At 34.0% G+C, this 144,179-nt stretch overlaps 9 protein-coding genes and 1 long non-coding RNA gene across 15 annotated transcripts in view; 5 read left to right on the forward strand and 5 right to left on the reverse strand.

The window, feature by feature from the left end:
- Positions 1-18,749: 18,749 nt before the first annotated feature.
- Positions 18,750-23,652, reverse strand: LOC148599781 (ganglioside GM2 activator-like). The gene is made up of 4 exons (XM_088557572.1): positions 23,484-23,652; positions 21,007-21,199; positions 19,807-20,020; positions 18,750-18,955 (listed from the first exon to the last, which is right to left on the reverse strand). Exons 1-4 carry the CDS (start codon positions 23,572-23,574, stop codon positions 18,833-18,835), a joined length of 621 nt encoding a protein of 206 aa, XP_088413698.1. The 5' UTR covers positions 23,575-23,652; the 3' UTR covers positions 18,750-18,832.
- A 3,538-nt stretch (positions 23,653-27,190) lies between these two features.
- On the forward strand, positions 27,191-31,249 carry LOC148599782 (uncharacterized). The gene is made up of 3 exons (XM_088558845.1): positions 27,191-28,179; positions 29,320-29,418; positions 30,463-31,249. The coding sequence occupies exons 1-3, from the start codon at positions 27,873-27,875 to the stop codon at positions 31,125-31,127; spliced, it is 1,071 nt and encodes a 356-aa protein (XP_088414971.1). The 5' UTR covers positions 27,191-27,872; the 3' UTR covers positions 31,128-31,249.
- A 4,076-nt stretch (positions 31,250-35,325) lies between these two features.
- On the forward strand, positions 35,326-45,076 carry LOC148599783 (uncharacterized). Of its 3 annotated transcripts, none has more exons than XM_088557573.1 (7): positions 35,326-35,416; positions 36,423-36,480; positions 37,347-37,445; positions 38,982-39,038; positions 40,726-40,919; positions 41,650-41,766; positions 44,959-45,076. In XM_088557573.1, the coding sequence occupies exons 1-7, from the start codon at positions 35,378-35,380 to the stop codon at positions 45,049-45,051; spliced, it is 657 nt and encodes a 218-aa protein (XP_088413699.1). In that variant the 5' UTR covers positions 35,326-35,377; the 3' UTR covers positions 45,052-45,076. The 3 variants fall into 3 exon arrangements, with proteins under 3 accessions (XP_088413699.1, XP_088413700.1, XP_088413701.1); XM_088557574.1 differs by having other exon boundaries at positions 35,373-35,502; XM_088557575.1 differs by having other exon boundaries at positions 35,402-35,420.
- Positions 45,077-46,222: 1,146 nt separating this feature from the next.
- Positions 46,223-79,710, reverse strand: LOC148599784 (zinc metalloproteinase nas-13-like). The gene is made up of 15 exons (XM_088558680.1): positions 79,579-79,710; positions 75,826-75,889; positions 73,542-73,641; positions 72,935-73,029; positions 70,632-70,752; positions 69,797-69,863; positions 67,204-67,407; positions 66,527-66,653; positions 64,752-64,940; positions 64,079-64,267; positions 51,777-51,896; positions 50,804-50,944; positions 47,861-47,989; positions 47,250-47,374; positions 46,223-46,334 (listed from the first exon to the last, which is right to left on the reverse strand). The coding sequence occupies exons 1-14, from the start codon at positions 79,630-79,632 to the stop codon at positions 47,250-47,252; spliced, it is 1,725 nt and encodes a 574-aa protein (XP_088414806.1). The 5' UTR covers positions 79,633-79,710; the 3' UTR covers positions 46,223-46,334.
- Positions 79,711-82,079: 2,369 nt separating this feature from the next.
- Positions 82,080-88,572, forward strand: LOC148599785 (uncharacterized). Its single transcript, XM_088558543.1, has 5 exons — positions 82,080-82,567; positions 83,795-83,944; positions 84,851-84,977; positions 87,159-87,353; positions 88,360-88,572. Exons 1-5 carry the CDS (start codon positions 82,134-82,136, stop codon positions 88,567-88,569), a joined length of 1,116 nt encoding a protein of 371 aa, XP_088414669.1. The 5' UTR covers positions 82,080-82,133; the 3' UTR covers positions 88,570-88,572.
- A 7,179-nt stretch (positions 88,573-95,751) lies between these two features.
- Positions 95,752-104,430, forward strand: LOC148599786 (hepatic lectin-like). Its single transcript, XM_088558530.1, has 5 exons — positions 95,752-95,886; positions 99,235-99,329; positions 101,357-101,438; positions 102,143-102,365; positions 104,355-104,430. The coding sequence occupies exons 1-5, from the start codon at positions 95,850-95,852 to the stop codon at positions 104,386-104,388; spliced, it is 471 nt and encodes a 156-aa protein (XP_088414656.1). The 5' UTR covers positions 95,752-95,849; the 3' UTR covers positions 104,389-104,430.
- Positions 104,431-106,652: 2,222 nt separating this feature from the next.
- On the forward strand, positions 106,653-118,912 carry LOC148599787 (failed axon connections-like). The gene is made up of 5 exons (XM_088558029.1): positions 106,653-106,857; positions 111,272-111,468; positions 115,122-115,236; positions 116,505-116,642; positions 118,608-118,912. Exons 1-5 carry the CDS (start codon positions 106,669-106,671, stop codon positions 118,773-118,775), a joined length of 807 nt encoding a protein of 268 aa, XP_088414155.1. The 5' UTR covers positions 106,653-106,668; the 3' UTR covers positions 118,776-118,912.
- A 2,131-nt stretch (positions 118,913-121,043) lies between these two features.
- On the reverse strand, positions 121,044-130,471 carry LOC148599788 (uncharacterized). 3 transcript variants are annotated; one of them, XM_088557839.1, is made up of 2 exons: positions 130,276-130,471; positions 121,044-122,570 (listed from the first exon to the last, which is right to left on the reverse strand). In XM_088557839.1, exon 2 carries the CDS (start codon positions 122,549-122,551, stop codon positions 121,592-121,594), a length of 960 nt encoding a protein of 319 aa, XP_088413965.1. In that variant the 5' UTR covers positions 122,552-122,570; positions 130,276-130,471; the 3' UTR covers positions 121,044-121,591. The 3 variants fall into 3 exon arrangements, with proteins under 3 accessions (XP_088413965.1, XP_088413966.1, XP_088413963.1); XM_088557840.1 differs by lacking the exon at positions 130,276-130,471 and adding an exon at positions 123,141-123,259; XM_088557837.1 differs by lacking the exon at positions 130,276-130,471 and adding an exon at positions 122,983-123,034.
- A 3,810-nt stretch (positions 130,472-134,281) lies between these two features.
- LOC148599789 (uncharacterized) overlaps positions 134,282-144,179 on the reverse strand; it is a 15,832-nt gene continuing 5,934 nt past the window's right edge. The window contains exons 3-6 of one of the 2 annotated variants that reach the window (XM_088557842.1): positions 139,164-139,281; positions 137,060-137,199; positions 135,115-135,255; positions 134,282-134,656 (exon numbers count right to left, since the gene is read on the reverse strand). In XM_088557842.1, the coding sequence (XP_088413968.1) occupies position 134,656; positions 135,115-135,255; positions 137,060-137,199; positions 139,164-139,281 (400 nt within the window). In that variant the 3' untranslated portion in view covers positions 134,282-134,655. Of the gene's footprint in view, positions 135,256-137,059; positions 137,200-139,163; positions 139,282-144,179 lie in introns of both variants that reach the window. The other variant, XM_088557841.1, reaches the window with a different exon arrangement.
- The window catches only part of LOC148599790 (uncharacterized), a 4,572-nt gene continuing 1,876 nt past the window's right edge, over positions 141,484-144,179 (reverse strand). Inside the window, exon 3 of the long non-coding RNA XR_015917823.1 lies at positions 141,484-142,751. This is a non-coding gene — a long non-coding RNA (uncharacterized LOC148599790). The remainder of the gene's footprint in view (positions 142,752-144,179) is intronic.

Here is a 144,179-nt window from a genome sequence, read left to right on the forward strand (position 1 = left end):
AATGTTTGGTTGAATATACAGGGATCACTTTTTTCTGTTTGTTGGTCCCCAACTCTTAGCAGTGCAACTGTTTCAAAACCATTAAACAGATTTTAATCAAACTTCTCACAAATGTAGGACACGTAAATAGATACACACTTTTTATAGCATCAGAGGGGACATTTGGATTTGATTTGACTTTGAACACATTTCTCGTATTGAACGGATTTCAGTCAAACTTCTCAAAAAGGTAGGACACTTAAAATTGATACACACTTTTTTTATAACATCAGAGGGGGCATTTGGATTTGATTTGACTTTTCTCGTATTAAAGCTTTTCCTCTTGAATATTGAACAGATTTAAATGAAACTTGAAAAGAGATAATATGATTTATACTTTCCAATGCAATCCAAGCAAACAGAGTGTTTATGTTTGTCTGCCCTTCTGTATTCACAGTATGCATGGTGTAACATAAGAACTGTCTCCAGTAGCAGAAAACTGACATGATATATCAATTTACATACAATGATCTCAAATCGAATCGAAATCAATTTTTTTCTCAACCCGTGAATCAGATTCAACAAAGTCAGATCTCTCCTAATCACTATCGGTACTTCCACTACAAGTAAAATAATTACTATATTTACGATTCAAATTGACATATGATTAGTCATTCATCATTTGCAGTAATTGAAGACAAACATGAATTGAGCCCTACTGTAAATTTGAATTTGTCATTGCCTAATAATCAAGAGTATAGTTTTCAGTTTGTCTGTCCACACATACATTGTCCAACTTCTCTCACATCACAAAACGGATTTCCTTAATTTTTTTTGTATTGTTAAAACACCAAATGGACACGTTTATATCATAAGTAAATTTGGTTTAGCAAATATTTGCGCGTCCGAATTAAATGGCTAAAGATTTTTAGAACTTTTAGGGTATACGGCTATACTATATATGTATGTCAATGGAAAGATAAATCAATGTGGTTTGTGAATACCATTCTTATAACTAAACATTGATCAAGTTTTCTGCTATTTTGCATTAATTAGAAGAGGGGCAAAGATCAATCGACACCAATACATTTTAATAAGTAGTTCAAGTGAAATCGTGCGTTGCAGGTAACATGTAAAGATCACATGTTCATACTTGCAAAATATGTTAAAAGAATTTTTCCCGACAAAAGTTGAATATTTAATCACAGAACAAAATTGCCTCTAAAAGTGATTATTATTAATTGTACTAAAATTGTATAATATGGAATCGTTCCCGGACAAATTGGCTAGCTTCCGGGCTGTTTAATGAACAGGGAGACATATGAAGTATCGAGTGTATCTCAAATTTGGCGAAAATACAAGGTTTTGAGATTTATTCTAAAAGAAAATGCGACTCGGGGGGTTCATGAAAAGGCTGGATTTCCTACGAAATTTGATAATACATAAAACTGTGAACTTTGAAGTTTGAAGTATGTGCAAACATGTACATGCATGTTGTCACAATATTTATGTCTATGATGTTGTTCGTCATTATTTCAGCTGTACGCCAAGCTAATTGTTGTAATGCAATATCCCCTACAAGGGTACTTCCAAACACTTTGAAAAGGAGGGGTGGCAGCCGGAGTTCTTTCTGAAAAAGGGGGATGCGTCTCTGGATCCGCCACTGCTCATAACGGATTATACTAAACAAACCAGATTCCTTGTAAACATTCAAACGCACAAAGCTGTCGTTAAGGAATTGAACTTCTAAGATTTGTTTTTTTCTCAGAAAGACTTCATTTTTAGTAGACGTATGAATTGGACACAATGGTAATATAGTTGTTATAGAATATTAATCCAAAGGAAACAACATTGTCCAGGGCAGGGACGGATCAAGAATATTAGAAAAAAAGGGAGGGCTCTGATCAAAACGTTTATAAACCGGGGGTACAATCTATTATTTGCTACTTATTGTCTATAAGTGGTTATACTTACCTTTTTGCGACGTTAAGATACATGAACAGAGCAATTGTAATTAGTGGTTGGTACATTGAATTGATTGCTATTTATTAGAAAATATTGTTACTACTATTGTTATAGTTTTATTATATTTAAAGTAGAAAAGTTGTTTTGACTGTTTCCAATGTCTTAACTTTAATTTTCGGGCAGCAAAACATGTCTGCCTTTTCAAGTTAAGAATGAATAAGTGAGCCACTTCATGGTTAATTTCTCGAACTCTGATTGGTTATAAACTAAATATCAACAAAAAATGAAACTGAAACTGGAATTAATCACATCTGTTAAAGCATTTTCAATATCCCAAGGTTAAGGTCCTGGCGTCGGTTTCACAAAAAGTCGTAAGTGTGAAATTAATCGTAAATCATGACGCAACAATGCTATTTTAGTTTATGACGTTGTTAAACCGACGCCTGCCACTCTTCCTTCCGACAAAGGGAGGGACATGATCGGTAGTTGCCCTTGCCTTACGAAGATCCTTGAAAAGCTATGAATCGGAAATACGCCACTCATAACTTGGAAAATTTTGATCCGTCTATATGGTATAAAAAGCCGATTTTATTTAAAATTATAGTTTCATTTCCCAACAAAAAATTTTTAACGTTCTTTTTCACCGTCACATACTAGATGAGTCTTAAGCAGTGCCGGAGTTTCTCTCTTTCGTTTAAATCCGAAATGACATCCTTTATATAAGAACAGATCGACGGACGCTTGAGGAAAAACAAAGAAAAGGCGTTAAATTAATACAATTTATCCTACCAATGAACCTGGTCTACATCTCCATTTTTTTTAAATCTAACCTGAGTTGCTAAATAATTCTTTAAATTTATATATGACATTTTGTTTTATTATTTCTGTGTTTTGGGGGATTTTCCTCGACTATTGGATATTTTGTTCTTCGTTCCAAGGTCCTCAAATGAACATTGTTGGGCGTTCAATTATTGAATAACAGAAGAAAATATGTCAAACTTTTAACTATATGCTTAAAAATCTTAATATAATTAGTAGTTAAAATATGTGAAAATTTGCCAATTCAAACTCATTTTGCAAATTCATGTTGCAGATAGAATCGAGAACGTTGTATTTATTTTATTTCTTATTCAGTAAAGAATATTCAGATATACGTTGTAATATTCCACGGTGTCTTATTTTCTCACAATCATTGAAAGTGTACTAAAATGCAACCATTTTAGAGGCAATTTTGTCCAGTGATTAAATAGTCAAATTGTGTCAGAAAAAATCCTTTTTTACATTTTGGAAATTATATACACGTGATTTTTACATGTTACTTGTTTTCCGATATATACAACGCACAATTTCACTTCAATTACTTATCAAATTGTATTTGGGTCGATTGATCCTTGAACCCCCTCTAATTAATGCAAAATAGCAGAAAACTTTACTTTGATAAATATGATATTCAAAAACTACATTGCTTTATCTTTCCATTGACATATGACATGGCCGTATACCCTCTAGGCCAATTTAACTCGAAAACTAAAGCACCTTTTAATACCTCTCCGCAGCACTATACATTGTTTTGTCATAACTTATTGAGTACCTAACTTTTTGAAGAAAATTGAAGATATTACTTCGATTTTGAACCAACAAAACCTGCTGTTTTTAGGTTAATTATACGCAAAAAGGCATTTACTGCAAAAATTGAGGTTGGTTTATAATTGAAGCCATATTTAATTTCCATAAAAGGTGCAAAAGTAGTTTTTAACCTAACCCCTCTTATTTAAGTTGGTTTGTTATAACAAACTACTTTTTATTGAATATATAATAAACTGATTATTGACGTTCTTTTATCAAAACAAGTAGAGTATAGACTAAAATAGTATGTTTTTTTTTCATTCATTTTAAAACATTTCACGGTATGTAAATATTATTTTTTTATGAAAATCACCACTTATCTGTAAAATATGGGATTTAAATTTCATGAATCCTTAATTTGTGTTCTTTTTTTTATTAATCATCATACATTTTTGACATAAAAATGACCAAAGTAATGTAATATTTAAGAAAAAAATAGGTAGAGTTAAAAGCGCTTTCAAATTTAAATATTTTTTTTAAAAATTGAGATACCTCCCCTTTATTTCCGATAACTTTGCATTTTAAATACTCTAATAGCGAGCGCCGAGAAGCGGTGTGAGCTCTACCCTAATTACGTGTACTTTCTAAATTTCCCTTAAGGTTCCCCAATATACAAACAAAAAAGGTCATGTCCCGGAAGTAACACAAAGTGACTATCCTTACGGAGAAAAGTCATAATTTCCTTCAATCAAACAAAGGTATATAAAATATTTGGACCATAATGATATATAAGATGTTTTAATTTACCACTGACCCTTTTTAAATGTTCTTTATATTGACCCCATCTTGAGGTCAAAAAGGTCGTCTTTTGGCTCAATCGTTACCATGGATAAATGGAGAGATATAATGTAAAAGTATATATATAATATTAGATTATTTGCTGTTAGGACACTTTAATGGCATTCTAGTACCCTTTCTTTTGTTGTTATGTAGCTACCCATGCTTTACACATTAATTTGTTCACTTCATGTGTATGTCCCATGTTTATTTCTCTTTATATCTTGCTATGCAAAGGGTAGAAAATATCGTTCTGTAATGCTTTCAATAGGGTATCCATGTTTAAAGTATTTTATAATAAGAAACTGAACAATCCATCAATACATTTCAGTCATCTGATAATAGAAGAAAAACTAGGAATATTTTGCAGCTCATCTACAATTGAATAAAACAAATCCGTGATTCAACGACAATAGGGGCAAACATGACCTCGCGGGGTGATCGACAATAGGGCAAACATGACCTCGCGGGGTGATCGACAATAGGGCAAACATGACCTCGCGGGGTGATCGACTATAGGGAAAACATGACCTCACGGGGTGATCGACAATAGGGCAAACATGACCTCGCGGGGTGATCCAATCAAGTGTTTCCAAATCAAAATTACTAATCTTACACATATTGGAAATATCGGTAAGCTGTACCAGTATTGCTTGGAGATACCTCTTATCAGCTACATTACTCAAGATTCAAAAATAAATTGCATACACGAGATACTTTTGTTTCATATCAATCAATTTATTAAAAAATCTTTGTATATCGATTAATGTTGTCCAATGTCAGACCATTTGGAAAATTAAACTAGGTAATGAGCTGTCTGCTGAACTAAAAAAACTGTTGAAAAGTTAAGTATCTTATAAAAAGATATAACGAGGAAATCTACATGTGAAGAAGGTGTAACGTGCAAAAGTAAACAATTTATTTTTTTACAATTTTGTCGAGGGAAAAGTTATATTGTAATCCGATGACAACATTGAGACAGAAACTTAATACAGAATGTCAAGTCGACATGTAGTTGTAATTTTTTTTTTTGTTTTTTTTTTTTTTTTGTTTTTTTTTTTTTGTTTTTTTTTTTTTTTTCGTGAACGTTTGCAGGCCGCCTTTTTGTTTATGTGTTCTATTTATAAATAAAAAAAATAAATGGAACTGAGTCTTATTGATCGAAACTGTCTAACGCAACAAGATATCAATTTGAATCAAAATCGAAAAACGTTTTCGACTGTTTTGGAGACCGTTTCAAAATGGTAGTCAAGGTCCATACATACTTCAAATTGTCAATTATGCTGCATGTTATTGCTTTGAACATCGTGAAGTAATTTGATAACAATGCAATTTGTGTAAAAAAAAATAAGACAATTTTGATAAAGAATTGATTGTTTGGCAATACAATGATAAAATGGAGTTCCTGTGATTTATTTCTGAATTTTCTACTTACTAAAAGGGTACCCCAAATAACGTGGTTATATTGTAACAAAGTATGCAACAATTAAATATTGTTTTAGATTTGCAATCGATGAGTAAGAATTAATTCCTGCGAATTCTATAGTACACAAATGAGCTCTCATTGTAAAAACTGCAGACAATTGCAAGATGTTGATGATAGAAGGATACAAACAAACAAAAAGAGGGAGAAACGGAGCAAAAACATTCAGTCTCGATGTTTGTTTATTTTTCAAACGATTTAACTTCAATTTAATTTTGATTTAAAATAAGTTGTAGATTTCTTTCCAGAGAGACATTGTATTACAAAAATCGACAATTTGGGCCTGTCTTTCATTGTTGTATAGTGTTTTATTTATATTTTACTTAGTTCCTTTTTATCCTTCAGATATGGCTATATTCACTAATTTATTATTTATATCATCTGTGCACATACTGTTCTGACTACTGTGTTTTACCATCTGTGTGGTCGATTTAGTTGGATATCAAGGTACAGTATTCACGCAAATATAGTTTATAAATACAGAAATTACTATTGTTACGTACAAATATAATATATGTAGACAAGAAAAAAACACTTGTTATGTAGTTTCTTTTTCTACAATGCGAATCATCTCTGCCATAGGCAGTATAACAAATAAATATGTTTTAAATCAGTTTCACATCCCACTTTCTTTACAGTAATGACCTCAAATATGTAATGCTTATCCCTTATCACCATCTCAGAAAGAATTTTCTATTTCCAACCACCATCCCTAAGTACGAAATCCCTACTCCTTATAACCATCCCAAATACGAAAGCCCAATTGCTACTCCCTCATATACCATAGATGGGATACATTTGTCTTATACAAGTTGATTTATCATAGGGCAAGAAATGTCCTTATGCGTTCTTAATTTATCATTGGATGAAAAGATTAATCTCATATTGCTTTTTTCTTCCTTTTTTAAACAAATAGAGCATATCTGTTCAGTGAATATACTGTTACTTTGTGTTTTAAATTCTGAAATTTAAAACCTAGCGAAATAATTTGTGCAACTACTATTTCCATCTGAAAATGTTTAGAATAGTTTGTATTCATCTCTATCACCCGTGTTTGACTAACTCGGGGACATCATGTACATCTTACAAAGAAATACAAACATAAGGCAGGAATTTACCATTATATGTTAATCGACGTGATTTTGAATTTAAAACATATTCAGTGAAACCTGGTTATCTGGAACTTCTTTTGAATTTTAAAATTGGTCCAATTTAACAAGGTCTAAAATATATTTATATTGATATATTGGGAATATAAGTAGTGTTTGGTTTATACAGGTTGTCGGTTAATTCGGTTACGGTTATCTGTATAGTAAAATGTTTAATTGATGTGATTATGTTTCCGACTTACGATACCAGTATTTTATGGCATCTGCATTGATCGAGGAACATGTCTAATGCTACGTGCCATCTTGATTTTTATTTGGCCATCAGCGATTTTGTTTTGTTTTGATGTGAAAATTACTTTGTTTTACATTTATTTTTGTGTTTCGGCGAAAGCAAAGTGAGTCGATAGAGCTACTTTACTGTAACTAGTCTCTTACCTGATTTGCAATGTGACAGATGCAACAGGCGAAACATCTGATGTCACATTCGGTTTGTCATGAATGTTCATTGTGCATATACTCTTTATAATGTTCTTTTTTTAAAGGTGTCTTACTTTCATTATCTTCAGGTTTTATATGTAACTGTATTAGCTAATTTTCCCTATTTAATGTTTTTGTTGTACGTTTTTGGCATGTATGTCTCAGACATGTCTTTATTTTATTTTATGCTTTGCATATTTTTGCCTTTAATACATATCTTGTAATAATATAGTTTTATTATTCTTACATGTTTTTATCAGTACAGCAGCATCGACAACCAGTTATAATAAAAATGGCTTTCTTTTCAAGAAATGTACCATTTAGTAGGACTAATACATTATAACATGACCTTTAAAAGTAATTCATATCAATGGTTTAAAAGCATTTATACATTTTACTTTCTGTTTTTGACGTTTAACGTTTGTACTACCATAGCCTGTATTTTCAAACATGGCGTCTGTGCATCCAAATGTTTATACTATCAACAGTTTTGACAGGAGTTCATGTAATGATTCGGACGAACTAGCACGTACACAGGACTCGTCACAAATATACACAAAATTAAATGATTCGGTGGTTCGTTCGACAGACTACGAAGTTCCAAAACGATTAGAAAATTTTTCGAAGGAAGTAGTAACTCCGAAAAGCAGTACTTCTAAATTTTGCTTTCCTGTGCGCTTTTTCGCGATTTGCTGTGTAGCAGTCATTATATCTGTTATCATCAGTTGAATTGCAACGTATTATGCAACGAAGGACAACAACTCTGTTCAAGATAACTCGGGTAAGATGTTATTAGTGAGTTACAAGGAACAATACTGTAATTTGTTTTTATAAAATTTATGATCAAGTGCCATACTTACAATTTCAATGTGAATTAATCACGATTGAAATAGGTAAAAAGTCATTAAGCGTACATAGATCCATTACATGTTCTTATCTTGTGCATGTTTTAATACAGTATTTGGGCCCCATGCAGGTCCGGGTGTTAATAGAATAGGCCTGCAGCAGCGCTAAGCTTGTCGTAAAAGGCGACTAAATAGTGCTCAGAACCCTAGCCGGGGGCTAGGGCGTTCTGCCCACAGAGCAACTGGGATGTGTGCCCCAGGTGGTGGAATGGGGTACCCCTGGCGTGTTACATGCTGGAGTTGTCAGGCTATAGTATGGAAAACCTGACCGCAAACCATAGTGGTGCACCGTGTTCGGAAATATTCCACGTACCTCGCACGTTAAAGAACCCTACTGTGGTATTCTCCCGGAGTAGCAACCATAAGGCTCCGCAACAGGAGGCTAAATTGCCCGACCCTACCCACCTCTTCCTATTTCCGGTGGCAATCAAAATTTGTCGACCCCATTATCTTTGTGTCCCATCCTTTTTTCATTTCATCATCATTTCATTTTATCATCAATTTCATGTTCATCGTCTGAATATAGCTGAAATATTGCTGCTCGGACGTTAAACCCCAACAAACAAACAAACAAAATAATACAGTATTTGGTAAATTACTGAACAATTATATGTTGCTTATAAATCGTCACTGACGGATCCAGAGTTTTTGAAAAAGGGGATCAAGCTATAGTCTTTTTATCAAATTTTGCACGAGGAAGCACTCTTGGTAAACGAAATCTATATTTTATAAAGCCTAGATGGCTAAGTGGTCTAGAGCATTGAACTTAGTACATGCAGTGTTTCCATAGATGTTAGAGCAGAGAAGGAGTTCGAATCCCGTTGAGAGACTGGATAAATGCGAATCACAAATTTGCAGGCTCTCATCGATGGCAGAATGCCGTTTCTGCAATCATACAACGCAGAGAGTCCTTATAATAGCTTAACACAACCTTATTGTTTCTTTTTTTCTTTTTTTTTTTGTATTTTAAACATCTTTGGACTTTTCTACCATTCCTATAAAATAATTAACACAAGATCAGGCAATTGGTTGGTGTTTGAGGTAGGGCTAGCAGAATTGAGCAAAATTGATTTCAATCATTATGTCGCTGAGTCTGACGTTGGCGGATGGTCATTCAATACATATCAATACAATGAAAGTAGGGGTGTAATTTTCGAGGCTACACATAATAGCTACGCTTACAAATGTGAACTATTCAGTGCGATAACGGTTAATACAGAGAAATCCGGAAAATTTGGAGCCTTTGTAGATAGGCTGAACAATAAATTTACTCTGACTAAAGGATCGAGCATTTTTTATACCTTCCAAGGCGTTGTGTCCGCAGTTGATCTTTGTCCAGTGTTTGGTGTATATAACCCGCACATCGTGCATGTTAATTTAAAAATTTTAAAGTCAAGAAACTTAGATTATCCTTTTTTTTCTCCACAGTAATGGGACTCACATATTTCATAAAAATGCTAAAAAATTAAATACACCAAAAACAGCCCATTGCACAAATACAATATTTAATTAATATACACATTTCACCTATTCATTTGAATATCTTATTGTGTTTGTTTGTTTTTCATTGTTTTAATCGCATGCAACATATGCTGTGAATATATTCGGAAGAAGTTGATATTGTAGATCGTTTTGAACTTATCATTCAAATAGGATTTCATGATTTAAGTGTAAGTCTTTGTAAGAATAAGGCAAAGTGGGAAAATTCAGAAAACAGGCATGTCTAAAACTTACTGATCTGGCATTATAATTTCACTCAAGAATGATTTCTCTATTGGAAAAGACCAATATTTGGTCTCTGCATTACTGCATGGATTTTTCATTATTTGTTTTTAATAGAATGTTCGAAAAAAAAATGTTTTGATAGAGTTATAGTTGCCCTTAAATTGTTTTATTTTCATTGCATTTCAAATTATAACAGAACTTACCAAAATGATTCTGGTTGTGCAAAATAGTCAAATTACGCTTTCAAGATAGTGGTATTTTTATACGGTGTTCAACCACTGCCTGATTTTTACAGAGACTAATACTTAAAATGTTGTATTACAGTAGTGTCAACTTTTGCCTTCCGTTTTTCCGTTTTAATATACAATTATATCCTTTTTGAGTTGATACATTGATATATCGACCTAAGAAAAACAAATTGACCGAAGACGAAGTCCGAGTGTCAATATGTTTTTTCAAGGTCGATATACATATTGTATCGACTCGCCGAAAAGGCTACAATTGTTATCGCCCGGTGTTAAATAATCGAATATAAATGCCGTGCCCATGTTAAAAATCTACCTCCTCCATGAATTATTTCTTAATGTATCAGAATTGCAAATTGCAGTTTTCTCGCACAAATGTGAAAGTGTTTGGGAACAACATATCGACTTTCGTTACAACCAGAATATCAGTCAAATATCAGTGTTCAGCCTTTCTACAGTGATTTGGAAACGTTTCAACTTTATTATGAAATGACTGAAAACAAAGCTGATTACATTATTTTTTTCAACAACTTGAAACAATATCACATTAAACTGTCAAGGGAAAACGGGATTCCTTTCCATCGGCACATGAGTAGGTGCAGATGCAGACACGATTTGCGGTTTCGGGATATCAATTGTTTTGTTTTTTATTATGATATCGTCTGTTTTATCAGACAGTATATTGTTCAAAAGACGTCCTTGTGATTCTGTAAGTGGTTGCGCTGTAAAATTGTCATTTTTTGATCTACCGTTTATTAGATTTCTCTGGATTTCGACGCTGAAGTATTCTGTCTGTAAGATTGCATTGTTGTCGTTTAACACAACACAGTTCACCATTCTTATTTCTTATCTCGAGATAAAATTTTCTTAGAATTGCACTCCAGCTGGTGGTCTGGTAGTGCTTCAAACTCCGTGGGTAGACATTTTGCCGTGAGGTGTTCTTTGAAAGTCTTTACAGCCGCAGTTTAGTAGTCTTTGAATCTACATTTTTGAGTAGATTTTGTACTTCATCAACATCTAATACCGCAAACTTTTTTTTGCCACATGCCATAACGATCCGTCTGTGTTTCAAACAAATTCTGTCTTGTCAATCCACCAGAAAAAAATTTGATTGGCCGATAGAAATATACGGAAAAAAATTTATCCCCGTGCAATATTCCCATGCTATGTGCCTTTTTTGATCTGCCTTTATTTCTGAGCAACCTCCAAAAATACAGCGAACCATGTGGCTTTCGTTAGACAAAGGAACTTATTCAAAATATATACATATTGTAAATTAATAATATTGTTTTACTTTTATTACGGCAATATCTTGTTTTTCTGAGCTCAATTTAACTTAATACTAGGATAATATTTTTTGTTATCAAATGTTGACCTAATTTGTATGGGCCTAAAGAAAGAAGGTATCATTGATACTTGTTAAGATTACAATTCTTTCCCTTATTATTTTACTTAAACTTCATTTCAATTCCAATGCCATGTAATTATTATATCATATGTTTATTGTTTACGTTATTTTTCATGTCACACATGCATTAATGAAATAATGTAGCAGTTATGTTTGTTTCAAATCATAAAGTCAACTTTTTTGTCGACATTCATTAGCATTATATTTTCCAATATAACATATAAATCAAAACTAACATTAATTTGCCTTTAATTTCACATTGATTTGTTATACATTTAAATACAGTAATTAAAGTGTTATTAGATATAATGTACATGTATACTTGACTAAACAAATTATTAAATTGAGACTACGGCTTCGTTAGTATCAATACTTAATTGCATACTGATTTCCAGAGCAGAGGACGCTTACCCTACCGGTGCACCTGATCCATGCTCTCCGTGTTTAGTGGAGTCCGAGTTGCTCATTTGCTTTTGTTACTTTGTATGTATTATTTCAGTTGCTTTATGTTCTTTGTTGTGTACGTCTGTTTTCCATGTCTGGTATGTGTCCCTAGATTACATTCTTTTGATTACTGCTGTAAACTTGGTTCCCTTGATTACTCTTCCAGAACCTTAAAATGTATTACTCTTTCTTTGGCGCTAATGATATCCCTTGTTCAAATTTTCCCTACTTTGATATCTTATTTATTTCTGAAAACATGGAAAGTACAGACACATACGTACTGAATTTTACTATGTATAATTACATTTTGTAAAGAAAAAGTTAACAGAAATAATGTTGTGACGTTTTGGCGGGAGAAAGTTCGAGAGTGACATAATCAAATTGTTTCAAAGTGTGCATTATTGAAAATTTTTACACAGAAAAATTTCGGTAAATTACTTCTTTAAGACGAAATATGTGTCCATATTTTATTGGTATGTGCGTCAAGGACTTGAAACCATAAATTTATTTGCATAAAATTTGTCCATGTTTTCCTTTGTATTAGTTTTATCAATCAATCAAGACTATTGCTGTTTTCTATGAACAAATTATATATTTTATATTTTGTCCACTATAATTATCTTGTGTGATTCAGAAACTGCATGTATCTGCATGTCATTCCGTGTTACTTCGAATGTACCCTACCGGTGCACCTGATCCATGCTCTCAGTGTTTAGTGGAGTCCAGTTGCTTATTTACTTTTGTTATCGTTGTCTCGAACTCGGATGACTCGAAATTTCGGTTAAGTCGAAATTTTGTCGAAGTCCGGAAAAAAATGCCTATTTGTCTATGTTATTTTACTTCTTTTTAGTCGAAACTGGATGAGTCGAAATTTCGGTTTTCTCGAAGTAAAAATTAAGTCCCTTCAATGAATTTCCTTGTAAAAGTCAATGGTTATCTCGAACTAATTAGGGTAAATTACATGTCAAAGTGTCAAATCATTTTACCTGTCGAGGCCCTGTGTCACCATTAATTAGTTTATTACACCTTTCGATGATGATTTTGATTTGATGACTTGTTACCTGTATTTCTATAATTAATAAAACTATGAAATATTTTATTAATGCAATTAGATTTCTTTTATTTAATGATCAAAGACCATTGTCGGCATTTGTGTTTTTGACAAGATGTCTACGCTTGGGTGTGTATAAAATAATTACCGTTATCCGAACTCAATGGGTCGTTAAAATAAGATTGTTGTTATTAAAATCTTGATGTTTTATTAATTACAATTTTAAACAAACATATACGCTTGTGGATGAATAGCAATTGGCCAAGCGGATCTTGAACATTTTCGGCGTTTCTGTGAAAGCAAAGGATTTAATGTTTTTACTTGATTTGAGAAAATTAATGAGATTTCATATAAAAATGGTATCAATGTGGCTTTTGGTATGCCTTTCAGAATGTCTTCTGATGATACTGTTACACGTGATCTTGGTGAAGGACCCGGGCCTAGTCTCGGGGGGATAGCCAATATTACAAATGCTGATCAAACCAGTGAAGGACCCGGGGTAAAACAAAATAAAATTAGCAAACATATTGAAAGATTATTCACCAGATCAAATCTATAATGCAGATGAAACAGGTTTATTCTTTAGACTGATGCCTGATAAAACACTTGAATTTAAAGATGTAAAATGCCATGGTGGCAAACAAAGTAAAGATAGGCTTACTGCTTTGGTATGTTCTAACATGTCTGGAAATGATAAGTTACCAATTCTTGTTATTGGCAAGTCAAAAAATCCACGATGCTTTAAAAATGTCAAATCTCTGCCAACTGAATATCAGGCTAACAAAAAGGCATGGATGACTTCAGAAATTTTTACAAATTGGCTTCATAAATTAGACAAATTAATGACAAAAAGAAAAAGATCAATAGTAATGATTGTGGACAATTGTCCAGCTCATCCAAATGTGCCAGGCTTAAAGTCAAATAAATTGGTGTTTTTACCACCCAACACTACAAGTATCACTCAGCCAATGGATCAAGGTGTAATCAGAAATCTAAAATTGCATTATAGAAAGCTAATCATTCAAAAAAAGATAAGAGCTCTTGATTCAAAAACAGAATTTTCGGTCACTGTGCTTGACGCACTTAGAATGTTCAACAACGCCTGGGGTAGAGTAACAACTGAAACAATTGCCAATTGTTATAAGCATGCCGGTTTCCAGTCTTCTGAATCAGTTCCCGACAACGATAGCGACGATGATATCCCACTATCACAACTACGCAGGATTGGCCTTTCCTCCGATGTGAACTTTGACGCCTATGCAACAGTAGATGACAACGTGTCAACATCAACTCAGATGACCGACAACGATATTATCGAAGACATTATTTCATCTAGAAATGCCGCAGAATCAGTCACTAGCGACGAAGAAGATGAACCAGCACCAAAACGACCACCAGTTCCCGCTGTTATGTCCGCATTAGACATTATCACCGCGCAACTAGAATTTCTGAATAACTCCAGTGTTGCAACAAAGAAATTTAATGATGTGTCAAATTTCATAATGAAAGAACATTTACTAAGTTTATGTGTAAAACAAAGTGACATTTCAGAGTTTATGACACCCAGTACGTCTGCAGAATAGTGCTTTTATGTAGTGACTTTAAATTGTGAAATTGTTTTCTCATCCACAAATGTTATTGTTATTGTTCATATAGTGCTTGATCATTTAAAATTGTAATAAATTTTGTAATCGTTTATTATCTTTATTTTATGCAGTATCTTAGTCTTTAACACATTTGAAACAAGTTTATATTCTTCTGACAACTTAAAATTACGCTTTGAATTTGAACTTAAAAAGCGTAATTTTCAGTCGTCATTAGAAAAAAATAACTATGACAATAAAAAAACTATTTTATTCAACATTATTCAAACAACATAGAAACATAGAAAAACAAGAATTCATCAAAGTACAAACAATAACAAAAATAATTTACGACAACCCAGTATACACAGAATATGTAACCGGATCCAGTTGTACTTATTTTGTCATTCTCGTCCATGGTTATCTCCCCTTTCTGCTGCTCGAACTTCATTGATTTCGTTAAGTCGAACTTCGGTTGAGTCGAACTTTTCTCCTGGTCCCTCCAATTTCGAGATAACGAGAGTCAACTGTATATTAATTTTTTTAATGGCGAATCGACATTTTCATATGTTTTGGTCCAATAAAACACACGGATTGGTAACTAACAATAGTAGCCAGTAAATGTTCATTAACGTTGTACATTCTTTATTTCAGCAACTGGGTCCTGAAAACCTTTATTTTGCTAACATGACACACAAAATATCCCAAATGTTACACTCCGAAAATACTATGAGTAAATTAAAAGTTCATTGGTGGTTTTTTCTTTTACTCTAAATTATTAATATGAGATATTCTATTTTTGTAGCCAGAATTTTTTATACCGAGGAATTATTCATTTTGCATAAGAATTTATTTCGTTAATTCTGGTGTGTCTTAATTCCGTCACATGGAATGGACAAGTCTTAGCTGCACTGTGAAGGTGAAAGTATTATTTCAAAACGATATTAAATGTGTATGGAATCGTTACAAAAAAAAATAATAATCTACATACGTATCATAATAAATATTGACGGTTACATGTATATGCGACTGCAGTATGGCGATTAAAATAGATGGAACATGTCTTGAAAGGTATAAACTTTCATTTGCACCATATAACATCCCCCTTTCCCCATCCCCTGTAAAAAACCCAATCCCCATAGAATCCCGTACATTTTTTTTCTAAATCAACTATGTGCCTTATCAAATTGAATTTTATATTGTGAATTCTTCAACATTTAATCTTTTATTTTTATTAAATATAACACATTTATCATCTCAATAAATACTTAAAAAATATTTCCCCATGCTCTTCATTCTAAATCCCCATTTATATTACCCCATCTCCGTTCTCCATCTCCCTATTCCCTGTCCCTTATGTACCATAAAGTATGAGAAGTTTTCCCCATACAAGTACTGTACTCATTTTTTAATCTTTTCTAAACATTTTCTGAAACAAAAATCTATTATTTTTCTTCACACAGAACAAGTAGAATTTTTTCATGTGGTGACAAACAAATATGTGTTGTTGATAGCTATACTTATCTTGGTTTATTATTAGAGATTGTTCATGTATAAATGCTGTCCAGCAAAGAGCTATAAGGTATTTTATGGGTCTATGTAAATATGCTCCTAATGATGCCTTTAATGGGGATATGAGCTGGAGACCTCCGAGTTTTAAACAATGGAGCTGTGTCTTTAGACACTGGGCTAGAGTTAATGTTATGCCCATGGATAGAATTAATAATTGAGTTTTCATATGGTGCCATAGAAATGCTATCTGTAATAAGAAAAATTGGTGTTTAGAACTATGGCAAAATTCAGAGAATGTGACTTAGATCTATATACATATTTACATAATATATTTTATAAGAATATAATTCCTCAATTTGAGGAGATGTTGTTTCATAAGTATAAAACTGAATGGCAACGGAGAATTTTATCCAGTTGTGTTGGTAAAAAAATTAAGAACTTCTAAACTTTTTAAAACTACTTTTGAAACAGAATTATATTTAAGTAAAACTATTACTCACAGATATAGAAGTGCATTTGCAAAATTTAGGTGTGGCGTAGCCCCCTTACGTGTTGAAACAGGTCGTTATGAAAATAAAGAGACCAATGAACGAGTATGTTTTATATGTAATTATCAGATTGAGGATGAGAAACATATGTTATTAGCTTGCCCGCTATATGTAGATTTGCGAGAACAATTATTTTATGAAGTCAAAGGTGTAAATAGAGAGTTTGATATATTATCCGATGATGATAAATTTGTTTTTTAATGTTTCAAAGTGTTGAATGCTTTGATATGGTTGTCAAAACCTGCTTTAATATTTTTAAAAAGAAGAAATAGTTTTCTGTATTCATGATAACATTTTATCTTTTAAGCTTAGTTACTTTTTACAAGTGCGTTTATACTATGTCTTATTCAACTATTTTTTGTTTTACTGTCTCTCATAATTCTTTATAGAATGGCACATGTACTTTTTAATATATGATAATCTTCAATTATTGTATATACTATGTTTTATTATAATATTGACATGTCTTATGTTGTACATGTGTTGAAACTTTAATAAAATATTGAATCTTGGTGAAAATACTTATTGGGATGGCATATGAATTAATGTGTCGATTGCACGATGTTTTCATGCCAGACAAAAATGACGGAAAATCTATATAGGTTTTAAAACTCATTATTTTGTACAGAAAATTTGTTTATACTTGGAAAAAGCTCTTAATGTTGTAATTTAGGACTTTAGGTAAACAACGGGTAACCATTGCACTATCAGGCATGTGAAATCAATAACAGAATAGCAGGTATTTGAAGAAAAAAAATACCGGTATATTCAGGTAAAGTCAGTAAAATATGTGCAAGTTTTTTACGATAATTTTTCTTAATCTCTTCAGTCACCGAAAATAAATAAATACGACCAATCTGATGGCACTGTTCGCCGATGTATGGTGATTGTACGATTCAAAACAGCAATCATTCAGAACGATATTTACAAAGTTGCAGGAAGCGCTATGAAAACGTGGTTTTCCTGAAATATTCATGTTTGAAATTATCATATCATATTTTTTTCATTGTTTTGTTTTTTTCACCTTTAATTGCCATGCAGTATTTTCAAAGGGTCTCTATGCATGAAACCCGCAATTGTGATGAATACTCAGTATCGTTGTTTTGATCTGTTTAAAAAATGATGTTTTGATTTGTAAACCTGCTCTTCAACGAGTAAAATTGTTCAGCCATCCAATAGTATTTTATTGTAAAACAAAATGAAAGTAAATATGGAAAGAACAAATCTATTTCAGCAGATTAATTCTTAGATAATAAGTAGCTGTCTTTGCAAGAATCATGCAAAATCTGAAAAATGTGATACACCTCAAAGAGGGCTACATATTTTTATTTTTGTAATTCAGTTGTTTTATGGGTCTATATTATGAAATGTGTAATTATTCATTAAGGTCTGACTGCCCTTAAGAGATAATCATCATTGGAAACCCAATAGATTCTATTGTATTTGAGTGTTATTCACAGAGTTATCTCCCTTAATTTTGAATTCTACAGTGCATTCCATACAATTTTTTTATCTCCTATGAGCAAAGGTTATATGAAAAACCAAATGTTCTTTTTTGTTTACTAAAGCAATTTAAACAAAATATCAAAAATAAAAACATCTGGGCTTTCTAACCATGTATCACATTTTGCATGATTTTTAGCTGGAGTGCTACATAACTTCAAAAGTATAATATGAACTGACCAACAAACTCCATATGGATAAGATAACGTATTAGGTCATTCATCTTTGCTTTTTGCCTAAATAATTCCTAGTTTAATCAACTATAACTACCAGAAACAGTTAAATAAATCGTCTTTGCTTATAAAAAATATGATATTAAAAATTCTGGTTTTCAGAAACTCATAATTTTTTTCTTTCATTATTACCTCCCTTTCTCCGCATGTTGTTTAATTAAAAATTAATGATGACGATGTTTTAAAACATTTAATGTATTGCAAATGTATGTTTCTATTAGCGCCTCTTTGAATATATGTATTTGGGACATTTTTATTGTTACTTTCCAAAATAACAGGAAAAACCGGTACAGGATTTCGTGAAGCTCAATCCTAGATCGAGACATAGCAACCGCTCCCCTGATATGTTGTCTTTGACTAAGACTTGTATCTTATAGTCACCCTGAAAATAAAGAATTAAGAATATTCAGAAGCACAAACCAAATAACGTGTAGATACAATAAATGTGGTACGTAATGCACGACATTTCAGTACAGGCGAGTCTGTAGGGTCACAATTATTTTTTTTAAATGTATTAAGGGGATGTCACTTAATTCCCTGTCTTTAATCAATTTTGTGGATTTTTTTTCCTGGTATACACGTCAGTCGTATGGAATGTTATAATGCCCTAGTACATGTATATAGCGCAGTATGAATGGTATTATGTGTAGAAACATTTTATTAAAACTATATACTACACATTTGATTAAAACTATAAAACTATACCCGGCATTTTAATCAAGTTGTTTCCTGCTATTTTACATTCCAAAACTGCATGTCAGTATTCAAGTAGCGGTTCACATAAAATTCAGACACTGTCAGTAGTAAATTTATTCATGGTGTAGGAAAACTCACCAAACAAACGATCCTTTTTCAGTCTTCATATATATTTTAACATAACAAAAATCATTTCTGCATTCAGATCTGCACTTTTTAGAAAATCAAACATTTTTTCTCCCACTAAAATTAACCAAATGAAACCAAATCAAGAATGATAACTCTTGCAAAGTGTCAATTTTATGTACAATCTAAACAATTTTTATCTGAAAAGCGCAACACCCAAATGAAAAACTGGTTATGTGAATAGTAACTGCTTCTGAACAAGAAATAAAACTGAATTCGGTTGGTTTTTGACGTGCATGAATCACCATCTGTCTGATTTCGAGAAAGGCTGCTACTTTAATATTTTTTTCCAATTTTATTAATAATCTAATATTGACAAACAAAGGAGAAACTTTATACAACACCACTTACATTTGTCAACCAAGATAAAACACGTGGGAGAGCAGGCATGCGCAGTGGCTCATCTCGTATGGAAAGTACTTCTCGAGCAGGGATTGGACACTTGTTGTAAGCCGCTCCACGTGATTCGAACATATATTTGACCTTCCTTCCAATTTGTCCAATTACTCCTGCCCAATTTTCCGTGATCATTTCGTCTACCAGCGTGCATATGTTGCTGTACGTGCTGTATTTAAAATGATTTGAAATATTTAAACCCATCAACCATCGTCTTTATAAATACAAACAAAACATTGAATTTGGTTTGCTTCATTCTGTGTATGTGTGCATTTTTACTTGTTTTTTATACGCCACAACAAAAATTATCTTAGATTACTACAGTAAAGGTGGTGTCCGAAATGACATCAATTACAGGGCCACGACTGGCAATTATCATTTGAGATATATCTTCCAATATTTAACATTTTTATCGCTTTTTCATAATAGAATGCTAGGGTATCATCTATACTTATCGGTAAACTGTAAATATTTTTATTAACACAAATATCGACAAATACAATTATCATAATAGGCACCTCGTACTTTTTTTTTCTTCTTTTTCTTCTTTTTTTTTCGTGTGTTTTTGTGGTTTTTTTTTGTCTGTTTAAAGAGAAAAGTATGACAAATAAAAGAAAGATAACTCTGTCTCGTTAATGTAGCGGCTGGGTTATGGGCTTGAACTGACATCGAGTTTTGTTTTTATATAATGTTTGTCGCGACGGACCTAAATGTCCATTTAAGTGATTCAAGTTGCGATAATCGGATTACCGATAAACAGAATAAAACTCACTTCTGATTTTGATACTGCAAATATCATGTGTATCAACTCGTGCTCACGCCACCGTCCAGTCGGGATTTTCAATAGTATTTTGTCGGTATCAAAATCGAAATAATTTATCACTCTATATTGACAAGTTTAATAAATTTGATGGAGATTACTCGAATTATTAAATGTTTCCTATATAATTTAATTTAAAAATTTGCGTATGATATAAATTCTGTGTTTTACTCTTTTCCCTTTTTCGTAGGAGGCTTCAAGTAAAATAATGTTTCAGGCAATAACTTGCTAACATTTTCATATGATTTTGTCACAATTTTCAATATTATACTTTCCTAAAAAGTTGGTGTCCTATATCCGCCACTGAGTTTTCGCCTTTTTTTCGTGATGCTTACCATGATCCAACGTTCATTAAACAAGGGATGGGAATGTCCAACAAATATGTCTGCCTCTTAACAGAGAGGGTCAAGGACGCACTTCTTACAGGACGTGTAGCCTCGAAATCGCCAGAAAACATCAAATTTCCTGGATGAAGAATTGGCATAGGTGTGACCTGCAGATTTGAAACTCGAATCACGTTGTTTGATTCTAGAAATAAAACATTTTTTTCAAAAGATCCATAGATGTGTTTTTACACAAACATTCAATCATTTTGTTATACATGTACGTGCACTTTGAATTTGAATTGGTAGATATGTGCATTGATTCGGAGTAGAAACGTTCTTCAAAAAGGTAAAGTTGTTATTTAATCAAAGTATTTTATTTCATGGATACAATTTTCATGGGTAACAGAAGGAACTCGTGTTTGTGGATACAAGAATTCGTAGTTTTTGAGGTTTTCAAGATACACATCAATAGTAAACTTCTTTTCATTGGGAACCAAATTTAGTGGTTTAATTTCGTGTGAACTAACACAAAAGTTACTTTCTTGGACTTTTAGTATGATTGGGACTTAATTACATACACTTATTTTATTTAATGAACAAAACACTGACAAACTGGCCAAAATCCCGAAAAGCCTTCGGGGTCATTATATTAGTTGATCAAAATTCTGTCCTCTTGTTCAATTTCGTTTTTAACATACAGTTGCGATCACTTCTAACCTCTCTTCGATCCTGTCAGCATTCGCTGTCATAGAACAGTTCTAAACTGTCAGAAACTGTTCTGACCCGCGACACACCCTGTCAGGGTCTGTGGGGACTCTGGGCAAGCTCTGTCATATTTGTTATTTGTCCTGACACCCTCCTGTCAGGAACTGTTCTAGGTAGAACAGATATGTGGATTAGAAGAGTGTTCCTGACAGATTCTGACAGTCATTATAGCTCGAGAATACTTCTCTGACTGAATTACATACAGTGCATGTACGTGATTCCGAAAAAAGACGTAGCATCAGAATCCCGATTCGTACGACGGGAAAGAAGCCTTGCAATATGCTTAAACTTGATTTTATTTTTAATTTTTTACCCGACTTTTATGTATGGCATGCAGTACCAACACAAATCATTGTCTGCCGTACATGCTACGCCTCCGTCTTTAAAGATATTGGACATTTTTCCTAATCGGATCAGGTTATTTACATTAGTCACACAGTTTCATTTATTAATCGCGGATTTCCTGTTCTAAATTACGTCACACAGAATAGAAAGATTTAGTGCCAGGAACTGTCCAGGGGTATGACAGTTTAGAACAGCTTTTCGTATTTTCTTTGTCACGACCCAGGACAGTTTCTGTTAGGATCTGTCAGGGAATAGAGCAAAATGTGTCCTGACCCAGGACAGCCTCTGTCAGGATCTGTCAGGATTTCTGTTCTATCTGCTGTCGTAGAAAAGAAATCCTGACAGATTCTGACAGAATTTAAGAGAGGTTAGAAGTGATCGCATCTGTACTTTATGTGTTTCGCCGGTAAAATTACAGTAAAAAAAATCAAATGCAAGGAAATGATTTTATCAAAACAAAAAAACATACACAACACGGAAACTGATATCGTGTAACGTGAAGGGAACGGTGTTTTTTTTTTTTCAGGATGTCTAAAAAGAAAACTTTTTCTTCGTAGACGTTCAGGCGATGTTACAAAGAAATGAATATGATACAATTTCATTTCAAAGACGAAACCTTCTTTGTGTCAATGCGCATTCATGTAAAATTCAAACACAATTATGCTTGGGAATTATATGACTTTGTAGGCTTTGTTTTTTTTCAAATAATGTGCACAATTTTGATCGAGAGTGGTCTCAAAATTTTAATTTTAAATTCCTGTTTAGATGATCATACCTGATATGAATTAATTTCCTAAATATATTGCATAAAGGAATTTTGTTATTTGGTACTTTGGTCAGACATAACCTATTGAGCAGTTATCGTTGACATTTCGAATGATAGTCGATTTCTCTTTTATTTTAAATCTGTGGAATATGAACAAATACCTGTGATCAATGTTAATAATAAGTAAGCGCTTTCTCCTTTTTTTCATTTTTTTTATTGGGGGGGGGGGGTTGCTGGGTTCCTGGAGGGTGAACATCTAGTCTAATATCAAATGTAATTATTAAATATGCAAATGATTCATCCTCATTCTCTAGACTTTGTTTTAGTCTACATATTCCAAACCACTAAAATTTTTATCAGTATAAAAGAAGGTAAACTAGTTTTAAATTAAATAATGTTGGGAATAGGTTCGATCTGTATTCGATTATCCACTAAATTATCATTATTAATGTAATGATGATTTAGTTTAAATGTCATTTGTACCGGGGGATTTTTATAATGAAAAAGAGGTGTGCATAAATATGAACAATTTGAATACTAATTTTAGCCATCACAATACTAGATAATACTAAAGATATTTACATTCATGCTTTTTCTCCAAGGCTCTTACCACAGAAGGAATATTGAAGTGTATTGTATTCGCCAAAAGCAACTCCTCCAACACAAAACAACACAGCGCTTATAAAAACTACTCCGTCCATTTCAGCTGATCAACGAACTTGGTATAAATCACGGACAACTCACGTTTCTTTCGCTTAGATGACGTCTGTTTTGGATAGGGTATCTCGTGATATCTTAATTCTTTAACGATAAAGATAAGATCAGTTTCTTTATAATTAGAAAATGATGTGTTTACATGTGGAGTACTTACATGAAGGTCAAACTGATGTTGACTATGTTGAACCACATGTACCTATAAGTTGAGTGGAATTTACGTTTGAAAAAAAAGATGAGTGAATGTGTTGCGGTACAGTCACGGACGTATCATTTTTCATGATTTAGTTTCAATAATAAAAGTAAATATAAGACAAGTCATTTATTTCAGTTGAAAAACTGAGAAAATTATACTGGATAAATGGTGAAAACTCTCCTTGGAACGGGGTATGGGCATGTGGGACATGGCGGACAGGGGAATGAAGCTTTGGTGAATGAAGCTTCCCTAAATATGGCATGGGGCAATGGGGATACATTGTCCACGGCAAGTGAGTAGTAAGTAAACTGATTAGGCACAAATTATGATAAACAAAGAGTATTGATATTTAATATAGAGTTTTTTTTGTATTTTATTTTTTTATATTTTATTTTCGAAGTGAAAAAAATTAACATAAACAACATTTTATAAACTAACTTAAAACTGCACCTACATGTACCCAATATTTATTTACATGTAGTTGGGAAAATATAAAAATGTGGTTTTAGATGCTAAGTTTTTTTGGTTTTTTTGTTTTTTTTAACACCGGTGCTTAACGTGTGTCGGTAATTTCATTTGTTTTAACAGTTTCTTGTGATTTAAAAAAGTAAATGAAGAAGAGTGACATTACATTGACAAACAAATCATTGCACCAGATAAGTAAGCGTCCTCTTTTTATGCATATACACGTAGAACATGTAATCTACCGGATTGCTCGAGTGAATTTGAGTATATTACAGGAAAGAATACTGATGAATAAAATAAATCTGTCTTGTGTTAGGGATGGATACCACGTGATGGATACATGTACATAATATTGGTCACACTTAATGGTGGCGACTGAATGAAATTGAGTACTTGGTAGTTTCCATTTAATCAGAGATACTTATGAATATGATACACTGATACGGAAAAACTTGTAACGTTTTGTATACCTCTTTGCCTAAGAATCAGTCAAAAAAAACGCAAGAGGTTTTATTTCATTATCCAAGTATTTATACCTTATTACCCAAAGAAATAATCATCAAAGTGTTTGTAAAGTTTGCCTTTTTAAGATGTCGATAGGTAAAAATTATTGAAATTCATTATGAAGCAGTCAAAAAATATCTACACAGATGCTTCAGGATCGATTTAAATAATTTTTCAGTTGTTTTCTAGATGTATTGAATATATTTGAGGAAAAAAAGACCAAATTGAGAAATTTGATGTGCCACCCATGTCCTGATTCTTACACAGAATTGTACGTAATTTGCATTTATTTCTTTTCCATGCATTTCGGTTCTCACCTTCTATACAGTCTCGTTGGTGTTCGTAAATTGCATGAACACATGTACATGTACATACCATGATTACATGTACCATCTCTTCGTCAAAGGAAACAGTAGATTAAGGGCTTGAAACAGAACAGTTTTGCTCGGTTCCATTCAGTGTGCACATCGTGCATGTATATTAAGAAAAGAAACATGAGCCGTTGGAACTTTTTCGATAACCCTTGTTCACTACAAGTAATTAATCGTGTCACTTTGTCGGTGTAATGTCAATTTCACTGAATGACTGTCACAAAGAAAAAAAACGGTAATATATATTTCAGATATTTTGAGTGGAATTATGATAAATAAGCGCTTTTTTTCAGATATGTATGGAGGTTTAAAATCGGACCACTCAACAGTCCAAAATTTGTTTTGTGAGTGAACCTATAAAATCTCTAAACATTTTGGAGTACATTTCGTTAATCTTGCGAAACTTGTGTAATCGAACCCTGAATAATCCGACATACCTTCTATACAAAACACTGTTTAAAGTCACTTTATATTAATTTATATGTAATTTGAACTTTGATCAACCGAAAACCTGTCTAAACCGAAACACCTGTCTAAAACAAACACATGTTTAAACCATACTCCTGTCTAAACCCCAAACCTGCCTAAACCAAACACTGTCTAAACAAAACACATGTTTAAGCGAAAACCTGTCTAAACCGAACACATATCTAAACCGAAAATCTGTCTAAACCAAAAATCTGTCTAAACCGAACACAAGTCTAACCGAAAACATGTCTAAACCAAAACCTGTCTAAACCAAATCAATTTTAAGGTTCAGAAGAAGTTCGGTTTATACAGGTTTCATTGTATCTCAAAATGGAGGAACGGTCCAGGAAATAAACTAATACAATTAACAAAAGCGGTTTGCATCGTTACCTAGGCCATGCAGTCATCATAAGACGTTTGAAACAATTACCGAACATGACATACATGTATAAATTATAAGCACGAACAAGAATCAGGTCGTCAGAGTTTATCAAATGATGACCAAACGTTTGTCATAATACATATACAGTATATGTACATTGCCGACTAATATCAAATTTATTTTACACTCTTTGGAAACGGGACTGTTTCGCAGTACTAGTGAGTACAGAAGAATTTGATATTTTCCGGCAATGTTCACGTATTGTTTTTAATCTGCGACTTTTTTGGGAAAAAAATCTCAATTATACACAAGAAAAAATAATAAACCATATCATTTTATTCCATCTTTTGAACACTGACGTATTAGTAAGCACCATAGACTGGTTACCTGTATTAAGTGTTGCTCAAAATGAAAAAAGTACCAGTAAACCACGGGTACAATGTACTTATTATAGCACACATCAGCCGAAAAAATATTTGATAGTATTATATGATTGTAACTCGAGATAAGCATATTAAAGTCGCAGAAACTTGGTGTTAATTACTTATTTATTTTTAGGAGGTGTAGAAAAAAAAGGAGGGGAGTAGTATCAATTCTGCACGTACTTTTTTGTACGTGTAGTTAACAAGAGACTATTTCACGCAACTACACAAATACAGCAATGGTCTGATTAAATCTTTGGTTTTTTTTTCGATTAGAAAACCTAGTTGCTGGATAAAACATAACACTAATTTGACAAGATTTACAGTAATATATGCCCCATTTCTCACTTAAATAACTAGTTTTGAACATCTACAAATGTACCATTCGATACTCTCTGTGCATGTACATGAACGTACACGTGTAATATGTACATTGTTAATAGAACTAATATATTCAATACTGAAGGATTAAAAATTACAATCTTTCCCATCTCCATCTCTTTTACAATCTCCTCCGCTAAACGTATAGCCGCTTCCTGTTACATTATACATATACATTTAACTATATTTATATGCATCGCTCCGTTAGCTCAGGAATTTACCTCTGCTAGCAAGTTGTGCATAATTATTTATTTTACAAATCTTATTATGACTCTGCAAAAATGTTTCCGGTGCACTGTAAAAAATAAAAATTAACATGAAGAGGCAGGGGTAAGTAATTAGCATAAAAAAATAATACATTTGTACAAACACGTTTTTTTTTATTTTCTAAACTATGCATCATCGCCTGCCTGACTCTTACAACGACATATACTTGAACTTGTTCTAAACCTAAAGGTGTTTTATGCTTACTTCATTAAGAAACCACACTATATTAGTAACGTTTATATAATTTTCCTCAAACGGAAATGTCGTAAAACTGTCATGTAAACAAGTCGAAAAATTGACAGACTTCAAAGGAAAATGATGTGTACTGCATATACTTATGATCCTTTCTAATTGTGTTAATTATATGTGTGTAGCAAATGGAATATGTCCGATTCATACGCATTAATTTGAATGATTAAGAAATATAACGGGATATGTCATTTGTAATTTTTCGTGGTTGATTGAATTAATGATCCATTAAGAAGTCTAGGGTTTGACTGTTGTAGTCCGGAAGTGTGTCAATAGTGTTATAAGAACCTAATTTTCGAAACTATTGTGACCTGATAATAGGCTGGAAAAGGATTTTTAATTGATTGGCAGTTTGAGTTCTAATGTAGGCAATCGTAGATTAACTGTGTACATGTACCGTAACAAACGTTAACGCATTCATTGACGAAACGACGAAAACATTGAATAATGGAATTACAGATATATTGAACGTACCAAATCATCTACGTATGGATGTGAACTAGTCGTTGGAATAATAGAGACTAATGGAAATTAATTTTTTGTCAAACAGCGAGTTAGTCCACTTGAATTCATCGACGTGATGGCAATGTCTTTGAGTTTTAGGGCTTTAAAGACGGACATAGACCCACGAAAGTTTATAATTAAACGGTGGAAATCGATTCCAAAGCAAGAACACCCAGTAGTCAGCGAATCGGATGTCCGCTATAGAGACAGCAAGGGGAGAACACTCCTTTATTTCGCTGCCAAAAACGGTGAAACGGAAACAGTCAAACGTCTGCTAAAATCTGGAAGTAACCCGAAGACTTCAGATTGTGATAGGACCACACCACTACATGTAGCTGTTGATGGCGGACACCATGACATTATATATTTGCTGATAGAATATGGTATTGTTTTACATTTATCCACCCATAGTCATATGTTTTGTGGAGATTCGAAAAAAAGTTACTTAGTAATGTGAACACTGATACGAATTTTTGACTCAGTTTCATCATTTGATTATTTAAAAGGACATACTATTCATCATTCAGGTGTTTAAATATTTTGAAATTTAGTTTATTTTTATTATAAAAAGTAGAGGACGCTTACATTGTACCTTTCCTGTGCACTTAGTCCACAATTCGAGTCCTAGATAGCTCTAATATTATAACCCCCTTACTTTTAGTGTGTGTATATATCAATAGGGGTATTCGTCCTTCCGCCCGTATTTCCTTCCCTCCCTTATTCTGTTATGCAAAAGGGTACTAATTTTTTATCCGTTGCTCCTTCTACACCACTTAATGGACTTTAATGCAACCTTCACAAAATATTTATTACATGTACATAGTAATCGGAACATATATGTTGAAACGTCATAAATGCACCATCGTTTGACCTTTATAAAAATAGTAAATACTCGCAGAGATCGCCAAAAGGTCTTCAATAAGTATAAACACGTCTTTAGTAAGCCCTGAAAGGCCCCCAACAACAAAAGTAATAAAATCCTATATTACAATTACAGTTTATAGCTCAAAAAGTGATCGTAGATTCTCGTTTGATAAATCCTACGTCTTTCCTTCGTTCCTCTACGCTCAACTCGGGGAAAAAAACGGAATTTCTCACACTCGTGTAGATATCTCAGATCTTAAGTACACACTCTTTTAAGAACTCATATTCTTATTTTTGATATTTTTGTTTAAAATTTCCTAGTAAACAGTAAGTAATATAAGGCTTTTCATATAACCCATGTTCATAGGAGATGAAAATTATATAGAAAGTACTGTAGAATGCAAAATTAAGGGAGATAACTCTGTAAATGACACTAAAATGCAATAGAAATTATTTGATTTTCCATGCGGATAATTTCCTAAGAGCAGACAGATTGGAATGAATAATTATACATTTCACCATACATGTACATGTATAGACCTTTAAAGCAACTTAATAACAAGAATAAAAATATGTAGCCCTTTTTGAGGTGTATCACATTTTACAGAATTTGCATGATTTTTACAAAGACTGATACAATGTGCTTAATATATTTTCAGGATGCAAGATCAATGCCAGGAATATATTGGGTCAGACAGCATTGATGAAAGCCGTCCTATATAATGACATTGAGGCTGTAGATATCCTCTACCACGCAGGTTAAAAATCCATACTTATACATCTACTTGTATGTGACATTTACACCGTCATGTATTTATGACGCATAATATATATGAGACATAAAGAGTTGACCAAATGTTGAACGATTGACTTATTTCGTTAGATCATGCATATGCAATGTATTTCTCCTTTATAAATTTTCCAAATATACATGGTATTCCATGAACACTATTTGGAAACTTAAATTTCAAAAGTGTGATCCCTTGACTTGATTTTGAAATAATTAGGCTTTAATTGTGTAGATATCTTACATCGAAACTTTTTATATATTTCACGAAATATTTAAAAAAAAAATGGTATATACTTCATGTACAAATATTTTCATATTTGTGAAAAGAAGACAGTCGTGTATTTACATGCAACTAAGATTTTTTCAAATTATAAAAACGAACTTTAGGGTCACCAAACTTCGTTCTTGCTGTCAAAATACGATATTTCTCGTCACATAATTACGATCATATTTCTGTCAATTACTTGATAGATCAATTTTTAGAAGCGAATTCAATGTTCAAGCTGAAGATTGAATACAATGTTTACGTATGTTTAGCAAACAAAAAAAATGTTGCTTTACTCCTTCATAAATTTTGTATATTGAAAGTAGCAATAGGACTTAAGGGGCACTTTGGATAAACAGCTGCGCTAATGCGATCTCCTGCGCAGAAAGTGCATGTACATGTATATTTGCTATTTGAAAGCTTCACACTACCACCAAACTCACTACTTAACTCTTCCGCAACCGGTATATGCAAATAAGAACAGTATGACAGAAACCGCCTCGCAGATAAGTAATGAGTAGTCCCCATGCCTTTTAATTCCACAACCTGTATAGCAGAGCCTATAAACTATCGGTGTGAAACGAAGTGAAACAGGAATTACGCGGTTTAAGGTGCATATAACACCATCGTGATGATACGTCCAACTCGTTTGCAATACCAGAAACACAAAACAATCTGGAAGCGAGCTCCTTTTCATAAATATAATCAGATATTTAAAATTTAGATATGACGTTTCTTTTGTTATAGGTGGATATCTCGATCTTACTGACTGCACTGGTAAGACGGCTCTTCTTCTAGCCATGCAAGATTGTCACGAGGAGATTGCAGCCTATTTGATCAAAAACGGATGTGACGTAAACGCAATCGATTACATGGGACAAAGCGCCCTGTTTATTGCATATCATGGAAGAGACGATACGCCGACAAGCCTTGGAAGAAAACTAGTTCAAGCTGGGTATAATTTCGAACACGATAAAGAATGGATCTCCAAGAATCTTCAAAGTAAATTGACAGAAGAAAAGGGTAGCTTCGCATCTAAAATAAAACGCCGATTAAGTTTTCAAAAAGCACCACGGAAGAAGAAAAGTATCGAGGATCGATGTAATGGAATAGAACTGCAATCAAAGGAAATGAAGTCAAAGTCCCAAGAAAGAACAGGAAAGCCTAAGGGAAAAGAAAAACAGCCACCACAACATATAACAGAACAATCACTAGGAAATGAAACACAATCACGTAATCAAATAGAACAGTCACTAGGAAATGAAAAACAAACAGAGGGTAAAATACAACAGTTACTAGGACATGAAAAACAAACAGAGGGTAAAATAGAACAGTTACTAGGAGATGAAACACAAACAAAGGACATTAAAGAGCAAAGAACCGAAACAAATACATTGGATATAAAAGAATAGAAATTTAAGAGAAAAAAATGTTTGAAAAAAAGTCCCATGGTAATGCAACTGACATGACTAAAGAGAGATAATCTGAATTACCTGCAACTATAATTTATATGTTAATAAATTATTGATTTAATCGTCTTGTGTACATTTTGTATATTAATGTCCAATCTGTTCATAAAAGCCCCGCCAAATGGAACATGTGCTGTCTAATTCAATACACATTTGGTGCCAGACAAGCTTCATATCCAAAAAAATCCAGGTAATTATTTGAAGTCCTACAAAAGTCTCAGTGAATGAGATTTGTGTTTGCAAAGTGAATGCTAGGGGAACAGTTTTTGAACATTCAAATTCTTGCCTTTAAAAGTGGAAAGTAAATTTTCTGGCCTACACATCATAAAAAACAAAAAAAAATGTATGACCTCAATCCAGATGCTTTGTACAGTAAAATGAAAATAGTATATGATCTTGCCTTGATGTGGTTGAAAAAATAGTTTTCTGACCCGCAATATTTAAGAAAAATAGGCCTAAAATAAATGCCAGCCCCACCTTCAGAATCATGCGATCGTCCCCTAATAAGGGAATGGACAGGGGGTAACACCTTCCACTTCTACTTCTACCCATCAACCATTTTCTCGCCTCGTACACATGTACATTTACCACTTATCTTCCAACTTCGAACCCTTGTACCCGATCTCCCTTTATGGTTGTCCATCCCCTCTCTAACGCAGAACTCAGCATTTAAGTACTTCTCTGTCTAAGAATTAGGCAAACTGTGGATAAGATGTGGCACACGAAGAAAAAAAAACATAGAGATTTTATTGCATTGTCAAAGTATACATAGTATACAAATGTACCTCATAACCTTCAGAAATAACCATCAAAGTGATTGGAATGTTTGCCCTTTCAAATAATTGATAGGTCAAATTTAGTTGAAATGCACTATGGAAAAATGGCGGGAATTAAAATTCTCCCGTACTTCTTCTGTATTTACAAGCAGTATAAACAATATCTACGTCATAGACACATTTAAATGGGCTTCGGTTGTTTTCTAGATTTATTGAATATATATAATTAAGGCAAAAGAATCAAAGTGAAGAAACACGATGTGCCATCCATTGCCTGATTTTTAGACAGAATGGTACTTAAGCACATCGTTAGCGTATTAATTTATGCAGTTATTATCATCGATTTATCTACTTGTCTACCATTGATTACCCTATTTATAAATATGACGCTAATGGGCAGGCATTTTCAAATATAGCTATTTTGTAACACACGACCGGGTGGGGAGTACTTCCATTAGAAAAGACAGTACATGTGTGCCACAGAACAGGGTTCATTTTTTACAAAAGACGTGTCATGTTCTTTTTACCCTTGACAATAACAGGAACCTTATTTTTTTTATAATTGTTATCATCGCAGTATGTATATAAAATTTTCCATCGACTGGCACTTCACTAAATTGAACTTGACCCCTACGTTTTCCGACGTAGAATGCAGTGGTGGGTACGGGTCTCCTCTACAGCGCTATACCTCATGACCTACTGGCACTATTTCAAATAAGGCCCTTAAAATTGGGTCCAAGTGAGGTCCTCCCTGTTTTATAGTTAGAAAATTTTCCATCGACTGGCACTTCACTAAATTGAACTTGACCCCTACTTTTTCCGACGTAGAATGCAATGGTGGGTACGGGTCTCCTCTACAGCGCTATACCCCATGACCTCCTGGCACTATTTGAAATGAGGCCCTTAAAGTTGGGTCCAAGTGAGGTCCCCCTGTTTTATAGTATCAATTAACACCACTAAGTTATATTTGTATAGCAAACTAAAAACAGATATTCAGCCACAGACTTCTTAAAAATTCAGAAATTTAATAGCAAAAAACACTAACGAATTAAATCATAATCTAGTAGTGGAACTTCGTAGATAGAAAAATACACTCCGTGAGCAGACATTGCAAGGTTTTAGATGACGAGGAACATTTTTTAATTGCCAAACCAACGATGGGTTATGAGTGGACTTTTAAAATCAAATTTCTGATGAATTCCCAGCTTGGCTCATCCAATAAACATATTCGTATTTAAATTCAAGTATGGATATATTGTCCATTATTTTTGATTTTATAATGTGATTTTTTGTCCATATTGGTCAAAGGCATACATGTTTGGGATCTCGTTTACATGTATATGTCATGGTTGCGCTGTTTTTTTTGGTTTGTTTTTTTTTCTTCGCCTAATTTAAAGGTTTATTTTGCAATAAGTATTTTTTTTTATTGACAGGGTTTGACATCAAATCATTAACGGTGTTATCTTTGAACACTGAATGTCACTGACAGACTATATAATTTCCAAATTTCAAGGTTATGAACAGGTTTCGGTTTGACAGCTATAATCGGCACCTACATTGTATAAATTACTCATTCTTTATTTTTTTAAGTGGAGTAACACACATGCCACTTTCACCTACCCTACCCCCACGGGCACCCGGAGTACATGTTACTATGTCCAATTTTACGATCACCGTGCTTTTTATGGTCACGTGGAAGACCAAATTACTTGTTCTCTTAAGGCAGATCTTTAACAAATAAGACGTGTTATATATGGCTTCGTGTCCGGTCTCTCTTTTCTCATTCTGAGCATGGACATTTATTTAGACCCTTGCAAAGCCAAATTATAATTCCTTTTAATATATAAATTTTACGTTTTATATGTATAAACCCGAACCGAACTAGAAAACAAAATTAATATCAATTTACAAATTAGGCGTTTCTCATTAATGACACTTACAAAAATGTAAATTAATGATATAATGACTTCGACCTCGTCTTACATTGTTTAAACGTAATCACATGTCAATCACGATTTGACATAAAACATCAATTGTCAATTTCTACGAACAAAAACAATGACTTCTCTTAAATTTAACTACATGTATGATTCAAGAAATTTAATTGAAAACAACGTAATCTATCGTAACTAAGAGTAAAGACTTTCTAGAATGGACGTCACAAATATTTTTTTTTGCAGTAAAATATTTCTAGGAATTTTACAATCTACATGTACATGTATGCACATGCATGACTGTATAGACCTATTACTACATATTTCCAGATGGCATGGCTTCAAAGGTTTATAAACTTTAACAAAAGAAATGAAAGACTATGATACATATATTATTCCCTACTTCCTGAGCTCGGGATGCAGCAAGATTTTATCCTGTTTTTGCAGAGTTACTTCCCGTAAGAGCAGGTATAATTTCGAAGTCTCTCTAATCGATGTTCGGATTCGGGTGCAGAAAAAAGAGGTAACTCGAATGAAAATGGAATCCCCAGCACACAAACACAACGGTGTTTCTAAAATTTACAGGGTGTTTCATTTTGTTGGTAGGTTACATAAGGATGATTTTCATTTGTATCCCGTGTAAAGAAAATTTATGGCAGGGTCAGTAGAACGAGAAATTCCCTTTTGACTTTCGAGATTTTCTAAAGTATCGTCGATATCGGATGGAAAACCTTATGTGTTCCGAATAGACACCTGCTCCAAAGGGAGATAAATGTTGACAAAATTTTGTTCCGCAATTCGGGAATAGTTGAATTTTCCCCCTACGTTTTCCTCCTACATTGTGCCTGCACCAGACCCTCAGCGATTCTAAGGTCATAGGGTAAGCCGCAGTGAATCTGAGGTCTTTGGTAAAACATCAGTAATTCTATCAAAGTCATATGATAGGCCTCAGTCATTCTAAGATCATAGGCTAAGCCTCAATGATTCTAAGGTCATATGTTAAGCTTCAGTGTCCGTTCGTCCGTCCATATATCTAGACATAGGTGTATGATTAACAACGCTTGACTGCCCTTTCGTCTGTCCATTAATTTGTCTAGACGTACAATGTATTATGGTTACTTAACGTATCGCTATCCATTTGTCCATGCGACAGATCGCATATTCCTAAGCCTATTGTGGTACAATGTTTAAAACAAAACAAAAAACACACACACAAAAAAAAGAAGAAGAAAAAACGCGCAAAGGGTCTTTTTGTACTATGTTAGCATGATGATTGTTTTCGTAGAAGGATTTTGTTGTTTCCGGTTTCTCCGTTTCTTATTTATTATGTTTCAAAACATTAAAAGGGGTGGAAATCTCATTTGAAATGTTAACTACGTGACCACAGATGTAAATATACAAACTAAATTGCCCACATAAGTTCATGATCGGAATGTCATAATTTTGAGATATTTATCTAACCTTGACAGTCACGTTCATACACATGCCTTTCTCTTATCTACTTCTGGTATTTAGAAAGACCGTAGGTATTTTTTCCTTATTTGAAGCTCAATAATCGCACAGCTGAGCTGTTGTTATAATTTCTACCAGAACAAAAGCAGGAACAAAGTATGTATTCATAATCAATATAATATTGCAAATACATTTCAAACCTGATAAAAAGTATAATCATTTTGTTATCTCAACGACTGTGCCAAATTCTATGCGGGTTCGTTTGCATTCCTTCTTCGTCTGACGTCTGCTGTCCTTAACAAATATCCTCGACGTAATTCAATCATGTTGGTCAGAATTGGAACGAATAGGGTTCGACTTTTTTTTCATAAAAACATTGGTAGAAAGCCGACATGGAATTTAAAGTATGCATGATATCAATCATGAGGGCAATGTCGCATTCCTTCAGTGGGGTCCGGGTCGATCATTCACTCATATGTTTTCAAATAATAGTTATTTCTGTGTCTTTGTTGCTTCAAACGTTGCCATTCTTGCAAAGACGGACCCAGGCTCGTTGTGTCGAGCGCACAGCCTCCCTTGGAAAAGGTTGAAATGAAAGAAAATCGCTGGAGCGTAAATGTGCGCGCGCACTGCAGTTCTTTATAATTCCTGAATCCGCCCAGTGTTGTCAATGGTGGATCGACAGAATTACAATAAGTTGGATTATTTTCCATTGAGTATTTACATCAGTAAATAATAAAATGAATTCACATTATTCACATGATTAAGTATTGAACTCACAATAGTAGTCAACACACGAGGTCAACTATCCATATCAGCCAATCCATTGAAACACAATTGCGAAAATACATGTAAATATTGATATTGAAAATGTTTTTTTTTTTTTGTATTGAAATAAACATCTATGCGATATGGATTTTTCAGATTGCACGCTATAGCACCAATTCGTTCGAAATAAACCCTCAAAGAAACTACATTTTTGATGCAGTTTAATTCATGGCATGTGCTATAAAAATAAAAACATATAATTGATATATGCAATATTTTATGTATGACATACATGTCTCTTTTTATAGATGAGAAATACTCTATTGGTGTGTGTTATTTCAATTGTCTTGTTCAGTATTGTTCAAGGTAATGTTTTTTACTAGTACTACCTATTATAGGTTTGTAACTATTGTTTTCCTTTCCGGAATTTCCCATATGTAGAACGTACTGAAATTCGAAGACCGATCTGCATTTTATTGTTTACTTACGGCATCTCATGAAATCTAACAGGAAGTTTCGTAAACAACTACATACATAAAAGTTTCGTTGCGCAACGGCAGGTTTAGTCAGAAATCTCAGTACCATTTAGTGTCTGCCATTCAACTCCTTACTGTAGCTAGATGTAGTAAAACAAGAACTCTCTTCGAATTGTTAATACCCAACCTGATTAAGATTTTATTTGGTTGATTGTTTGGGTTGAACACCCAAGCAGCAATATGTCAGCTGTATCCAGGCGATGAACATGAGTTGGGTTGTAAAATGAACATGATAATGAAATGAAAAATGGGATGGGACACTAGGATAATGGGGTTGACAAATTTTGATTGCCACTGAAAATATGGAGAGACTGGTAGGGTCAGGCAATTTACCCCTCTCTGGCGGTGACAAACGGTTCCTACTCGGATAGAATACCACAACAGGGTTCTTCAACGTGCGAGGAAAGTGGCATCTTTCAAAACACATTGCACAACTATGGTTTGTGGTTCGACAAGTAAACTAATTCCAATAATATTATTCAATACATTTAAAGATTTTTCAATGTACAAAAAATAAATTGAAAATATTCTGAACACCAAAGCCCCTAATGGAGCCTTAAATTTCACGGCGGCTATCAAATTTATCCAATGAAATGCGAAGATGTATGCTACATCGATTAGGTTGATATGCTTAAGCGATGTTACGTGATGTAAAAGCGAACTCAACGCACTAATTTCAAATTCTTTTTATTGCAGGGTTTTTGTTCGATTTTGATCCACATGACTATGACTGCAATGAAGGAGATAAGGCATGGAAAGGCTGCTATGATTGCAAGTGTAACCATCATCATTGGAGTATGTTTGATTTTATTATGAATAGCTTAACTTACAAATAAACAAATTTTATTTGATAAAACTATTATTATGATAAAAAAGGTAAAATTATAAAATCATTCATGTGACCAGTTAACACTGTCATGATACAAGTACATGTATTGAAGTTACACATCTTAAAATGTACATAAAATCAACATCCTGTACAAGATGTGCTATTTCAAAGCTTTTATCACACGCCCCTTAGTATGAAGAAATTTCTGGATCAAAATGTCAATACATAAATGTAATTAACATATACATGGGGTAGTTTAATGTACTCACTTGACTTGCATATCTAAGTCTATAATACGTACAGAAGTAAAGAAGTCAAGCTCAAGATCAGAGCAAATTGAAGGAATGAATTATTCTTATGGCCCAACATTTTGTTGATTTTTATGTTTGACGTAACTGATACAGAATCAAAATCATTTCATACACATGTATAATTTGCACACAAATTTTTCATGTTTTTCAACTGAAATCAGCAAATATTTTGACAGAGTAAACGTGGAATTCATCTTAAGGGAATTCTGTATGACCACACAATTTTTTTAATAAAATATAAGTGAAACTCACATCACATAAATTTCGAACGAAAAATCCTCGTCTTTGTACCATGGTCAGCTACCAGTTTGTACACTATTATGACTTATGAAAGTTTGTGCTTTTCACACTGTATAATCCGTACCCTGAAACAAAATAAAAGTAAGAATCAAAGACATAAAATTATGTCAAAAAGTGACAATTTAAGGAGATAGACCTTACAAATCTAAGGAACGTTTGTATTCAGCATATAACATCAATGTCATGTTAGCATCAAAGTAACTTAGATCAATTTCATTCTGTGTCCAGTGAAAGCTTGATAGACTTTGATGAAACTGAATATGATACAAGCATATCACTTACTTCATGAGTTATGTCCCTTATCCCAGGTCTACAACCTTAATTGTCAAAATAAACAGACAATTAAAATAAATGCTACAGTTTCTTGTCTATTGCTTAAAGATTGACTTTTCGGTTCTATTGCCTTAATATATGCGACATTCCAGTTTTATCACCTAGAGATGCGACACATTAGTATATTGATGCCGAAAAATGCAGCACTTTCATTACTGTTGCCTAAAATTGCGATACTTTCATAATCTCAAATGGGAAATTTTATTTTACTCAAATCTTTTCTCATCTTGAATTTTAACCAATCAAACCCCTGCCATGAAATTGAAGATTTTGGGGAACGCTAAAGGATTGAGGAAAATTTCAGTTGGAGGTTTTTTTTTATTATTAAACCCTGGCCTGATACTTATAATGTTTCCTCACCGTGTAATTTAAAACGAATTCGTGTACATGTACAAATGTATAACAATGAATATTGTCGGGCATAATGTTCTAATAAATAACGACACGAGCTAAGAATAGGGTCTCTGAACTGCTACTAAATACATGTGGTAATTGTAGTATTTTCATTTCAATTTTATCTTGTTTTGTCCAATTTTTCTTATTTGTTTTTTTAACCAGGTTGTTTCTTGTGTGGTGGTAAATGCGCAGACAAAGATATAGACAGTCACTGCCCCGGTATGTTTTATAAAAATAAAAGCAGAAATGCGAGGAATGTATATGTACATTGAATTGCATACGATGAGGACATTGCATTTTGTAGCTTTAAACCGGCCTTGAGCTGGCATGTCTGTCAACTGCTAGTACATGTAGTCCTTATTGCATACGATGAGGACATTGCATTTTGTAGCTTTAAACCGGCCTTGAGCTGGCATGTCTGTCAACTGCTAGTACATGTAGTCCTTATTGCATACGATGAGGACATTGCATTTTGTAGCTTTAAACCGGCCTTGAGCTGGCATGTCTGTCAACTGCTAGTACATGTAGTCCTTATTGCATACGATGAGGACATACATTTTATAGTCTTAAACTGGTCTACAGCTAGCATGTCAATTAACTGTTAGTTTGTTAGTGCATTTATGCAACTTATCATCAGTTTTTAATTTCTGTTTTAACAAGAGGCTCATAGCTTTTTTACGTGTGTTAAGGGCTAAAAGGGGAGGGTTGTGATCACATCAAAATAATTTAACACCGCCACATTGTCCTGAGGCTTCCTCATCGTTCATTGAAGACCCTTGGGTCTTCTTGGGCTAACCTTTAATTTTCATCCTGGTGGGGTTGTTGTTTGACGTATTCTCGTCATAATTAGTAGTTACCAATGTTGTTTATAAAGAATAATGTGGGATATTGACAAGCAATGCCTGGTCCACAAGTGAATGCTCTCCTTATACAATTAAAGTAGTTGTTTCTGTCATTGATCCTAATGAATAAGGAGAAACAAAAACTTGAAAATTGTATTAAGACTAAATATCCTCTCATTTTCCCGTTTTCAAGAGTAAAACATTTCGAAATTAGTAGGTACTAGTCCATGTAAAATTCAGATCCTGCATATGGTAGAGGTGAATCATGGTGTAAAAATCCCTCCGAACTAATGATGCTTTTTTGGTCTGCTTATTCATATCTTGCATAACAATAGTCCTAATTTTGTATTCAAATCTGTACTTTTGAGAAAACCTTACATTCATTTACCACTCGCATAAACCAAATCAAACCAGATCAAGAACAATAACTCTTCCTAAGTGCCATATTCATATACAATCAATATGTTTTTTATCTCGAAATGCAACAGCCAAAATTAATGATAAACTTTGATTGTTTCCGTGGTTTGTAACTGTTTCTGAAAAAGAAATAAAAGTAACTTTTGTGGGATTTTGACTTGCATGAATCACCCCCTGTCTGATTTTTATGATGATTGCTACTTACATGTAAACATGAATGTTTGTGCAATATACATAGTTTAAATATTTTCACTTGACGCTACGATAATGCACGTGTCTCATTAAAAGAAATGTCAATACATATAACAATGTTCTCACACATTAGACTAAGTACCAAATAGGGTTTATACATGTAAGTATCGTTCTAGTTTCATGTATTTTATGGTTCACTTCCGGGAAATCGAAACGCTGAATCACAATGCGAAATCTTCTATGTAATGCTTTTCATAACATTTTTATCGTGCAGAACTGTCATTTTTTAATCAGTATTTTTACAGAAAAAGATATTTTGCGTATTATATTGAACTCAATGCTATGTTAATGACGAAACGTTATATATTTGAAAAGTAGACGAGGACCTATTGTCATAAAACCACGGAGTCACGTGACGAGACTTAAAAAATGTACATACTCTATTGTCGTTTTAGAACCAACAAAGCCTCCTGTAACTCACTCAAGTCATTGTAACGAGTTAGTTGTGTTTGATGCAGTTGCCCGCATGCAGTATGTAAACAATACATCCGGGCATCGATGTGATGATGGTAGCCATCATGATTACGACGCACTAGTCATGTCGCTGTGTAAAGCACCTCATAGTTCAAAATGGATTGACGGAGAACATGTATGTAGGGTGTTAATATTATTATGAAAAATGTTCGAGAAGAAACTTGATATTACATTGTACATGGAACTTCAGATGTAATTTTCTTGTGCTTAAGAACGGAATCGTGTTTTTTTCCGAATTCGAATAATACCAATATACCCTTTTGTGCTGACTTAGGGATAGTTAATGATACACTTCCTCGAGGAAAGTTCTTTATTTCTGCTTAAGCGGAAGTGTAAATTGTGCATGCTCATAGACTTATTACGAAACGAGTTATTTTAATCGTACTTTTATTCTTATTTTTACCAATTTCCGGTTTTGCATTTTTTCGCAGTACAACACTGATCTATTGAATATTTAAAAAAAAAAGTAAACGATCAAATATAATTTAATTAAATCATGCATGTCGTTCTGTAATTATGTATGCATGAACTCCGTTTTTAACATGTTCGGAAATGTTTTGTGCATAAAAATAAACGTCGTCATTTTCAATTGAGAGAAGATATATTAGCAATCCGCGGATGAATCCGTGAATGGAGGAATGGAATCCCAACCTCTTACCTTGTAGGAGTAACAATTAAGATGAAACACACTTCATTATTGGACGTCGCATATTTTATATAGGATCAAAATGCAGTGAACTATTTCATTTTAAATATATGTCTTTGTAACTGAGGTTCAAATTTATGCATATACATGTAATAACACATCACGATTATAATACATGCGTAAAATTATATTTTTTCAGGTCTGGCAAAATAGAAAATGTTCAACTAATATTAAACCATTTACACCAGTATTCTATCATGATGGTAATACAAAAGTGCCATCGATTATGATTTCCTGCTCTGAATCAGAAATACGGGTAAGAAATTCCTTTTGGTTCAAAGCGCAAAAGTTCTCAAGTTCTTCTATTAAAAACCATCTTTATTCGTGCTAAGTCCGGTGGATATAGAAATTAATAGAAGGGAAGGGAGCCAACCCCGAGAGCCCTTCTTTTGGTGTTAACTACCGACCCGATGACCACTTCGGAATTAATAACTTCGTGTCACTCCGGTAATTTAGTTCATACATGTATATGAATACGCAAGGCACTTCTCAGGTCAATGGGTCCGTTTTGAAATTCATAAAATTTTTAAAATGAGATTTTCGAATCATTGAGTATTTCCTCATAATTCTAGCTAGCTGATTGGTTGAAACTTGATTTGTGGAAAGATCAAACTACTGAAAACATTTATACATGTATATACGACAATAGAATTGGTGCTTAGAATAATTTTTAAAAATGTTCCATTAACTCTATTCGAGAATTTAGGAAGCTTTCATGTTATTAGATACTCTTGCAACAAGGCCCGATTTCCCTCTTTCGTCTACGGTAATAACCCGGACTTGACTTTTTATGAGCAGCTAGCTCGGCGGGTGTTTCTAGAAAAGCAGAGGACGATTACCCTACCGTTACACCTGGTCCATGCTCGGAGTTTTTAATGGAGCCGAGTCGCTCATTTATTTTTGTTGCTTTGTACGTATTATTTTGGTTATTTTATGTTCTTTGTTAATTGTGTGTGTCTGTTTTCTACGTCTGGTCTTTGTCCCTGAATTATTATATAATAAGATTCATTATATTTCCTGCATGTCAGACTTCATCTTCAGTGTAGCGAGCTATATAAAGACCTATTCGACAAAGACATCATCCTATCCCCATTATACCGGCGAAATAAAATCTGCGAATCACTTCTTACTCTTTTCTCCATTATATCAGTCGCTAAGGAGACAACATATCTCAGCACTTCAACCTCCTGATCAACTGACTACAAATATTATCCTATTTGGATCAGATGACATGTCTGATGAGTGTAACCTTGAAATGTTTACCGAGGTTCTAAATTTTTGATACAGAGCAAACCCTTCAAATTAACAACCTAAATTACACAGTTACTTTTTTTGAATAATTTTGATAATTCCTTATGATCTGAGTAAATACATAGAGCATTAAATATCAACCTCTTCACTTTGCACCAAACTCACCAAATGCACGTTATAAGCACTAGTCAAGAGCATTACTTCCTTGAGCTATGGTATATGATATAATTATTCATGATTTCAGGATACGGATTGATATAAGACTTTAAGTCTTGTTTCTGAATCCTGTGATTAATTTGCTAATGTTTGTTTCATTCTGTTTTTGGTTTGATGTTAAAATATGCAAATTACTTAATAAATATGTTTTAAATAAGATTTTTTTTATTTCCGCCAGAATCTTGGTTTCCGTGGTTACTCTTTCTTACATACAAAAAAAAAAGAATTTAAAACAAAACCAAAACAAACAAATCAAAAACAGATCAAACGAAAGTGTAAAATAAGTCGTAAGTTATGATTCTGTTATGACGAAAGTGTAAATAAGGGCTAAGTTATGATTCTATTATGACGAAAGTGTAAAATAAGTCGTAAGTTATGATTCTGTTATGACGAAAGTGTAAAATAAGGCGTAAGTTATGATTCTATTATGACGTTATAACTAATATTTTTTCTTTGTAAACTCTAGCTGTATTTAAAAGGTTTGATCGTCTTCAAAACAAGGACAATACAACACTATGATTTCATTCCGAAACTGTTCGACCTCTGTATGTAGGGTGCTATTAGATGCACATGTACATGTACCGGTAATTGGTCCCTTCGTAGGGAACACTTTTCCCATGGCCACTTGTTTCTAATTCTGATCGATTATTGTGAATATAGAGTAAGGTGGTTAACAAGTTTTCAAATGAACTCAAATGCAAATTCAAATTAGAAGATAATTTCGTATCACAAGTCATGTTTGTCCTTCCTTAGGTCGTTCACCTCATTACTATAGGGTATGCAAGTCTCGTCATGTGACTACATGGTTTCATGAGTATGGGTACGAGTCTACCATTCAAATGCATAGAGATTAAATTTTTTACACTCAGAGCAATCTTTTCATGTAAAAGTACCCATAAAAAATGACACATATCTATTTCTACATGATAAAAGCGTTAGAACAAAATGCATTAACTAGGAAATTTTGCATTGCAATTAAAATATAACGAGACTTACAGACACTAGAACAAGCACAGCTCACGCTGCAGCGAGGGCTGAAAGCTTTACGGCAACTTCTACGTACAAGTTTATTATCCGGAAGTGTCGTTGAAAGAATGTTAAATAACAATAATTTTCCCCAATATTTATTTTAAAAAACTAAAACGGTTTCTTGGACGACTAAAATTTCAATCTTAAATAGCACAAGAGGATTGGAAGTAAACAGTGTGAAGCTAGCCGTCGATACCAGCCCGCATGGAAGCTAGCCGTCAATAACTTTGAAAAACTCTAAGATAAAACTAGTATTTTAACATGATCACGAGGACCGAAGAACGCCTAAAGTTAACCTTTTTCCGCCGCCCGGCACGAGTTCCTTAATAGACCGTCTTGGTGATGGTGATTATATTTTGGTTTTTCAGGATATTCAGTAGTCATGGATTATCCTATAATAATTTCTTGTATAGATTTTCTGCTTTTCTGCATATTCTTTTGCTATTTTCAACATAAGCTTCATTTTTTTTTGTGATCGGCGGATTGCTATTCGTGTAATGACATTTTGGCGGGAGAAAGTCTGAGTGTGAAATTACCGAATTTATTTCAGCGTGAATTATCGAGCGAATCTTTTACACGGGGAACATTCGATAAATTACTGCTATATACATGTACATGTATATGATAAATAATTTATATCCCTCATAACTAAAGGAGAATCTTTATATAAACACTATATAAAAAATATAGTGAATGCGGGTGTTTCTAGAAAAAACAGAGGACGTTTACCCTACCGGTGCACCTGGTCCATGCTCCCAGTTTTTAATGGAGTCCGAGTTGCTCATTTACTTTTGTTACTATGTATGTATGATTTTAGTTACTTTATGTTCTTTGTTGTGTATGTCTGTTTCCATGTCTGGTCTTTGTCCCTGGATTGCATTCTTTTGATTACCGCTATAACATTGGTTCCCTTGATTACTCTCTCACAAACGTGCTTTTATTTCTTTTTCAGGTTTTCTATCAAAACTGTGAAAACACACCACGAGTCTATCATGTTAAAGATTTAAACGGACTGTCAAAGATTTATGCACTAACGTGGGTTTAGATTGAAATAAACATGATTATTCAAATGTATGGTTATGCTTGGTGAGTCGCCTAAGAAGAGAGTGGATGTGAATATGACTGTAAAGCATTTTGTTGCAGGAACTTTGCCAGTAAGCCCACCAGAGTGTCTGTCGTATCATTAATGACTTAGTTGACGGGTGTGCACTATATCTGTACATACATGTATTCAGATTACATGCTTTTAAGGCAAAGAAAACAAAATGTCTGTTTTAGATTACCCTACATCCCTCATTTTTTCTGCCTACCTTAGCGCATTTTGTTGGCATTTTTATAGCATCTCGCTTAACTTTAATTTTTAGTTGTGTACTATAAGTTTAAAGTCAAGAAATCTCCCCCAAAGTATCTACAAAATATTTGTTTGTTGGGGTTTAACGTCCGAGCAGCAATATTTCAGCTATATTCAGACAATGAACATGAAATGGATGATAAAATGAACATGGAATGAAAAAAAAAAGGATGGGTCACAAGGATAATAGGGTCGATAAATTTTGATTGCCACTGGAAAAGGAGGGGATGGGTAAGGTCGGGCAATTTAGCCTCCTGTGGCGGAGCGAAAAGGTTCCTACTATCGAATACCACAGCAGGGTTCTTTAACGTGCGAGGAACGTGGCATCTTACCCAACACGGTGCACCACTATGGTTTGCGGTCAGGTTTTCCGTATTATAGCCTGACGATCCCAGCATGTAACACGCCAGGGGTACCCCATTCCACCACCTCGGGCACACATCCCAGTTGCTCTGTAGGCAGAGCGCCTAGACCCCGGCTAAGTTTCTGAGCACTATTTAGTCGCCTTATACGACAAGCTTAGCGCTGCTGCAGGCCTATTCTTTTAACACCCGGACCTGCACGGGGCGTCTACAAAATAAAATGGTTTTACCTAACTATCCTATTTTGTCATCCAGTGTAACCTTAAACGGGCATTTTTCTTTATCGTTGTTAAACAATTAACTTGACCTTGAAAATACGTGGTGTGTGTTACTTTTGCGTATGTGACACATTGACATTCCATTCCTACGTACTCGTGGATCGTCTGCACCATAAGAAACGATTTGTTCTCCGTGTCATAGTTTTTTTCTCCTCTCCGGTCTACCAAAGACGTAACATTTTAGGAGCAACTCGGTGCCATATCTGACTAGATAAAAAAACATGATTATTTTGTCGTAACTTTATTGGTTTATTAATATTATTCCAGGTAAGATCATGTCTCCTGATTCAATTCTCTATAAGCCCTACTGAGTTTGGTCTGACGTCTGTCCACCAGCCTGAAATACGTCAAAAAACTAATATTTAAGATGCTCTAGTACTATTTGAAAGAAAATTTTTGTCTTTCAATATTTTTTAAATGTTTGTCATTAAGCATATCACCACGAAGCATGTTGTACTTACGTCAAACATTTCCTGTCAATGAGAGTTGCAGGCATTTACGTGTATAATGTGTACACATTGTAGGCATATTTTTTTTTCTTTTTAAGTTTGCTAACAGTGCACATTTTGATCATCTGCAAAAACCTGTGTTCCCATTTTTTTTAGATTAGATGGTCTGTACGCAAAGACATGAAATTTTACAGATCGTATTTATTTTTTGAACATGTTGATCCAACTATAAGAACATTCTGTGTCACGACTGCCACTTGTACAGTAAAATTTGTCTAAACTGAACTCCTTCGACTTTGAAAATGGTTCGGTTCTATTTAGACAGGTTTCCGGTTTACAAAGGATCACAACACATTAAAACCGAGTTTTAGGATAATTAGAAATGTCTAGTTTAGACAGGTTTTCCATTTTCCGGGTTCGGAATAGACAGGTTTTACTGTAAATGTTGTCTTGTTTTCCCATTCCTGTTGAGAATCCCATAATTCCTACATTTTTTTATTTGTTTTTGTGACAGAAATGTGACTTTTTTTAAGTTGCTGGATTGATTAATGTACAGAAACTACTTCAATATTTTATTTACAAAATCGATAGGATGGTTGGTTGATTAAATACATGTAACTACAAGAATGTACTTGGTTCCACGAAAGGGCTGAACACAATCCGGAAATATGGATCAGGTGCACTGGTATGGTTTGCATCCTCTTCTATTTAGAAATACTTGCTCGTGGTATATCATGCAAATTTGAGACAAATGTAACTACATGTATATCTAAATTCTTCGACAAAATATGAACTAATCATACTTAGGAACACAGTCCACAAGATCGCCGGCAGTTTTCTGACATGTATGCAACGTAGGTAGATGTGCAATATCCAAAATTCTTCCAGGCATCACAATGAGTGCTTTGATCTTGACATTGTGTGGGACCTAGACATAAAAGCACAAAATTACTAATCAGAACAATACAACACTACGAACATTAGATGTAACGATGATTTTGACTGGTAAAAAAACGCAACAATGGCAATGTGTGCTACATTGTATGGAGCTTTTGATCTTATGACCTACATTTTGAAGCAGCAAATTACATCACCACTGTTTCTGAGTTGACTCCTACACGTGTAACTATTGATTTACGTATATGATGTAAATTGATTTGTGAAAAAATAGGATAGAACCAATATTGCAAGCATGCATGATTCTTCTCAACTGACCAATTTTAGAAGATTGTAAGAAAAAAATGACTATGCAATAACAGTGTTTTTGTAGCGGGTCGTACGTAGCCACCAGTTAGTGCTTTCCTTCCTTTATACATTACCTCCTTATGGTTCCAGTCGCGTCAATCAAAATAAAACAGCAAAGATTAAATCATTAAAATCCCTGACAAAAAGTTAAAGCCTCAATTTTACGCACTATCTGAGCCACCGCTATCACATGAATCGCAAGACTTTTTGCATGCCGTCAACATGTAGGCAGGGTTAGCAGTGCATTCTCCGATCCCGGCCCAGTATCCACAGTGGACACTTTTATCCTCACAAACTTCTGAAATAAAGGCAAAGAATAACCAATAAGTGGTATACTGTTTGCATTTTAGCAATGACCGTTTATTTAGAAGTGATTTATAAAAGTGCAAGATACGTTCTTTATTTTTATACACCTAAAAAAGTATTCAATTTGTCATGATTTTCATTAACTTTACTTACGGATGTGAAAACTTACGATTAGGACTAAAAAGTCTAAAAAATAATTTAAAAAAAATGAGTGAAAAACATGCACATGGCAATTAGATATGTCCATGATGTGAAAACACTATGTTGTTTGTATGGTGTTTTAAAATGGTAATAATGAGTGGATATCGAATACAACAAAATATCACCCCAAGTTATTCAACTATAAATAACAAACGGGCCTGCGATATTCAGCGGTGATTCATCATAACACCTACCAATTGGAAGGCTTGGAAGGCGGATTTTGAACAAGGGGGTTTCAGGGTATAATTTTTCATGAAATTAACATCAAAAGGGGGATATGACTCCAACAAACGGTCGGAACCCCTTTTTGACTATGTAATTTGTTCGGACTTCACAGGTTCAAAATACATTTAAGGAGGTAGACCTCGGGTAAGGGACGTAATTCTTGAAATCAGTGATATGTTTATATCTTATTCAATTTCACTAAAGCTCCTCAAGCTTTCTAGCTTTTGAAACCGAATGAAATCAGTCCAAGTTACTTTGATGCTTACATGGGATTGATGTGAAATGCTGAATACAAACGTTACAATGACTTGTAAGAGTTGTGTCCCTTACCGTAGGTCTAACTCCTTAAACTGGCACGAAGGGACTTCAAAAAGTGTCTGCTGTATACATATTTTTAAGGTTTTACTGTTTCAATAGCATTTATCATATATATATATATATATATATATATATATATATATATATATATATATATATATATATATATATATATATATATATATATATATATATATATATAAACAAAAGATGAAATACTATTGAAATATTTAATTACATAAACAAATATGGTTGAATGGTTACGGTGCCTCTTCAGACAAACACAATTTGTTACTAACAATATATTTCCTGCTAATTAGCCTGTATCTTGTTTTTCTTTATTTTTTTACGTCAACTGATTTTGTGAAAACTAACCAGCCAGCCAGGGGAAAAATACACACACAAGAAAAAAGCTCAAAATGTTATGTACATATAAAAATGTTCCCATATATAGTTGAGACACTTTATGTGAAAACACAAAGATAAATAAATCATTTTTGAAGATTAAAATAGATTAAATCCTTCGTATAACGCTGAGCTTTAGGCTGATGTTAGTCACGTTTTATATAGGTTGGCAGTGATGGTATTAAATTCAGCCTACCGACGTATTTGTTAATATTAGCTCTCAGTAACAATAGATGCACATAAAGACCATACATCGAAGGTTGCACTCTTGAGGCTGAAGTTTAGCCTTGGTTGCCTCAACTTTTTAATAAGCGAGCAAAGGTTCCTCTTAAATATATAGAAAATTGTCTTAAAATTCATCATACTGGCAATAGACCTTTTTTGTGGTAAGTTAGTGAGCATGCTCAATGTATACTTCCGGGAGGTAGGGCTTGGGTGGACCAAAAGAATTTTCCTCGCGGAAGTGTTTATTGGGCATGCTCTAGGCATGCTTATCGACTATACTACAGTTACCACAAAAGGGTCTATTGAGAAACTTTCAACCACTATATCAAGTTCTATTGAATCTTTAGATATTCTAAAAAATCTGCCTTTACAAAACATTTGAAAGACATCAATATTATTGGATCGGAACTACTTGGACACTTTAAAAAAACTACTTCCGGTGATAAAACCCTGCTTTCAATACCGAACCTGGAACTGTTTGATCGATAATTTTACAAATATCTGGAATCTTCGTAGCCGACTAATAAAATATCTTAACCAAAATTGACAAGAATGATACATGGCATGAAAGCCTTAATGCTTTGCGCGCACTTAAGGTCAAAGCCTTCCTCATACACAGAACTGAGTTTGTATCTCCGATATTTTCCTTCATGACAGAAAGTAAATGGACTTCGAGTGAATGTGCATGTGACAAAAACTTTTCAGTCTTTTCATATCTACATTGTGCTTGTGTGTATGAGAATCTTGACAAGTAGTTTTTCATTTAACGTTTAGATACCTGATGTGTTTAAATAATGTATTTGAAATAGACAGACATAGTTAATGATGCCTTTTGTGACTGAGTAGAACTGTAATGTCCATAGTGTTTGGAGGTATAAATGGCAATCTCCACATTTGCTAAAAAAATGTCACGTATTCGTGGAGATATATGTGTAAAGGTGCCGCTTACCGTACGATCAGTTGTATAAATTTCGGATTTGATCGATCCCTTTTATAGGTTTTCTTTAAATGTAGACAACGATGAAGGGTTAAATAATAATTACTCAGCTGATAAACTCTTTGCAATGAACAAAAAGACTAGTCCAATAGGAAAGTCCGTATAACAAATGGCAATATCGAGGTACATACATGTACAAAACCCGGGAACTAGGAAACTAAAACAATGGTCTTGATTTGGGACAGGCACTTCTGATGAAAATGGTGGGATGAACATGGTTTTATAGCCCGCTAAACCTTCCGCGTCCATCACTGTTAGTTATTATCGAAATTGATTGTTAATGTAAAACAATCATTATCGATATTGATTATTAATGTAACACAATTATTATCGATTTTGATTATTAATGTAACAATACAAATGGGTAGAAATTACATATGTAGTTGAACACTTTTTGTTTGTTTATAAAATTCTGGATCCAGCCATAATACTTACTAGATATGGAAGTTGCGGGGTCAGCGTTTTGGCTACAAACATTACACGACCTTTTACAATACTGTAACATGTAAGCTGGGTTCTTCTTACATTCTCCCCTACTAGCCCATGACGCACAATTGTTATTCCTATCTGCACACCCTAAAAAAATAACAATAACATGAAAAATAATTGGAAAGATTGAAAAATCAAAAATATAACCACGAGTTTCGAAAAGAGCACATATTTAACGAGAGAGCGGAACTTGTTCCGCACACGAGTTACAATCTTCAGCCGCTCCTGGCTCGTGGTTTAGGATTGATACTAATGATGTGACGTTTTGGTGGATGAAAGTCTGAGAGTGAAATCACTACCGGAATCTTTTTTTTTGTACAGGGAACATTCATTAAACCACTACTATCTATAATTTTTTTTTCAATAAGTTTTTCCAATTTCTATTAGTTTAACTGTTTTAAATGCAGTTTTATTTATTCCTTATATCAACATACACATGTATCTAATGGGACAAGATCTGGAGAATTATAGAATTAACCGAATGTTCACCTATTGTTCTTAGGTCCACAACCTTGTCTGTAATGAGATTTTAACACCTGTTATGGAATGAACTAAATCCACTTTCCGTACCTTTTTTTTATTGCACATAAAAGTACATACATATTTGACTGGTGATATTTTGTTACAGAATTAAAATATACACTGTATTTCATTTAAAAAGCTGCTTTGACCGCTATTTTTACTTTACAATATACCTATTAGATTTATACTTTTGAAAGATCGCCCAAGTGGATTAACATTTATGAATCTGAATCTAAGTACAAAGTACAAAATCTTCTAAACCGACAAAACACAACAAACAGGGAAAATATAAAAGAAATGTTCCTGGAAGCTTAATTTGTCATCCCTCCAGAAAAAAAACAAAAATGTATTTGGTAAGTCATTGAAATAATACAAAATATATCTCCCTTGCACCTACCTCCTCCTCCGCATTTATTACACGATTTCTTACAATTCTTCGTCATGTAGTCTTTACTCCTTGTGCACTCTCCCCTTCTTGCCCACCAGGCGCAATATGAATGCTTATCTCGGCAGTTAACTGTACAAAAAAATGGCGGAACATGCATTACTAAATAGTTTCAGGACTATAATACCAATTTACATAGAGGTTGATATAAAGTAAAATACAAATACAAATCAGAACAATTTGAAAAGTAGGGGTTCCAGCCGAAGTTTCTCAGAAAAGGGGGGGGGTGAAAGGAAATTATTTGCTATAATTTTTTGTCAAATTTACATAATTATGAAAATGACAAATTTTCCAATAAAAAGAAAGGAGCTAACATCCTGCAAACTTCCCCCAGAAACCGCCACTGAAAATATCCATTATCTTTTTTTCTTCACCGTTATTTGCATAATTAAAAGATTACATGTAAATATCGTAATCTAAATTGTAACTTTTTGAGATAGAACAATTTTCTAATATAAAGTTCGCTGTCGTCCTAGGCTGTAAAACACTTGGGACGACCTTCTGTAGGTCGAGTTGTCCAATATTTTTACGCACTCGGATTTTTCGCTACATATCAGTGCACCCGATAGTATTTGTTCAGTAAAACACCTCCTATCAGACTCAAATCGAATGCTCAGTAGGTTTACTACAATCATTAGTACTCCGCCTATCTTGTTACACTGATGAAAAAAGTTATTTTTAATGTAATGGAAAAGGCCGAGTAGTTCAGATTGAGGTGTACAGTTATGAGGACTTCGTCTTAGCTGTTCATGAAAAAGAAGTTTAATCTTTAGGAACGCGCGACATTCTAAAATCTAATGAACTTTTTAATACAAAAAAGTATTCTTAATTCTGGACATCGAATGTGTTAATATCTTAGTCCGAGGTATTATGATATAGATACAGCAAAAGTGAAGTAAACCATTCCATTGTCCCATCACCTGAGTCTGCCTGCTGATCATTTCGTATTCCATTTTCCCTGTACGTCTGTGTATATATGTATGTACATATATCAACCTATTTTTCAACCATTTTGCTTCATAAACGTTAATTGTATGTCTTTATTCCTCGTCAAACAAGTGGCGGATTCAGAGCTTCGGAGGTTGGGCCTCTCCTTTTATGAAGTTCTGAATCCGCCACTGCACTCGTAATACATGTATGTTTACCTGTCAAAAGGTCTTTAATATGTAGGTCAGATGTTGAATGAGACAATGTTTTTTTTCATATTAATCCATTTAGTATAATATATCGGTTATACACGTATAAAAATTTGAATTAATAAATTCAAACTTTTATATAACATGTACAGGAGGTAAAAGTTACAAGAGAATGTTTTTTTTACAAAATAAGTAAAATGTCTATTTTTGCGTGCGCTGTTATGGCATGCTTGTAATGTATTTGGGGAACAGTTCCACTATATTTTTATAGTTCCTCGACAATGGTTCATAAGAACCTAATTTAATCCACAAAATTTGTCTACATTTTATTAATACTAAAATTCACTTATAAGAATATTCAGAACTACAACTATCTAATTCAACAGATATTTCAAGATTGCCCTACCCAAAACGTGTATAAATTATATGAGCCCAAGATCCGTGGGAAATGTGCAACACATGTGTCATGTTTTCATTGTAAACAGATTCTAGTAAGACTTGGTTTTAGAAGTAATAAATCTGCAATACTCTTGTTTATCTAACGGTTCAAGTCTGACATGTAAGATGATTAAAATGTATGACCGTGACACTATCTTTATAAGAAAATGATAGTGTTTTTCCATTTTTTTTCTAGCGACTAGAAGAAAGACAATCAGAACTACTCGCCCATTTCCGCTACACTAAAAAATAACCTCGGATACAAAAAGGAGAAATTCTTATTGAAAAATTTGTCGGAATTTTGTCATACGCGACTCAAAGTAGTTCTATCCACCAGGTGGCGCTAAAAATTTGGTTAGATATCACTAGTATAATAAGAACAATAACTCTGTCAAGAATATTGGCGCGAAGCGACTGCAGCTATGAAAAAAAAACAAAAAATAATAGTAAAATTTTCAACCAGTTAAACTATTATTTTAGAATTGAATTGGTCAAATTCCGGACAGATTCTTATGCCTAGTGCCTTCGAGGTCCTTCTTTTGTGTGACTACAAAGGCCGAGGAGTTCCAATTGGAAGAAAGATTGGAAACGATTTTCTAATGCAGTATTTCAATAGACTAAGTGTATAACACCGCTATTCAATTGCTCTACTCAAGTGTAACTACATGTACCTGACTGAATGGCGTCATCTTTGTGCAGCCAATATAAAGTATTGTGAAGCGGTCAGTGTGGGTCCTGAACTTGCGACTGAACGAATGAAAGAATAAAATTCACAACTCACACTTTAGTATGGAAAAATTCCTTAAATACAGCACTGTTATATGTATCGCTTTTAAAATCATATTTCATTATAAAACATTCATTAAACGCATTACTTATACTAGTAAAATAGAAATGTATGTTTTTCAACAGATACATGTATCACCACTTTGAATAATTCTGAAGTGGACTCTGCTTCACATTTTCACCCAAAATGAGGGAAATTAATCGTTGTGAAAAAATTACACGAAATTCATGTGAATTGAACTTTCAAATAAATTTCATATTATTTTTTATATAAAAATTAATCATGAAATTTATATTATAAGTGAATTTCACGGGAAAATCACGTTAATTTGTTGTAAAAATCTCATGAACTTCACGTGGGTGTGAACATAGTTTTCTGAATTTAAAAATTTTTAATTTTAAGCAGATTTTGTTAAATGACGTATGAGTGTGGTACTATTATGACGTCATTACAATGAACTTACGCACAAAAACATTATTTTTTCATATTTACATGTATATATTTTACTAATGTTACACATGTATGTTATAACAACAAAATTGAAATTTTTAGCAATATTGATCGCCTAATGTCCTTACACCTTTAAAATGTAGCACAATAATTGCCTTTAGCGATTAGTTGCACAAAAACGACATCACGGACTATATTGTATAATTTCTTTGACCTTAGAATTAAACCAATCTTGCTTCCAGTTTTTCTTGGAGTTACATAAGTTCATGAAAGTAGGAAAGGGAAACCACCGATTTCTGATTATTCATGATTGCGTTAGAAGCAATGGCACGCCCGGACAAGTTGTATAACGTACAGTGTTGGTCAGACGGAGTATACAATTTACCCTCTTCAAGACTTAGACTGCTAAAGAAATTGGAGTGCACGATTTATCAATATTGAGTAAACAATCAAGGACCGATCTGCAAAACCTCCAGTGGAGATATATATATTACGTATCAGTATTTGTAAAAATAAGGCGGAGGGTGAAACATGGTATGAACAAACCCATCAATTTGATAGTTTAATTTAACTATTTTCACCATCAGAATCAAGGGGGAAAAAGCAAGATTTTCAATATAACTTTGGTAAATTGAGATATAATTTCGCTGAAATGTACTGTAAATGAAGGGCAGATAACTCTATCAAAATCATCTTTTTTCTAACATTCTGTTGAACAATTTCTGAGCAAATTCAGTGATGCAGATGTCAGATAATTGCCTTTTCAAATAGGGAAAGCATCCGTAAAGTCCTTGAAATTATATTGTTAGATCTGTGTCGTTTTGACATGCATGTTTCAAATTTTTCTCGTTTTCTTGATTCAAACAAAAACTTATACTTAATGTCTGGTCCACAAGTGAATGCTTGCTTTGTACAATTATAGTAGTCGTTTTCTGTACAGAGGAACTTCTGAGTCGTAGTGTAATTAACAACGGTGGTCATTGTGAGGTTAGTTTAATGGCCGTTGTGTAGGTTTCAAGGTTCTTACTTGTAATGGGATTCAGATATGACACAGTATGACTTTGCAATTTATAGAACATCTTATCTATCTTGAACAAAAACAGTGCACTAGTTCTCAATATTCATCCACAGTGCAATTGCGCCACTGTTGACAAAATGGAATGGTATAGTTACGGTAGACTAGCACGCATAAATTGCGTGGATGTACATGAAAACTGGCCTTTGATTGGTAAAATATGGAAAATGGTAAAAATGTAAACAAAGGAAATAGATTCAATGGAAATCTAAAAAGATACATCAATGCATTCATAAACGAAAAATAAAACAACAGTTAAAATAATAAAAAAAACAAGAGACTGGTTCATTTTTCGTCTTTCAATGGCAATAATTCCCTACAACATCAACTAAAACTGTAGAAAACACCAAAACACCATTTTTCGTCTTCCAGGGGCAATAACTCTAACAAAGAGTCATTTTACAACTTCGACCCAAATACTTTTGTACAGCTTGGAAGAATTCATTTATTTTCCTGTATCTCTTATAATTTTAAGATGCAAGTGTTTGTAGAATTTCGTGACTTGACCCCTGTGTTTTAACAATAGCAAGGGATGATTTCAATAACCGCCACATTTTTGCTAAGTAGATACCATAAGGATGTTGGTGACCAAATTTTGTAATAATCCATTGAATAGTTTTAGAGGATAAGACATTTAAAGAAATGTTAAAGACGGCAGACGACGGACGCCAAGTGATGGCAAAAGCTCACGTGGTCTTTGAATAATTGAGCTTATAAACGTAAGCATACAAAACATACAAAGAATGAAAGAGAAAGTGCAGAAGTCGTAAAGAAAAAAGTATAAATTAGGTATTCATACTTTTGTAAAATATTTTTAACGACGAATTATATCTTATATTTTCACATATTCAGCAGACAAATAACTGACCAGTTGTTGTAGCGTTCTAGAGGTATATGTACTGTACATTTATAATAAATACACGTATCTGGGAATCTATACTTTTGTTTTTTTTTTTTTTACAAATGCACCACTGTCCGTTTTGAATTGACGAGAGTTTAACATCAAATTACTATTACAGCGGCATATGCAATACAATGCCATCTAGAAGTTATGGACCTGAACTTTGAACTATTAAAAATCATACTTCAGTTGCAAATTAGACTTTCTGAACGTTTTTAAATCTAACTTTAATAGTCTAGTACTAATGGTTTTCGATGGATTTATTGCTCACCGTCTACGTTATTAGTATTTTAATTCCAGTATAATTTTCGAATTTTATGCCATAAAAACAGCACAAATAAGAGGTTAAATCCCGATTTCAGTACTGGTCGACGTATCTTCCGTCCTGTTACTTGAACTTTAATTTAACAAAAACAGAATATTTTTTTTCTGTATTAAAAAGTGCACGACAATGATCAAGACTTGGTACACACGATTCTCAATATCCTACGCACGTAGCAGTAAGCGAGAGAAATGACAGGTACTGGTTATAACTTAAAAGAGCACTTACACGAAACAGAAACATATGCTAACGGTGAGCAAGCTTTAACATTAGATGACCTTGGTCAACAGAGTAAGCTTTGCGGGCCACGATATAAATGACCTTTAAAACGTGTAACGCGTAGTTAGTAAACAAATTTACAAATATAGAAACAAGCGTGATAATACACGTGTTAAGTAACGCCAAAATTCTGCCACGCGTCTGCCGGCATGGTTATTTAATGCTATATAAATGCGTAAAATGAATGACAGTTCACATATAATATTTGTGCATATACTATAATACTCCATAATGCATGCCCACATTAAGGAAATCTTAGTTACATTGTTTTTATTCCAATCCTCTTCATTGGCGGAAGCAGAGGACACAATTCCTAATGTATTTTGCATGATGAAGCATTGCACAAAGGAAATGAAAAAGTGCATTGGCGATGACAGTTGTAGGAACACTTTTGGATGCATGATGACATGTGGTACGAAGGATCCAAGGTGCGTTTTTAATTGCTTATACAATAACGAAGACAAAGTTTTTGACGATTTGATGAAATGTATTGTCACTGATAACAAGTGCATGACCATTCCGGCTCCTAAACCAGCCGTCGTTTGTAATCCTCCTTCAGGCGACATTTTGGCACGAAATTTCGATGTGAATAGACTAGAGGGGTCTTGGTATATTGTCCTTGGAAAGAACAAAATTTATGACTGTTTCGATTGTCAGAATACGACATTTTACAACTCAAACGAAGGATATTTTTATGCGTACAATTACTTGAGACACGAAACGCAAATTGACAGAGTTAGACAATGGAACGAATCTACATCAACTTCCGGTATACTAAAATACGAAAGTACCCAGATGGGTCACGACACGATCTCCGAGTGGCGAATTCTTGATTCTGGTCCAGACTACTTTTTTACCTATTATTGCGGATCTGTGGCAGAAAACTATTTCTACGAGGGATCCGTTGTTTATTCAAAGAAAAAGGAGTTGTCAAGAAAAAATTTATCTAGAATACAAAAAGTGGCAGCGTCCGTCGGATATGATATAAATGCGTATTGTAAAATGTCTTTCGACAAATGCCAAGACATTTGATGCCTGTAACTGTAGTGTAGCCGATTTTTTTAAATTGCAATATACGTTTCATATCCTTCGGTGGGAATGAAGAATGAACGATATTAAAGGTATGGAAACACAATTTAGAATATCAGAGTTGTGGAGCGTAGACATTACACATGCTCAATGACATTCCGCCGAGAGTAATGGGGCGTTTGTGTGATATGTAAACAAAACTGTTTTTTTTAATAGAAATTGCGAGTTTTTGTATGTTTACATATTTCAAGTTTATTTTGAATACTGTATGTCAAATGTATACATATAGGTTGTCATGCTAATCATAGTATTTTCTATGTGCATGTACATGTAGTTTAGTCGTTAATAAGTACATGTATCTACATTTGATCATGATATGTACCTGTACATACAAATGTAGCTGTACAGTTGTTCACATGTGTAGATAGATATTAAATAAATCATTAATCTTTTCTAAATTATAATTTAAAATTTTAAGTATCTTACTTGTACATGTTACAGTGGGTGCTTATACAGAGTCAGGAATAATAATAAAAAAAAAACACCTAAAGATTTTGTCACAATTAAACAGCAAATTATTCTGTTTAAAATAAAACTTTAGTTCGCATTTTTCGCAATACATGTATTTAATACCTTTCGCAATAATTTTCCTTTTTATCATTGTTTACATAATACATTGATATTCGTTTGAGTTTGTATATCAGGAAATAGACGAACGACACGATAAGAAACGTTCAATGACCCAAAACAAAATTATATTGATGGAGGACGAAGTCCGAAAATAGTATATGTAATCTTTATGTGAGAATTTGATTTCAGTCAGACAGAAAAATGGGGAATTACAAATAAATATGTTCATGCGCATAATTATGCGGAAAAAAATAATAGGCTAATCATAGAGGACTTTGTAAATCTCGGAGACTAGATCGACGAAACAATGTGTACAAATGGCTACTAGTAATAACTAAAAGTATAGTGGAAATAGACACGTAAGTTCCGGTATCATCGCAGAACATCTTGTTAATACGTGTGTTCACATGTACGACTGATATTAAAGGAAAATTGAAGTTCCCGAATTGTTTAGATATTACAGAAACAAACAAACAAACAAACAAATGAGTAGAAATATCATAAATTAAATTTCTTTTTTTTTTTCATTTCAAAAGTGAAATGTAAATATTATAGCGCATGGTCGGGCATCGTTTGCAAATATCACTTTAACCTTTCTCCTCTGACTGGTTTCATCTGCCTCATATATATATTGCCAGAGAGAAAAACATACGAAATGCATCTAAACAATGTATATGACACCGACCCTGACTCAAAAAAAAACTTGAAAAAAAAAGGATCCGCCTCAGTCTACATGAATACAGCATTCTTGATAATCAAACATGAGGTACCCAGGAGCCTAAATCGCTCACCTGGTTCAATTTTTTCCTTTCAAGGGCAATAACTTTTAAAAGTTATCCGACAATTTCGACTCGAAAGAAGACTTAGGAGGACATATCATATGGATCATTTCGTCTATGGAAAGTTTCTTTCCATCCATTATAGTTTTCAAGATATTGACTGAAAACTGTATTTTTTTCACCTTTCAAGGGCAATAACTTTAAGAAGGAATCGTCCGACATTTTTTATCCAATGCAGAATTTTGTGGGCCTTATCATAAGGATTATTTCGACAATTGAAACAATTTGACTAAACCTAACGGTTTTGGAGATATGAGAGAACTTCAGTCTTAACTTAATGTCATATTTTAGTAACGGCAGCCATGTTTTTCGACGGATTTAAAAATCCCTACACCAGGTCTATGCAGAATACCTCAAGGCGCATTTATACCAAGTTTGGTCCTTATTGGTCCAGTATAGTTTACGATAAGAAGATATTAGATTAATTTTTAAAGACAACAAGATCGGACGCCAAGTGATGGCTATAGCTAACATGGCTAGATGAGCTATATATTCATCTTCATCCGCCTACAGGTTACGCCTGTTTCATATTAATTTAGGAGTATATAAATTGTCAATGAACTATGAAAAAAGGAGCTACATGTATTTCAGTTGTTCACATTTCAACCTTTTCTAGATACTTTGCAAAGGCCAGTATTAGTTTTTTTTTATGAAATGCTACGAATGCATGCGGTTCATCTTACCTCTGCTTTTCAACATTGTCATACAATGTAATTACACCAATATAATATTGCGATAACGAAGTCTAAATCTCTTCTTTTCTTTGAGATGTAAAAACGGTATAATTATTCTTTAATACCAGATCGAAATGCTTACATCGTTGAAAAGTGTAAAATGGTACAAATGTATATTCCGCCAGACCAATATCTGGACCTACCATAGCTTATATAATTACATGTATGAATAATCAGATATATAGCTGTTTACTCCTTCCTATTTTTATATACATATATAACTTAATTCGTATAGAAAACCATGACCCGATTAAGACAGGTCGTTTGTTTCAGTAACCTGACTGAATTGGAAATCTGTCCATACCCTGACATAACTGAATGGGTTAAAAACTCTATACCTGACTGAATTGAAAACTATCTTCACCGAGATAAGACTGAAATGGAAAACTTTCTGTACGGAGTATAATTGCTTGAAAATTGTCTGTATTGTGACTTGAATGAACGGGAAAACCGCTTGCAACAGTGACCTGGCTGAATGGGAAAATAGTATGTACCGTGACCTGACTGAATAGGAAAACGTTCTCAGTAGTGATTTAATTGCATGGGAAAATCGTCTGTAATGTGACCTGACTGGATGGGGAAACTGTCCGTACCGTCCGTGACCTGACGGGGCGGAAAAACTTTATCTTAACGTGCCCTGACTGAATCTGACATTAACTGTGAATTATTACAGGGAAGCAGAAATGGTCTCCTTGATACTTTTTTTCGTATTTCACAACCTGCCTGAGTCTTGACCAGACGCTTTTAAATTACAACAGTACCGTAACGCATTTTGGGACAAAAATGATGTACATGTATGCAAAATACGAACTGCCATTTTTTAGAATTGAAACAAAAAATCGATGTATGTGCATCTCAAAATGTACATCATACGGTCTTTGACAACAAACTTGTTCGATTTACCAATATAAACATGTACTCATGTGGAAGCGAATAAACATACGTATTTTTTACAATTAAGAAGCATATGAAATGGGCAGTCTGTTTTGTTTGGCTGTTCTGAAGGCTAAATAGTTCTAAATAAGAATCATACAACTGTCATGCAGATATGGAACAGTATGATTTCTGATTTATTAAGGGTCACGTTGTTAAAATCGTGCAACAAACAGTGCACTAGTCCTAAATGCCTTCCCGCGGTATACATTTTGACACTGTTTACAGGAACAAAAATACCTGTATGCAATGCTTGTCCAATATGTATTGCAGTTAAATTGTACATGTTTAGACTAGATGCATATTAAGGTTCTAACAGAATTAATATTTAGGACATTCCTTGTTGAATTATTTTAATTCATCTATTAATTTATGCATTGAACATAGATCTCAAACAAAAAAAAAAAACATTTTCAAACTTGTATATTACACACACAAAAAAAACAAATAAAATTGTAAACAAGATATCTTTTATTTACAAAAATTCAGACTGAAAGACTTATGTTCTGATATTCCTGATCCTAATTTTATTATGCAGGGCGAGCGGACATTGATTTCCATAAACAATTTTTCAATTCTTAAAATTTTGATAAATCATGGTAATTTATAAATGTGTTAGAGATAAATACCGAGATCAATAATCATATTATGATAAAGTTTCTTTAAAATCAGGTTATAATTTTATTACAAGTGTCTGCTTGCCCTGCACAAGATGTCTAGGGTTTAAGAACATGAGCTCCTGAAACAAAAACTTCTCCAGGCAAAGCTATAAAATTACTTCAACATTTTGCAAAATATATTAGTATTGACATGTTTTATAAACAATGGACCACGCTTATGGACAGATTATTGTACTTAAGTAGCTGTCTATGTAAGATTCATGCAAAATCTGAAAAATATGATACACCCCAAAAAAGGCTACATATTTTTATTTTTGTAATTCAGTTGTTTTATGGGTCTGCACTATGAAATGTGTAATTATTCATTCAATTCTGCCTGCTCTTAGGAGATAATCAACATTGAAAATACAGTAGATTCTATTTGAGCATCATTTACAGAGTTATCTCCCTTCATTTTGAAATCTACAGTGTATTCTGTATATTTTATATCTCCTAAGAGCACGGGCTATTTGAAAAACCAAATGTTAATTTCTGTTTACTATGACATTTAAAACAAAATATCAAAAATAAAAATATGTAGGCTTTTTACCCACGAATCACATTTTGCATGATCCTTAATTGGAGTGCTACTTAAAAGTATTTTACCTAAGTTACTGTATATACTCATTGGTGAAATTGAAAGTGAACATAGTTTGGCTAGTGATGTTCAAGATTTTTTCTTTAGTAGAACCTTAAAGCGCTGTCATTTGATATCTAATTGAGCATAAAACTGGTAAAAATTTGAGCAAAGGTCAAGACCAGAGTAAATACATAGAGCATTAAATATCAACCTCTTCACTTTGCACCAAACTCACCAAATGCACGTTATAAGGACTAGAGCACTACTTCCTATGGTATATGATATAATTATTAATGATTTCAGGAGACGGATTGATATAAGACTTTAAGTCTTGTTTCTGAATCCTGTGATTAATTTGCTAATTTCCGTTTCATTCTACTGATTTGGTTTGATGTTAAAATATGCAAATTACTTAATAAATATGTTTAAATTAAGACAGGTCCGCAGACCCACAAACAAGTTACGTTCAAGTTAACATGCGTGTGGGACCCTCGTAAAAAATAAAGTTATAAGAGGCCGATATTGTTCAATACAAGTCGGATTCCAAGCTACAATTAAGAATTTATTTATACATGTAGCATTGTATTATTAATATGAGTGAATATGATGTACATGTACAATTTCTCACACCCAATTTGTATAAGTATTTGTATCCTTCACTGAAGCTCTCAGACAGATAACTATCCCATATTGTTATCATACACATCCTTGGACACCAATGCAATGATAAGAAAAGTTCAGAATTTGGAACGAGCAATGACTTATAACAGGCTCGTTTAAATCCGAATCACATGATAATTCATTAATGTATTGAAGAGAAGATCTGAGGAAACCTGTCTATATAAAGTACTGTCATCGGTGTTTTAACATTAATTTTTAAGCCTTTACTTTGCTTACCGACATAGACCTTGTAATTTATGACATTTGATATTTACAATCATAACTGATACCAATCTCCACCACAGACCTACATGTATTACCATCGTCTGATTAACTACATGTATCTTAACATATCGGGGGGGGGGGGGTGGGGTGTGCCTAAGTCTAATGTACACTCTAAAAATGACGAAGACACTCTCATACCGCTCCTCTAGCTTGTAGGCTCTAGCTGCTATACCAGGGCATCGCTTCACGAAGCTTGCGTCAGATTTATAAATGTGCAATTAAGTCACATTGGTTTGTTAAGAATTTTAAATGTACATAATTATGTCTTAGGAGTGTTTTGTGAAAGGAAGCCCTGATGTGAATAAAAATCACAGGGCATTAGCACTTGTAAAGCTGTTTCCGGTGTAATATACTAATTTGCATATATAGACTCAGAGGTTGGGTTAAGTACTGAGAGTGGCACATTTATAAAGCTTTGAAATAGCGACTATACCCTCGGTGCATGAGATTAAACTGATACACATACACAAACATGTACCATTTCCTGTTTTATTGAAAAAATGAACTTTGACCTTACCTCCACTTCCGCCGCCGCCGCCGCCGCCGCCACCACCACCACCACCGCCGCCACCGCCGCCACCACCACCCCCGCCTCCTGAACATTTATTACATGACTTTTTGCAATTAACCAACATGTAGTTCGGGTTCTTTTGACATTCTCCACTCTGGGCCCAAGATCTACAGTTACTATGATTATCCTTGCACGCTGGAAATATAAACACTCATGTATACATTTTGACATGGTCCAAATTGATGTGTAATAGAGCAGCGTAATATACCAAATGGACGTAATATATGATTGATGAAGTACTGTAAAGAAAGATAAGAAAAACAGACAAATCCCCTAAGGGTTCACAAATGGTGTTTGGAACTGTTTCCTGGCCTGTTCCACCATATGCTCATGCTGCTCTTTTTCTTAAAGCATGCAAACGAAAATGACATATGTCAACAAAGATTCCGTCATTCGTAAAATTTTAGCGAACAATCAAATTGTAAGTAAATTTAAAAAGATGATACTGGTATTTTTTCAAATAATTCCACAATTAAGTAATATTAGAAATCAAAAGTTCTATGAATGCGTTGGGAATGTCACGTTTCTGATAACGACACGCATCATACATAATTTAAATACATCATAACTATCTTCATGTACCAAGGACGCATTTCCCGCTAAAGAAAAAAAAACTCACTTCCACTTCCATTGCCGCCGCCGCCTCCACCACCGCCTCCGCCACCACCACCACCTCCGCCCCCGCCACCGCCACCGCCACCACCGCCTCCGCCATCAGAACACAATTTCACCGGATTTCCAGGGCAATAGCACTTGCAGTCCTTGCCACGGAACCCATTTCCTGAACATGTTTTGGAACTGCAGCTTGCTGAAATACAATGTAGATCAAATATTTTTCTGTAACTGGGTAAAGGTAGTAATGTTAGTTTCAACATTTCAATATCAGTTCAATTTGACCAATCAACTTATATTGAAATGTGTCTATGTTTATAGTCAAAGAAGTTTTTTGATAAAAATATTTTTAAAAAATGGAAAACTGCATGCAAGAAAGGGCACTCCGTTTTTTGTATGAAAATAATGTCTAGCTCATGCGAAGAATTGTTTGGAACGTGCCAGAATGCTTCTCTGCATATTAGTCACCAAAGAACTTGTTAAAGGTAGTAATGTTATGAACAATTATGGATGTTGAAACCTTTATAATCTTGAATAATTTATCACATGTAAGCCTACATGATATTGTCACTGTGACATCTCATGCATATACTTTCATTTAAAAATATACTAGATATTCCACAAGTCAAAACCATGCAGTAAATATGGTAGGACAAGTTTTCCTTTTGTTCTACTAAGGGACGCAACTCTTACAAATCATAGGAAATTTGCGATGCAAAATTTGGTCGCTCCCTAAGAGGGATTCGAAACCCAGGACATCTATGGCAACACCACTTGCACTAAGTACAACGCTCTAGACCACTCGGCCAACTAGGCTAAATAAAAGTATAACTTTCGTTAACCGAGTGATTCTTCATAGTAAGTAAATCTATAGTGCTAACATTAGCGCACAATTTAGCTGAGTAGGACAACCTCAAATCTAAATAAAGTTTTCGTATTCGGATTCATACAATAAGAGGTAGACCTTTGGTAAGGGACGCAACTCTTACAAATCATTAGAACGTTTGTATTCAGCATTTTACATTAATCATCAAAGTAACTTCGACTGATTTTATTCTGTTTCAAATGAAAGCTTGATAGGCTATGGTGAAATTGAATATGATACAAAAATACATGTATCACTGATGTCAAGAGTTATCTCTCTTACCCTAGATCTACCTCCTTAAGGCAACTAATTCCAATCATGTTTAACAGTACAGGAGACATTATGTTGCTACGATAGGAGTTAAAATGGCATGGTTTCGATTCCTTGCATTTCCGTTTGCAGTACCACCATAAAATACTATGTACGGACAAGATTTATGTAGCACTCCAGCTACAAATCATGCAAAATGTGATTCATGAGTGAAAAGCCTAAATATTTTTATTTTTGACATTTTGTTGGAATTGCCATAGTAAATAGAAATTAAATTAGTTTTTTTTTTCTTTTTTTCATATAACCCGTGTTCTTAGGAGATAAAAAATATATAGAATGCACTGTAGATTTCAAAATTAAGGGGGATAACTCTGTAAATGACACTCAAATGCAATAGAATCTATTGGATTTTCAGTGTTGATTATCTCCTAAGAGCAGACAGATTTGAATGAATAATTAGTTACACATTACATGATATAGACCCATAAAACAACTTAATTACAAAATAAAAATATGTAACCTTTTATTGGGTGTATCACATCTTTCAGATTTTGCATGGTTCTTAAAAAGACAGCTACTTAAAAGCAAGTGTAATTTAATTAAAATTACACAACAAAAAGTCACATCATTTTCAAAGTTACAAATACCTGCACAATTGTACATCAGGTTTAATAATTTGACGTCTCCAAAACTGAATCCTTTGCTTTTTCCAATGACATTTAGATACTTGCTATCCTTGGGTACAATAGTATCCCGACCGTTGTAGGAGAAGGCCTGTAAAAAAATACAGAGGTGGATCCAGGAGTTTTGAAAATGGGTTTCGGAGGGGTTTCAGGTTATTTCTTTGCACATTTGTGCTAAAATTTTGCATGAGTTTAATATAAGATTCCAATAAAAGGGCGATGCGACCCCGCAAGACCCTCAGTCGTTAGATCACCCACTTAAATATGGACCGTGGATGGTTACATATTTGCACCTTTTCCGTATTTTATGCGATTTGATTTACATATATTAATTTGATATTCAAAAGTGTTCAATAAATTATTTACCGTCAAAATATCACGTGATAGTTACATGTTGTATTAGAAGTTCCAGAAAAATAACGAAAAGGTTCGATCTAAAGCTTGAATAACTCTTATTGTCGAATACAGTTTCTACACATGTATGCAAATTTCCAATATAAAAATGCATGGGGATTAAGAAAAGCATGAATAATTAATCAAAAGCTTCTGCCTGGTTTTAAGCAGAGCTGTACTTGACAAATATACAACATTTCTTACTGCACACCCTTCCTTCAAACAATAGAGTACAGTGACTATATTACCGTTCTTGAGTAGTGCATCACACTGTAATAGTCGTATGGAACGCCATAAGCGTTGATGACATTCCAAGTGTACCTCTGAAAGTTGTATCTGACATTTGGAGGTACATTGTTGAGGTTTACGCTTATATACTGGTCTCTGTCCGGCCTTGTTTGCTCATGGTGGAACCCTACCGCGTGACCCAGCTCATGCATAATGATGCTTTTCTGAAAAATATGTTGATTTTAAGTCTTGGTTTAAAAAATTCGAACTAACTGTTGCATTTTTGTATTTAAATAGCAGTCTTTGTAAGAATCATGCAAATTTTGTAATACACCCAAAAAAGCTGCACTTTTTTTATTTTTGTTATTAAATTGCTTTATAGGTCTGTGTAATGAAATGTATAATTATTCATTCCAATCTGTCTCTTCTTAAGAGATAACCAACAGTTTCTATTGTATTTTAGTGTCATTTACAGAGTTATCTCTCTCAATTTTGAATTCTACAGTGCATTCTATATATTTTTTTATCTCCGAAGAGTAAGGGTTACATGAAAAGCCACATGTTAATTTCTGTTTACTATAAGATGTTAAACAAAATATCAAAAATAAAAATATGTAGGCTTTCCAACCATGAACCACATTTTGCATGATTCTTATCTGGTGTGCTACTTAACTCATTTTTACAGAGAAGAACGTGTGTCAATAAGACAACAATCCTGTCGAGCATTACAAGAATAACCAAAGCAGCAGTATACTGGCCAATAAACGGTAAAAAATCCCTCACCCGGAGTTTGCCTTCCACTGGTCCCTAAATACCGCATACACCCACATGCCATATCCTCCGCAGATATATAACCGCTTCCTGGTTTACTATGTATCACTCCGCTAGCTTAATTCACAGCGTACATGTATGAGCACTTTTCATTACAAATCTGCGAAGCCGTTTGCTGTAAACCGTTCAAATTTGCAAAAAGGGTAGGGGTTTAATATATAGTGTGGCAGAGGTGTAAGGCTTTGGAATAGCAAATAGACCGGTTGTGCAGGAGATTGCTTCACCCAGTCCTTTAAAATGGAAAACAAACATCTAACTCAATTACAAACTATTGAAGAACTGAGTTCATTGGGCAAAAATACTCCAACTTGCAACTTCAACGATGCAGTATGTACGATTAAGAAAATCAAATACCCGGTACCTCCCCTAAACATTCAAAACTATTTTTTTCGAACAAAAACATTTTCAAAGTTAATTTAGCAAATGACTTCTTCTTATTCAAGCTTATTATCATAAGACACGACAGATAAACTGAAATCCTAAACGATTAAGTACAAATCCATATAAAATTCAGACGCTGCCTAAGAGGTAATTCATGGTGAAGAAAACTCGACGAAAAAATTATAACTTTTTTGGTCGGTACATGCTATATTTTTACGTTAAGTTAGTTCTTTCCGTGTGTTGCTGCATTTTTTGGATAGCCATACATGGTGAATCATCTCCCAATAAAATCAACAAATTCAAACCAAATCAAGAACGATAACTTCTGCTAAGGGCCGATTTTACACACAATCTATATATTTTTTATCTCGTAAAATACAACAACTAAATGACAAACTAATACTCGTTTATTTGGTGCTTAACTGTTTCTGAATTATAAATGAAAGTGAATTATGTCTGATTCATATAAAGGCTCATACTTTAATTTTGAAAAAAAAAAGCTTGCCCGATATCATGACTAATTCCTATGATTGTTAAACCCAGTGAAATACGACAATTTTCATAATTGCATTTAATAACTGCAATCCATTTCATCAGCAGGTTGTCAACCAGCTTCATTTAATATGTACTTAGTAGCAGTCTTTATAAAAATCAGACAGGAGGTGATTCATGCATGTCAAAAAACCACCGAATGTTATTTCTGGTTCAGAAACAGTTACACTAATACTGATCACATAACAAGTTTTAGTCTTTCATTTAGTTGTTGCGCTTTTGAGAAAAAAATATATACAGCATATACCAGAATTTCATGTGGACTGTTACTGAATAAGTTTAATTTTGTATTGCAAATTTTGTATTGCTAATTTTATAAACTTAAGTGCTCAGTTAACACTGCAATTCCAGATCTTCTTTTAACAATACAGAAACTGTTGACAGTCCGTAACTGATTATATGTAGTAATACCTCAGTTACAGATGTTTGTACAGAAAACTGTTTTACAATTATTTGTAAGTTTTGACAAACAGATCTTTTTTAGACAAAGATTTGGATAGCATTGTATACAACCAACTCATTTACCAGACTTGGCGACCTTTGAAAAGGGCAAACCTTTTATGAAATCCGATGCAAAATTGCCGTTGTGCCGATATTATTTTGTCTAGAGTACCGGCGTGACTATCCAGACGCATTGTATTCATTTGAAACCAATTTCTGGCAAAAACTCCCAAGACTTGTACATTCCTTAAAGAGTTACATGTACCCAAAAAAAGTTGCTTGAGTGGCTCCCAGACGTTTAAAGGCTGTACTTACGTTCACCCTAACCGGACAGCTTGGACCAGCCCCTGTCTCTATTACTGTACCATATTAATCAATATGCATGTACATGTACATATAAGTACTTACAATTCTACACCCATTGGCTAATGTAACAATTTGTGTTCCTCCCTGCATTCCAACGTAGGATGAACATCTATATTTTAGAGAATAAATAAGCACAATAATCATTCAATTAATCACGTAATTACGAATAGTATCAAAACTTAGTCTAGATCATAGTGTATGCTTATTTAGATAAAACTATAATAGCCCTCTTTTCATTTCGATCGTTAAATTTGTGCACGTGAATTGTACAACATTCTAACCTAAATGTATTAATAGCATATTTTTCCCTGAAAAAAAAATAAAATCAATAAATTTAAATCGATAAAATTAAATTTAGTGGAGGTACAAAACCATTGGGAAAACATTTTTACATGTACCTGTAAATTCAACTACAAATACGTGTATAAGAAATTGGACATTCATGTATCAATCAGAGCTCCTTGTTACACAAAAAAAAACCTCGGAAGAAACAAGGCGGAAAAATCTGTCCGGAATTATGGACCAATCCGATTCTAAAATTGTAGTTTGCTGGCTGAATTGTTTACCACCATTTATTAATTTATTTTTCTTAGCTCCTGGATTCGCGTCAAAATTCTTGAATTATAATTGTTCTTTATTTCTAGTAATTTTAGCGCCACCTGGTGAATAGAACTACTTTAAATCGCGAATGACTACAATCCCGCCAAATTTTTCAAGAAGAAATTCTCGTTTTTGCATCCAAGGTTAGTTTTCAGTGTAGAGGAAATGTCAGAGTATAGTTCCAATGGATTCATGTGCATGGCAGTTATAAAAAAAACTTTATTTTCCAGTTATATTGGAAAAAGCAAGCTGAACTGATTGTTGACAATAATCATACCCGCCACCATCTTGTATCCGAATTTTGTTCCGGTCTCTAGATGTCGCTGGGCGAAATCTTAGGCACGTGTAACTATGGTAATCATTCATGGCAGCTGTTATCTGACTTCGATGATATTGTGCTGGTGTGAGACAAAATAAGATGAGAACCGAAGAACTACAAGAATTTTTTTTTATAAACAAAGACTTGGTTTCCTCAATAAATAAAAAAAAGTTCTCTAATCGTAGGACCAAACTTAATGCCAATACTGTAATATTGATAGGAAGATTTTACATGTTCCTAAAATTGAAACGTCTGTCTGTTGGTGTACAGGGGCTTGTCCCCACTATCAATAATGCAGTCCAACTAGTATCGTGTTTATATACTAGTCGAGTTGTATATTTGATAGTGGAAGCTAGTCCCTGTAGTTGGCAGATGACGAAAAAAAATCACAGGCCCTTCTTTTTGAACCAGGATTTGCTTTAGTCCTGAAATAACATAAAAATCCTTTTGTTTCCATGTTTGAACTACTCACTGTCTCTCTGAAATGTTCGCCTGTTATTTATTGATTTTTTTGTTATAACAAGATTTTCTTCTACTTCCTTCTAAATAATTAAATAAGCATTTTCTAATAGGCAATAAATGTAAAAGAACGCACAGAATTGTTCAAATATAGCAACAAAATGATTTCAGGAGGGAGACCTAGGGTAAGGGACATAACTCATGAAATCAGTGATACTGTATGCTTGTATCATGTTCAATTTCACCACAGCCTATCAAGGTTTTATTTGAAACTGAATAAAATCAATCCTAGTTACTTTGATGCTTGCAACCATGAGTTTGATGTAAAATGCAGAATATAAACGTTCCAATAAATTGGACTAGGTCTACCTCCTTAATAATACTTTGTTTTTCATACAGTTGTTGCAGTATTGCAGTAAAAATTAGACCTATCAATTGTTCCATTCAGTCATGTAGGATCGAACTTTTTTTCAGATGACTTTTTCAGAATCCCTGGGTTTTTTCTTTGAATAATGCTTTCAAAATCTTGAAAATAAGATGAAAGTTGATTGGCTGATCAGAAAGATTATCAGAACAGAAAGTAGTATGGCGTATTGTTAGATCCTACGTACAGTGACTGAATGGTACAATTGGTAGTTCTAAGTTTTATTAGATTGAAACTCATACAGATTGTATATGAATATGGCACATGACAAGAGTTAAGTAGTAGTCCTTGTAATAATCTTGCAAATTCTGTAAAATGTGATTCACCCAATAAAGCTTGCACATTTATTTTTGCTTTGAAATTGTTTTATAGGTCTATAGAATGATTGTATAATTCATTCAAATCTATCTGCTCTTAGGAGACAATCAACATTGAAAATCCAGCAGTTTCTATTGTATTTTAGTGCCATTTACAAAGTTATCTCCCTTAATGTTGAATTCTACAGTAAATTATATTATACATGAAATTGTTTCCTCCAAAGAACAATGGTTATATAAAAAACCACAGTCATGGTAATTTTTGTTTACTAAAATATTTTTAAAAAAATATCAAAAATAAAAATATATATGCTTTCCAAATATGAATCGCATTTTGCATGCTTCTTAGCCGGAGTGCATCTTAAAATCTCGTGGTTTGGTTCTTTTAGGTATATGGAGGTGCATGAAGGTATCATTGATGATTAAAGTTACAAATGTACGTAACAATATGGCGTAAGTGGATTGGAAAAAAAAAACATTTACTCGGGGAACTTTTTCCGTTCTTTTCATCAACAGTTAAAATAGTAAGATTAACGTGCATTTCAATAGCCAGATCCACATCAGAATAAAAAGGCCAACCTATTGTAAAAAAAATATTACATTTCAGTGCAGGTTTTTGTAAGAATCAGGCAAAGAGTGAAAAATCAGAAGCATGCATGTAAAAAAAAAACACCGATCTGAGAATATAATATCACGCAAGGATGCTTTTCTATACAACATGTATTTAGGAAGACCATTATTTGATCGCTGCATCACTGGATTTGCTAAAAAAATTTTCAATACAATGTTAGAAAGATGAGGTTTTTGACAGAGTTATCTGCCCTTGATATGCAAATTTTCAGTGCATTTCAATGAAATTACAACTCGGTCCACCAAAATGATAGGGAAAATCTTTCTTTTCCCTTCATTCTGATGATGCAAACAGTCAAATTAATCTTTCAATTTTTTTTCTCACCATGTTTCACCCACTGCCTGATTCTTACAGCGATTGATACTTAAAAAGTCATAACCAAGTGAGTTACATGTACATGTATAAATAAATAATTTATTTCATTACTTACAGAAATATCCTGAAATCTGATAGGGAATAGTTTTTGAGGTCCATCTTTTTCCGGTATTTCTGAGAGCATTCCTTTTCATAATTCCGGAAGCATTCCTGGTCGAAATATTATACACATGTAACTATTGAAATTTAACGTACATATCACTACTATTTACATGTATGTAATTAAACTAAGTCTGTATGATTTTATATTTTACTCGTCATACATTGAACCCGAATAAGCTTTCATCAAATACAGTGATATCAATTTAATAATAAAAATTATATGGTTTCGAAATGTTTTTAAATGGGTTACCTATATTAAAGAAATATTGTTTTCTAATTATTTTATGTATTTAAAAAAAATATAATTTTATGATACGAGACAGTGAAAATTATTTTACAATTATAACAATCGTAATGAACGTAGGCCACTGTTGGACCAATGATGTTACACTGAAAATAGAACTTTAGCATTACCGTTTCTGTTTTTGCTTTTGTTTTTGTTATTGTCTTTTGTGTGTTTGTTTGTTTTGTTTAATGCTGCTTTTTACGTTGTAACATTAATCAAAGGTGGGCACAAACAAAATCAGGTGCAGAATATCGTTTATCAGATAAATACATACAGTTCTTGTTCCTCTCTATATCCTTCGAGGCTATAGACAATATCATACTCTACTTTAACGCTTAGATTTCCGTTGTCGTAAAAGAAGCTAAATTCTTCGCCTAAAATCGATCAACAAATAAATGTTTATAAAATTTCGAAACATTAATAGATTCAATTACTTCCTATGATATTAAATGTCTTCAAAATGCATGTACTAAATGGATGATAAAACCGTGTGCCTGGGCGTTCATAACCACCAAAGATTGCAGCAAGTCCGTTTCGAAAATGTGAATTTACAATTACATTGAAGCCTGTATTTGGTCTGCATGTACATGTAGTGTTTGAGAGCCCTGAGCATGCACATGTAAGTACATCAATGTTATACTTCATAGATTATAATTCAACTATAGGATAGTCAAGGGACAACTTCAAGAGGAAAACTTTCTTCTGTTCTACTCAAGCCATATCTCACGGAAGAGTATTATGCGCATGCTTATAGATTCCATTATTCAGAGTTGTATTTTTTTTAAATTCAAACGACATTAGGAAAACTCATACATAACTATCTTTGACCATTGAATCAACAACAACTATATATACTACAAGTCCATTCATTTAGAAATTTATGGGTGTTATAACAAGTCTAGACTTCACACTTCCCCTGATTATTTTCTTTTTATGCGTCACTTATACATGTTCATATTAGTCAGAATCGTATTCTTGGGGTCAACTTCAGCACCTTTGCCTCGATGGAATTCTTGGTTCAGGTTAAACCCCCTTGTACATGTAAGTACATGGATGGAAGATCATTGTAACTGTAGTATTGGACAAACACGTGGCGTGTTGAGAGAACAATATACTGAACATTGCCACATTATTCATTGCTCATTAAATTACCCTGAACAAGCCACAGGGTGTAATGACGTTAAAGTGTTGATAATTTTAATTTCAAGTAGCGAGAAATTTAGCACTTAAAATAACTAATTGACTATTTAAAGCAATTAAAACATACTTCCTACATTGATAGATACGGTACTTATGTAATTTCATTTTAGAAACACACCATAGATCACAAATTCAACCGAGGCTTTATTGGGAACATTATTTTCTTTTAACACGTAGTAAAATGTCACTTTATGTAACACTGGCATGTTATTACATGTATTATCTCAACACTGGCATGTTATTACATGTATTATCTCTCTGCGAATCATTAAAAGACAATGCCCAAAGCCTATATCGAACTTGTTTCATTTCAGGATAATGTTCATAATTCTTAAATTGTGTAGGCATTTAAAATGTCGCAATAATTACATGTATAAACAGGTGACTGGTGTACATTCAGAAAAATATGAATGATCATTTTCCTTTTATTAAAAAACCCTGGATTTGTTATAGACACTTATGTTGGATTTGTTTCAAGAGCAATTTTATATAATTTTTTTAAATTTCAAAATAAAAACCACCCCTATTTGTATCAAATACTTCTCGAGTGCCCATATAGAGATTTTGTCAATTAATTGATGGTCGCATGAGTTAAAAAATACACTATTATTTCAAGCCTGGGGTGAATAAAATGTGTTTACTAGTACTTTGCAAGTACACATTAATTCACCTTCACATAAAATATATAAAAAGAAAATACATGTATTTATCCGAAACTAATCTCATCGGGTTGTACATGTATATATATATGTATTCGCGTAAGTTCCTACATGTAGTTCGATAACTCTTGCAAAATGCTAATTTCATGTATAAATTCATGTATAAATTTTAACTCAGAAACGCAACCCAAAAATGAAAATCTTAGATTGTTTATGTGATCTATACCGGTCTCTTAACAAGAAATAATTTAAAAACTGAATTTGGTGGGTTTTCGACATGCATGAATCACCTTCTGTCAGAATATATATAAAAACTGCTTCTTAATCATATTTCCGCGAGGTAGCTTCATGGACAGGGTAGAACAAAGGAATTTTCCTCGCGGAAGTGTATATTGAGCATGCTCCACATATATCCTACAGTGAGCACAAAAGGCCCAAAGTCTATTGCAAATGTAAAACTTCAGACAGTCAAGTTCAAACTTCATTTATCGAGTTTCAGGAATTACGCTATTAATTCATTGGTGTTTTTTATAATATAATAATATTCGCAATAATATTCACTACATGGGGGACATGGGTATAATTACATGTATACATGTATCAAAATAATAATTTTTGATCTGCATGATTAGTCCCATGTACATGAATTATAAAAAAAACGGCCACATACATTGTATTTATTACAACAAATGCACTTACTAGAGTTAGCGGCCGCAGCAATGGCTTCGTCCATACTAAGTTCCTCTTGTCCATTGTATAAACCCTGTAACGAGAATGATATATACGTAGAATAATGTACTATGAATTCCTCTATATGCATACTTGCCTGTATGTGAAGAAGTTACAATTAAAGCACGTAGCTCGACCTATAGCGCAATTCCATTCAAGTGTGTTTTGGGAGTTAGTCCGTGGTCTTATCAATGATAAACCCTGTAACGAGGCCGATATATCAGCAGCAATATTTACATGTACCACATTTAGGCGAATCCCCGTACTTGTCCATGGTTTCGCCAAGGATAAACATGTCATTGCCCGTGGAATGTGCCAAGAGCATGAAGTAAACGAGCAATGTGACCAGTTCAAATTCATTTGTTTAGCAATAAGGTCTTCATTTGGAAAAAGGGACCGACTCTTTTGATAACATATATACATGTACATGAATTTTATTAAATATGTACTCCCCGAAAAAAAATCATATTTGCCGGTAAAATGATATACTAATATTTATAAGGCCACTCCAAATATGTTTTTGTTAGTGAGATTACAAAAAGATTGGACGTCTGCAAGGTTAGTTTTGTTCTCAAACAAAATACACAATTTAATACAAATGAATGCTATTCATTTTGATAAGGAGCGGCAAAAAATGTGTAAAAATGGAACCGCTTATTTTTGTCAAAAAGTAATCTGTTCTAAATTGTGAAGGGAACAAATTATTAGATTTCACTTTCTTATAAGTTTCTTGTTTGTTTGTTTTGTTTTGTTTTTGTTTTTGTTTTTGTTTTTGTTTTTGTTTTTGTTTTTGTTTTTGCATTTGATGTTTTCGTTTTCAACAAATTGATTAAAATAAAACAAAAGTTGCAATTTAGGACGCATTACATTCACAAAAGCACACGTCCTCGTCACAAAGTTCCAAATATTTGTGGCTTTCTCGTTTACGACTTCCAGTAAATAGATGGTTTATGAGTCAAGAGTGAGCAAAAGTGTGACCAGTTAGTTATCATACAAGTGATACTATCTTGTCATATTGTCCGAAACATACATTGTAGTTATTTATTTATTTATATAGTCTTCAGGAAACAAATTGTCTTTTGAAATGACCTAAGTCCGGACCAATGACGGAACTGGGAAATGACCAATTGAATGTTCATCCGATATGGGCTGATTACACCAAGGATTTTTCGTCAACTACAAAAATCTTTGATTACACGAACATTCTACGTAAATAAAGACTAGTTTCAGTTTAACGTAACATAAAAGACAATTCAGCAATTAAAAAAAATACCAAACAATTCAAAAAATAAACAATGACATATAGGCTAAGAACCACTAATTCCACTTCCCATAGGCTTCTATGCTAATTTCACAATATTCAATGGCTTCTCTGGACTTTACCTTAACTTTAACCTGCAGAGGACTATATATCAGCATGATTCTACATATGTCAGCTCACAATCCTCAGAATGGCATGTGGGGTTAGCAGACTTGCAGTGCAGTACTGGTCACCGGAAGTGAAGGGTCTATAAATAGCATGGGAAATCCCAGTGTTTTCACAAGATAGCGGTATATTTAAAAATCATTATGGAGATTAGGCTTCACATCACAAGAAGCAAAATGCACCTATAAAATGTACAGAAATGTTTTTCCTTTCAGAAACTGTTTAAATTTTTTAAATAAGATGAGAACTTTTTTCACAGCACTATGAGGAACAGGGGTAATTTCTGCGTAGGACTATTTTTGCGTACGTTCCAAATGCTCATTGGTTGAATTGGTGGTCTGTAACCTATATAAAATAATTAACACAAGAAGACCAACACGTCTGGGCATGCGTCAATGTCATGTGATATATATTTGTCAGCACATATTATATGTAAGTATCTTCATATATGTGTAGAATAGAATGAAAAAGGTTATACTCCAATCAAATGCCCTTAACACAGCATATAGGACATTTACATACAATTACAATTTAATTGATCAGACAGTTAAAAATTAAACGACAGAGAAAAGTATACAATACATGTACATATTGGCATAATACTGGGTAAACTGCCTTACAATATAAAAGTATACAATAAAAAGGCTGAAATTCTTAATTTTCATCATCTATTGGTAATTTTCTTTGATAGTCTCCTCGTCTCCGAAATATTTGACAAAAATTTGAGAAGTTCAATGTTTTCTTGTACAAAATCACTGACTTTTTTCATTATTAATCTTTAAAATTTTAATGTGTCGAGGATATTTCTGAATATATAATTTCTATTTTTTTACAAAGAGTACATTCTGTAACAAAATGAACTTCAATTATCATATAAAAATATACATTGTAAGTTATAAATTTCAATGTGTAATGTCCTAATGATACTATCTCCAGCTGAAAATAATGGCTAAATTCAACCAATCTCCGAAACAGAGGTCCTTGACGAAGGAACTACCAACCTCTGTTTCGGAGATTGAAAATCAACATGCTAAAAATATAGGAAAATGATTATCAAACTTCTTTATAATGTGTATGCACTTCTTCAATACACAGGCAAAATTATTTCACATGATTTTCACACGAATTTCACATGATTTGCGCCTGAATTGAGCAAATAAACTAAATGACAGAGTTCACGTGAAATTCGGGTGAATGGAGCCTTCACGTGAAATTCACACGAAATGTTCACATGAAATTCGTGTTTAGTGAATTTCACATGAAAATCGTGTTAATTTCATGTGAATTTCACATGACTTTCATGTAAAGCTCGGTTAACATGAGTTTCACGTGAAAAATATTTGTCTGTGTATGTTTAAAATCTCCGGGCAAAATGTGAATAATATTGATTGAATACTTTTTGAATTACAGATTACACAAAGTGAGTACTGTATCCATTAATTTGACGGACGAAGGAAAGTACGGACGGAGTGGAGCGACTACTAGACCTGCTGTCAACGTCAGTTGCTTCACTTTACATACAAAAGTTATGTACATAATGTTGTTCAGACCAAAAAAATAAATGTGTTTCATATTCCTATGGCAAGAAACGCCAAAGTATAGCTTTCTTGAGATTGTTTATTTGTGTAGAGAGTTACACGTAGTATACAGTATAATTATTTCTACTACTTGCAGAAGGTGTTAAAAAAAACAAGAATTTCTGCTTAATTATGATAATTTGTCATCTCTATTCTCCAAAGGCTAATAACAATGTTGTGAAAAATCACGATTATATTTATTTTCTTTTTCAATAGTGAGAGTATACTACGGCTCTCCATACTCAAAATATCTCGACTGAAGTTATCGCTGTCCGTCTACAATATCGGACAAAACGAAGATTTATTGAGGTAAGGCATTTCACTCAGAATGTTTACTAACAAGTAATGATCACGACTTCGCAAGTCATTTTTTTTTAAATTCTGAATCTTTCAAAAAATAGTCTGAAAAGTGAAAATAATCTATGCAGTCGACAGTAGATATGAGGCAGTATACACAAATAAAACCCTTGGTAAAATAAAGATATAGTCGTTAAAACCTTAATTGCCAATGTTTGAAAATGCCAAAGGAAACATTTATTTCTAGATTCAAAATAACCGTTATAGAACGCAAGGAAAATAATATGAAACAACACTAAATTGATGTTAGTCCAAAATTTGCAACGCTTTTCCTTGACTTAAAATCAAATTAATAATTTGCGAAATAGTAATCTGTTTCTATTATAAATATTTTCCTTAATATGCAAAAGTTCTTATTCTTACCAACAAACAAAGCAAAAAACATATGCTCCAAAGGGAGTTAGTTGATATAACCATCTCCAACCTCTCTCTCGTCTGATTTCATAAATATTGGCCAAACAACAACTTTATATATTGAATGACCAGACTACTACATGCGTCAATAACGGGGTTAAGGGCCGAGTAATGAGTATGAAGACTAGGGCGTGACAAAGCCATCTGTCAATCATTAAATTTTAATAAATGAGCTAATAAGTTATATTCGTTTAACTTAATTATCAGGGGTCAGGCACTATTTGAGCTTACATGAATTATTTCACATGTATGTCTAGTGTATGAAGACCAATTTTGAAAACTGTCTAGTATTCACGTAGAAGCACTAATATTTGACTATTTAACAGCCAATCAGTTGATATAATGACATACATGTATCTTTGCTGAAGGTGTTGAGTATGTCAGAGGCAGGTGCCTGTTAAAGGACTTTTAGACTGTGGTAAAGCTGATATTTTTGTATTAGAAATAAGCATTCCTTTTACATTTTTACATCAACTAGTGTTTTTCTCCATAACTTAACATAACTTCAAGATGTTAGTTTTATGGACAGATCTCGCGTGAGATTTTTGTTAAATAACACGAAACTAGTAAAGACTGTCCTTACTGGGTTTTACAGGATACACATGTACATGTAACTTCCTGCCAGACTGAAATCGGGCTTTCAGTGCCTCTAAGATCGAAGGTTAAATTCGTGTTGATTACCGTTATGACATAAATTAAATGGCAGTCTTAGAAATTCGTGTTGATTATTAAATCATAAAAAAGTTTTAATATATGATACATACCAAAAGAAGGCTACACGTTTTTTGTTTTTGTAATTCAGCTGTTTTGTGGGTCTGCATGATAAAATGTATTGCCATTCGTTCTTAGGAGCCGAATATTCAATAGTTTCTATTGTATTTCAGTGTCGTTTACCTAGTTACCTCCCTTATTATTAATTACATAGTGCATTCCATATAATGTATATCTCCTAAGAACAGGGGTTATATGAAAAGTAACAGTTGTTAATTTCGGTTTGCAATAAAAACAAAAAAACAAACAAATAAACAAAACAAAAACAAAAACAAAAATAAAAAAAGCAAAATATCCAAAGGATAATATTCAATGTACCTGAAGCCTTGTCTATATTTTAAGCATATTGACCCTCTGTTACTCTTTATATATTGACGCTATACTGCTAAATATAGATCTAGATATTACTCATTCCTATTTCAACTTTTAATTTCAACTTTAATGTTCAAGTGCGACTGTTTAAAGAAGAACGTCGAAATATATTAGTTCCATATGAATTCTTATTTGTTCAAAACAGAAAATTTCCAAAATAGGCTAATATATTTTTTATAATAAAACATGCTATTGATTTATCCTTATTTTCAATAGCATGTAGCAATCTTGCAAAATACAAAATTAAAGGCCATTCCCATATATGATACACTATTTACCTATATAAAATATATATCAAGGACTTTCACTCAGTCCTCGGTCAATATAATTGGAACAGGTCCATATATCACGTATTGACTTCGTTAAAAATTCATAATTAATAAACACATAATGTATGCATGTGTAGGAATTAATTCATGACTGTACTTGGTATATTTAATGCATTTCTGGTCCTGTCCGGGGCTTCCTTCAATACAGGTATATGTTTTATGTCATGTGTTGTGTATCTTTTGTATACATTCCCCTCGCTGCATGGGACCTTTATGAACAATAAAATATATTCTTATTCTTAATTCAATTCTTAAAGTATGTAAAATGACACTCGTTCATATGTGCATATTAACCATTCGAATTCATTTACTCGTACGTGTATGAATATTCGGTTTTTTTTTTAATGTAAAACAAGTAACTATGTTAAAACACAACTTACTTTATGTACATGTATGTGTTATTTGTGATGATGATTGGGTTTTTTTACGGTCTTGACTATCCTTACGGATCTCGCACGACCACCCCTTACGGGAATTCTGTTAGTAGATGTCGTTTAGTAGTTGGAGGTAGTCATTCCGCAACTATACGTTGTACATGTACCAGAAATTGTCCTCACTACGGAGACTTCTTGTATAGCGCTAGACTTTTTACGATTAGGCTTCTGGAACAGGGTTATGTTGCTACAAGATTGAAGTCATCACTATAGAAATTTTATGGTCGTCACCATGAGCTATTGGATCGTTATGGTGTTTCCATCTGCACCATGAAAAATGATTTGTTCAATGTGTCATAGTTTTCCACTTTGCACTTGACTTTTTCTGAACAACTCGACAATTGTTTCTAGAAAAGCAGAAAATCTTGGTTCCACTGTTTATTCCTGCATGCAAAATGTCTTTGTGTTAAGTTAAGGAAAAGACTTTCTTATCTGAATAAAATAAATACTTGTAATGATTCTTTTCGAAATCTGATCCTCGTTTTCTATTGGTCCGAACTATCTTGGTCCGAGTTGTCGTGTAACTTTCTTCTATATATTTTTCACACGTTTCACTCCCTTTTATTATTATACCCTTGTTTTTTGGTTTTTTTTCGCCATGTCGAATATGTGTGATCTAGATTTGTTGCCACCTGCAGATAAAAGAAAGAGACTTTCCGAGCCAGTTGAATATTTCCCAACTAATTTATCTGATTGGACTAAGTCTGAACTTGGCATAGTAGGGTTATGTTATGAAGAGGAACCCGTCAAAGATCTCGAGGTTTTGCTGAATATAACAGTCTCCTATGACTCAAGAATACCTCCATTGTCCAAAAAACTTCAGCCAATTATAAAAGTGTTAGAATATTTATTAGATTTCAGTGTACATGAATATCAAGAGAGAGTTCAAAAAGATATTGACAAAGTTACAAGATTTAAGGAGGATGTTTACAACATCAGAACATCACTCACCAGGGGAAAGGAAACTTCCTTTGAATCTGTAAGACATTTATTTCCTGAAGACTTATCTGGAGATGAAACATTTCTTAGAAGGTAATTGTTCAATTTGAAGTAAAATAAAGTCAACTGACAGGTAATTTTTCAAGAAATTCCAAAGCTTCATTGTGAGCAGGTATGTATGTACATGTACAAATGTATGTGTCAAGTCATCCAGATCTCCAAAAGCAGAGAAATGGTAAACAACCAGTGAAATCCACTAAGTCTTGAGTTTTTCTAGGCTGGTGTATGAGTACGAACAGATTGCAACGATAATTTGACATAAGGGCATAAATTTGGCTTCAAAATCAAAGTCTACATGTACCTGAACAAAATTGTATTATTTTTCTCCAACTCTTTAATGTGTTTCATTGTTTATTCAATTAGTTTATGGTAATCATATGAACATGTACCGTCATATATGCCCTTCCAACTTGACTGAAATGGAAGAAAATCTTTTAAAAATTCTAGGAACTCCAGCATTTGTGAAGTTGTTCACTCTTTAAACAATTGCTGCATGCATATTCACTCTCATGCTTCTTAAATTTTGTGTTTAATTGTCAGTTACAACTCATGATATCTTGAGTGAATGAATGTGTGGCCACTTTGGTTCCACTCAAAAACCATCTTAAAAATTGCAGAAAGTTTAAAGTTTTTGTTTTTGTAACAGTTACATACATACATGTACAATTTACATGTATGTATGCTGTTATTTATGGAATAACATGGTAAATCTCCTTCAAAAAAGCTTGTATTCAGTGTTTGCAACCATTTTACTTTACCACTACTACCTAGAAATCAGCTTTAATCAATTTTTTAAATATGCAGAAATTATGAGGCCAAAAGGGGTCCTTACGGAACTTTCTCCTTTGTATCATGAAAGTTTATTCTATAATTTTGCATGTGCTATTACTTAAGGTATTAATCCCTTATCTCTAGTCAAAATAGTTCATCCATTCCTTGAAACTTGTTTTTTTTTCCATTTATGAATTAACATACATGTAGCTTGGCAAATAAATTGATTGTATGGACTATTACACTAATAATCACTCCCCTGATGTACATACATGTACATGTACATCTGTACATGTAGGTACAGGTTATTTGTTTTTTTACACTTTTTCAAATCCGGGAATTGGCTGTCTTCCTGCCTAAATTACTTCTTTTATAACTTTGTGTTTATTTCAGAGGAATAGAAAATAATCTCATCAAGATTTGAGGAGCTACTCAATAATACTTATTCACATGTATGTTACTGAATGATTCTTAATTATTATTTTTCAGTATGTTCGAAGCTATCAAATGGAATTATGTCTATGGTTTTGGAGAAAAGTTGGTATACTTTATGCTTGAGAGTCGTAAAGGAACTACAAATGAAAAAACATACAGACAGTTGTACAGAGATTTTTTTACCACTTGTGGATTGAATTTGATGTAAGACCAGTTGTTCTTCTAGAAATGAAATACATGTACATATACACTACTGTCAACCAAAATTTTAATTTCTCCACTCTTCACAGTGGAGTCACTTGTGTCCTCCAATGTAACTCTGCCAAGGTAAAAACCAGGATAAAAGTGCTCTGTTTCAATTGTTTTTATTATTTTTTTTTCCTTTACTGAAATGTTATTAAACTACTAGAACCATCAAATATACCTTAGTATAATGACAGGAAAAGTCAATTACAGACAATTTTTGAAATGGTGCTTCACTCAGAGTATCTCCACTGGGGAGAGTGGAGAAATTAAAATTTGTGTTGACAGTAGTGTATGTAGTTCACTATACTAGTATGTATAGAATAATGCATATAGAAGTTCACATGGATGCCTGTCTTTGTAATGCATGTTGCAAATACATTAACGTATATAGATGTACTTGCATCATCACCATTACAACTATGCTCCTTCTGTTATATGTATGATTTTTGGTTTAAGGCTGTCTGTATGCTTCCATGCTTGCTACATGGTACATACATGTACAATGATAAAGATGTACACTCCTTGAGACATTAAGGTTTTTGGCACGCACGATCCTAAACGCACGCTAAACACTCACCAAACGCACCATAAACAAATGCTCCTATCATGTGTTTAAACGAACGCTCCCAGCTTGCGTTTAACAGATGTGTAAACACACGATAAACAATGCATGAACCCTACAATGGGAAACGTGAACATTTCAAGGAATGTACAATGTACATAGATGTATGTACATATACATTAATGGCTTCTTTTCAAATAGTAATTTTATGGGAGCTGAAAGCCCTTTTGAGTAGGTGCGGACTGGGATGAGAATCTACAAATTAACTTGATGTGGCCTAATTGAATTTATTTTTCTTTCAGGGATGGGGAATCTAAGAAGAAGAAAATGAAGATTGGAAAATTAGATATCAGCTCAAACCCAGATTTTAGATGTTGTGATGGAGAAATTACTGAACTTGACATGAAAACTGTTATAATATTTGGAGAGGTAGGCTTTTTTTTAAATGGAATGTCCAAAAGTATTGATACCTAAGAGTTATGAAAGTACTTAAAGTGTAAGTTTGCGATTTTTTAAAAAATTTTGCATATGCATTTGGAACACTATACTGACCAATAAAAACCAAGTTTTACATCTCAAATATTTATAATAAGTCTAGAATTGGCATCGAAATATCAGAACCTTTACCATGTTAACATTGAAATAAAAATTATTGGGCGTAATTCTTTGATAATTAACAGGAAATTTCACAGAATAAAAGGACAAACTGCAAGAAAGTCTCCTTTCGACTTTTCTCACCAATACACCCATTAAAAATTACGAGCAAACAAGTCCCAGTTTGGGGGTTGATCACATATTTGTATATACATATAAGGGTGGTCACGAGGTGAATGTGCTTCTGAAAAAAACTCACACGATACATTTAAAAAACCAATATCAAGGAGCAGGGCTTTAATGACTCTTCTGCGTCTTGATGGTATATGAGAGTCTTCAACAATGAAAACAAAACGTCAATACACTCAAACCAGACCAAGAAGGCCTCATATAGCGTGCACATAAGCAGAATTCTTGATGAAATAAAAATAAAGGTTACTCTCTTACTGCCCACTGGCCATGGAGTGAAGCCTCGGGATAATCAGTAAGAGCACCAGGGTTACAGGTAGAGACTGCTAATCTTGAATTAATCGATCGCTGCAAAAATACGTCATTGACGCAACGCAATTGTCTGGAGCAGTCAGATTGTTTATTGCAAGTGTATTTTAATGGAGTTTGTGTGTCTGGTCATCAAATACAGGACTGTTATTAAGTATGTATCAAAGATAATTTTTTTTTACGATTTTCACATTATATTTGTCAATCGTTAGTACCACGTACTAATCGTCTCAACCGCTGTCTTATTGTGCCGACCGCTTGGATTAAAGCTGAACAAGTCAACGTTTTTGACTCGTGTTACTAGTATAGATTTCGGCTATTGGATTTAGAATTTCAAAAGTACCCCCCCCCCCCCGGACTCCCCTGTTGTGATTTTCAGGGATCCCCGATGAATTTTTGAGGTCAGTGACCTAGTAGCTCTGGTACTAACGTCCTTATTGTCGGCGGAGATCAATGAGCTTAACTTCACCATAATGGGTGAATTTCACACCCAGGTCAGTGATTCTTCCCACACAATTAACAACCGGAATATACAATGTCCCAGATTTGTCTGTGTAACACTGACCTGTCAGTTGTCATCCTGGTTTGCCCACTTTTAATTAATGGTTTAAATAAACATAGTTGGTTGCGTTGTTTTAACAATTGCAGTTTGTTTCTGAAATGTAGGTATAATTTTTACCTATATTTTACCTGTAAAATCTGTTAAAGAATATTATGTTCAACTACTTTATTAATCGGAATATGCATCTCCCTGGATAGAGGCTACAAACACATGTACAAATAGTACACACAATGACTGACAGCGTGTTTCACCGACAAACACGGATTTAAAACTCCGACTTCAGTGTTTGAGAAACAAAAGTCCCTGAGTGTAGTGTATGTAGTTCCTTTTTATCCATTTAAACGTAGTTATTGTTCACTTATTCATTATTCACGTCAAGTTAAGCCTTACTTAAGCAGAATTTGTTAAAGCCCATACAGGGTTCACTTAAGACAGGTTTCACAGTATTTCAGTTGTTCAGACTTTTTGTATCGCGCTCGAACTCTAACAAATAGGCTTTTGGAACAGGGTTATGTTGCTACAAGATTGAAGTCATCACAACAGAAGTTTTATGGTCGTCATCATGAACTCGTGGATCGTTATGGTGTATCCACCTGCACCATGAAAACTGATTTATTCAACGTTTGTCTACCCCGGACTTGACTTTTTATGAACAACTCGGCGGGTGTTTCTAGAAAAGCAGAGGACGCTTACCCTGCACCTGGTCCATTCTCTCAATTTTTAGTGGAGACCGAGTTGCTCATTTGCTTTTGTTACTTCGTATGTATGATTTTAGTTACTTTATATTCTTTGTTGTGTATGTCTGTTTTCCATGTCTGGTCTTTGTCCCAGGATTACATTCTTTTGATTACCGCTATAACCTTGGTTCCCTTGATTACTCTTTCAAGTTTTCTGTATCGTTTTTTCACAATGTTTACAAAATTTACATGTAACAATCACATTTACTCATTATTTAGGTAAAACAGAGGCACTGTGCGTTACCATCTTCTAATTGTTTTAGGATAGAGGATTTGGAACCATACAATATAATTGGACAGCATGGAGGAGAGTTATTACTTGAAGTTAATGATTCTTGCTTTGAGAAGACAGGTGATACTGAGGACAGTGATCAAAGTACTTTAGTGTTTGGAGCTATGTGTGTTGGAACGCAGGTAAGTTACAGTGCATTCAGTAGTGATTCCTGCAACCTTGTAACGGGCAGCATAAGCCAGATTAAAAACAAGAACTTTTTTCTAATTAGAGTTCATGTATGTTTAATTACCTATATAGGAAAAATTGACAGAAAACAGCAATGCATTGATAAACCCATCAAAAAGGGCAGGGCACCCAGGCACAGATTCACATGACTTCTCTATAGCATTGGAAACATTTTATATAATTTACATATTCTTCTATCAAGGCCCTCCCCAACCTGAAATCCTGGATCTGCCCCTAGCCCCTTTTTTTCAAATCTCTGGATCTGCCCCTGCCCACCCAAAAATGGTCTGTAGTACATGTAAATACTTGTAAAGATGATGTTTAGGTGATTGAGTTGGTCCCCCCTTCATAACATTACAAGCTCCTGATGAAATGCCATAAGTAGTTAAATAGACAATGGAGAAAAAGGACTTTTAAAATACATGTAATATCCACCGCCTCCCATGCTAATATACAATGCCTATTGTCATATTATACTGTGTCTGAAGTCAGGGCTGTGTGAAACACTAAACCATGGTCTAAGTGAGATCTGATTAATTTAAACATAGAATCCATAATGGCCCAGTGAGGGCATTCTGTGGGGGGGGGGAACCTCCCATTTGATCCATATAGATACTTTTTTTTCTCAATTTGTGCAATATCTTGAAAAAAAAATGAGAAAATTATACATGTATCTTGGAATCCTACCCCCTTTTGATTTTCCAGAACTTACCTGATTGCTCCTACTATATGCCATGTGGAATTTTGTGCCAACCAGACAGTCTAGTTGATTTGATTATCATCAAAATCTGTAGAAACATGAGATGCACATACTTTAAGGGGTTGCATGAAAACACAAAAGCAGATGAATGTAGGTATTGTTAGTTTACATGTGTTTAAATATCTGCTTTTTGTTATTATCTCCAATGCATAAAATATAAAATTAAAATCAGTTTCTTTAATATTTACTTTATTCTGCAGATTATATTCACTGCTCTTGAAATTAGCAAGAAACATATTGATGCCATGAAAGATATCGAAGGAGGAGTACTGGATGACATTGAAGGCCTGGAAAAATCACCTATATTTTATACCAGACCATATAATCTGTTGAATGCAACAGATAGAGCTGAACTGTACAAGCCATTATTGAGATTAGCATGCTACCAGAAAAAAGATCTGAGAAACTGAAAATCTTGTTTTTCGATTTTTGGCGTCTGGTGTCAATTTTTCAACAATCAATTTTTAAAAGTTGTTTATTTATACACGTAGATGTCTGTTACAATGACATTGGAAAGAAAGTGCTGTGCTAAAATACTTAAGAGTAATCAAGGAAACCAAGATATAAAGCTGCATGCATGTAGCTCAAAAGAAGCTTCTTAAAACAAGAGGCTCACAGGGTCCTGAATTGCTCATCTGGATAATATTTCAAGGGCAATACCTCTAACAAAGAGCTGTCTTTCAAGGGCAATACCTCTGACAAAGAACAATGAACACTTGGTAGGACTTATCATAAGGATCATTTCATCAATTGATAGTTTCATTGCATCGAATATAGTTTTCAAGATATTGACTGAAAACTGCTAAAAACATATTTTTTTGCCTTTCAAGGGCAATAACTCTAACAAGGAGTCGTCCGCCAAGTTTGATCTCCACAAACTTTAGTAGGTCTTATCATAAGGGTCATTTCAGCAATCGAAAGTTTCATTCAGTCTATCATAGTTTTAAGATATTGACTGAAAAACTGTAAAAATACATCATTTTTCACCTTTCAAGAACAATAACTCTTACAAGGAATTGTCTGACAACCTTGATCCCTGAAGACTTTCGTAGGCCTTATAATAAGGATCATATGTGATATATGCGAAAATCTACTGTCTAACACGTATGTTATATTTTCAGTAACAGTGGCCATGTTTATGGACGAATCAGAAATCCCCACATCATTTCTATGTAGGATACCCCAAAGAACATTCATACCAAGTTTGGTTCCAGTTGGTCAAGTAGTGCCAGAGGAGATTTTTGAAAGAAATAACATTGAAAATAGCAAAAAAAAAGTCAAAAGGGCAATAACTCCAACATGACTAAACAGATTAACACGAAAATTTGACCTCAGATAGATCTCATCATGCAGAACACTTTTATCCCAGTCAGAATGTGGTTAAACTTAACAGTTTTGGTGATATATCCGAAAAACTTGTCTGACCCCTATTTTCTATTTTTAGTAACGGCGGCCATGTTTTCGACGGATCGAACATCGAAGCAATAGGACGTTGAAAGATATGTCAATTAAAGCGATTTTTCGACGGGGTAGGGGTACATTTTTTTCCATTTTACCACAAAACCCTAAGTGTTACCGCAAAAGTTTCTTGAAATTCAAAAAAATAAGTTGAATATTCAAGATACATGTACATGTAATAACTTGAAAATTCAGGATAATAAGTTGAAAAATTAAGATAATGACTTGAAAATTCAAGAAAGTTTCTTGAAAGTTCAAGAAAATGACAAGAAAGATAGATTGTAAGATAGATTCTCATAGTTGATAGATAAAATTCGTAGAAATAAGTTCTCTACGACGCCAGAATGAATAACACTCAGTTTATAAGTCAGGCAATTAAGACCTACTTTACTCTTGGTTTGACTCACAAAAAGATTCTATATCTTTTAGCACATGAACATAATATATTTATTAATGAAAGAACTGTAAGGCGAAGGCTTTCAAAAATTGGATTATTCAGACGAAAATGTACATCAAATATGCTCGCAGCAGCCCTATTTACCTGTATTTTACAAGAAACTGAAACTCGGCTATCGTTTTATGCATAGTAAATGTCAGACCATGGGATTTCATATCAACAGAGATACTGTCAGAATTTTCATTGGACTGCTTGACCATGAAGGTGTAAAATGTCTATCAAATTGTAAATTGTCACGGCGGACATGTGTATCATCCGGACCCAATACAATTTGTCATATTTGCGGATATGACAAGTTGAAACCATTCGGGATATGTATACATGGTTGCATGGATATACAATACATATTCTGTATCCTAGCATATCGGAAATATGGATATGAGGCTAAGAAACGGGGGTTTCGCGAGGCTTTGCCGAGCGATTTACCCCCGTTTCGCGCCGAGTAACCCATATTTCCGATATACTAGGACACTGGTTTTGTATTGTGTTTATCCAGCAAATAAAACAAATATTGGTTGAAGTCAATTCTATGTAAAATCGCTTTTTACGTGGTTTACAAAAAGGACCCGTATTGCGTCTCTAACGACACAGCGTGAAGTAATATCTTAGCGACAGTGTGGGTATGCAAATCTGTACGAGTCTGCCAATTCATTTTAAAATGATACATTCGGGAGAAAATGCTTTCTGTATTTGTAAACTAAATATTTTTATGAATGTAAATGACTTGAAAAGTACTTTGAAAAAATATTTTCTTTGTAATTCCATGCCGAAAAATGATTCTTGTACAACTCTACGGTTGCGGGGCTGAGTTATTTCTTTTTTGCGTAACCGGCGACGCACCTTTCTGAAGCACATGTTGACAATGGGCGCTAAAATGAGTTCATAAATTTATGATTTATTTTGAACTTTATATCGTGAAAACCATACATCACAATAATATAATGAAAAAGGTAACTGTTTTACGCCTGGATAAAAAAAATGTCAAGTCTTGTCAAACGCTTTTACTGTATCATGACGTCACGAAACAAGTCATTCATGCATGGAATTCGACGGTGGATGCATGTAAACACTAAAATTATGGAAATTCAATGTCGAAGACCACTCCATGTTAAATTTCGATGCAGGCTCCGTTTCACCGTCAGAAGACATTTTTGGACGACTACCGGTCGTCTGCAGTGGAATGCGGAACGAGAAGGATAGACCAGCATAGGGTTATACAAAATAACACAAAAAATAATCAGACATCATTTATTTATACATCACATAAGAACAAGTCACGATTTCAATATTCAAACTTTTTATTTCCAATGAGAATAATTATTACGTGCAGAAAACGTACAAAATGTATGGCTGATTTTCTAAGCGACATCGACACGGAGGCCGCCATATTGTTAACAGTTTCCAAGGCAAAAAGTAGTTCCCACGTTATTATAAAAATACCACCCAATATAGACTTACAATATTGGACAGGCAATATTGGCAGAAAATGCGTCCTTTGCAGGATAAATGACAAAGGAACCATATCTGGCTTGAGGCCTGGACCACAAACATTGACCCTCGAGTAATTGGTAGATACTACCTTGAAGCTGTAACAAAATTATTTGGTTGTCAGTAGATTCTCAGGCGCAAACAGTTTTCTAGTCCGAATAAGGGTAACAAACAATAGAACGAAGCTTGGTGTAGTGTGCTAAGGAAACAGAGGACCCAGTTTTGGATTGATGAATTTTACCAAATTAAAGACGATGGTTACTTTACCGGGTACTTAATTGATAAAGGCATTATACAGTTCTGCGTTCTTCCAAAAATTCAGGTTTGTGATATAAATATTAAACTGAGTGGAAATGGTAGCTTGACATAATTGCAATCAATTAAGCGGGAGAAAAGAGAGTGGCTCAGTGAAGACTGCCACTTGTTCTCCCCAAAACCATGAAAAATAACGGAGCTGTCAATTGATTTAATCATGAATATACCTTTCGACCTGTTATTTGCGTTAATCATATTCATCGTCTTGCACTGCGGTCAATTGCGTTTCTCCTCTCGAGAAACTCCATATGGCTTCAACTTGCACCGTGTCAAAGCAATGGAATGATTTAATGCCGTACTCAGTTTTTTTCAATTTTTCATACTTAGTTGTCCGTATATATTTTTCAAGAAAACTTAAAAAAACTGCCACAAAGTTTGACTACTTCGACATTATTTTTAATAGCCAGTGATTTTATATTGAAAGCCGAAAAATCTGATAAACGATCTGAAGGTGACCCTTGCCTCGATCTCTACATTACTAGTTCAGGTCAGATTTTATTTTAATTAGTTCTCAAAATGCAATCAAGTTTGCCAGGCACCTTGTTTCCAGGATGACTGAATTTCAGAGTTGCTTGTAATCAATGGATTTTTTTTTATTGATTTTTAGTGAGTTTGGTGTAGCTAATACAAGGAACGTTCATCATATTAGAGCCTCTAAGAACGCCCCGGACCACATGGAAAACCTGTTAATATATTGTATTCTATCCCAACTTTGTATGGTGCAGAAGATATGTCGAAATCTGTTACAAGAGAATCTCTTGAAGTATGCAAAGTTGAGTATGTTGATATTGATAGGATATGTCCTTGTGTTCCAATTGTGTATCTTGATAATGAAAGAATTGAATATTGACTTTAAGATGATAAACATGATCTGACCGATATGTATTTGCTTCTTATATTAGAAATGAGATAAGGGAAGAACTATAAACGATGATTTTTAAGAATGTTTGCAGCCATTTTGAAATGGCGGCCGAGACGCACGCGATTTTTTTTCGTGCTTTGTTTGGACTATTGAGCCTAATTTATACATTAAGTTTTGTAAAATTCTGATCAGCAGTTTTCGAGATATTCGATGTTCCAATATCCGGTGAAAAAAATGGGTACGTCCAGTCTGGCGGCCATTTTGAAACAATGGCGGCATCTAGATATTTTCTTCGAAGTTCTGCATCCTTCGAACAGTAGTTCTAACTTCTCATCTCAATCGGACCAGCCACTTTTGAGAAAAGGGGCGGACACGTCGAACATTTTTTTATAACAGGAGAATTAAAATAATAATAATTATAATAATTAAAATTTACGTTTCCGCGACACGTGTAGAAGTCGCCTCCCGTTTCCTGATCTGTCTTTTGAGAAATATATCGTCAGATGAACTGCTTATTATTAATCGAGGCAGCGTAAAGAACCTGGATATCAGATTTCGTAGAAATCGAACAACTTTGAATTTTTCATCGCGGTGGCGGCCATTTTGAAAAAGGCGGTCGATACGTAGTTCAAATTATCAATTGAGCCGCAGATTCTTAATCGGGGCGTTTTAAAGAACCTAAATATCAATTTTGTTTATCAAAATGAGACAACTTTGATTTTTCGAGGGCGATGGCGGCCATTTTGAAAATGGCAGCCAATACGTAGCTCAAATTGCCAATTGAGCCGAAAATAATCGTGACGTCTCAAAGATCCTAGATATCAATTTTCGAACGCCGTGGCGGCCATTTTGAAAATGGCGACCGACTCGTAGCTCCAACTGTGAATTAAGCCGAAGATTATTAATCGGGCGACTCAGAGAACCTAGATATCAATTTTCATCGAAATCGGACAAATTTTAATTTTCGACCGCGTTGGCGGCCATTTTGAAAATGGCGGCCGAGACGCACGCGATTTTTTTCATGATTTTGTTTGGACTATTGCGCTTAATATATAATTACTAAGTTTCGTCAAATTCTGATCAGCAGTTTTCGAGATATACGACCCCAGACATCATTGGGCAAACGTTGGTTCAACGGAGTCATTTGCAGTTAACATAATTCGAGAAAAGAGCCAACAATACTTTTTTGAAAGAAGTATTAATATATATATTGGTGTTTCAACGTTGGGCCAACGTTGGCCCAACTTAGTATCGCAGTTTAGATGCAACACAATATCACAATATTTGCTTTCATACATCCGAATTTGCTTTCTTGTTTTACTTTCTTGAGACCGACATACATATTTCCATCAAGAATAATATTAAGTCTTTTTTAACATGTTTGTTACCCAAGTCGTTTTGACGTTGGTTCAATGTTGGTTCAGTGTTTGCTTACTGTTGGCTCTGGGTTGGACAAATGTTGAATAATGCAAATCATGTAATTATGAATTTGATTTAAAAATCAAAATTTAACAATACTCTCACGCAAAATTCGCTTCTAAAACAAGTTTTAAAAGGAAACATAGAATTAAATGGTTGTTCAAATATAGTAGGGCCAACGTTGGACCAACGTTGGGCCAACGTAGAACCTTTTTATGATATGGAAGTATTTAAAATTTCAAAATTTCGTATTCAATCATTTGGTTGTCAAGTAAAACCATTTTGTTTAAAAAATAAATCAAGAAGAAGTAATTCCATAACTATGGACTACTACATCGGGCCAACGTTGTTTTGCCAACGCCAACAAAGAGCCAACGATCCAACCATCGGCCAACGTTGGCACAGCGGAGGCATGCTGTCTGGGATGTTCCAATTTCCGTTGTAAAGAAATGGGTACGTCCAGTTCGGCGGCCATTTTGAAAAAAAATGGCGGCAACTGGAATAAAAATTTTGAAGTTCTGCATCTTTCGAAGAGTAGTTATAACTTCCTGTGAATTTTTTATCTCAATCAGATTTCGAGAAAACGTGCGGTCAAATCAATGCATTTTCATGACAGGAGAATTAAATTGATAATAATAATAAGAAGAAATACAGTTAAAACAATAAGTCACCGCCATTTCGTGGTCGGCGACTTAATAATAATAATAAGGAACACAGTGAAAACAATAAATCACTTCCACTTCGTGGTCGGCGACTTAATAATAATAATAAGAAAGGAGCAAAAACAATAAGTCGCAAAACTTCGTTTTGGCGACTTAATTATGTATATTGTTTGGCCCGTGTGGTCCTTTCTAGCTTGTGATAAAAATAAAAAAATCAAAGCAATCTCTGCTGATACGAAATCCCATAGTCTGATATTTACTATGCATCAAACGATAGCCGAGTTGTCCATCGCAAGTTTCAGTTTCAGTTTCTTGTGAAATAAATAGGGCAACCATGTATACGTATCCCGAAGGGTTTCAACATATCCGTCAATACATATGTTCGCCGTGACAATTTACGCTTTGACCGACATTTTACACCTTCATGGTCAAGCAGTCCAAGGAGAATTTTGACTGCATCTCTGTTGATACAAGTACGAAATCCCATGGTCTGATATTTAGATGCATCAAACGATAGACAGGTTGTCGACCGCAAGTTTCAGTTTTTTTGTAAAATAAATAGGTTTGCTTCAAATATATTTGATGTACATTTTCGTCTTAATAATCCAATTTTTGAGAGCCTTTGCTTTAAAGTTCTTTCACTTATAACTATATTATGTTTATGTGCCAAAAGATGTAGAATCTCTCTGTGATGCAAACCAAGAATAAAGTATGTCTCAATTGCCTGACTTGTCATGCAGCTGAGTGTTATTCATTCTGGCGTCGTAGTGAACTTAATGCTAGGCATTTTATCTTTAAACTATGAGAAACTGTCTTAAAATCTAACTTTCTTGTCAATATCTTGAATTTCAAGAAACTTTCTTGAATATTCAAGTTAGTATCATGAATTTTCAAGAAAAAAAAACGAAAAAATAAAAACAAAATGGCGTGGCCGTTCTTGGCTTCCGTACCTATGCATGTAAAAGATATGAATCTGTTTGTGTTAAATCATTGGTCTTACCTGTTCACCAAGGAGGGACGTCTACTGTAATGAAGGTCTTAATATTTCTCGCCAGTATTGTATTAGGTAAGCATTGTACTTCAAATCTGCTTCAAATTTAAAAATATACTCTTGAAATGAACATCCTTCAACTGACTTTGCGACAGTTTATCTTTCTCTTACTGGCACCATTTCAACCAATAGGGGTAAGCCCAAACGTACCACACAAATTATTGTTTTTTAAACCTGCTGCAGTTTTACAAATTAGAATTTTTTGACATATTCAAATTGTTCATATTGAACTGGTTTTGTTTAAGGCACCAATATTTTTTATTTTGTATAAATAAATTCGTCTATTGACTTTGCGACACAGGAACCTGATTGTAGAATATTTCTCTTTGTTTAACTGGCATTCACGTATCCAACAAACCTGGGGGAGAAAAATACTACACAAATTGCAGTAATTCACCAATACAAAAAATAAACAAGTACTATATTTAAAAAAAAGATAGCCGACGCAGTAAAATTTTGTTCTTTTTATTAAAAATTTTCTAAATTTCATTCAAGAAAATAACACATGGCACGCAATTTCGATACAGTTTTTTTCGTATTTGGCCAATCGAGAAACGAATTACGATCAGGTGACTTGTGTTTCTATAGAAGAGCGTCTTTAGTGCCAAGGTTAAAGAGCGAAACTATACCGACTACGTCGGAAAAATAATGTAATGAACGCAATTTTTGATATACTGTGCATGATCGTAATTATGTACATTTTGATGACGTGTTTATACATTGAATTTTTCACAAATCCTACTGCCAAAACTTACATTGGCTCACTTCGTTCAGCTTTAATACTATTAAAACCATACACCTCTCAAGTGAAATCACGGATCTGTCCCTGAAAGTTGTATTTTTGTAGAATAATATAAAAAGTACGGGAAATACGGTTTTCTTGAAATTTGAACACAATTTAACACTATATCAAATCGAGAAGTATTTCGTAATATACATCTTTCCCAGGGAAAGCTACGTAAAGTTAAATATCAAATTGGAAATGAAAATGAAAAATGCATCGAATTCATCAAAAATATCAGACTATTTGGCAGCGAGATTGCAACCATTGAAGTCCAATCGTAGGGCGTAGAAAGGTTTTAAATACCATTCTGTGTAAGAATTTGACAATGAGTGGCACATATTATTTCTCAATTTGGTCTTTTTTGCCTCAAATATATTCAATACATTTAGATTTAGTTGTTTAAATATATATATATTTATGTAGAAAGGTCTGAAAAATTCCCAACGATGTTAGAACTATCAAATTTGCGATGCAAATTTTTGGTCGTTCCCTCCGCGGGACTCGAACTCGTATAGCTGTGACATCTATGTCACCGCCTGCACAAAGTCCAGCGCCCTAGACCACTCGGCCAGCTAGGCCAGCTAGGCTATATAGAAATATAGCTTTCGCTGGCCAGGTCATTCCTCCTCGTAGGATTAATCTAGGGCTGTAACTTAGTACACGATGTATGGTAGTACGGGACCGTTCATTTTAGATGTTACTATGTAGGATAGAGGATCAAATTAATGATGCATGTCACAACAAATCAATATTATACAGAATGTGACGACTCTATTCGCTACACTGCTCCATCGGATCAAATTGATATAGGGAAGATATATAAACGTATAGAAAGGTATGAAAAATTTCCAACGATGTTAGAACTGTCAAATTTGCGATGCAAATTTTTGGTTGTTTTTTGACAGTTCTAACATCGTTGGGAATTTTTCAGATATGTATCCTGAAGCATCTGTGAGGAAGACATTTTTTGACTGCTTATGTAGGAGAAGAGCGTCATAGGTGACGGAATTCCATAGTAAGTAAAATTTGCACCGAATTTTAAGGTACTAGTGCAAATAGGTGAAGAATCTCTATCTGTATGATTCTAGACAGAACCTTGAAATGGCCTAACGAAAAAATATGTGAGAAGCTTACATGTACACGTTTATACATGTAAATCAGATGACAAGAATTGAACTTCCGTAAACTGTTCAAAATTTTTGACCAGATTTGAAGTGCGACATGTATCTATTCGCTACATATACCTTGTCTAGTCAGTCTTAGACAATATATGGCGGTTCTGGATCTGATAAGGGAACTATTATTGGTGCCTGGGCTATCAGGGTCATTACCTGCTGAGAAATATAAAGAAATTATCCGGCATTGACGTCATGTGGTATTGGTTGTGTAAAGGGATCACCATTTTCGTCCCCCCCCAAAAAAGAGGGACTTCTGAAATATTTCTTAGTTTACTACTTCAATTTTCTCCTAGCACATATTCTGTATAGCATAAAAAAATCTCATATGCACTCCGTCCGTGTTAAATGTGACTAGATTTTCTGTTCTTGATTTACAGTGATATTTAACGAAAAATCTAAATGCCACCTACAAGTTCTGCATGCTAGAATTGGTATAGTTAGCTTACAGTATGTGTCGGGTAGCGCTGCATGGTGGAGCAGGACACGCTTACCCAACCAGAGCACATATTTTATGAAATGTTATTACCTGTTTTTCATTGGACTTCAAATTGCATGTGTTTTAGAATTATAGCCATAGTTGTGTATTCTTATCAGTTTTTACATTTTTTTGCGACTTTTTTATGTTTTTGGACAATATATTTACCTCAATACAATTTCTAGGTACACTATAAATTGTGACTCTTTTTCATCTTGTGTAGCCGAGGAATACACTAAAATGTAGTTACAATTTGTAAAACGTAACTCGCCTTCCGTCATCACCATAAACCTCACTGACCAAATTTAAGCGTCATTTTCGAATATGGCATGTATTTCAGCAGCCTCAAATTGTCAAAGATGACTTGTCTTTCCTCCTCATCGAAGTAAGTGACTTCCAGCCCCAGTGTTTAGTATAGATTTTCTGTGTATACTTTCTTTGTTCTTTTTGCATGCTTTCCAAGTTTCGTAGAGGCGAATAGCACTATAAGCCAACGTTTTCGGTTTATGTGTACGACCTTTTCATTCCGAGGGGAAAAGGGGGCTAGCAATTTGAAATAAAATCTGACCTTCACATCTTGGAAAATATAAGTAAATGTTCTTACCTCAGATCAGATTAGAACACAGCCAGGTCAGAGGTGAAAGTTCAAGGTAGCAACAGAGTTTATTACCATACAGTTGAAAATATACTGACTCGCAACTTTCCAAAAATAAATATTCTGACCCCTCTTTAGAATCAAATGGTCGTTTCCTTATTTCAATATGATTTCAGAGTTGCTAGTACCTGATTTTTTTTTATTTGAAATCAACATACTTCAAAATAATTATTTGTGATATTCGATTCAAAATTTCTTGTGAAACACGTAGATCTAATAAATATAGTTCATAAAAAAATATCTATGAAAATATATTTAATTTTTTACACAGTTGCAGTAGAAGGCGGATGTCCTGCAGACTGGACTGAGAGTGGCGGTTCATGTTGGTTTGTCGGTGTAACCAAGCTAAAATGGACAGACGCGTCTGTACGTTAATTTTAACTTCATTTACATGTATGTTTTTGCATTACCATGATATATTAACATGTCACGAGCTAGAAGAGATAAACATTTTATCTTAAAGCTGAATTAATCGTCAGGTAATTAAATGCTGTGGACAGGTAACAAAAAGTGCTTTAATTTACAAGTTTAATGGGACTAGAAGGTATACGGCTATATCATATGTCAATGGAAAGACAAATCAATGTTTTTTTTTAATATCGTACTTATCTAAGTGAAAAACGGTAACTTTCCTGCTATTTGCATTAATTAGAGGAGGGGTCAAAGACCTATCGACTCCATTACATTTAAGTGAAATCGTTTATTGTAGGCATCGGATAACAAGCTATATGTGAAGATCACATGTATAGAATTTCAAAAATGTAACAAAGAACTTTTTCCGACAGGTTGGCTATTTAATCAGAGAACAAAATTGCCTCTAAAATGTTTGCATTTTTGTACATTTTCAATAATTACGAGATAATAAGACACCGTAGAAAATTACAATATATATCTAAATATTTTGTACTGAATAACAAATAAAATAAACACAACGTTTTCGATTCGATCTGCAACAAGAACTTTACAAAATGAATTTGATGTTGCAAATTTTCACACATTCAAACTATAATTGTACTAAAAATTGTATAATACGGAATTGTTTCCGGACAATTTGTCTAGTTCCCGGGTTGTTTTATGAACAAAGACAAATTAACTAATGTATCGAGTTTACCTTTAAGTTACGTTTTGGCGAAAAGACTTAAGATTTTGAGATTTATTTTTGTACATACATATACAAGAATCATATATATATATTTTATCCTCTAATTAATGCAAAATAGCAGAAAACTTCACCACTTTTCAGTTAGAACAGAATGATATTTAAAAACTACGTTGATTTATCTTTCCATTGAAATATTATAACCGTATACCTTCTATGCCCATTCAAGTTCGAAAAATCCTTAGCCGTCCGCTGTACTAATTAAGATAGTATGTGTTGATTTTTGTATTAGTCTTGGTTGTTTTTTTTTATGATGTTACTGATTTATAGAAATAAGTCTGATTTGAATGCTAAGGCCAATTATTGAATCTCTGAGTCACTGGATTTGCTCAGAATTTTTTTTAATAGAATGTAAGAAAAATTAGGTTTTTTTTTGACAGAGTTATCTGCCTTTTAAAACTAATGTACAATTTCAGTGCACTTCAATGTGATATTGAATATTTTGTCTTTTTACCTATTCTGATCGTGCATACAATCAAATTAAACTTTCAAGACTAATGTTTTTTTTGTACCAAGTTTTACTACTGTCAATTCTTGACATACGCATCATAGCATGATTGTGTTGGTTTCGAGAGTTTGCATAAAATGTACATTGTCAAATTAATTAAATTATTTTTCACTCAAAAGCATGTAATGTAAAATGCGCATCAATAAAGAAACATATTCCTTTCTTTATTAATATATTGATGGTGCTCCTCCCCTCTGTTTTTTTCCTCATCTCGAGTTTGTTTAAAGTAAGAGTCCGCCTTAAAATCAGCTAGGGGTAATTCACCATGTCTCAAGATAGTCAATGAAAAAGTAATAAAGGGACCCAAGATTCTAGGTGAAATCAAAAGAATGTAATCCAGGGAAAAGACCAGTCATGGAAAACAGACACATAAACCAAAACAAAAAAAACAAAACAAAAACAAAGATTATGAAATAAACAAAATAATACATACAAAGTAATAGAAGTAAATGAGCAACCAATTCGGACACCACTTAAAACTAGGAGCGTGGACCAGATGCACCGGTAGGGTAAGCGGCCTCTGCTTTTCTAAAAGCATCAGCCGAGTTACTCATAAAAAGTCAAGTCCAGGGTAGTCGAAAGAGAAAAGGAAAACTAATTCAATTTAATGTGAGTTATATTTCTATTGATCTACATGTACTAATTACATTTACAACTGAATTGAATACATGCGTTGATGTTAATGATTGACGTACAAGTTGCATGTAATTTATTACTTTATTCCAGGCATTTTGCGAGGCCTTCCATGGGGAACTCGTGCAAATACCAAATCAACAAACGAAAAGTTTTCTTGAGACATTTATCAGTCGTAAGTTGAAACCATATTTACGGTAAATTAACGGTCAACTACTTCGGGCATGAGTATGAGTTTAAGAATTAAACTTCTCTGAAAATTCGATGAGCATGCGTGACAAAGTTGTTTCCTCTCGGAGGCGTACGTGTATATTTAGCATGATTCACGTTTGTTCATCGGCTAACCCATAGTTAAAAGAAAAGGGTCTATTCACACAATTTTGAAAGATTTTTCCCTAGTTGGCATGTGATCTATAACCCTTAGTTCAGTTCGAAAAGTCGTAAGGAGTAATCTTAAGATATTGAAGCAAATCGACCATGCAGTGTTTTTACTGAGATTAATCCTATAGTCTTTTTGATACAGTCCTGAACAGGAGTTCAAAATTCAAAATGAACCTTCTTTTTTCAAGTTTCCATTAGTCAAATGTGTTTTCCAAATACGGTTCATTCCACTTGAACCACAGGCTCGTGTTCCATTAACGGTTCCAAGTTATCTCAGACGACCCGGAAGTACAATTAGTGAAAGGTCATGGAAACGAATCCAAAATCAAATCCATAAATCAGTAGCAAATGTAGTGTTAGTGCAGACGATTTATAAAAGAAAACTACAGAGACTTCGACTTACATGTAGTCATGTTACAGGTGAACGCCTCAAAGTACATCCCAAATATACGTGTACATACATTTCTATTTATAACCAAAAAGAAAATCCGTTTGCAGATGAGCACGGCAATGCGTTTTGGATCGATGGAACAGACATGTTAAGAGAAGGACACTGGCTTTGGGCTAACACTAACACAGAAATAGACCTGAGTGGCCTCGGTGTCGGCAGTGTTCAAGACAATAGCAACGACAAAAACTGCCTTTACATTGATAGTCATAAACATTACAGTTGGAGAGCCAAACATTGTGACGACGAAGCCTACTTCGTTTGCGAGCATGTGTAAGTACTCAGTCTGACATTAACCGTAATAGGGTATGTAAGTCTCGTCATGTGACACCATGATTTCACGAGATTGGGTCCTAGTCTACCATTCAAAAGCATGGAGACTTGTCATTTAGAGAACGTTGAGGGCAAAACATCTGTTTGTGTTAAAAATACCGATAAAAAATAACAAATATCTATTTCTACATGATAAAGGTATTAAGAAAAAACATAAAATAGAAGATTTTGCATTGTTACATAGCGTTTCGAGTACCGTACCCGGAAGTAAACAATAAAATGCAGATCGGTCTTCGGTTTTCAATACGTTCTACGTTGTAAATTCCGGTAAAGAAAATGAAAATAGAACGAGACTTACATACTCTATATTCTGTGAATTCCAGAGCACGCGAATAACCCAATCAACAGTGTAGTGTCTAATGAAATTTCCTCCGCAGACATACAACTGCTTCCTGATATTTGTACAGACAAAAGTAAATTTTGTTCAACAAAAATGAGTACAGATTAACAAAATTTATTACATACTACAAAGTTAAATTTTGTCATACAAAGTAATCTTTCAGTGGACAAAATTTATTTTTGTCATGACAAAGTTTATTTTTTGTATCACAGACTTTACTTTTGTTGCTTAATTTGGATATTGGGTAACAAAAGTCAATTTTGTATGCAATTTAGTTTAGTTTGGATTGTGTGAATTAATTTGCATACGAAACTTAGAAAAATTATGACAGAATTAAATTTTGTAACAAATATCATCTTTGTGTTTTCAAAATTTCATAATAATAACGAATTCACCTTTGCATGCAATTTAGCACAAAAGTTAATTTTGTATCATAAAACTCAATTTTGTGTTGCAAAAGTCAATTTTGTATGCAAATGAATTCTCTCATCTCGATTTTGTAAGGTTTCTCATTGGATATAGTAATCGCGGGTCTCGCAGACGCAGGTTTCCGATTACTTCAAGTAAGGACATTATCATAAGGATGATGTGCTATTCTGCAAAAGTAAGTAATACCTAATAAATTATTACTTACTTTTGCAGAAAAGCGCGTCAACCATATGATATGCCCTTGCTCGAAGTAATCGGAAACCTGCGATACCTGCGGTTACTATATCCAATGAGAGACCTGATTACAAAATCGTAATGAGAGAATTAATTTGCACATCCAAAGGATTCTGTAAACTAATTTTCATACAAAAATGACTTTTGTGGCACAAAATTGAATAGTTGACTTTTGTGACACACAATTGACTTTTATGGCACACAATTAATTTTTGTGACACAAAATTTATTTTGATTACAAAAAGATCAAGTCCCATTCGGTGCCCTGTAATAGGAGGGATCCAAACCCTAGAAACTCCCTGGATTTGCCACTGATCAGATAACTCCCTCCTCAGGTTTACATTCAGTCCGCATTTCGCCCGGATTTCCATTAACGTACATATAATACTTTTACAATTTTCACCATATAAATATACAAATAAAAAGAATTTTACATGTTAAACAGAAGAATGTGTCGAGACAGTAAAGTTTGTGAAAGTTTGTTTTTAAAGTACTCTTAAACTTCTAATATATCTGTTGTCTGTCTATTTATTTAACATTATATACAAATATTAAGTCGATATTTTATATTTTGAGTACTTCTTAAACGTACAACTTATTTTTGAATCTTGAACTTTCTAAGTATATGGTTCTGAGGTTAATCCTTGAAACAGGTGTACAGCAAACTACAATTTGCAGTATTTATATGATTCTAATAATATGATTGGTATCATTCTTTCAAACAGGTGAACAGCATGTTACAATTTGCAGTATTTATATGATTATAATAATATGATTGGTATCATTCTTTGAAACAGATGAACAGCATATTACAATTTGCATTATTTATATCATTCTAATAATATGATTGGTATCATTCTTTGAAACAGATGAACGGCATTTACATTTTGCAGTATTTACATAATTGGTATTATTGTATTTTACAGACCAATCGATGGTGGTTCTTCTATTCTTGGTTAGACTGGAGATTTTGAAATAAAATTTCAATATATAGCTTGTGAATGACCGTTTTTAACTAGAAAAAAAAGCGAGATTAAAAGGATATTAAAACAAATGATGTTAACTAGAGATATTGTGAGCAGAGAAGATATAGTAGTAGTCTTTGTAAGAATAATGCAAAATCTCAAAATCTGAAAAATGTGATACATCCCAAAAAGGCTACATATTTTTATTTTTGTAAGGGAGTTGTTTTATGGGTCTATATTATGAAATTTGTATTATTATTCATTCCAATCTGTCTGCCGTTGGAAGATAATCAACATTGAAAATTCAATAGATTCTATATAATTGTTATATCCTAAGAACACGGGTTATATGAAAAACTGAATTAACTTCTGTTTACCATGGCAATTCAAACAAAATATCAAAAATAGAAATATGTAGGCTTTTTACCCATGAATCACATTTTGCATGATTCTTAGCTGGATTGCTACATGTACTTAAATTTTAAACACGGAGGTTAAACCTTTGTAACACGATGCCGAACCTTTTTCAAAATTATCAAATCAGAATCCTTTTAATGTGTGTAAAAAATAAGGTTAAGAGGAATTGTGCTAAAGAGAATAATGAGATTTAAACAATCATGTAAGATCCTGGTTTTGGAATATGTCCCTCTGCAAATGTACATCCTCGGTAGCTCGAATTCCAAGGGACTATTGAAATGTGTTTGAGTTATCGGGAGTTCGAGAAATTGAAGTTCGAATATTTCCGGATTTTTTCGTTGCCTGTCCGAGTTCGACTTTATCGTTAGAAAATGCTTACTGCTGACATAGTTGTGTTAGTTGGTGGATCCTTTTCATTCGCTTTCGGAAGATTATGTTGATTTGTGGACATTAAAAATGCTGTGTTCGCTTTTAAAAACGTTCAGAGTTCGAGTTCCTTGGTCAATAATTTGTTTTAATATCTGGTTTTCTTTCATGCTTTCATCATACCGACTTCGGAACATTCTCGAACTTTTTTTCACACCTTTTAATATCCAAGCTGACAAACTGGCTGACGAGTTAGTGATGGTTATTCGCGAAGATTTACTACCGAACGGACCGACTAGTCAGTTCGAGTGTTCGATCAATCGAAGTTCGAGAAATCCATGGTTATTTATATTGATTATATTGGAGAAAATTTTGGTACTTTGAATTGTGTTCGAGAAATCCCGAGTGTTCGAGCGAGTAAAGTTCGACTGTATATAACATATCATGCCCAACTTTCCTACACAATTTCATCAAAATACAAACGATGTTTAATAACACGTAAAAAAAACCCTTGAAGTTGGATTATCTCCCTTTTCAGTCCTCTGAGTAAGATAATAATTAAAACATCATACATAAGAATATATATATATGATGCAGAGGCATAACATCCAAATCTGGATTGGTGTGGCTAGAATGACGCCTTGCCAGAGGGTTATGGGAGCACACTAGTCGTAGAGTGATCAAGGAACCAAGTTTCGTTTTCGATGATGGAAAAATCTCCCGTAACGACGTGACCGGAAGGACCATATTTGAATGGAGAGTTTTTGCAAGAACAGTCAGGTTGTTTAGCCATGAAGTCCTCAATCTTGAGGTTCTGCAATAGCCTTTTATAATTGAAAATTTTTGATGCCAAGGGTGTAGTATAGGAATTTGAAATAATCAGTATTGACTTGTGCTTGAAATATGGTTGAATTTTGTTGGTTACGTTTTTGTAATAAAATACCTTAATTATTCTTTCAAAGACATTAGAATTTTAGGTACGTCATGCTGTTCTGGCAACGAAAATTATTGGTACGGCGCTAGCTAGCCGTACCTGTCGCTATGCCATGCGATTTCGTCGAACGAAACTTCCTATAAAATTTCATGAAAGTTCTTTGAGTACTTAAGGAATAAATGCGCTGATTAAAAATGTTGACAGATGAACAAGCGCACGTGGTAGATAGATAGACGGACACCAGCTCCATTTGATCTGAAATCTTATTACATGTACATGTTTGCCCTCAACATTACAATATCTGTTGGTGATTATAACTCCACCAGATCATTCATAAACGTGAAATTATAACAAAGTACAAGATCAGTTTCAAATAATAAATGGGACGAGGATTCCAAATATCAGATTTTAAAGTCATATTGTTGTACTTTGTCTGGTGGGGGGACACAAAACTAAAAATAATTACGTATTTTAAACTACCTTGACTTTAGTGACATTGTGTTATCGCACATTTGTTAAGATACGGGTATTAAATTACCACAGGCAAACAACCCGTACATGTATCTATATATAGAGGTATGTATATCAACAAAAATGGCCACGAAAAAACAATGGAACCCGGATTGGAAGCGGGACGTTGTGTATTTGTTCGTTTTCCCAAGAAAGATGGCACGAGGTGTGCCGAATTTTTCGCCATTTGCTGTGAAGCTGGAAACTTGGCTAAGAGTGAACAAAATTAAATATGAAGTGAGTACATCTATGCATCCACCATTAAATATCACCTTATGCAACTGCCTTTTGGCAAGTATTGCTCTACTACATCATTATAATTACAATTAAAGTACTGAAGTGGTGAGTCAATGAAGCCTTCATATTTTGCTGTGTTTCTTACTGCACAATCACATTTCTAATCATAAAAAAGGATTGTAATATTTTAAGCTAGGGAAAGTAATATTTTTACAATTCTTTCTTTTACAAGAAATTTTTACTTATCATAGAATCGAAGCAAATATTTATACAGCTCCAAGTTCTCCCTCAGTCATACATGGACAAAGACTCTGTAGTTAAACCACTGTTGAATCCTGTTTTCCTGTGTCAAAGCATATAAATTTGCCATATTTTGTGTCTAATAACTTTCAAAATGAATTATGACCATACGATCAGACCAAAGCATCAGCATAGTAGTTCACCCAAAACCAAGGTTTTTTCACCTCTACTAAATAGAGTTACTAAGAAAGTCAAAAATGGAGCAGTCCTGAGAGACACAAAAAGGTTATTCAAGACTGTGATAGAAACAATCTGTATTTTCATGTCATTCAAACCAATTGTATCTTTCAGTACTAATGCACCCCATATATTTGTTCAATGGCTAAATCAGATAACTAAAAAGTCCCATCCCTATTAAATGCAATGCTGTCAAAATATTCTAGATAAACAGAAACTGAAAACTTTTGGTAAATAACGTTTTTACTATCTATTCTAAACCTAGACAAAAACAACTACGTTACACAATTCAGCATGTGTTGTTAATTGTAAATATGTGTATTTGTATTAAGATGACAAACAATGATATGAATACATCAATTGAAACTAAGTTTTTGTACTGTTTACAAGTAACACATTGTAAACAAGTCTTATCTTTAAAAAAAGATAGCCAAACGCAGTAAAGTTTGTGGCTCCGTGCAGGTCCAGATGTCAAAAGAATAGGCCTGCAGCAGCGCTAAACTTGTCGTACAAGCCGACTAAATAGTGCTCAGAAACCTAGCCGGGGGCTAGGCGCTCTGCCCACAGAGCAACTGGAATGTGTGCTCCAGGTAGTGGAATGGGGTACCCCTGGCGTGTTACATGCTGGGGTTGTCAGGCTATAATACGGAAAACCTGACCGCAAACCATAGTGATGCACCGTGTTGGGAAAGATGCCACATTCCTCGTACATCAAAGAACCCTGCTGTGGTATTCGATACGCTCCGCCACAGGAGGTTAAATTGCCCGACCCTACCCACCCCTCCTTTCTTCTAATGGCAATCAAAATTTGACGATCTAATTATCCTTGTGTCCCATCCCTCTTTTCATTTCATCATCATCATCATCATTTCATGTTCATTTTATCATCCACTTCATGTTCATCGCCTGAATATAGCTGAAAAACTGCTGCTCGTGCGTTAAACCCCAACAATCAATCAATCAATCAGTAAAATTTGTTCGTTTTACATGTAATTTTCTACATTTCATTCTGGAAATAACTGCGTCGGAAAAAGAATACATGTTACATATAGCATGCAATACCTATACTTTAACTGTTGTTGCTTATGAATTGATTCAAAAAGTTATAACATGAATATAATCATAAATTATCGGCACTATGAGCTCATGATAGATTCATACCTATTTATCATACGCCGACAGAGTACAAAGAACATCTTACAAATATTGTAAATCAATGATATTAAAAAATAAACAGGATTAATACAGAAGATTTGGCATGATGCTCGTCTGATGAGAAGCATGGGGGGTTGACGCGAAAGTACTGTACTAACGGATTGACTGGCAGAAAAAAAAGATTCATTTTCCCATCAATATTAAAATATATAAAACTTTGTCTCTCAAATACTATTTTCAGCTATTTTAAGTCTACATCAAAAAATTGTCAGGCAAATTAAAGAATATATTTAGATTTGTCATGATGCTCAACTGGAGAAATCCAAGATGGAGGGATGACGCGAGGGTACTAGAGGAGCTACAGATATAGAAAGAAATATCCATTCTTTCCCTCAAGATAATTAAAACTTGTTCGCTAATAGTATCTGTAATGAAAAAATTGTGTCTACATTAGGGAGTGCTTTCTCGCAGTAACCCACCTTAATAAATCCCGTTTGGTGTCCCCTTCAGCTTCAGAAACTTTTCTTCTAAGGTCACGTGAGATATTCATACGCATGAGATGGCCGGTAACTGTAACAATTTCTCACCACGTGATCAACAGTAGTCCGAAGAAACAAGTCATTAAATATTAGTGTAAATATTAGACGGATTTCTAAATAAAATGGAAGATGCGAAATTTCCCTTGCATGGTGTTTGATTAACTTTAAAAAATTTGTAAAACACCGAGGCTTCATTCCTTACATTGCATATGGTAGAACCTCTCGGTGATGGATTTGGCTTCCTCTTTTGATAGATTTGATTATGATACTTCTGGTATACAACTAATATTTTGATTATGATCTTTCTAATATTTTGATTTCAATGCTGCTGATGAGAGGTTACTCCTTGAAACATGTGTACAGCATATCGAAATTTACAATATATAAAACTGTTATTTTTTGTATTTATTATCGATTTCATGGTTATATATAATTCTTTCCATTTCACGTTTCACTCTTTTCCTTTCACAATAGTATTGATCGCGGATGCATGTGAGTGCTGCCGCAAATTATGATATTTAGCCAGATTTTCATGTGATGCCTAGGTCAATTTCAGCAACTGTCGTGGCTTCATTGACAAAAATATGCACATAATCTTAAACGAAAAAGGGGGGGGGGTACCATTCAGTAAACTTCTTCAGAACATAAAGCAGAAAAGACAAACTGCTACCCATCACGAGGACTTTTGTGGGAGCATTTCTTTTCAGATTGACCCTAAATAAATTACATCAAGATGATAGTGACAAAGATACAAAATCTTATTCAGTTTTGGACCTGATTGATAACTAAAAAAATGTTATATGGACATTTTTTCAATGTATTTACATTAATGGGTTACATAAATGCATTACATTAATGGGTTACATAAATGCATTCCATAGGCATATATAAATGGGTGTCAAGTTTTTTTTATTGTCAAAATATATGATTGGGTGGGTAAACATTTTCTGGGTCAGAAAACTATTTCAACTGTCACAATTGTGTAATCATATGAGTACTAAATAACCATTATACACCAACATCCGTGTCCATATAACCTTGCGTGTAGGTATATAGTCCGTGAATATCAAAACAAATGGATGCAAGAAAAATGGGACCCGAATTGTTCGCCTCGTCCCCCCCTCCCCCCAAAAAAATAATATGATAATAGCATGAGAGGTGCCAAATATTTCGTCATTTGCTGTAAAGCTGGAGACTTGGCTGAGAGTGAACATCATTAGTTATCAAGTGAGTATTGTCATGTATGCATGCGTATAAAACATACATGTATCTTCAAATATACTACAGTAACGTATGCCTAAACATATCCTTACGTATCCTAGGTCTGAATTTTTGGCAAAAGTACAAAGTGCGAAGTGAAAGAAATAGAAAGCGGGGCGCTTTTCAAAGACATAGCTAAAGAGGTACAAGAACACCATATTCTTTATCATGATTTAATACTAAATTCTCCAGCCTACAAGTAATCCAATGTGTTTCCATTTTTTTCCCATGAAAGACGCGAACTTAAAGGTCCAAGCAAATCTTTTGCTGAGGGATATTTATACATAATTGTAATCGTATTCTCTGCTTGTATATGTAGATGTAGTCAGTGAATTTGGCTTTATTGTACCGCTTTGAATGACGTTATAGCACTAGTTAAGCAGTATTAACGCTTAGGTCTCGCAATATTTGATGATGGTGGTCGGAATAGTGATATCGATATGATTATATGATTAGCGGGACGCCTGTGAAATACACGGTCAGATTATAGTACCTTATTTTAAACTCAGTTACTCAGTTACTTATACACTTATGCTCGGACGTTAAACCCCAACAAACAAACAAACTTATACACTTAACAAGAATATGCAAACACTCTACATGGTATAATCCAGGTGGCAATGAAAATTTCATTTTGTCGAAAACGTTAAAGTTTAAGGTCGCTTTTTTTTGTGCATTTTTGAAATGTTTTTCATGTGCCTATTGGCAATCTCCGGCATGTCGTGGCATATGTTGTGGCGAACGAGTTCCATGCATCCACAAAGAACCGTTAAGCGTCTCGGACCTATATTCGCCAATTATTCGCCAATTATTCAGATCTTCTCTAACTGGTGCTTCAATATTGTAAGCTACAAAAATTCAACAAACCAATTCATATTTAATGTTTAACTTAAATTTTATGCAGTGATAGAAACAGTTAGTTATCTGTAATTATACAATTTATGCTCTTTGTAATTGAAGTTTTGTTTTTGCTTTTGTTTCAGATTGTAGACCATTTAGGCATGTCAAGCAAAGGTCAAAGTCCGTTTATTATGTTCAACGAAAAGGAATACCCAGACAGTAATTTCATAATTGAATTTCTGAGTGATTATTTTTCGGTTACCATGGAGAAGTGCCTGACCGACGCTGAGAGGGCAGTATCTAGAGCATTTCTTGTGATGATCGAAGATCATATGACGTGGTGAGTACATTTGTGTCTCTAGCTAGACCCTTTCTTGCTATTGTTCTGAGAATGCCCAGTCACACCAATGTACATCTGGGGGATAAATACCAACCAAGCTTTTACGTTTGTTTGATTGTTTGTTGGGGTTTAACGCCCGAGCAGCAATATTTCAGCTATATTCAGGCGATCAACATGAAGTGGAGGATAAAATGAACATGCAATCCAAGCTTTTACGGGAAAGTGGTGCCAACTGACTGAGCGACAGAGCCTGAAACAGAAATGAACAGAAAGATCGATTACAATACAATATATCGTCACAAGTTGATGGTTTTTAGCCATCTATCCGATCAGAATAATACATGCACCTGTAACTGTGTTATGAATAACTGTATATGGAAATTAATATAGTTTTATTGCGTAAGGTTTTCCATATTGGTTCGTTATTGCTCCGAGGTTTGCCATATTGGACTGAGGCGTAGCAATAAACGTTAGTCAATAATGTAGATTATTGATACACGTATTAGCATAAATATGATAAAATTTGTCAATACAATATAAAATTGAAAAGTGCGCCAATACGCGATTTAGCCGTCCAATTTGTCATATTGGCCTAAGCCAATATGATGTTTTGGACTAGTTAGTCAATAAAGGCATAATTGCACAAGGGTTTCCATTTTGGCTGAGTTATTTGTCCTCTGCTAGTCGTATTGGACGTAGGCTACGCCTCAGTCGAATATGGCAAGCCTTGGACCAATAACTGAACAAGTAGGGAAAATCTTACGCATTAATACTATATTATTTGTACGTGAACATCTACACAGCATTCAAGTTTGTACCCAAATCTAAATCTTGGGCCCATATCCTCATATATAATCATGTATATACTTATTATTTTTAGTATTATTGCATTTAATAAATACATGTGTATGCACGTGTGTAGCTGAAAAAAAAAAACGCTATAGAATATCAGCAAAAGATATAACGAAATATAAGACTTTATGGAAAATCTATTTTTTCCTCAAATTTGTAGCGCAAGTAACGAGAGGTAGTAGGCCTTACATACTGTGGAAGTATTTTCATTCATGGTACCATGGTACCGTGGTTTAGGGAAAAATATTTCAGTTCATAGATTTTGTGAATTCGTTGAATTGAAAACTTCTTCATACAAGTGAAAGTGAAATTTCCTTTTTCGTGGGACATACAGGGTAGTACAATATACATATGTACATGTATGCCTACAGGCAGGTACTAAGAGGACGATTGATTGATTGATTGATTGCGGATGTTTAACGCCAGAGCAGCAATATTTCAGCTACATTTTGTATATCCAGGATATGAAGATTAAATGGATGATAAAATGAACATGAAATGATGATGAAATGAAAAATGGGATGAGACACAAGTATGATAGGGTCGACAAATTTTGATTACAACAGGAAATAGGGAGAAGTGGGTAGGGTCAGGCAATTTAGCCTCCTGCGGCGGAGCACGTTGCACCACTATGGCTTGCGGTCAGGTTTTCCGTACTATGCCCTGACTATTCCAGTTTGCAACATGCCAGGAGTACCCCATTTCACCATCTGGGCACAAAACCCAGTTGCTCTGTGGGCAGAGCACCCTAGCCACCGGCTATAGGGTTCTGAGCGTTATTTAGTCGCCTTTACGCCAAGCTTAGCGCTACTATGGGCCTCGTCTTTTGACACACGGACCCGCACGGGTGTCAAAAGACTAGGCCCAAAGTAGCGCTAAGCTTGACGTAAAAGGCGACTAAATAGTGCTCAGTACTAGTTTCGTGTCTTTAGCTAAACTTGAAAAATAGCTCACATCTTATTTTTTTTTAAATGATGAATAATTATGAATAAAAAAATCATAATTAATGTAAAACTGTAAAAGGCATAAATCTCGTATAATGAGCTTACAAAATAAGAAAAGAGAGATAACTCTAGCCATTTTAATGATTTTCGGGATAAATGGGAAAAAAGAGAAAATATCTCGTACATTTTATGTGTGTAAATTATACAATTAATAAATATAATTTTAGTTTTGAAAAAAATATCTTACTGTGCTTCCACCAGATTTGATGTATAATCTTATTAAATTTAGATGTGTCAAAATAACCAGCTATTTTGAATTAGGGCAGTAATTTTACGGTATACAATATATTTTGGACAAAACGAACTTAAAGTTGGTAAAGGCAATTCGTTGGTTTATTTGATATATTCGTTTCGCAAATTTTAAAATCCGTAATTATATCAACCGGAATTACACACTAAAAAAAACCTGAAAAACCAAATATGAGGTTTTACAAAGGATGTCTAGGCTTGCTGGATTTTCTTATCATTATTATAATTCTACCGATTTCAAGGAACGTCGGAACGAGTGTTATGCAATATGGCTCTCGGAAGTAAGAGGTTGGGGTATGGAGGAACGGAATTCCAACCTCTTACGTTGTAGGAGTAAGGATAGTAGATTTTTCCGTATCAATAGAGCTGAATGAGTTTGTGATCTATTGTATTAAACTAGTATTGGGTGATGAGTTCCACTATATTTTTAACTGTAACTTTTTTAGTCAAGAAAGCCAAAAAATTATACATGTTCATAACTGCACATGTAATAACAGAAATATTGTTAGTCTGTAAGATTAATGAATAGTCACGATAAACATGTACTTGTCGGGTTGGCGAAATTTTGCAAAATTGTAATGTCTGCATTTGAATGGTATATTAGATATATTACTCTTTCATCTGCATACAACTACTTCATGTGTATATATGTTAGTTCATGCATTATTATTGTTTGTTAAATTAATTGTACTATTATGCCTCATGTGAAGCATAAGTGAAATCATGTTTTTTTTTAAAACTTTTTTTCATTTCTCCTGTGTGAATAACTTTTTTCGATGTACCGACCGTATCTAAGGAGAAAAAATTATATACGAAATATATAGCCTAACTTGAAGATAAGATGACAAAATTCAATGCTAATTCACCGTTCTAGTATTTTTGAAAAAAAAAAACTTTCCACGTGAAAGCTCCACTTAAAGTCAACTGACCCACAACCATTTTCAGCTTTCCGAATTTAACAAACTCCAAAAACATTTCAGTTATCTACACGTCAAATTGAAGGTGGAACCATGAAACTGACCGTTACTTTTTGTGTATGAGTTTAGTTACTTTGTGTTCTCTGTTGTGTATGTCTGTTTTCCATGTCTGGTCTTTGTCCCATGATTACATTTTTTTGATTACCACTATAACCTTGGTTCCCTTGATTACTTTTTCACAGACCGAAAAATAACTTTTCCTGGTTGTCAGGAAATGGGAATCCTTGAACACATCATTTATCTACGTGTAGCTCTGTTTAACCTGTACACGTAGCTCAGGTCTCGCCATCACAATACTTAAAAATAGATTTAATTCAAATCAAAATCTGAGGGTTTATTTTTTTCCAATTGTGTGGCGCTGCAGAAACCAAAATATAACGAAATGTGTTGCTCCAGCAGTGCTAAAGATTGTCTGGCAAGCTTTTTTCTGACTTGGTGCCATTCTAACGTTGGGTATGGAGGAACAGAATTTCAAGCTGTTGTTGGAGTACGCTTACGTTTGAAAGTATTTTGAGATACTATTTTGGGGATTGTTATTTTGAATGTATCACTTTCATTCTATATTACACAGGTCCATCTTTTACTATCGATATGTGGAGCATTTTCTTGATGAGTATAAGGACTACTTAATAGCGGAGGGAGATGAACAACAGCGAATTGATTTTATGAAAGGGTTAGGCGAAACTGTAGGTATAATCTATCAATAATAATGTGTACGTAGTAAATTTAAAGAACAATTGGAAATTATAATTGAGGAATATATACGAGTGCACAGACCCTTGACAGAAATGGTGTCAAAGAGACAGCAACTCTATAAAAAACAGAAAAAAACGTTCAAGACTCTTAAATGAACGGTGAGAAATTTCCCACACCCGGAGTCTGCTTCTGACTGTCCCATGAAACCAAAACAATGTAAAGATTTAGCGAAATGAGCATCGCCCTAATAAATATAGTACCTAAAGACATGATCAAAAATAATCAGCTCCTAAAAATAATTCCCCTTTTCGGATGATTTTAATATTCTCGTAAACTTTTAAGGAATATTCGCTCACTGTTGTGAACATATATACATGTATGATACATGTACATGTACGTGTATATGTACCATTTAATCGAGACTATGTGTTACTATAAACGTCATGATTTTCGCGGTTGGTAATTTTCGCGAATTCTGTCAAGTGAACATATTCGCGGGTATCAATTTTCGTATTTTCAAAAAAACGATTAGAGTTCTATGGTGTTAAAAATCTGCTTCACGATTACTATTTTTGCGCTTTTCCGTCCACCGCAGAAATAGCAAAAATAAGTAGATCGCGAATATTAATACATTCACAGTGTACAATTCAATTGTTACTTACAATTTTACAATATACATAATATACATTTATTTATGTTCCTTTACATATCATGTAAAAAAAAACTTTCCTAAAATTCGACTGCAAATTTTACCTCAATTGCTCCAATTATTTTTTATGTAAATATGGATTATTGGACGCAACTGACGCAGGTAATGAAAAGCTAAATAATAAATTGTCGACAAGTTAAATATACCATGGACCCGATAAAATTTCTGCAAGATGTCAGATACATGATTGTATGTTGTTTGTTTGTTTTGATTTTTTTGCACGTAAATGTTCTCCACATACAATAATTTCGCTAAATTAATAAGTACAACGTAGCTGCCATGCTGTGAGCGCCACGGAAGCGGTAGATTGCATTGACTGATTTTGTGGTCAATAAACTCCAGCGATATTCTTTGGGAGTATTTCATGTAGTGCCTGATACATTATAAAAATGTTATGCTTTATTACAAGTCAGATCCAACAATCCAATGGGGAGAAGAAAAAGAGTTTAATGCTCCTTCAACACTTGTTTTTTTTATTACACACATGGATATTTGTATACCTAATACATGTATCAGAAGAAATAATTACACTGTTGCATTATATTTTAGGTACGAAAAAGAGCTGAGTCGCATGGCATAGGTCGACACAGCAACGAGGAAATTTATAAAATCGGAAGTGATGATATCAGGGCCATCTCAAAATATCTTGGTGATAAGCCTTTTATGATGGGCGAAAATTTAACATTAGTAAGTAGAATATAAAAAGTTCTCGCAAAGATAACGCCTCCATTTTTATGGATTTCCACCATTTTTTAAGTGTAAAAGCTATTCAAGGAAGGGGCACTCTTTTTGGAGATGCAGGTAGTGAGAAAAATGATTAACGTTTAGTCTTGTCGCCTGGATAGCGCTTCCTTTTCTGACGGATTTCCTTCAAATTTTATTGAATGGCTGGAATAATAAAAGTTTGAATGGCGTTAATTTTCGCAGAAATCAAACAAAGAGGAACATTTTTTTAGGAGTAGGACTTGGAAATTATTGATTTATTAGGCTTCTCGCCTGGATTACGTCTACGTTGTTTTTTGGCGGATTTCCTTCAATCTTTAGTGAATGGTTGATATGGCTATAAAACAGACCGTTTTCACAGAAATTTGCCAAGAAATAAAAAATATGTTATGCTGATGAAATCCGTCTAGATATCTCTTAAATCACTACTGTTTGGATGTTATTTGATATTTCTTTCAAAAACTGAAGAATGGATGTAAAAGCGTACTTGCTGCATATAATATATTTACATTTAATATAAAACCATTGTTGGTCTTCTATCCATGTAGTTTGTTTGTTAGTCTATCCTTTGTTAAATGGCATATTCCATATTCATTTTTTTTTTGGTTAAATTGCATATCCCGTATCCATTTTTCTGGTTAAACTGCATATTCCATATCCATTGTTTTGATTAAATTGTATATTCCATGTCCATTTTCTTGGTTAAATTGCATATCCCATTATTGGTTAAATTGTATTTTCCATTTCCATTATCATGGTTAAATTACATATCCCGTTTTCATTTGGTTAAATTGCATATGCCATATCCATTTTCTTGGTTAAATTGCGTATCCCATATACATTTTCTTGGTTAAATTGCATATCCAATTTTCATTACCTTAGTTAAACTGCATATCCAGTACATGTCAATTTCTTGACAGAAAGACCGGTTGAATGGTTGCCCTTTACTGATGTAAAGATTTGACTTTTCTGTAGAGTTCAAATGTGAATGTGTAGGGAATCGTGAGCATGCTCACTAAAGTTTTTAAATTCGTTTATAAACAGAGCCAAAAAATATGCAAAATATTTCTCTTTGTCCGTTCTCTATAGCATTATCTTCCGGGTCAAACATAGGGTACCACAAAATATGACATAGTTGCGGTATTTCGTATAAAATTGCATAAACATTGCAACTCAGTCGATTTTAAAAGAATATATGCATGATTTTTAAGGAGGTCACTGAATTTCGGATAGATGTAAAATATAATCATTAAAAAAACTATAAAAGTTAATATATGAAAGATATGAGAAAAGAATTAAACTGATCCGGAAAGGGATATACATATACTATATTAGCAGTAATGCGTGAAGTTAAATATTTGGCATGAAACCGGGTTACCGGTAGTATATTTTGGAGAGACAAAGAAATCTTGGTCATGAATACTGATCCATTGTTGATGAAAAGTTGTACTTTACAGTGCAGAACATAACGTAGTTTCTAGGTGATTGATTGAATATTTGGGTTTTAATTAACGCCCGAGCAGCAATATTTCAGTTATATTCAGGCGAAATTAGTTTCTATAAGAAAAAAATGGTAAAATTAAAAATAAAACTTGACCAACAAATAGTCTAAGAGATAAAGAGATGATTTTTTTTCAATAGCGACTTAACTGTTGGGAAGGAGTGAATGCAGGATTTCACGTTGAGGGGAGGGGGCGATAATAGCATTAAATCCAACGCAAAGCGAGGCAAGAACATTTTTGAGAAAGAATAAGTAATTTATAAAAAAAAACAATTATGCACAACTTGTTTCCAAATTTTAAGGATGGATAGCCAGGGTAATTCTTATAAAAATCTTCATTTACGGGGTATAGAAGTTTTAAAACACATGTACATAAAAAAGAAACAATCACTACCTTTGTCGGCTTCACAAAATATTTTTTTTTTCAGGTAGATTGCTGTTTATTTGGGTTCATTACCCAGATCACAGACGTTCCAATCGCATTTCCAATGAGAGAGGTCATCCAGAAAGAATGCCAAAATATTTTAGAATATGTTGATAGAATCAAAGCTAAATATTGGACTGACTGGGATGATTATAGGAAGGAACTAATATGAGTAGTAGACTTTATAAAGACTAACACAGATAATGAGGTTCATGCATATAACATCAGACACTACTGTTTGCTCTGTCTGAATGGTACAAATACATGTAGCAGAATATTTTATACAAATAAAATGTACATTGTATTCCATGTCAGTATTGTTGAGCCCCGTGTGAGTCCGGGTGTCAAATTAGGCCCGCAGCAGCGCTAAGCATGTCGTAAAAGGAGACTAAATAGTGCTCAGAACCCTGAGCGGGGGCTAGGACGCTCTGCCCACAGAGCAACTGTGTTGTGTGCCCCAGGTGGTGGATTTAGGTATTCTTGCCATGCTACATGTTGGGGTCGACAGGCCATAATACGGAATACCTAGCAGTAAACCATAGTGGTACAACCTGTTGGGAAAGATGTCACGTTTCTTGCACGTTAAAAAACCCTGCTGTGGTACTTTATCGGAGTAGGAACCTTTGGGCTTCGCCACAAGAGACTAAATTCCCTGATCCTAATCACCTCTCTGTATTTCCACTGGCGATCTAACCCCGTCGATCATATTGTCCTTTTGTGTCTTTTTCCATTTTTCATTCACCATTATCTTCATTTTTATCATCCATTTTATGTTCATCGCCTAGATATAGCTGAAATATTGCTGCTCGGGCGTTAAACCCCAATCAATCGACCAACCAATCAATCAATCAATTCAATCAACCGATCAATCAACCAATCAGTCAATCAACCAATCAATCAATGCAATCAACCAGTCAGTCAAACAATGCAATCAACCAACCAATCAATCAATCAATGCAATCAGAATTGTTGATGGTTGTATCTTCGTTTCTAGATGCATTTATTTTATAAGAATGTGGGAAGAAAACTGATACAGATATTTTATACAATAGACAAAATAAAACTAAGATACAGGAAGTTGGTCGAGTCTGAAATCGAATCATACTCAACGCCTCTTAGATAAAGCAACCTCACGCTGAAACACGAGGCGTAGAAATGGGATGTGCGCAGTAGCGACTCCGGGGGAGAGGGGTGTCCGCCCCCTTTTGTTGGAAATTTTTGTTGATTTCGTGCAGAATTTAGGCGAAAATTCACTAACAATGGCCTTGAAACCGCCTCTTTACCACCTCATGAAAATGTCTGGATCCGCGCCTGGAATATTTGTAATAATTTGATGTAACGGTTGCACTTTTAAATTAGATTAAATTTTAACAGTTCCCTGCCATATTTAACCCTTTTGCATTAAGGGAGGTTTAAACCATGTTTACGACTCTTTTATTATGGAGTTCGTAGTTTTGAAAATCACTATGTTACTAACTTGGACTTTGGACTGGAAGTAAAAAAACCTTGATCCATAAGACTCTAGCGTTCCTTTTGTGTTACGATATTTACATGTATCTACAATAGTTTAACCAAAGGCAGCAGAAAATTAAAGAAAAGGTTCTTGTTTTCAAAAACTATCCCTTCAATAAAATGGTCAACTTTTTAAGGTACATTTTCGAGACGATTCACCACAACTATAACGGTATGTTTTAATGTGCCCTACATGTCATGTATTATCAATCTTTGATCTTGTTGTTTTAAGACTTTATAGTTAGTCCATATTTATTTTCCCTAACATATGAAGCGATAAAATTTTGCCCCAATGCATGCAATTATTCTCAACCAAGAAAAATCAATGACCTTGGTCAATCTAAGACAATGACTTTCACTCTGACTGTATTATAACCCTATGGTCAAATGTGAACTCAAGGGTACACGTTTATCAATGTTCAACATGAATTATTAGTATGTGGTTATTTTTACATATTTTTTTGTGATATTGATATTACTCTATGAATAACAAGGCACTTTACAACTCGTATAATTTAGGGTAGCGTGCACTTCTCTTAGAAACCTCTACTATAGAGGTCGAGGCTTTTCTGCCCAACCAGTAAAAAAATAGAAACAGAGTGACGGCTGGTTAGTTTTTAGTGAAAAATTGTCTAATCGGGATGAAATGTCTACTGGCAGGCTGTTGCTTTTTGAGCTAGGAAAATAAAGATTATTAGGCTTGAATGCATGCATTGCATGTACCTGCTATAGGACGTGTAACCACAAACAATTAACCAATTAATTGTTTCTAAATGGAAGAATATGTATTATGTGTGCTTTGTTTTGGTATCGGCTTTTTTTACCATCCGTATTCTGAGGTTTCATTTCAAATCTAATATGACATGGCTTGTACATGTATGTTGAATCATCCGTATTAAATGTCCCAAAATACATTTTTAAAATGATATGACTGCTATAGTTTTATGCATCTACGTGTATCTAAAATACTGATGAATACATGTACTATTGTTAAAAATGACATTAACTCTATAATATTTACATGTAACGTGAACATGTAAAACTAAATGTATTCACTTCCTACATTATGCAATGTAAATGTACTCAATTGATTGTATACGATACATTCTAAAATTTCACCGGCTTAATACTTTTACAACTTAGTTTCAGTCTTATATTAAAGCATTTCAAGGTCTAATTTTCCTCGATGAGAAGTTGCTTCCCTGAATATAAAGATATAAACACAATTCCAGATCTATAAACTTCCTCGAAGAAAACTCACTCCCCATAGAATGTCGAGTAATTAACATAATTACATATATTAACTCCTCGTTGAGATTTATCTCCAAGTTTCGACTGCATCATCCCGGAATTTTCAACTATCATATAGTGCGGGTGTATATTTGAACTTTACACAGTACCGGGTGCTTTCTCCGACTGAATTCCTTGCAATCAAAAACGTTTCGTAAGTCTTTAATAAATACAATGAGAACTCATTTATTCTCCAGTACTCATGTAATTAAACCGATCTTCCAATGCGTACGAATCTGGTGCAGAATCGTTAACCGCCTGTCCCGAATTTGATTCCAATTTCTTTTCGTGTTCTTCTCCTTCAAGCGTCTCGTAGAGATCGAAGGAAATAATTACAATCACTATGAAGTTTTTCAGCGAAAATATCGAAATTCCACGACTAAGGCCATGCCAAAGAATCATTCTTGTTATAAGCAGAGGCAAATTTACGCAAAATGCCAAGATAACTTTGTGTATGATGACAAGTTTATGTGACAGTTTTGCCTTTCCGTACTTTGTTTTAGAAAGTGTAGCCAGGGGTATCGTGGGAATGACAAAATTTATTAATGCTATTGCAATAATAGTGTCTTCCAAACCAGGGGGAAAAGTATCCCGTTCTTCTTTTAGGAATAGTATTTCCATGCTGTCAACGCAGTCAAGAATGTCAAATATAACCGTACCGGAAAGCTCTTCGATATACTTCCGGCGAGGGGAACCAGGCTTAGCGTCATGGTTTGTTGCCAGTAACAGGGTAAATACTACACCACCTAGCGCAATCGTAGTTTTCAAAGTGTTTGGTCCAAAAAATATATCTTCATCTAGGAGAAAGGCAAAATCCTTAAAACAAATTCCGACTTTGATTGCTAAAAGAGTAGCATAAATAAACCATGTTAATGGAACAAGAGAATAACTCGCCACCTCGAACTCGCCGTCTTCGGTCCCGTTTTTTCTCGTCTTTTTTAAATGCTTAAACGAAAGTACAAAGCATGCAATAAAAACCCATGTTACCACAAGATCCGCTGCTATGCATGCGAGCCAAGGCCTTCCTTTGTATGTAACAAGATAGTAATCCAAGACGGCCGCCTGTAGAAAATGGACGGCTATGCAAAATATACGACTTGGTAAATGCTGGATTGATTTACAACATTTCGTGCAAAAGTTTGCCATGTTCCGTCTTTCATAAGACCTGAAATTTGAACAAAAGCAAATTAAAACACGATTGCGCATGCCTGCAGTCACAAATAAACAACTTCAATTATTAGGTATTTCCATTCCGTGATGTACATGTGAAAATTGTTTTGCAATGCTCATGGTAATATTTTTAATTGAACTCCTTATCGATGTATTCAGTGTAATACTATCTATGTAAACAAATCTTCCCCAACATGTTCTTGTGAATGAGAGGATTTTACAATAATTAATTAATCATGCTGATGCAATTTTGTATGACCAATCACTGCATGAACACGAGTCTTTCAAGTGTTGTTTACTTTATAACACAACATTGGTAAATGAATGAAAAGAACTATACTTGCGTGTACATATACGTTGAGTAAAAGTGATATTATCATGTGTAAATCAAACATAAATACATGTACATGTATAATCCAATATTAAAGATGTCCAACTCAAGAGGACCCAGAGTCTGAAATGAAGGGTGTTAATTGAACGAAACACTCGCCAAGGGGAACAAGAAGCTAAATAATTTTGAAAAGTATATGACAATAAAGGTTCAAGCAAACGAAAAAGTTCATACCTTTCTTAACGTATATCGCGTCGTTTTCTGTACATATACACTACACGCGAGATAAAGACAAAAGACTTGTACGAGATTCTTGACTTCAACCACTAAAAATAAGATTTCTAGTTTTTAAGTACATGTATAAGTCACTCAGTGTATATTGTAACTATATATATACTTTTCTAAGTTTTTGCCTTGAACCTATCAAAAATGAACAGTATACATGTATGTTAGTACATGTACATGTGAAAACAAATAATCGATTATGCATGTTCAGTACATACTCTTACATGTACATGTTGGTACATGTAGCTGTGTGTTTCATTTCACAGAAGACCGATGTATTAATTTTTGTGAGCAAATAGGAAGGTCTTTGGTATTTTAAGGTGCACAAACGGATAAGTACATGCGTTGCTTAGAAATGTATTAAACGATAAGACTTATCCTTGCGTATTTATTGACATTTGTGAGTAACTTTAAAAAAGGGGGTGCTTCTGGAAATCCCTCCTTTAATCCTGATTTGTGAACACTTACAGTGTGTCAAACCCCTAATTATGTGCTGGAACAAAAGATGATTTATAACATTTCTGTACGAAAATTTATGTGAGGAATATAGACATTCCCAAAAAAGATCTTCGGTTGTACATTACAATACATATATTATACAATAACATTTTCCCCTTCTATATACACGAATTCCTAATGAAGAGAAGAAATTACCAGAAGCCTCTGGGCATCGCACTTGTAAATGTTACTTTTCATAATCTGAAGGATTACATTAATACTTCATGATGCCATGCATGCAATGAACAAAGTAGGCATGAATTCATCATACATGTATATACGTACATAATATAACAATTTAAAAAGTACATGCAGAATAATGCGGTAAACTAGTACTATAGGCACTTTATAATGACTGCCCCTTTTTCCAGTGTTGATACATGTAACATATTAAGGTCTCCCTGTGACCAAAATAGCCTCTTAATTCATGGCGTTTGTGCACGTTATCGAAAGCGGTACTTACATGTAAATGTACACTGTATATGTAACATGCCGAAGGTTACTTACAGAAATGTTCGACTGATAGTGATGGATAAGTCCACCTAGCTTAGCCTTACTTTCAGTAGAATGTATCGGGTGATTCTGAAGTCTGTTTTATTCTTTATATTTAAAGTTCGAATTTTGCTCCATGAGCTGACGAAAAGAAACTTGATTTAAAGAAGACAAATCTTAAAATAAAACAGGCGTGCACCACAGACATTTTTCATGCACTACTCCGCATACAAATATCGGACTAACGAGACGGTCTCGCCCTTTTCTCAGTAAAATTAAAATATCTTACCGTCCAGTCATTATATCCAGTTCCATAGCCTATGATTCGATCGAGATTTACGGGATATGCGATATAAGTCAGCTGATCAACTTTCCAAAGAATTTAATTTCCCATAGGAAATATCAGGATTTATCTTCAATGTGTTTTCATATTTAAACTTCGTTAATAACTTAAATATGAAACGGGTTAAATCATCTCTGATCTACAGTAAAACCTGTCTAAACTGAACCTCTCTTGAATTTTGAACTTGCTTCGGTTTAGACAGGTGTTCGATCTACCCAGGTTCAAAAAACATTTAAATTGATATAAGATGCATGTAAAAAGTGTCTGGATAAAAAGGGTTTTTGGATTATTCATGGTCCGGGTGACAGATTTCACCGTATTAATTCGATTATAATTATTATAGCTTGATCATCATCCAATCGTATGCAGAATTACAAAAAAAAACCGCCCCCTACTTTCACTCCGAACAATGTTATTAACTCTAATATGAAGCGTGTTAAATATCTCTATGGAGTATTTCCTTGATTATTTTACAATAACCATTACTTTTTTCGGATATGTGTTCAGTATTATATTTACAAAGACATTCTTATTAAGAGTAATCAAGGGAACCAAGGTTATAGCGGTAATCAAAAGAATGTAATCCAGGGACAAAGACCAGACATGGAAAACAGACATACACAACAAGGAACATAAAGTAACTAAAATCATACATACAAAGTAACAAAAGCAAATGAGCAACTCGGACTCCACTAAAAACTGGGAGCATGGACAAGGTGCATCGCCGGTAGGGTAAGCGTCTTCTGCTTTTCTAGAAACACTCGCCGAGTTGCTCGTAAAAACACTTTGAAGGCATTTTTTAAGTGCACAAATCACCATGAGAAATTTGGCAGGGTTCTCTAACAGAAATTTTACCCGACTTTCTTTTAAAGGGTATGTTTAATGCCTTGAGAATCATAACAAGTTTGGTCCAAAATTCATTGAAACATGACAATTCTAGATCGAGTGCCTAAAATAAATGATATGGACGGAAGGATGGACCGGAAGTAGCGCTTTAATATCCCCTTGCGACTATGTTTGCGAGGTGATAATAAACCTGAAAATTAATAGCGTCTAAGGTATACATTGTACACTTTGAATTGCTTAGTAAAAACAACATGTCAGATTTGGTAAAAATCCAGTGAAGCATGTTGATACTTGTAATTTTTACTTTATTATAATGTAACAAGAGGTTCTCGAAGCTACAGCCTGAATCGCTCACCTTGCAAACAACCCCCTACTAACTAAGTAAGTATGATATAATGCATTGTTGCCATGTTTGACTAAAAATTGCTGAAAAAGAATTCTGTAAGTTCAACTAAGCATCTACAGCACTGTAAAATGTTGGAATTTAACTTTCATTTAATTTTGTCACATGGTTTCAGTGAACAAAATTTTCAAAGCTGTTCACGTGAAAAAATTCTGTTTCAGGAGCCGTTACTCATATACCGGGCGACGAATCATTTTGAAAATTTCGGCAAAGGTTCGTCTTGTGGTGGTGAACTCTATTGTCCGCCTTCAGAATTTTGCTAAATTCAACGATTTTGAGTTATTTGCAATGTTTGTTCATGGATCAAAAATCTAAATTGTTATTTTGTGCAGGATACCCTGAGAAACAATCATATCAACTTTCACTGAATTCTGTACAGTAGTTTCGGAGAAGAATTTGAAAGTAATAACATCAAAATCAACAAAAAACGTCAAAAAGGGCAGTAACTCCAACATGGGTCAACATATTTTCACCAAAATTTGACCACATATAGATCTCAAGATCTCATTTTGCTGAACACATTTCACCCAAGTCAGAATTAGGTTAAACCTTACAGTTTTGGAGATAGTTGCAAAAAACTGGTGTCTGACCCCATGCTCTATTATTAGTAACGGCGGCCATGTTCTTTTCACCGATCAAAAGTCCAAACAATCATTTTCTGCATGATACCCTAAGGAACAATCATGGTAAGTTTCATTCAAATCCATTCAGTTGTATCAGAGAAGATATTTGAAAAGTTTATAACGAAGACAGACGCCAAGTGATGACAATAGCTCACATGGCCTACGACCAGGAGAGCAAAAAATAGGAGTGGTAGTACGATTTCCAATGAGACTATCATCCACCAAAAGTAAAACAACGAACAAGTAAACTTTAACAGGTCACGACATGGTCTTTAGTAATCGGCAAAACACATACCAAAAAGCAAGCTGTTAAAGGTCCCAAAATAAATGTAGTGAAACTAATCATAAAAGTCGAAAATCGATCTAGTCTTAAAAAAAACGTAAAATGAATAATAATGAACATAAAAAACAATGACAACCTGGACTACAGGTTCTATAAACCAGTTGTATGCAGAATAACAAAAAACTTCCACTTTTTTTCATTTCAAAGTACAATGTACGTTCATAACTTACATGTAAATTTGAAATGGGTCACATAATCTCTGTATTAATCACTAGACACTAAAAATATTCACTTAAATATTAACCAACTGAAATACTACGCTGAAATACGATAACAACCTCTCCCCTTTTGAGTGCTTATGTCGCTTTCGACTGTACATTTTGTACTGTAACAGAAGATACAAATAATCGCTGGTCATCCTTGTCATGTTCAATTAACCCTTTTAGATCATTCTGCGTTGCTTTTTATCTAAGTACAAATGTATACATTGCTATAATTATTTTCATCACATTCACATTGTTGCGAGGGAGATAGATATGTGCGAAACAAAATACTATTAGTTATTGCTGAGTATAGACCATCGAGCTTCGTGTGCAGAATGGCTAGTCCCTCTTTCATTTGATTAAAATCATTGAAATGATAGTACGGCACCGACCATTTCATTTGTGAAAACAAAAATTCCATTAAATTTTGAAAAAAAGTTTTTATATCACCCAATGAAAAAAAATTATTCTATATATTTCCCCATAAGGCAATTTTTCAAATAAAAATGATTTCGGTTGCTACTGAAATATAAAAAAAAATGTTGCGCTTGCACGAAAAAAAAAAAGAAAATCTTATCCGACATCATACAAATTCAAGGGCCCTTCAAAATAAAAATGGTTGGTGCCTCACATACTGTTAAAGTGTTATTGTTCGTTGGGTACCAATTTTCGTGGTTTTCGTGGGAAGGCCAACCCCCGAAATTCGGTTCCCATCGAATCGGATATTTTCATTGATGTGTATACTGAAAACCTCAAAATCACGAATTATAGAATCCATGAACTTGTGTTTCTTCCCTAATCCACGAAAATTGATATCCACGAATTAAAGTACTTTCACAGTAATAAGTTAGCGAGGGTTGTCTGCAGCGTCTAAAATGAGGCCCGGTGTACGGAACTGGACAATTACAAATACAATACACACCCCATCATTGTGCTTCGATCATTTTACTATTTTAAAGGAAACACAAATGCCGGGAATTTTCATACATAACAAAAATGATGATATTAAAAAACTTATCTTACTGTGCTATCCCTAATGCATGTCGTTTAAGCACTCATGTGCTCTAATCCAAACGAGATTTGACACAATTAAATTAGGCCATCTTATAATGTCGGCCTTAATCTTCACTATAAAGAATAAAGGGGACCTCTTACTAAGAACCATTTAATGTTTTCATGCGAATGTTTTCAGCAATAACAAGTTCCACATTCAAATGTTTCAACGTTCATGTATCGATAATACCGTAGGACCAGCCAAGTTCTTATACGGATCGATCCGTACATGTACATTTGTACTTCAGAATGTACATGACCCGTATTCCACAGTCAGTCACTTAATTCATTTCGATTTTAGTGAGAGGCCTCTCAGTCGAAGAAACACGAACTCTGTTTGTATTGACATAGTTTCAACTTGAACAAATAAAACATCAAAATGGTTTAAGAATTCTTCAATTTTATGCGTTACTCAAAATGAACTTTAAACAGACGTTATCTAAAACACTATAGATGAGAAATCTCAAAAACGGAATTATTAATACTTTAATTAAGAAATCATTGAATCATTCGGAAAATCCTTGTTTGAGGAACAGTCACATATATGTATACGTAGATTTAACGCCCTAGCTTGTCACAGGTATTTATATGAGTTCAAAAAACCAACTTGCATAACAATTTATTGAACACAGCATGGAATATTTGACAAACAAACTGGGATATGAATGGATATAATAATCAGAAAGTAATAAAAGGGGATTATTTAACAGACTAACGGATCATCTACATGCCCAATCTCTGTTTTCGAGAGTGCAAAAAGTTCAGTCAATACTGAACTATAAAACCGTAAAAACTGTTGGTTCATACAGGGGCTGTCTAGAAATAAGAACCCAACTTTCATTGGAAAGTTTTTTTCATTTTAGACAAAATTTTGACCAAAAATTAGCAAATTATAACCTGGACCCTTTAATAAAATCATGACTTTTTCTTAAATATCTTGATTCGCCCACGTTCCCCTCATAAGAACTTATGTATTCATAATTTTTGTCTGCACTTGGCATCACCATTATAAAGACTACATGTAATGTCCTTGTTTTTTTTTAAATGTACTACATGTACATTGTACAATGTACATGCAAGTGTGATTTTATCTATAAAATATCTGATTAAAAATTGATATGTTCCTCAATCATTTAAAAAAGTTTCGTAGCAAAGCGGAAACAGCTACATGTAGTTAACATCATACCATTGTAAGTTAAAGTTCCCAATTGGACAACATTCAATAAGAATTACTACAAATGTATCGTGACTGGTCATGGGGGCGGACCCATGATTTTTAGTTAGAGGACGGCATTGAACGCCGTGCAAGAGTCCACTCCCGACAACGCTTTGCCATGTACATGTAAGTTCCGCATGATGGGTACCTAGCAAATTTCTACCACATATATTAAATTTTGTGGAGGGCACAAGCCCGCAAATTTCTAGCCTATGTCCGATCTGCTCTATATATGAATCAAATACATGCAAATCATTGATATGCAGTGTAAAAGGATAAAAATCATTTCAGGGTACATTTTGTTGCTTACAACTTAGTTATACTAAGCATATCAATTTCACAAAAATTCACAGAGAAAAAATGAGTAGAAAGCGATGTTTTGGTACAAGGGAATATTACAAGTCCAAGTGTATATTTCGATTTGGTTATCAGGCTTCAGATATGCAATTTCAGTTTAAAAAGTACATGAATCTGACAAAAAACTAATGTTCTTAATACTATAAAAAAAATTTGCAACTTCATATAAAATCTGTAAAATGGAAGTCTATAACACCCCCCATACTTACCCTTAATACATGTACATGTATTTGATCAAAGTAACTTTGATTTATTCATATGAAATTTACCGTAAGCATTTTTATTAACATGTACATAACACATTTAAAGGGTAGCACATTCTTGCAGTTGTTCTTATTCATTTAATAGGGATTAAGGACAAAAAGGTCATCTTCATAGTAAAGTAAAACCAGTCTAAAAAGAATCCCCTTTTTGACTCACCTGGGAGATTTGTTCGCTTAAGACAGAAGTTTGGGTTACACAGGTTCAAAACGTATCGAAGCTGAAACAAAGGGACTTCAGAAGAATTTTGGTTTACAGACGTCGTCGGTCTATTCAGGTTTACACATGTTTCACTGTAAAGTGTACAGAAGGTGGAAATTCAATGGTAGTAAAACATGGCGAATTTAAATCATACATGAACACATATATTATTATGTAAGTGCATTAATTACGTTGAAGTATGAAATAGGTGAAAATAAAAGAATAAAACTTTAAAACGTACTTACCAGATAAAATCGTTTCAAGGGTCAAGAAAAGGTACGCCAACTTGTTCAATGGTCGAGAAAAAGCACGTCCGCTGTTACAAGGGTCGATAAAAAGCAAGCTACACAAAAAAATGTAAACCGCGTTTCTTTTTAACCAAAACAAACTCCCACATCACACTACATAGTAAACCCATCGATCTATTTAGTATCAACGCTCCAATGCTCCCCTTTTGAATCGGCTATTTACAACTCCGCCCCTTGGCATTTAAACTATAAGAACACGAGGTGATAATATCTCCTTGTAAAATCAATGACAAATTGCTCATAGGAAGAAATACTAAAAAATACAATAAATATTATTATTATCATTATTTCAAAGGTATTTCACATGTACACGTTCTACTAGATTCCATCTAATTGACGAACGAACGGCCCCGTGCAGGCCCGGGTGTTAAAAGAATAGGCCTGCAGCAGCTAAGCTTGTCGTATAAGGCGACTAAATAGTGCTCAGAAACCGTGTTGGGAAAGATGCCACGTTCCTCGCACGTTAAAGAACCCTACTGTGGTATTCGGTAGGAGTAGGAACCTTTGCGCTCCGCCACAGGAGGCTAAATTGCCCGACCTTACCCATCCCCTTTTTCCAGTGGCAATCAAAATTTGTCGACCCTGTTATCCTTGTGACCCATCCTTTTTTTTCATTTCATGTTCATTTTATCATCCATTTCATGTTCATCGTCTGAATATAGCTGAAATAGTGCTGCTCGGACGTTAAACCCCAACAAACAAACAAACAAACAAACGAACGAACGGGCGTACCAGTAGGGATCGTCTGTTAAGTTATATGTACATGTAAGTGGCACTGGGTGCAACTATATAAAAATAGTGCATAAAGTATCATGGTTAAAATATTTCTATTTCATTTCAAAATGAAATCAAGATTAAAATAAATTAATGTCTTTATAAACTGGGTTTATCTATTAACAATACAGGAAAATTCCGAAATATGTAAAATTGATACAAGTCTCAAACCGTCCACCAGGGCCCGTCACTTTATTATAAGAAAAAGTTTAACTTAGTAATCATTTTGACATAATGGTACAAGACATTCTGTGTCAAGGATACATTAAGTATGAGCTGTCCATACCAACCAGACAGTCAAGGAAAAAAGGTGATGTATGATTCATGAAAGAAGCAGTTTTTACTACAGTTATTTATTAACTGATGATTTAAATACAATGTAAATTGCCCCTTTAATACAACAGGAGGTTTTAGCAACCATAATTTATACAGGACAATTGCCCTGTATTAATTTAATACAGGGCACATGCCCTGTATTAATTCTGGCCCTGTATAAAAGTTAAACTTGTCCATTTTTGTTTGAAACAGACTATAGAATTTTGTTTTTTTAAGTCATCAGTTAATAAAGGGATCATAAAATAACCATTTAATAACCCTATAGTATTAAATAGACACAAGATAATTACCAAATGCTGTTTTATGTATATATCAATCTGGATATAGGAGAATGAGACTATATAAGTACATTGCGAAAGGGAGATAAATGACAAAATATATAATGATTACGTTAAAAGGATTTTGTTTTGTCTTTAAGGGGCGGAGCTATCGTTTGACGGTGGTCATTTAATATGGTATGATATCCTTACAAACACTCTGTTTGTTTTGGTTTTAAAAAAAAAAAGTCAATTATTTCCTTACAGCATACGACATTTCCGAAAGAACGATTTTAAATCATTCTTTTATTTTATTTCAGAACATTTATATACATGAACATGTATCTGTAATGGTCTTGACTTGTTTTAGGTATTTGATGAAAATGGTGGGTTCAAACCAACTTTATATCTCTAAACCTCCTGTTTCCATAACGGTTAGTTTTTTGTGGGTTCAAACCAACTTTATATGTCTAAACCTCCTGTTTCCATAACGGTTAGTTTTTGTGGGTTCAAACCAACTTTATGTATCTAAACCTCCTGTTTCCATAACGGTTAGTTTTTTTTATCAGATGTACTGCAAATACTAATACTAACGGCATACGGATACATGTACACAGATATGCAGAGAAAGATGTTATAATACTGCACATGAAAGGGAGATTTATAGCATATTTAAAATCAAATTCATTTTGTGTGTCATATATATTTTGTATTTTAAAATATGACAACTGTCGCTGAACTCGTGCTTAAGGTCTAAAAATGCCGTGCAAGAAGTTATTTATGTAGTTTCTTCTATTTCTAGTCAGCCACTAGTTAATTACATGTAACCAACACCGCAGTTTTTGGTTTTGAGCAACGGCAAAATAAACCAAGGGATAGATTACCACTGGCTAAATTAAGCCAATAATTTAAGAAACTCAGGTCTGATGTGGATAGAAGCCATTCTCTGCATTTACATGTATGATTGTAAATAAAGACCATCGTCAATATATCGATATGTGAAATTAAAGCCAGCATCTAGCTTCCTAAGCCTTCTTTTCTATCACAAAATATACATATCAAATATTATTTAGACTAAACATTGAAGTGTTATAATATTAATTTGAGGGGTTTTTATTCCATAAAGAAATATATACACTGGAGCGACCTAACAAAAAGCCTTTACTCTCAGTGAGTCAACACTCACTGCCTCGGTGACTTCAATAAAATGCTAATCCTAATCCTGGAACAAAACACAACCTGGAGCGATCTACAGAAAGTGAAGGGGAGGGATTTTGGATAAAAGAACTCTGTTATACTTCCACACAGAAGTTCTTCCTGTTTTGTAGTTTGTTTTCATTACATGTACAGTGGTTGTAAATATATTTACTTTATTTTTTCACTCAAAGTTCGAGATCAGCCCAAAACGTGTGTCTCTATAATACAATGATCAAGATCTTTGTTTACTGTCGATAACATTTTAATACGTCACATGTATTCATCTGATATTAGGTAGTGAGTTGTGTTCACAGACCATTTGTACATGTACTTCCCGACATATTCGGTTTGTTTATGGCACCGAAGAAAGTCATTAGTTGACCAAAGACTTTGCTCATTATATGTTTTCGTATAGTGTATTAACATTTTTATCGGTAACTTTGTAGAAATCCTCTAGATTTATATTTATTTATGCTGTATCGCCGTGACTCGACGATCCGATACCCATAAAGTTTGCTGGTTGGTACAGTTGTAGCTGCTTCCTTTAGACTTTATATACTATTGCAGGCGGTGTTGCCACAGATATCCAAGAAGGGAAGGGGTCGAATTTTATTAGTCTTCTTACAGTGTATATTTTATATATTTGGTGTGGCTGCATTTTGTACATACATACCGCTGTCTTACCCGATACCATCAGCGGTTGTCTCTTTCATTTACTTCATGTGCTAATGTTTGCGCTCTGGATTTAACTTACGAGGAAGTATCACTAGGTTAACGAAAGCTTTATTTTATATAGCCTAGTTGGCCGAGTGTTCTAGAGCATTGGACTTAGTGAAGATGTCAGAGAAGAGAAGGGTTCGAATTCCGACGAGGGAGCGACATTTGCATCGCATTGATTCCAGAGTTGGGATGTAGCTTAGACTTATATATATATATATATATATATATATATATATATATATATATATATACAACGTCTCAGAATGTGACGACTCTATTTACTACACTGCTCCATCGGATCAAATTGATAAAAAGATAACGTAAACTTATAGTGGGGTCTGAAAAATTCCCAACGATGTTAGAACTGTCAAATTTGCGAAGCAAATTTTTGTCGTTCCCTCCGTGGAACACCGCCTGCACTAAGTCTAGCGTCCTAGACCACTCGGCCAGCTAGGCTATATAAAAATATAGCTTTCGCTGGCCGGGTGATTCCTCCTCGTAGGATTAATCTAGGGCTGTAACTTAGTACACCACTCGGCCAGCTAGGCTATATAAAATGTAGCTTTCGCTGGCCGGGTCATTCCTCCTCGTAGGATTAATCTAGGACTGTAACTTAGTACACGATGTATGGAATGATGTACATTATGTACATGTATGTGTAAAAATCGTCATCTTTATTTCATAACTTTTTTCTAAGTATCATACATTCTTTACTAGAATAGAACTGAAAAAAAACATGAAATCTAAACAATAGTGCCTGCAGATGGAACGGAAAAGAGAAGAGGATTATGTTTTACTGTATTAGCATTTATGTGACTGCTTTTTTTTTATCGTTCTTATAAAACTGGCTCAGTAGCGTCACTTATTTATTTGAACTAGTTTGCAAAATCCGCTATAATGATACATTAAACAAAGAAACAAAATATAAAAAAAATCTCCCAGTCCAGTTGACAATAGATTTGTACAGTTCTGTTTAAACCGAACCTCTTATGGACTTTAACATTTTTCGGTTTATAGATAGGTGTTCAGTTTATCTAAATGAAAAAAAAACACATTCCAATTTACGTAAAGGGATTGTATATAAAAATGTACTTGTATCGTTTGAACATTTTTTTTGTTACATGTATAATTCATAGTTCATTAAGACTGGTTTCACTGTACATGTAGTTTTAGCAATAGGTACATCCTCCGCCAATCCCGGCAATGCTCGGAATCAACGAGATTGGCCAAGGATTTGCGATTAGTAGTTCCAGAACCAGATAAGAAAAGTATTCCGACAGGTTTTCCCGCATAGTGCATAGGAGCAAAGAGGATACATGTAACTATATGTACATTGTATAATTGAGTTGTTCTGATCGATGCTTCTGCTAATTGTACATGTATTGTCTAAAATAGCATCATTGCTACTGTTCATCTTGATGCTACAAACCAGCTGAAACAGGTCATTCTCAATTTGCACGTGTCGATCAAAAGACGTATCTTAAAAAATTACCAGGAGCGAAAAGCAAGACAGAGGCCGATTAAAAGTAAGGTACCGACAACAGACATGAAAATACCGATGATTGTCCATACTGCTACGTCGGCGGCGTCAGTCTTTGGTTCCACGGCACAAGACCCTGTAATCAAGGCGTGTCTGAAAGAAATAAAAAAAAATAGAAGAAAATAGTTTTTTACACTCATTGTTAGTTCACAGTCGCGTCCCAATAGATACATTGTATCTATTTGCTCAAAATACGAAATTTATTAATACATGTATATGCATGGGAAACTTGATGCGCGACGCATAACAAAGATTAATTGATTGATTCTAATATGACGTCTTCTTATCGTCAAACAGTATACATGTATGTCGGTATACAACCCCACCTTCAGCACCTGCGCACTGTCTCTTTCCTTTCGTTGTTATTTCGAGACAAAACACTCACGTAAAAACGTTTACGCGATGATTTAACGGCTGAGAGGTTATCTAATACCATACAGATACTGATACTTATTCAATAGATGGTTTACTTGGATATTTGGTTTATTTCTTAATTAATCCAACTTCCATACGGGGAAGTTTAAACAGAACAGCCGTTATTTTGGCTACGCCTAGGGAAATTTTTGTCACAAAAATTACCGTATTTGTCATAATAGAACAGAAATAGTTCATTCCGGGGGTAGATTTGTACTCACTTTAACATGGGTTTGGCATTTATATTCTCATTTAACATCTCGCTATCGCTCGGTGTTAAATAATCGAATATAAATGCCGTACCCTTGTTAAAATGAGTACAAATCTACCCCCTCCATGAATTATTTCTTTATTATAGTTTAACGTCATTTGGCAGAAATCACATGCAAATCAGGGCGACAACGATTTACCTACAGACAGTCCGACACCGGATCTTTATTGTGTTATCTCAGAGAAACAAGGGTAGGAATGTCATCCAGCTCGAATACTCTATTTTGATTCCGAACCAACCAGTTGCAATTCTATCCCATAAAGTAATACGGCGTGCTTAGCGGGGAAGTAGTGAATATTAATTTTAAAGTCTTAATAAATATACAGTAATTTCTTTTAAGTGGAAAACAAAACGAAACAAACAAAAAAAAAAAAAAAAAAAAAAAAACGTCGAGCACCACCTCCTTTCATTGAATATTAAGGAAGTAGACCTAGGATAAAGGACACAATCCTTACAAATCTTTGGAAAGTTTGTATTTACCATTTTACAACCATCTCATGTAAGCATCAAAGTAACTTGGACTAATTTCATTCTGTTTCATGGGAAAGATTGAAAGGCTTTGATGAAATTGAATATGATACAAACATATCGTTGATTTAAAGAGTAACGTGTGTCCTATCCCTAGGTCTACCTCCTTAAGTTACATTGGTAAAGGTACCCAATAAAGAATACAATTTGTGGCTAAAAAAACCGCGGGAAATGTGAAGCGGCTCAGGTCTGTGATTCATTAAAAAGAGAAATTTTCTTCAAACCCTTGCTTTTCTCATAAATTTTCAATTTCACTCGACTTGATTGGTCGAAATTTCAGTTCAGGACGGATTAGAAGAAAAATCTCAATTTGAGATTCCTTACTAAACGCTTGGGTCCGGAATTTTTTCACTGGTTGTAGCTGAATTCGTATATATACATGTATACCACAGACTTGTTAGTACACTGTCACATGTTTTGTCTATACAGTTTTTTTTTCAGGAAGATCTTATAAAAAAGCTTTACGTACTTGGGATTTGAGATAATCATTCTTAAATATGTGAGGGACATTTTTGTGTTCTCTATCAAGTATTTTTTTCTTTTATAAATGAATCTTTAAAATTGGTGTGCACTTACTTTCATGTTTTGTCCAATAACTTATGAAAGCTCCCTCCCGGACGTTCGACACTTACTGTTTTAAGCATTAGCTTCCATGCAGCGCATTTCCAGTCGTCAGATACTTACTTGTATTGTTCGACCATGTACTTTATAGCAGCGCCTTCCTGGCCATTTGATAAATAACTGCTTTCAGTTTTCTCGTATATAAAGGAAATACAGTCGTAGTTTATAATTTTGCTCGCGGCATCTCCAACTAAAGTGTAAACCTACAAGAAAACAATTAGATCCTGTAAGACAGGCTATACTCTTCGTGTGGTTTTATTTGCTAGACGAGTGAACTACATTTGTATGTATGTATATATTTGTCAGGCGCGGATCCAAGGACTGGCATGTTGGGCGTACGCCCCCCCTTAAATCGGTAAGAAAAAATATTTTCACCACAAGTTTCACCCCATAATATTTTTTGCCGTGCTTTGCATGGCATATAATTCAATTAACGCCCCCAATAAATTCAAATCCTGGATCCGCCCCTGTTTGTATTATGTATTTTGATTAAAAGAAGTTTTTTGTATATGCATAAATATATATCCCGGTGGGGTTATTGTCTATTTCAATTGAATTTGACATATACACCATATCTTTTCTCGTAATACTATAAGAGTGTAAACCCTATACCACACCCTAAATATATATCGCATGCCCTATATCGCATACCCAATACCGCACCCTAGACCTATGTCGCATACCCAATATCACAGCCTAGACCAATGTCGCACCCTCGACCTATATGTATATCGCATACCTTATAGCGCACCCTAGACCTATGTATATCGCATACCCAATATCACACTCCTACATAGTTTGAAGTATAGTTAGTAAAACATACGATAAAATAAACATGACATGTTTTAATCTGCATCACATGCCGATTCAACACTCGACACATATCACCCCGCGGAGCGATGGCTCTTTAATTAGGTTATATGGAAGTCGCGGGTTGACATTATGGCAAAACAAAAGAAAAAAAACGAAAAAAAGGAAAACCAAGAGGCTCACAGGAGCATGAATCACTCACCTAGTTAATTGTTGGACTTTCAAGGGCAATAACTTTAAAAAGAAGCATTCTGACAATTTTGACTCAATGAGGACTTTGGTAGGACTTGTTATAAGGTTCATTTCATCAATTAAAAGGTTCATTCTATTTATTATAGTTTTCAAAATATTGGTTGAAAACGGCTAAAACATTTTTTGGCTTTCAAGAGCAATGATTCTAACAAGGAGTCATCCGACGAATTTGATCCCCGCAAACTTTCGTAGGCCTTATCAAAAGGATCATTTCAGCAATGGAAAGTTACATTTTATATATCATAGTACTTAAGATATTGGCCGAAAACCAAAAAAAATAAATAAATATATAAAAATAAAAATAAAAATAAAAATAAAAAAAAAGTAAACAAGTTTTCACCTTTCAATGGCAATAACTCTTACAAGGTGTCCTTTGGCAACTTTGATCCCCGGAGTCTTATGTAGGCCTAATAATGAGGGTCATTTCAGCAATAAAAATAATTTGGCTTAATTTAACGGTTTTGGAGATATATGAGAAAAACTGCTGACTGACCCCTTTGTTCTATTTTAGTAACAGCGGCCATGTTTTTCAATAGATCAAAAATCCCTACATTGGTCCTAAGAAAAAAAAACTTAAGGAACATTCATACCAAATTTGGTCCAATTGCTCAGGTAGTGTCAGAGGAGAAGATTTTTGAAAAAAAAATAGTATAAAAAAATAGCAAAAAGACGACGAAAAAGGGAAATAACTCAAACATTTCTTTTCAGATTAAAACAAAAACTTGGCCACGGTTAGATCTCATCTGCTGAACACTTTTATTTTGTCAATAAAAATTAGCAAAAAAAAAAAAGAAAAACGTCGAAAAAGGGAAATAACTCCAACATGGCGTATCAGATTAAAACAAAAAAATGGCCACGGATAGATCTCATCGTGCTGAACACTTTTATTTTGTCCTTATTTGGCTAAATCTAATGGTTTTGGAGATACATGTATATGCAAAGAAACTACTATCAAATTGATAGAGGCCAAAAACAATTTTCATTACTATACGGTAAATTATTAAAAAAAAATATGTATACACTTGACTGTCCTTCAGTTGGGACTTTGTTTTGGCGGATGCCACATAAAGTTTGTGTGATACACACGATCTATATACAAACTGACCTCCATATCGTAACGGGACAGGACAATAATAACATCATTCCCACAATTTCCTGTACCGAAATTCCAGCCCCTTTTCCGCAAATTAGCGGCGAATTCTGGAACGTATCCTTTCCCAAACCTGTAATATACAAAGTACATATTACAATAATCCACAACATAGTGTATAATACGAGTGTTTAATTTGATATCAACTTCCGGAAACGGACTAGCTACATGTAAATACATATAAATTAAATACGTACTATATTATGTAGATTATTATGCTGTATTCTTGTTTATTTAATTCGTGTCACTGTTTAGAGGATTCTGTTGGCAAAGAAAAGCATATCAATGTTAAGAAAACAAAACTAGGGTTAGCGGGTGGGCAAGATAACGACAGACAAGCATTTCATATAGAACTCTATGTAAAGTATATATATACATGTATGTATGGATATCTATGATATTGTAGCATATTTTATAAATGTAACACAAAGTTCAGGCCTGGATCTTCTACAAAAATCACAGTCAAATGAATTTGTACGGCAGCCGATTGGTATCAGTTGAGTTTTATTCTTAATGTGATATACATATGCATTGCAACAATATTAGCATATAACGGATGGTTTACATGTAGGTATAGCGTATATGTCAAAGAGACAACAACCCCATCGGTTGAAAATCTCAGCCCAAGACTACCCATTGGTCTTCGATGAACGACGAGGAAATCATCATACCACAAGGCAGGCTGCAGTTTGCCTCAAAACATCATTTTACACAGGTACATAGTACACAGGTACAGGTACATATATACATGTACATCATACTGTTGATATTACAAGTTATATAAACAATATAGGTACATTGTCGAAAATAATTGAAGATATGTGTATTCGGCTTGGAACGGGAGAAATAGCTCGGCGGAGCCTCGCATTTCCTACCAGTTCTGTCGCCTCATCACATATCTTCAATAATTTTCGACAATGTACCTATATTGTTTTTATCCTGTTATATTAATAGATTTGTGCGTGTACATTTTTAAAATAAAATTTTAAAACGCATATCCCCTGAGGAGACCCGATCGTTAAACCGGAAGAAAAACATTAATACGCATGGCGCATGACTCAGTAAACATTGAAATTTAATCCGCACCATATAATCCGCCAAAGCTATTTGACGAAAATAAGCAATGTATCAAAATTTATTTAATCCCAAGAGACAAATAAGTAAAATGAACAATAAATACAAATATTTTAAATGTTGTAAAGTCGATTTTAAGAACATTGAGGTTTTGAATTTCGCGGAGAAGGTGGAAGCTGACTTGTCTTGTTTCTGTTTCGTATATGGCAGTAGATTTCAGGGGTGAAATTTGTACACTAGTTTCTTTGGGATTTGAAATATTTGTTTGAAATTTTTGAAAAAGAGGGGGCCGTTGTATGGACAGATCTATAATGAAGTGTTCCTCAGATTCATTATCTTGGGGTTTAGGCAGTAATAAATCCAATAACATTACAGTTTCCTGGTCATTTGTCTCTTCTAGAGTTTTATCATATTGTAATGCTTCAATTTCTTTAAGTGGGGACCAGTTTATGTTAAATTGTGACGGACACTCTGGCTCCGAGTCCGACGTGACTGAAATGACAGGGAAAGTCGTCTGCAAACTGATAATGGATCAAATCTGAACGAGATTTTGGATTTGCCATATATATGACGGTGACAAAAAATACAAACAAAATCATTATTTGATTTACATAAAATCTTTTATTTCATTCAGTTGAAAAAAAATGAAAACGAAACAAAACAGCGAAAAAAAGATTAACCAGATACGCAATCGCAATGTGTTTATATCGTATCTATGGTGGCGGCCATGATTAATTTATGCATACCAGAAAAAAGTAGTTCCGCCGATCACGTGAATGTGAGGAGCCAGAAAGTCGATAACCCGCTAATGTACGAATACAGCAAAAAATAACCGCATACCTTTATTCGTTTAACAAACAACCTCATTGCAGGATAAATAGCTACATTTGTAGCTTGCTATACATTTATAACACGTTTTATAAATAAGTACCTAAAGTTACTATGATACAGCTTCACAACTTTAAACTTGAAAAAAAAAACTTGTCTGGTAAAATTCTCAACTCTTTGTAACATCAACGACATGGACATTAAGAATATTCTCAAACTCAAGTTTTTTTAATTTCGTGGCACCTGAGCTATAAATCATGCAACTAAATAACTGAGAGCATGTATTGGGAAGTGTAGTGTTGAAAGGTAGGTATACTTCTTATTTATGGAAGAATTTCCACACACACACACACACACACAAAACAATAGAGTATTCAAACAATCACATATATTTAGATGAATATGAACTTTACATTTTGGTGCAAATAAAATATATCAATCAATCAATCAACACAATCAATACATGTATATAAATTGGTATGTACATGATGTATATGAGCCTCCAGCCAGTAACTAGAAACCTTATCGTAAGTCTTGGATATAGGGTTATTTTAAAATTGTCTAAAGAGAGGTGTACACGAGTTCTAAGCGCGTACCTAGAATCCACTCTTTAACCTCTCGTAATTCAGTTACAGTACTCCTATGAAGCAGATATAAGACCCTCTTCTTAATAACGATTTCCGAAATTTCCGTCTTTGGTTTCATAATTTTTTTAGAATCCGCGGGCAAATGCTAGACTTGATCTTTTGAGCGTTTTTTTTTCAATGGTTGCACCTAAGATGATCTTTATGTACCAGTATCGTATTGCATATCCAAAACATGGATGCTATTAAAATATAGCACATTTTCTTTTTGCCTCTTTACAAACTAATGTTTTGTCAAAAGATATGAACAATGACTTATAAAATAGAGAAAACATTACACTGTAAGATGAAGAACGTTTTAAAAGAAAATCTAACATAATAACATAAAAATGTTCCACTGAAAGCGTTGGTTTGATGAGTGCAAAACGAAAGTGAAAGTAGGGAAAATGGCTATTTATAGTTCAAGACTACTTTTCTGTCCGATCTTCGTGGACTCACCCTTTTTTCTATACGGGAAATTATTTTTTCACATGTCCTTAGAAATGCTACATAAGTGAAAGTTTTATTGAATCAATTTACATATTTTTGAAAAAAAAATCCTAAAAATATGCACTTCACTATAAATGTCTATGGAAAATTAATACGATACTGAGACCTTTAGTCTAAAGAGAGCTTCTAGTTGCTGGCCCCTGACCAGTTTACTACTGAAATGTACACAAATTGTTGCACATGAAAGCAACTTCAAATGTTCTTAATTTGATTCTAACCAATGGAGATCATATGCATATTGTCTTCTTGTGCACGTATAGGTACAATATACTGAATGAGTTCGGAGGTTTGACAAATGACCACACTCCGTTAAAAATTATTGCTGAATTAAGTATTGTTTTCACACAGACTTTGTAAGAGAAAATGTCGAATTGGTACGGTTTATTTGGAACATGCTTGAGAGCTTTTTCCTAATTTTGCCTCTGTTCGTTTGTTTTTTCTCGAAGTTTCTAGTCCCGCCTTTCGAGAACTGCCGCTCATTTGGATTCGAAGTCCTTGCCGGCTTTGGCTGGAATTCAGAGAACAAAATAGGCAATAGTTAGAAACGATAAATAATAAAATAATAAAATGAGAGGACCCTTAACACGTGTATTTGTAAATGTAGATGATGAAGAAGAAAAAAAAATAACGACATTCATCATCATCTGACATGAACTTATACTGCTAAAAATTGAAATTGAAATACAAAATTTCCTTTGTTAACTACTGTGAATGTTTTATTATTCGTGGGTATCAATAGTCGTGGTTTGTCGAAATGTTGCTGCAAGGTTGTAGGTTGCCTGTGCTGTCGTGCCAGGTATTCTCCCAATTGTACAGGAAGTTTATATCGGAAAGTACCTAAAATCGATTACAACACACGCCCTTTATAATTTTACAATGCCACACATCAAATTTGAATTCATTCCATCCTGTCATTTGGAACTGTGATAATTGAGACGAAGTTCGGGGCGGGCGGATGGTTTGACGGAATGATGGACGGAAGAAATAATCAAGAGATCCGAACCAATGTTATAGTGGAAATCTAAAGAATGTTATCCAGTGACAAAGACCAGACATGGAAAACAAGCACACACAACAAAAAGATAAAAATTGCCAAAATAATACATACAAAGTAACAAAATTAAATGAGCAACTCGGACTCCACTAAAAACTGGGAGCGTGGACCAGGTGCACTGATAGGTTAAGCGTCCTCTGCTTTTCTAGAAACACCCGCCGAGACGAAAGAGGAAAGGAAAACAACTATGATACGTTGAAAAAAATCAGTTTTCATGGTGCACCGTAACAATTCATTACTTCGTTATGACGACCATAAGACTTCTGTAGTGATGACTTCAATCTTGTAGCAATATACATGTAACACTGCTCCAAAGGCCTAGTTGGAAGAAGTATTGGGCGATACAAAAAGTCTGCATAGTTACGAAACTGAAATTAAAGGATCTGCCGTAACGATGTTCCTTCTCTTGGATCAGATCTGCTATAAAGATAGCCCCATATGACAGAAGGAATAGGTCAGCAAGTAGACGAGCACAATTTGTTCTCACTGGAATGCCTACCGTTTGTTAAAAACGCGTACACCACACTGGAAAGATATATTGTCAATCATAAAATCGAGCATTTTGAACACATCTTCTTCGGTATATTTGGAAGATGATTTGAAATTATTTTTTTTACAAAGTATGAGGAATCTTAACCTAGAACTACATGTACATATTTATATGTATGTATACCGTCTTTTTTAAGAAACAACGAGTCAGTAATGGTAGGGTATTATTTATTGAAAAAAAATTTTAAATGTGTAAAATTGACAAAAATGGCAAATAAAGTCCTAGCACCTCCCTTTTTCTGAGTAACCCCGGATGGTACCCCTCAAAGTGTCTGAATCCGCCCCTGGTTTGACTGCACCATAAAATCCACGAACACTGGTATCCTACGAACA

Source organism: Perna viridis, chromosome 13 (assembly GCF_037379345.1).
Source record: "Perna viridis isolate PV_CMFRI_1.1 ecotype Kerala chromosome 13, ASM3737934v1, whole genome shotgun sequence".
Taxonomy (NCBI): domain Eukaryota; kingdom Metazoa; phylum Mollusca; class Bivalvia; order Mytilida; family Mytilidae; genus Perna; species Perna viridis.

What these genes read in the sequence shown, in the direction of transcription:
- LOC148599781 (XM_088557572.1), bottom strand. Translation starts at nt 23,574, where the DNA reads ATGGACGGAGTAGTTTTTATAAGCGCTGTGTTGTTTTGTGTTGGAGGA. An exon ending in TTAATGAACGTTGGATCATG is followed by an intron (nt 20,021 to 21,006) that starts GTAAGCATCACG and finishes TTTTAAATACAG; the next exon opens with CACGTACAGCAACATATGCA. An exon ending in TTTTATCTTGGTTGACAAAT is followed by an intron (nt 18,956 to 19,806) that starts GTAAGTGGTGTT and finishes CTTTATTTTCAG; the next exon opens with GGTGACTATAAGATACAAGT.
- LOC148599782 (XM_088558845.1), top strand. Translation starts at nt 27,873, where the DNA reads ATGGCAATGTCTTTGAGTTTTAGGGCTTTAAAGACGGACATAGACCCA. An exon ending in ATATTTGCTGATAGAATATG is followed by an intron (nt 28,180 to 29,319) that starts GTATTGTTTTAC and finishes ATATATTTTCAG; the next exon opens with GATGCAAGATCAATGCCAGG. An exon ending in AGATATCCTCTACCACGCAG is followed by an intron (nt 29,419 to 30,462) that starts GTTAAAAATCCA and finishes CTTTTGTTATAG; the next exon opens with GTGGATATCTCGATCTTACT.
- LOC148599783 (XM_088557573.1), top strand. Translation starts at nt 35,378, where the DNA reads ATGCCTTTCTCTTATCTACTTCTGGTATTTAGAAAGACC. An exon ending in CTTGTTCAGTATTGTTCAAG is followed by an intron (nt 36,481 to 37,346) that starts GTAATGTTTTTT and finishes TTTTTATTGCAG; the next exon opens with GGTTTTTGTTCGATTTTGAT. An exon ending in AATGGATTGACGGAGAACAT is followed by an intron (nt 40,920 to 41,649) that starts GTATGTAGGGTG and finishes ATATTTTTTCAG; the next exon opens with GTCTGGCAAAATAGAAAATG.
- LOC148599784 (XM_088558680.1), bottom strand. Translation starts at nt 79,632, where the DNA reads ATGGTTATATCAACTAACTCCCTTTGGAGCATATGTTTTTTGCTTTGT. An exon ending in GTTTTTTGCTTTGTTTGTTG is followed by an intron (nt 75,890 to 79,578) that starts GTAAGAATAAGA and finishes TTCTCGTTACAG; the next exon opens with GGTTTATACAATGGACAAGA. An exon ending in CGGCGGCAATGGAAGTGGAA is followed by an intron (nt 64,268 to 64,751) that starts GTGAGTTTTTTT and finishes TTATATTTCCAG; the next exon opens with CGTGCAAGGATAATCATAGT.
- LOC148599785 (XM_088558543.1), top strand. Translation starts at nt 82,134, where the DNA reads ATGTCGAATATGTGTGATCTAGATTTGTTGCCACCTGCAGATAAAAGA. An exon ending in CTGTTATAATATTTGGAGAG is followed by an intron (nt 84,978 to 87,158) that starts GTAGGCTTTTTT and finishes CTCATTATTTAG; the next exon opens with GTAAAACAGAGGCACTGTGC. An exon ending in CTATGTGTGTTGGAACGCAG is followed by an intron (nt 87,354 to 88,359) that starts GTAAGTTACAGT and finishes TTTATTCTGCAG; the next exon opens with ATTATATTCACTGCTCTTGA.
- LOC148599786 (XM_088558530.1), top strand. Translation starts at nt 95,850, where the DNA reads ATGAAGGTCTTAATATTTCTCGCCAGTATTGTATTAG. An exon ending in TAAAATGGACAGACGCGTCT is followed by an intron (nt 99,330 to 101,356) that starts GTACGTTAATTT and finishes ACTTTATTCCAG; the next exon opens with GCATTTTGCGAGGCCTTCCA. An exon ending in TACTTCGTTTGCGAGCATGT is followed by an intron (nt 102,366 to 104,354) that starts GTAAGTACTCAG and finishes TGTATTTTACAG; the next exon opens with ACCAATCGATGGTGGTTCTT.
- LOC148599787 (XM_088558029.1), top strand. Translation starts at nt 106,669, where the DNA reads ATGTATCTATATATAGAGGTATGTATATCAACAAAAATGGCCACGAAA. An exon ending in TGAACAAAATTAAATATGAA is followed by an intron (nt 106,858 to 111,271) that starts GTGAGTACATCT and finishes CTTTTGTTTCAG; the next exon opens with ATTGTAGACCATTTAGGCAT. An exon ending in TGAAAGGGTTAGGCGAAACT is followed by an intron (nt 115,237 to 116,504) that starts GTAGGTATAATC and finishes ATTATATTTTAG; the next exon opens with GTACGAAAAAGAGCTGAGTC.